At 39.4% G+C, this 144,179-nt stretch overlaps 2 protein-coding genes and 1 pseudogene across 2 annotated transcripts; 2 read left to right on the top strand and 1 right to left on the bottom strand.

Moving 5' to 3' along the window:
* Window positions 1–20,596: 20,596 nt before the first annotated feature.
* Window positions 20,597–65,803, bottom strand: TRHR (thyrotropin releasing hormone receptor). The gene is made up of 3 exons (XM_030304500.1): window positions 65,733–65,803; window positions 64,337–65,210; window positions 20,597–21,577 (listed from the first exon to the last, which is right to left on the bottom strand). The coding sequence occupies exons 2-3, from the start codon at window positions 65,123–65,125 to the stop codon at window positions 21,170–21,172; spliced, it is 1,197 nt and encodes a 398-aa protein (XP_030160360.1). The 5' UTR covers window positions 65,126–65,210; window positions 65,733–65,803; the 3' UTR covers window positions 20,597–21,169.
* Window positions 65,804–77,719: 11,916 nt separating this feature from the next.
* Window positions 77,720–101,046, top strand: LOC115506024 (annotated as a pseudogene).
* A 35,251-nt stretch (window positions 101,047–136,297) lies between these two features.
* LOC115506297 (heterogeneous nuclear ribonucleoprotein C-like) lies at window positions 136,298–137,868 on the top strand. The gene is made up of 2 exons (XM_030304221.2): window positions 136,298–136,407; window positions 136,454–137,868. The coding sequence occupies exon 2, from the start codon at window positions 136,491–136,493 to the stop codon at window positions 137,151–137,153; it is 663 nt and encodes a 220-aa protein (XP_030160081.1). The 5' UTR covers window positions 136,298–136,407; window positions 136,454–136,490; the 3' UTR covers window positions 137,154–137,868.
* Window positions 137,869–144,179: the final 6,311 nt, after the last annotated feature.

Below are 144,179 nucleotides of genomic sequence, written 5' to 3' on the forward strand. Positions count from 1 at the left end.
GGCACTGTAACCCATTAACATAGGCTAGTGTCCAAATCTCCCTCAGAGGAGATGGAGGGAGGCTGGGGCTGGTAGAAACAAGTGGGTCTAGGGCAGGGGCTATATCTGCTACAGTATGGTCAGGGTTCACCTCGTGAAGCATTTAAGGTAGATTAACATCAGTAATCTACAGGTGAAGAAAGAGACCTAGGTTATAACGTGGCAGAATAAAGTCTATAATCTCTTGTTATTTACTGACTCCTTTACAACTTACCTATTCCTTTCCTGGAATAATCTTAACCCATTTTCTGCATAGTAACAGTCTTTGACATTGCCATGCTTATTCATATCTTGTGCTCTTGCCCATAAAATTCCTTTTTTCTCAAAATGCATTTTTTCAGCTCTTTACTTGAAATTTTACCTCTTTTATTAAAAAAAATTTTTTTTAATGTTTATTTATTTTTGAGAGAGACAGAATGTGAGCGGGAGGTGGGGGGGCTGAGCTGTCAGCACAGAGCCCACCTGATGCGGGGCTTGAACCCACCCGCTGTGAGATCATGACCTGAGCTGAAGTCGGGTGCTCAACTGACTGAGCCACCCAGGCACCCCAAGATTTTACCTATTTTAAAGACCTTTCTTAAACATTGCCTTCTTTGTAAGAGCTGTCCTGAGTTTACCACTTAACTTTGTGTGATTCCAAAGCACTTTGAAGATCTGTAGATTAAAAAGCACACTTTGGGATGCCTGATTGGCTCATTTGGTTAAGTGGTTGACTCTGGCTCTTGATTTAGCTCAGGTCTGGATCTCACAGTTCATGAGTTTGTGCCCCACATTGAACCTGCTTCAGATCTTCTGTCTCCTTCTTTCTGGCCCTCTCTGGCTCTCGATCTCTCAAAAATAAATAAACATTAAAAAAAAAAAAAGAAAAAATTGAAAAAAAAAAGCACGTTTCATTGTAGCTATACATAGGTCAATTCACAATTGAGGATAGGGGTGTCTTTGACCTAGCACAGTGCCTGACACAAAGTAGATACTTAATAAATTATTACTTAATATGAACTTTCATAATTCATACATTCACTGCCTCCAATTGGAATGGGTTCATGAACTGGAGAATGTGGATTCTAAGCAAACTCTCAGAAGTTAACACTTTCAGGCAGCTGATATCTGAAGGGTTTATAAACTCAAATCATTGCCTTAGATCACAAAGTCTGATTAAAAAAACAACAACAGCGACAACAAGTAGTTTTCGGAGTCCAGCAGCCTAGGCTTTAATCAGATCACATCAATTCTTCCAAACAGTGAAATGGATTTTAGCCTGAACAATCATTCATTCAATTTCTACAGAGTACAGCTTGGATTTGGATATATGCAGGCTATTTGATCATACCAGTTTAATTCTATTTTTAATTCCGGAGAATGCTAGGGGTCCTGGCAGAAACCCAGGGTGGGTACCCTGAAGGGGTTCAGGTTCAGGCATATCCAGCTGTGTCTGAATGGCTGACAGGGTGGAGTCACCAGCAATCGATTTCCTGGAGGTGATCTAAAAGCCTTATTGTAAGAAGCTCACCGCCAGTGATAGAAGAGTAAAGGAATGAAGTCTTGTATCATGGCATATTTTGAATTTAGCAAGAATATGACTTCTGGCACAACACTACTGGCATCAATTAAGTAAAATGTGAACTCAGACCATAACCATTTTTCTTTTTCATACTACTTGAATACCGATGACAGAAATACTTTTAGACTTTCAGAAAGTTGCTCTCTGAGGTTGCTCAAAATATAGATGTATGCCTGCAATTTTCTGTATAAGCTACTCCCAGGCAATGTTGGTTCATAGCTCCCCTTTTTCCTACACCCATTTCCTCAGAAAAATAATCTTCCCACACAGCTACTAAGCCAAGGACGGCTGGCTAGCTACTTGACATTCATCGCCCTTCCCTCTTTCCTGCCAAAGTCCTCATTTTGCTCAGGTGTCTACTTCTGCCCCTCACAGTCTATATGATTAAGAGGAAACTGACACAATCCCCAGAACAAAAGTGGATAATAATTAATCTTAAAAAACCAGTACATGGCATTCCCTTGACAACCGTTTCTGATGCAGGAGCGGGCTTTTGACTTTTTTGGCTCAGACTAAAGTGAAAGACATATTCCATCATTGGGCACTCATTCTGCTCTCTCGCTCTCTCTTTCTAGATGTGAACAAGAAACCATGTTGCTATAGTTGCTGCTGACAACCATCTTATGACCAAAACAAGAAGGACTCCGAGGACAGAGCAAGCCTTCTAGATGGCAGAGCAGAAAGTTAGAAAAATCTGAGTGCCTGAGGTCACAGCTTGAGCTACTGAACTCACATCACCCTGCAGTTGACTATTGTATTTCTTGCTATTTGAAATAAGAAAGTTCCTTATTGTTTATGCCTGAATGAGTCATGTCTTCTGTTACTGCAGTCGAAACCATACCAACTGATGTATTATAGAAACAGCTAATTATGAAGGCGGAGAACACAAAGTTTTGTGTTACACTCAAAGTTAACCTGACTCATTTAGTGATTGCATAATTGTTATCACACCCCATAATAATTAGATATAGATTATGAACAATGCACACAAAGAACTAATATTCCAAGGAAGGTGACATGGAGCAATAAAAAGCATACCTTGTTCAGAATCGTGGGTAGAAATCCACTCCTATTTCTAAGAAAAGGAGCTACTCATGAGTTTGTGATCAGCTCCCAACTGAATGGTGGGTAGAAATCCACTCCTATTTCTAAGAAAAGGAGCTACTCGTGAATTTGTGATCAGCTCCCAATTGGAAGGGCCTGTTGTTTATTGAGTACTTGCTGGAAGCTGGGTGCTGTCCTGCGTGGTTTTACACAGCCGGATTCCAGCAGTCATTAAGAGCAGGAGATGTGGAGTCACGCAAAACTCGCTCCATTGGTGCAGGTGCTGGGGCTGCTCAGTTTTGAATTGAAAGAGCAGAGGGGCTGCACATCTTCCCTCTGCTTCATCCAAATTCCACACTTGGATTCCCAAGATTACGGACTGTTCTCTTAGCTAAGTCACTGTTTCCCAGTGCACTATGCTCCAAGGCCCGGTTCCAGAGGAATTTCCGATCAGCCAATGCAGTGTCAGAATCAAATCTTCCATACAAAGTGCTAGGCTCCAGTGTTAAGACTCTGTCAAAAGCTTAGAGAGCTACCCTTTTCATCAAAGTAAATTTATCTCAGCTGCCCTCTTGCTAGTCTTTCCCAATGAAACCTGATCAGTGCACTTCCAGAAAGTTCCATCAGGCCTCCCTGAGTTCTTGTCTAAGGGGGCTGTGCTCGGGCTGTGACCTCTGGATTCCTACATAACTCTTCTGAGATCATGACCCAATCCAGCTATGAAAGGTTTTGTTTTACACTAATCTAAGAATGCTCACTTTCCTATGCTGGAAAAAAAACAAGGGGGCTGTTCAAGTAATCCTTCACTGGATAAAAGATTTTAAATATTTACATAAATTTAACATATTCAAATTATAAACATAAATAAGCATGGAAAATCAGATCATTACACAAATGTTGTATCTTTTTATTTCTATTTTTAAAACATATTTATTTATTTATTTAGAGAGGTAGAGAGAGAGCATGCAAGCAGGGGTGGGGCAGAGAGTGAGAGAGAATCCCAAGCAGACTCTCAGCTGTCAGCTCAGAATCCAAGGTGGGGCTCGAACCCATGAACCATGAGAGCTGAAATCGAGTCAAACCCTTAACCTGACTAAGCCACCCAGGAACCCCTACACAAATGCTATATCTTTTTTAATGGTCCTATGAAATTCCATCTATAAGAATACCATAATTTAATCTTCTAATGTTGAAATTTTAGATTGTTTATAATATTTCTGTTATAAATTTCTTTGCAATGAACACCAGCATAAGTTTAAATGCTCCTATAACATTTAAAAATTATTTTATTTGTTTTACTTTACTTTTTTGTTCCTGTAACATTTTAAAAAGGGTTTTCAAACTGAAAGACTGAACTCAGAGAAATCCAGGCTTATTGTAAAATGAGTTTGGGGATTACTTTAGAACATGTCGCTATGTCTACCAGAGAGATTATGAGCTAGAACCACATAGCTGTTCCTTTTCAGTACAAACACTTCTCAAGCAATGGGTCCTAATTCCTCCTCCTTGACTGTTCCTTTGCCTCTGTCATGTTGGACCCCATTAGACCCCCAAATGTACTTCCTCAGTCTTCTGTGTTTCCTCATTGCTTTCCTCAAGGTGACCCTTCTTGATGCAAAATGAACAAATCTCTTAGAATCTCTATAAGAAATAAAGAATTTTCCTTGAGCCCAAGTTAGGACAGCTGCCCAGGAAACACAATCTTCACAAAGAACAGAGTACTCTGGAGAATGAACAGTTTTTACTGTTCTATGCTTTTTACATCTAGTGAAAGCTCAAAAGATTAGGAATCACCAGTGTTTACATCAAAGAATGCAGGGGGTAGGAGCATTGATTGAAGTCCTAAGGACAAATGGTTTTCCTTTAGGCTACTCATTCATACAACAGATGTACAATGCATGCTTGGGGGGCCGCAAGTGAGGCTTTTGGTTTAAACAAAGTTTTTGTATAGTCATGCTGACTTAGAAATCTAAAATGGCTTCCCTCGCATATCAGGTAGAGAGTTTTCTTCCATCACCCTTGATCAAGGCCTTGCTGCATTTTCCCAAGCCAGGCACTGGGATGCTCCCATGAGCCGAGGCCGATGCTTCTCTGCTTTCTTCCTCAGCTCTTTTTAGAACTGACTGCTTGTATCAGTCCTGCTCTCAGCTGAAGCACAAAGAGGTGAACACATCACAGGAGAGTTTAAAAGCATTCAGGGCTGGGGACACCCAGGTGGCTCTGCTGGTTAAGCTTCCGACTCTTGATTTGCCTCAGGTCATGATCTCACGGTTCCTGAGATCGAGCCTCTAATGGGCTTTGCCCTGACAACATGGGGTCTGCTTGGGATTCTCTCTGCCCCTCCCCTGCTTGCTCTCTCTCTTAAAAAAAAAGGCAGGGGGTGGGGAAGTGTTCAGGTAGGGAAGAATGAAGAGCAGTGCTGAGGCCAGGTAGCTGAAAACACGGGAAAACCCATTTTTAGAGCACAGATCTGGCACTTTCCTGGGGGCCTTTCAGCCATGACATTCTGCCATGGTGCTTTCTGTCCTCTTTCTGACCCAGGATAATATATCAGCAAGTGTACCTGAGCTGCAAGTTTTACTCATTTTTATTTGCTATCTGCAAGTGTCTGGGCTCCTACGTTTTACTGAGATGCATTGGCTTCTGACTCTTTCTCCTCATTCTTCTTGGGTCTCCTGGAGCCTAGGTGCCTCTCTGGCATCAGGCTCTCTTCCCAGTGGAGAGGCCGCGTTGCCCAGTCATTTATGCAGTCATACATATTCATAGAAAAACGTAAAGACGGTTTTCTTAATTATACTACTTGATGCTGCTGTGTGTCTCCCAATTTTCTGTGTGTGGTTTCATCTGTGTAACAGGCTCTCTGCATGAATTCAGCACCTCTAATTGCTGAGCAAGTTCTCCAGGAGAGGAGGGAATATGCAAGAAGAAAAATGGACTTCCAGGATTCTGTTTAAAGAATGCTTATTTGACTGGTCTTAATTGGGTTCAGGGGGCCTGGCTGAACTGCTGCTTTGTGATTTGCATGTACGAGCCAAAATTAAGCTTCTAATTTGCATCCTTTGTTTGCTAACGAAAGTTCTATTATGTATTTACCAGCAACCGAAGATTTAGACCTCACTTGCTCCTGAGACCACTGTAAATGGAGGCAATGAATAATTTGATGGTCTCTGACACATGGAGAGAGAAATGCTATGGCCTTTCACCATAAAATTGAATTTTGTGAAGCGATCAGTAAACAGTTACAGATTGTGGAGAAAGTAGAGTGTAGTAGATTCAGTGGCCTCTCTCTAAATGCACTGAGTAAAATCAGTGGATCTAGGTTTGTTGGTTAGAATGCTGTAACTTCAGTCTGGTCAATAGGATTTCAAAAGAACAGCTGGAAATCAGAATAAATACCACTGAATACATTTGCTTTTAGCATCTTAATAGCTAAATTTCTCTGTTTGATTTCAAAATTCCATTTTGATCAGATGTCAGTTGGCTAAACTAAGCAGCTTTTTTTCTTTCTGTTCATTTGTAGACTAATGAGAGCCAAATATATTTCATTTTGGCCCTTCCTCATTCATGCCATCTGAATGCTTGAGGTGACCACTGACTGAGAATCTGAGGCCATGAATGATCATGTCTAAAGTTAGTATCAAAACTTCTTGTTTGGGTCGTGCTGAACTCAGATTTGAAGCAAGCTCAGGCTCCCTTGAACTTTTCTTTCCTTTAATGTTTGCTCTCTCAAGTCCCCAAAAGAATCGACTGGCACATCTACTTAATTTGTTTTCAATACAACTGTAATTTTCACTGTATTTAAACTGGGATTCAGTCTGTCCCTCTGCTGGGCCAGGGACCTTCATCATTTACATTCATGAGTTGATTTATGTTAAAGGAGTAAAAGACCAGAGACAGAAATTTTGTGAAAAGTATCTGAAAGCAAAGATTGGAAAGAGGCAAAGGACCGTATGGTGTTCTTCCTCAGCCTTACGCCTAGGTTGGATTTGATCTTCTAGCAAAAGAATGTTTGCAGGTGGAAACCAGAGCCGATTTTTATAGAACTCATTGTTATACACAGAACATAAGCAGTGGTATACAGAACTGAGTTTATTACAAAAAACGATATAAAGTAGGGGAAAGAAGCATTTTATGTGGAGCAGAAGAAGTCGTGCAGCTCTTTTTGGCAACTCAAGAGCCTTGCATCTTTTGAAGTCAAAAGAGATGGTTCCATGGGTAAAAGTATTTTATCATGGTGAGAACTGGCAGCAGGATAGCTGAGAGATGCTAACTGTTGGTGGTTTGGATTAATGAGGAGGCTGAGGTTGAATAACAAGATAACACAGGATCTGAACAATGTGATACATCCCCAGATCTGAATATAATAACTGAATGGGACGTTGACACTCTCTGGTCAGGCAGCTCCGTTGACCAGCCAGTGAAATTTAGTATCAATGTGGTTTTATTTGTGTCCATGGACTGGTAAAATGCAGGAAAATTCAGAAAAATGCTTCTTATTCTTTTTTTTTGTAAAGTTTATTTATTCTGAGAGAGAGAGGGACAGTGTGAGTGGGAGAGGGGCAGAAAGAGAGGCAGAGAGCAGGCTCCACACTGCCAGCATGGAGTCCCACGCGGGGCTCAAATTCCAGAACTGTGAGATTAAGACCTGAGCTGAAATCAAGAGACAATGCTTGAAGTGCCTGGATGGCTCAGTCAGTTAAGTGTCGGACTTCAACTCAGGCCATGATCTCATGGTTTATAGGTTTGAGCCCCACGTTGGGCTCTATGCTGACAGCTCAGAAACTGGAGCCTGCTTCTGATTCTGTGTGTGTGTGTCTCAAAAATAAATAAGCATTAAAAAAATAAAAAAAAAAGAGTCATATGTTTAATCGACTGACCCACCCAGGTACCCCTGAAAAATGCTTCTATTTCAGACAGCACAAACACCTATTTGGGACCCCAGATTTCAATTCACTTGGAAACAGAGACATTGCACTCTTACATTAGGGGACTTAGAGTTAATGTCAAATTATTGGCAGAGAAGATCACTCTTTTGCTGCATCTCCATCATTTCAATATATTTGCACTTGATATGCTTTTCTAAAATCTGATAGGAAAGACTTTTTTATTTGCTTTGTGTCATTTCAACCTGTCGTTTCAAGACTGAATGCAGTATCCTGCAGTGTCCTCCTAGGACTGATACAAACAAATGCCTTTGGGCAGTCTGGATGGTTTGTGGGATGAGTCGCTACCCTTTGACAGAGAGAGGAGTGAGAAGGGAGGAGGAGGAGGGAATGGGAAGGGGGTTTTGGTGAAACTTCTAGAATGTGTACTTACAATGAGAACAGTAAGAAGAGGTACTAAGAGAAACCCTTCAAACATTTAAAGAATCTGTCACCCTTTATCAACTTAAATATTTGAGTAACTGCCTATCTAGTACATGTAGTGTATTTTGTATGCCACCAGCCATACTGTTGGCGCATTGTAGATGCTTGCTACCCATTTGTTGCCTTCAGTGGAATTATGTGGATGCCATTTTTCCTAATGGACTGAATTCCCTTTCCGATTTTATAGATAGATGGCCCTTACCTCAATTTCTTTCTCAGTGCTTGCTTTGTGGAAGCAGCAGTTTTGATGCTGCATCTCAATCCCTCTAGCTCTTCTAGGTGTTACTCTATTTACTATATAATGCCAGTCACAAGACATAACAATATTCATTTTTATAAAAATCCAAACGTATGTAACTGACATAAGAAATGAAAGGGCAGCAATTCATACTGGTTCAAACTAATAATGTACATCACCCTGTTATCAGCAAGCAGAAGGACAGTATGAAGTAGAGCCTGGATGAACAATGCGTGATGTGGGTCAACTTGGCAAATGTCCAATTTGAAAGAAGCTGTAGTCCACCATTTGGCTACCAAAATCAGTGTTTCCCCACCCTTCATATCTTGGCATTCAAATGAATGTGTTCAATGTTCCATGCAAAGGCACTGATTCTTGCAGCTGTCTCAAGTCCTTCTGGTAACTCATTACATCCTTCCCAGAGAAAATGATCGTGAATGAAATAAGGGCACTTTTATTAAATACTGAATATTAAACACTAGAAGAACTTTTTCCCCAATAGGTCCAACACAGAATATGCTATTTGGAAGAGTTATTGTCATTGACCCTGGGTTTTTTTGTTCCTGTTTTTCTTCCATTCGTCTGGCTGTTATGGCGGTGTCTCAGGATATTTCTCTATATCTCTGTCCAGTCACAGCTGAGAGCATTAAGAAGCTAAACAAACAAAAAATGAATATTCTAATAGTTATTATTGTCACCCATTTTCATTTTTCCCCCAAGTTCAAGAGTTAGTCTTTCTCAGAATTTGGAAGTTGCCACAACCATGTCACCTACCATAATAAGACATGTGATATTCAAGGTTAGTGTGGTATAAAAATTGAAACACCATTCTAATGATCAATGATGGAGTTTCTCTGAGAGTAAGTTGGTGAAGGCAGTCATTAGAAACACCTTGGAGTTAACTAGAGTCCATTTTATTATACCTGAGAATGACCAAAGTTGTATACTAGATACATAATATATTTTAGATGATGAATAAATGTATGGATAAAGTGAAGAAACAAAGATGTCTATGGTTATTCTCAGCTTCCTATTATTTTATACTTATGTAAATTCTGTAATCTGGGAGTGTGTGTGTGTTTGGGATTAGGATGGAGCTTTTCTGGTTTACACTGCTATGTAACAAAATATGAAGCTGACTGACTCAGTGAGAGCATGCAAAAAAATCCCTGTTGCACTTGAATTATAATTTGACAGTTATACACTTTGTTAGTGATTCTGATAAGAGGATTGGCCTAATTTTTCCATTTGATTAATTTCTTAAACAAAACTATAAATGTCAAAATGATTTTGGGACTCATAGGGGAAACATTCTAGATCAAACTGCTTTCCTCTTGGACTTCCATTATCAACATTTAAAATTTTTGTAATAGACAAATTATTTTGGAATAGTTTAGAATTAAAGACAGGTTCAAAGTGAGTACTATCACTCTGCTTACTTTCTATTTATTCTAAACCAGAAACAAGTTAAGCAAAATAGTATTTGTCTTAGCTCATTTGCGCTGCTATGATAGAATACCATAGACTGAATGGCTTATAAACCAGAGACATTTTTCATAGTTCTTGAGTCTGGAAACTCCAAGATCAAGGTACTGATAGATTTGGTGTCTCCTGTATAGATGGTAGCCTTGCTATGCCCTAATCAGGAAGAAGGAGCAAGGAAGCTTCTGGGGTCACTTTATTAGGGCACAAATCTCATTCATGAAGGCTGTGGCCTCATGACCTAATTACCTCCTGAAGTCCCCACCCTCAAATACCATCACTTTGGGGGGTAGAATTTCAACATATGAATTTCAGGCAGATACAAATATTCAATCCATAATGTATTATTATGTTCATGCCTGATAGTTTCAGGATGTGTTTGTTTGAAAGAAAACAGCCCAACAAAATTCCACTTTTGAATGAGCACTACCTGATTTAGACTGTTATTTTTGTTTTTGATGTTTTATTGCAAACAAGTGAATTTTCCATTTTTCTACCACACTCTTCTGTCTCCACACCATCTTATGCCTTCTTCATTTGTTGAGGTGTGTTTTGAACGCCTCCCTTTCTGTCTTTTCCACCTGATACCTTCTCTGCTCTTTCGTATCTTACTACCATTGAATGTTCAGTTCATGTCCCACCACCTCTCCAAGGCCTCCTCTTGCTGGCTTAACCTGGAGTACTTTCTATCTCTTCTTAACTTTTTTTGGCAACTATTGTCTGTTTGTAAATAATTGGGGAATTCCCCATGCATTTCTCTTTTATTTCTCTTGGCATTTTGAACTGCTAGTTAAATCTTGTGCTGTTACCTAAATTTTAAATGTTTGCATTTGGTCTTTTCAGCCAGATCATAAATTATTGAGGACAATTCTTAATTGCCTTTTTTAAAATCCTAGCACGTAGGAAAGCGCTTTGTACACAACATTTCTCAGTGAATATTTGTGACTTGATATGGCTGGAATTCCTTGTTTCGAGTCTGATTAGTAATTATTAGTGTTGAATGTATATCCTTGGTCATGTATCTTATAATTACTTTTATGTATAATTTAATTTAATCCTCACAGTGCATGAATAAATTAGGTGTTTCGATCTCTGTTTTACAGATGCAATGATTTTATGTTGGGTTACATACTTACAAATTACATAAGGGAGAATGAGGGGACAAAAATGAATTGATAGGACCTAATGTGGTTCAATAGTTACAGAGAAACAGCTTTTTTTTTGTGAATCATAAACTGTGCTATATTAGAGGTGTAATAACTGATATACACATGCAATGTTAGCTCTTTGAGATTTTAGAAAGCAATCTCTGATTGGAAATACAATAAGATCTATTCTTGGTGTCATTTTTTGATGATGGCAACTGACCTACTGCTTATTAGACATCCATTTAAAAAATCGTAGCACTGAATGGTACCTAAAGCAAAGCATCAGACAAGGATCTGGGTGGAATCATTTGGAGGTAAATTCAGGAAGCAGAAGTGAGAAAGTTGGGAAATTGGGACAAGGAAGGCAGAGAAGTTAATGAAGGGTATGTTTCTGAGTTGGTTGCTAATAAGGAGAATGGAGGCTCCACCATGCTGAAGACCTAAAGAGCCATTTTGAAGATGTCTCAGAAATATTCCACCAAAAGAGAGAGTGGAGCATGTATCCATCATTTCTTTTCTCTCACTGTTTCCCTCGCTTTTCCCTTATCATTTCTTGTCCCTCACTGAAGAGGCATTAACTCCTTTCTAATCCTTGGCTACTTATGCTCAAGCTGAGTAGTTTCCACAGCTTTGGAGAAGGCTGTGATGAAGAAAAGCAGCCTCTCTGGAAAAAAGTGTGGAGGTTCCTCAAAAAATTAAAAATAGACCTACCCTATGACCCAGCAATAGCACTGCTAGGAATTTACCCAAGGGATACAGGAGTACTGATGCATAGGGGCACTGGTACCCCAATGTTTACAGCAGCACTGTCAACAATAGCCAAATTATGGAAAGAGCCTAAATGTCCATCAACTGATGAATGGATAATGAAATTGTGGTTTATATACATGGCATGGAATGGAATGGAATACTACATGGCAATGAGAAAGAATGAAATATGGCCTTATGTAGCAACATGGATGGAACTGGAGAGTGTTATGCTAAGTGAAATAAGTCAGACAGAGAAGGACAGATTCCATATGTTTTCACTCTTATGTGGATCCTGAGAAACTTAACAGACGACCATGGGGGAGAGGAAGAAAACAAAATGATCAGAGATGGAGGGAGGCAAAACATAAGAGACTCCTAAAAACTGAGAACAAACTGAGGGTTTATGGGGGGTGGGAGGGAGGAGTGGGTGTGTGATGGGTATTGAGGGCACCTGCTGGGATGAGTACTGGTTGTTGTATGGAAACCAATTTGACAATAAATGTCATAATAAAAAAAAAAAAGAAAGAAAAGCAGTCACCTTGGTTTGCTGGATATGGGAGAGTAGCCTTGTGCGAGGAGTTGTTCACCACAGCTGTGCTGAAATAACATGGGCTAAAGAGGAGATGGCACACAAGGCTCCACAAGTGGCTGCTACCCACAAAGCAGATCTATTTGCAGAGATTCATCTACGTTATCTCACCTTGTATAACAAATCTAGAAGCAAATTTGGCAGTTTTGTGGAGTTTATGGGGTAGACACATTGAATACTGAGTAGATTTTCATGTCAGAGGAAACAGTATTGAATCATGAACTTGAATGTTTTAAGATTAACATGAATAAGTGGGTGGTGTTTGAGATTTAAGAGGTCTGGGACTTTTCAGTGTGTATATGCAACCTACAAACTTAATAGGTATTATCTGTGGTATAAAATTCTTTCTTTTCATTAAATTTAGTTCTTTAATAAACACAGTCATATACATCCCTTAATAGATATTGTGGAGCATTCATTTTATGCCAGGCACTGTACTAGTCACTGCACTTTGTTGACCACAGGGAGCAAACACATGTCTTCATTGATTTTTTACAACGTTTTCAGGAGTTCTGAGAAAGAGGAATATGCTACTTGGTATAATTCCACTATACTAATTACCTGGAGAGACCAAGAAAAATTTACATAAGATGCAAGTACTAAGCATCATATATAAGAACAAATACTTTGAAAGGTAGGTAGTGTTAGTGGTAGCAACAGTGTTTTATTATTGAATAAAGAGACTCAAAGAATCCTCTTTTGTTCACTGAGTGCTTACCGGGCTTCAAGTATATTTTTTATTTACTTTTCCCCGTGTTCTCCAAGTGTGGAAGAGTGAGGTCATTCAAGCGAAGCTTGAGATTTACTTCATCAAGCATTTCCTTTTACATGCCCAAATGAACTTTATCAAATGGAGTCTGTTTACGAGAATGATGGCTCCAGGGACTAACTAAACCCACTTTCACACAGAGCTGAACTTTATAGTCTGTGTATTTTTGCCCTATTTCACATATGTTGGAGATTACTTGGAATCAAAAGGTAATGGAGCAATCGGCTTTACAATAACATACAAGTATTTGAGTTTACTTTGCTATTGTTTAAAAAGAGACAGAGACATTTGAAAGAATTACTTCAACAGTGTTGCTCAAACTTCAGCTTATTTAACCCTTATGGTTTTTGTCTTAGAACAACATTAAGTGAGTTCATTAATATCAATGACATCATGAATTTGATGAGGTAGTTATATTTATTCATTCCAATACACATTAAACTTATTATTAAAATTGGAAATGTCTGTGTATTACTTATAATCATCTCAAAACAAACAAACAAACAAACAAACCTTCAGTGCTCATGTTGAGTGCCACTGGATTAAAATGAAGTCTTCTAGGCAAGTGGTTTAGGGTTAAGTTACACCCAAAATTAAATAATTAGGAAAAAAAGAAAGCTAAAGAGCCAGATCTTTCAGTTTGATTCTTTATTGTTCACAGTACACATATTGGAACACACACACAGTTTCTCACAGCAGCACACATAATACTGCACTTTCTTATAGAAGAGTCTTTGTCCCTCATGGACACAGCAGTTAATTCCCACGAAGCGAGTCAGCATATAACTTTCTAAAACTGATAGAAGGAAGCCAGTACATTCAGAAGCACACCATAAGCAACATGCAGGTCTTTGATGTTGTCAGAAGTAATCTGAAGCTAAGCAGTACATGCTTTTTGATTTTATATTTAATCCTGAAGCTTAAGTTCGTGAAGGGCCTAGGTTCCTGAGCTAGCTCTGATCTCTATGTTTATCACAATTTGATAAGTCCAGAGTTGTTACGGACCCTTGAATAATATACATAGGTATAAATACTTTTATATATTGTGACAATATGATATAGAAACAATACATATGTATACACATATATTTTTCACTTGGAATATCAAGACTATAAGAACGCTTTTAGAATTATAACACTTATGAGACAGTGTAGTACATTTTCTATAGATAGTGAAATTCACAAAGTTTAGAAAACAAACAGTGCTGACCTAGAAGCTTTTATTTCCCTTCATATTCATATTCATAGTATATGGGTGAATATTTTCTCACCAAAAATAACTTGACTTCATTCATTTTTTCCCCTTACTTGGGGCTTTATTGGTGGTGGCAAATATAAAGGACTAGCTGTCTTCCTTGATTAACCCCTTAGGAAATGGACTTGCTTCAATTTTTTTTAACGTTTATTTATTTTTGAGACAGAGAGAGACAGAGCATGAACAGGGGAGGGGCAGAGAGAGAGGGAGACACAGAATCTGAAACAGCCTCCAGGCTCTGAGTGGTCAGCACAGAGCCCGACCCGGGGCTCGAACTCACGGACTGTGAGATCATGACCTGAGCCGAAGTCGGGTGCTTAACCGACCAAGCCACCCAGGCGCCCCTGAAAATGGGCTTGCTTCAGATATCTATCCTTAATGTCCAGAGGTCTTCTCTAAGATCTATTGTGTCTCCCTGCCTTCACTCATCTTATTTCTCCCATGTGAACTGTTTTTCCTTTAATGACCTAAATCAAATGTATCCTTAAAAGAAGTCCTATCTTTTTTCCAAAGTCCTGCTTAATTAATCCAAGTCCCACTGAGGCCCCTTTTCCTCTGAGGCACTCAGTTATTTATAGTCTGAAATCATACAACTTGGCTTCCAATTACATATTCAATATTTCTTATGTATTTCTTTGTTCATATGTTGTCACTAAATTATAATCTCCTGGGGACAAAGAAAATGTGTTTGCCTTCTTAATTTTTCATTATTAAATTAGGAGAATTATTAAATTAGGACATGAAAGTGCTACTGAAATTTCAAGCATTATGCATATATAAGGGATTGTTCTGACCACGATCCAGTACACTTAATACACTTAATGCAGTGCCTTTCACTGGAAGGAAAACTGTTTAAAAACAAACAAAAAAACCCAAATAGAACTAGTTATCTTATTGTGAGGATAGGTTTATAGGCAAATTGGGCATCACCAGATTTTAAAATATATTCCTTAGTTTGGGAATCATTGATTTGTTCATCCATTTAACAGACAGAGAAATCATCCAAGCCTAAATAACTTGTGGAATACAAAGATGAAATAGGCTTACTCTCAAGAGATTTTCCATGTAGTTGTTTATTAAGAATTGTGCAATAAGTAAGAGCCTTGAAGGCTCTACCTGAGGGACCAGCACTCAGTGGTTTTCAAGATGTGGTCAGGGACTACAGGCATTGAAATCACCTAATAAGTGAGAATCTATTGGGGCAGGGCCAAATAAAGTACATTTTAAGATAAGTTTCCAGGTAATTCTTAAATGTACCAAAGTGGGAATGGTTTATTATTCCTGGCTATGGAGTGAACGCTTGGCTTCTCACTGGAGCATTTAATGTCATTCCAGAAATATAGAGAATGTTCTTGTTGACTTCTGAATTCAGACCTCTAGTTAGGTGGATTCTTATTCTGTTGCCATGTTGTATCTGTTTTTCTATTTTGTTTTTTAAATTTTTTTTAACGTTTATTTATTTTTGAGACAGAGAGAGACAGAGCATGAACGGGGGAGGGGCAGAGAGAGGGAGACACAGAATCTGAAACAGGCTCCAAGCTCTGAGCCATCAGCCCAGAGCCTGATGCGGGGCTCGAACTCACGGACCGCGAGATGGTGACCTGGCTGAAGTCGGACGCTTAACCGACTGAGCCACCCAGGCACCCCTGTTTTTCTATTTTGGAAAGTCTCCATTTTTATCAGTATCAGTCCATAACATTCTTGAGAAAGTTCATACTCTCTCTTTGTTGCAAGTCAAAGAAAAGTCATATGAACAAAAGTTAGGTCCATTATTCGGAGAGGAACAAAATAATCACTTACGAATGTTGCTTCAGGGATCAAGTAAGTTGCAGCTCTAGCCAGCTCCACTGCTTAGCACATCCTTCTATTATAATTTTCAAAGTACTTTCATTTCCATTATTCTAGTTGAGAGCCTGTGGTATGGACTTGACCCAGATGTTCCTCCATGAGGTCATACAGGCAACCATTATGTGAATTTGCTCTTTATTGGTCACAAAACTGTCTTTTGTTTTCTTGCTGGATCCAGATTTGACAGTTATAACAATGTGTTGTCCCAGCTGTACCATTTCACTGAGCCCCTTTATTTTTCCGGACCTGATTTCTAGAACATAAATCATTCACTCCAGATTGGATTTTCCATGAATGTATTTGGTGTAGAAGAATGTAAATAGGCCTAACAACACTGTAGACAAATATTTACAGCTACTCTTTTCAAAAGAGATTATTTGAATGTTAGAATTAGAACCATCAAGATTTATATTACATCAGATAGCTAACCATCTCTGAAACAAAACTATTCCCCAATGTGCAACTTTGTAAATGAGATCTTCTGCTGAGTGATTTGAGATTATTCTTATAGACCAAACATATAAACAAAAAATTACAGGGCCTTATCTGACCTTTTCCCCCTGGGTAATCAATGAAATTAACATTTAAATTAATTGATACTTCTAAATATAATTCATAAAATAGAATCACAATACATAAACTATTCTAACAACTGCTTCTTAAAAAAACATTTCTGACATCTCCAATTCATATTCTAAATATTGCCAACAGTTATGTCTTGAGATATCACATTGGTTTTGTATTTCCTCATTGGATTGTGAGATCCTTAAGAATAGGAAGAGCTGTTTGTTCACTTAAACGAATTCCTGCAGTAGTTTTCATTTATGAAGCCACTATTGGCTTCTCACTGCAGCTCTGAAATGCCAAACCTCGGCTTGTTTCTGTGAGGAAAAAGCCACATCAAGCAGCTCAACACCACACCTGAGCCCCACTGTGATGCCAGAAGCATCAGTTTTTCCATACTTGAAACATGATCTCAAGAAAGTGTTCAGAAGAACAAGATATTTTCTTACATATAAATATATTTGAAAGAATATTTACACTTTCACTTAATTCATGTCCAGGTTTAGTCTTGGATGATAGTCTGATGAAATAAAGTCCGATGAAATTGCCTGTTCAGAGGAAAGTCATCTTTCAGGAGAAACAAAAACTTGATAGGCAGGAGGGGGGAGGAAGGGAGGAGAGAAAAATGTATTTGTTACTATAGAGCTCTGTAAGACTTTTTCATGAGTATTATTCTAAACACTTACATTCCCTCAGCCAAATCTTGGTTTGGATGGCTATTTACTGTGGACAACGAAAGATAAGAAAAAAATAAATTGCAAGAGATTTTCATCCTCTGCTTCCTCCAAGAGAAATGAGTGATTCCAAACATTTGAAAAAAAATTTTCTTTGAACCTAGGGCTGACTAGTTGTTTCTGGATGCTCTCTCTTTCACATTGAATTTCCTTATTCCATGCATGAAGATTCCAACTCCTCTGTGAGTTGTAGTTGAGAGGCAAAAATAATGTTGACTACAGTATTTATAGAATTCACAGAATCATTGGTAGGCTATTTAAAATCTGCTTTTCTTCCAAAAAGTTAATCCTTTCTCTCTTCTATCAAATTTATAGATTTAACAGTTTATAGTGGTGTAACTCCTTCAATCTTTAAGAGCAGACCAAAAGTGTTTGGATTCAGTTTTACTAAGACGTATTGTCCTTAGTATTCCAACACATTCAGCTGAGAATTATAGAATTCAAGCTTAAGATTCAGTCACACTAAACCTTATGGCCATAGTTTTCCTTTTGCTTTACCAGTTATGTAGCTCAAACCAGCCACTTGTTTTGAAATATTTTCAAGGTGTATTATTCTGTTCACTTAGCCTGTTTAAGGGTGACAATGGTTTGGACTTCTCTCATTTCTCTTCAAAATACCTGTGTTGGAGTTAAGCTCTAGAAATACACTCCCAATACAGATGGAAGAAATCTTAAGAGGTAATTTACGTTTGCTTGTTTTATTTGTATCTGTGACCTTTACCTAATTACCTCAGGTGCAAGATCTAACCAAAGACACTCAACAATTAATGAAATTGGAAGTAATAAAATAACCCAAGGGATTTTATTAAGGGAGGGCTTTAATAATATTGCTCTACTGCATCAGCAATTTTTTTCAAGTCTTTATTTTTCATTTGATGGTGTATTAAGTTTTTATAATTTATGGAAATTCTTTATGATTTAGTACGGTGTGATAAAGAATACTTTAGAAAGTCATATCTTTTCTGTGTAAACCCAGTTATCTATTGGACATTGCATGGGAACATTTAATTTCATAATGACATTTGCTTTAGAGTTGAAACACTATGAACTATGTTCTTTTGAATGTCCCATGTGGTCTAAAACTAACAGGTTATTAAAAGTGGAAATGGAAAGACTGAGCCCTTCAATGAAATTTCCAATGGTGGGCAGAGTATATTGTGTTCTGTGTACAACATGTAAAACTAATTGTAATTTTTTTCAACATCTAATATTACCACTTAGCAAAAAAAATACATATATATATATACATATATATATACATATATATATACACACATATATATATGTGTGTATATATATATATGTGTATATATATATGTATGTATATATATATATATATATATATATATATATATATATATATATATAGTTTAGTTATTTAGGCCACCAGTTCACAAGCTGCTATTAGCATGCTGGATTGAAAAAAGAGAAACAAAAAAGAAACACATTTTTCACTTTCAGTATCTACACAATTTAGAGAAGCTGTATCAATCCCTGATCCTTGGTTTTAGCATCAGAGAAATAAATCACAGCTATAGTGAGACTGTGATGAAGATAATGTGGTTTAAGTACCTACCAGCAAGCCTGAGACATGCTCAGTAGATGCTCAATGATATCAGCTCCTTTCCCTAATGAAAAAAGCTAATATATTCCAATGCCTTCTCTTAAGCAATTTATGCACACGTGAGTATGAATTTGTATGCATCTGCACATGTGCCTGTGTGATTTGGGGTTGGGTCACTCTGGTGCTTCTATTCATATGATTCTAAGCTTAATATTTAGTCCAGGATGAAAAGTCAGTTAAAATAGATTTCTTGGTATCATACAGATAGACTTTTAGTGTATTTCCTATAGATACTTGCTTGCATTTGTTTATTGATACAGGGACAGGATAAGAATGTCTTCCTGGAGGAGATGAGGCCAGTTTTCTCAAAAGCATATTCTGCTCTGATGCTCTAGATAGCAGAGTCTCCATGTAGCAGCATTTTAAAACCAAAGTTTCCAAAAGAGAAATGATGTATTCTTCATAAAGAAGGTGGGGAGGGGTCATTGTCATTAGCAGTTAGGTCTCAAAAAAAATCCATGAAATAGGAATATTGGCTGGAGCGAGGAAGATGCCAGTCTATGGGGCACCCAGGACTTTTTGACTGTGTCATCAAAAATGAAATATTACTGAACCATCACCAAGGAGATACACTTGGAGATGCTGATTGACCAAATACCAGTAGGTGAGTCATCTGGAAGGAATTAAAGTAGGATCTTGACACTATGTCTTGGACAGATTCACATTCACACCTCTCTCATAATCACAGGAATAGAATAGCATGTCTAAGTCATACCTAGAAAAAGATATCAATAATGAGATGAAATCAGTTTTAGCTCTATTGAAAGTAAAGCCGACAGACTTTTGCATTGTTTTGACTTAAAATCTGTAAACAAAATATCACTAGCATAAAAACAACAACAACAACAACAAAAATCTTCCAAATCTACAAATGACAAGCAGGTGGGAAGGAAAGGTGGTTGCAGACAAATTAAAAGTCCGTAGACTACAATGCTCTGTGGGGAGTCTTCATCTGGAAGTGTAATAGTCAGACTCTGGCTGACTTATAACAGCAACAAAGCTCTTGAGCATGCTTCAAACTTTTTAAGCTAGATTGACTAGAAGGATTTGCTTGACATGGCTCAGTAGTTTATACACAAAGAATGCTCAAAAAGGATTTTCTTCCTTAAAAATTTTAGAGAAAGAGTAAAACCTTATTTTAAATACTCACTCTTGTCCTGTCACTGCATTTCAGTATTACTCACACATTAGTTTGTATCTTCATAGTTATTTAATAGATTTCTCCTGTCTCACCCATCATTTAGGAGGTTCAAAGAGTTGGTTCAGAGTCGGATTCATCTAAAAATGAAATCTACATGTCTTCCCAACTTGTAATTCCAGCTATATTGAGGTTTATTTTCCATTAAAGTTGAATGATGACATCTACTTTATAAGACATAAAAATCTTCCAGGGGATGAAAGGTGCAGCATAGGGAAGATAGTCGATCCTATTGTAATAGTGTTGTACGGGGACAGATGGTAGCTACGTTTCTGGTGAGCACAGCATAACATATCCAGCTGTCAAATCACTATGTTTTACACCTGAAACTAATGTAATACTGTGTGCCAGCTGTACTTGAATTAAAAAAAATCATCTCAGAATTTTATAAGCATTATGACATTTGTTTTTGTTTTTCATATAGTGAACATATTTGTCTGAAATCTCATTTTTACTCAATAAACAATTTTTTTCTATTTTCCCCTGTAGTTTCAGAGATGCATGAAATAGCACTGTACTTTGTTAAAATGAAATGTTAAATGCAAACATTTAAACACTTACATGTTGCAAATTACCAAATGGACAAGTAATTTGGGGGAGTTTGAGAAATTACATTTATTATGAATAATGTTAAATCGATGTCTAGATTTTATCTAAACTTCACAGCCCCAGGAAATATAGTGAGTTTCTCAAATTAAATGGAAAGAGCTTCACTTTCAGTTTCTACCATTTGGCTCTTTCACAAATCTGCTTCATTTTTTGTGAAACATTTTTGTGATACTAGAAGGAAAATATGAATCATTCTCATGTGTTAAAGTATCTTGGGCCAGGATTTATTAGAACGTTGGCAAAGACTTTATCTGCTCTGTCTTCACGTACAAGTATTGGCTGTTTCTTCTTGGGCTGATAACGGCACAGATTCTCATTTACTTTGTAGTCCATTTTCTTCTTATTCATGAATCAGCTTTGATTAAAGGTTATTTCAGAAGCCAAGCAGGTATCATCAAAAGACACTTTTGTGGCAGACAAATAAGTGTCAGTGACAGTGATATCATCAAGCTCTGTGCTGAAATGATCTGACTCCTTGATGACACTGTAATTTAGGGCCACACTGTAGTTAGCGGGTTTCTCCACTGGCTTCTGTTTGCAGTTGCAGAGCTTTCTGAAGGCTGCACGGAATTTCTGGGACATGAGATTATAAATCACTGGGTTGATGGCACTGTTGAGATAAATGCAAATTCTGCAAAAGAGCAAGAACCAATTTTCTTGGAAAGGGCTGGAGAGAAACGAGTTGACAACGACAAGAGTCCTGTAGGGCATCCATAAAAGGGCAAACAGAATTACAACCACTGCCAGCATCTTGGTGACCTATGGAGAAATAAAGAGAAATGCACTGCAAACACAAATGAAAACAGAACAAACAAATGAAAATAAAAAAAACTCCCTCCCCCCCACTCCTGCAATTATTTCCCAAGATGTAGTCTGAGACAAGGACTTAAATGCAGGTGGTTTATTTGTGAGATCATCCCAGGAAACAGGATTAAGGGTAAAAAAAGAATGTGATGGAAGAGGAAAGCTAAGATGGGGTGATGGCTCCCACTGTGCATTTCAGGATTATCTGTCCAGGGAAAGAGAGGCCCTGGCATCTGTCCACTGGCTGCCATCTCCCTTTTGTTGAGGAGTGCCCTTAGGGGCTTTAACTGGTCCATACATTCAGAATTCTCCTGCTTGGAAACTCCTGGGGGCTTTAGAAAGAAACTTGAGGCAGAGAAGCTAGACAGGGGACAGTGAACACCAGAAACAGGATGCTCTCTGCAAATCCACTATAACAATGGCTGCAATCAGAGTCCAGCTGAGAGAATGTGACACAGGCCACCATAAATGTCTGTGACAAGTGTTGGGAAACCTAGGGCCTAATCCCATCGTTACTTACCTTATATATGGCCCTGAGAAATGATTTTAACCTTATAGCTTGTCTGCAAAATGGAGCCAGTATTGCTCCCTTAAATCCAAGGAGGAACGTAATAGTTTGAAAAGGAGAAAATGTCTTTTTAGAAAGCCAATGGTTATTGAATGTCTACTATGTGCCAGACACTAGACTAACTGCTTTGCATATGTCACTACATTTAAAAAGCTGAAAACACAGGGTGCCTTGGTGGTGCAGTCAGTTAAGCCTCTGACTCTTGATTGTGGCTCAGGTCATGAACTCACAATCATGGGATTGAGTCCTGTGTTGGGCTCCCCACTGGGTATGAAGTCTGCTTAAGATTCTCTCTCCCATGCTTGCTCACGCACATGCTTTCTCTCTCTCAAAAACAAACAAAAAACCCACATTTAAAAAAAGAGCTGAAAACCTTCCAAAATATGTATGGCATCTTCCATTTTTCAAGTTAGAAAACTAACGTGTAGGTGCTGGTGAGTACTTTGGCAGAAATGGCAGAGTCTTAGAGTTGGGATCAGAATCTAAGTCAGCCCAGATCCAAAGTTTTGCCCTTCTCAATGCACAACTTTCCTTCAGCGTAAAGGGAGATGCAAGATGGAGAAAATAAACTTTGAAATTTTACGTGGAGCTGACCCTACTCCTAAGAACAGCAATGCACAGGAGCTAGGACAATAGGTAGGATGGATTTGATATCCAAGATTGCCCAGGGACAAGATTACCAAAGAGCATCGTTTAGAAGATTCTTCTCTCACCTTCATGCTCGGTGAGCAGCTGGGGCTTGACCTGGACCCAGAGTTAGGTCATTTGGCTTTGTCTATATTAAGTGGTTTTAAGACCTTAATGAAATCATTCATCTGTACTTCCATTTCTCTATCTGAAAATATGCCTGATCATAGTGTTTCACTTACGTCATAGAGATATTGAGAAAATAAAATTTAAAAATAATGAACATGTTAAGGGCTTTGGAACTCTAAACCACTATGAAAATGCTATCCTTTGATTAGTGACAGTATAAAGAGGACACAATATTTCAATTCTGTGAAGGGCATATTAAAATTGTAGCTGTGGTTATCTTTTGGGTGGGGAAGGTAATTGATTGCTCTTCTTCTAAAGCAACACTTTACACATTTAAAAATAAGTTTTCAGGGGTGCCTGGCTGGCTCAGTTGGTGAAGCATGTGACTGATGATTTCGAGGTTGTAGATTTGAGCCCCCTGCTGGGTGTAGAGATTACTGAAAAATAAGAAAAATCTTTAAATAAATAAATAAGTACATACATACATAATTTTCAGTTATTTTTAGTCTCTCACAGAGTTTAAGAATTTTCAGCTTCCTTGGCCCAGACCTTCCAGATGTTCTGAGCTTGAAAACTACCCCAAATGGAAGGAACTGATTCTTCCCTCCTCATCCCTCCAGACTTCCCAGCTGTTTTACTGAGGTTAATACCAGCAGCCTCTATCTTGTTCTAGCATCGAGGGGAATCCTGTTTTCAGAGAGGGCTTTTTAAAGTTCTTTAGTGTAGAAATAAAGATTCTGCATCTAGACATCTACTCTGTCATCAGTATCTACTATAAATTCATCTCCCTACCTTGTAATAGAATCTATACCTGGTAATAGAATCCATCAGGGTGTCCTGAGTTGGAATACCTCCTTTTATCTCTAGCACTTAAAAAAAATTTTTTTTTAACATTTATTCATTTTTGAAAGAGAGAGACAGAGTGTGAATGGGGAAGGGGCAGAGAGGGAGACACAGAATTCAAAGCAGGCTCCAGGCTCCAAGCTGTCAGCACGGAGCCCGATGTGAGGCTAGAACTCACAGACCGTAAGATCATGATCTGAGCCGAAGTCGGCCCCCCAACCGACTGAGCCACCCAGGTGCCCCTATCCCTAGCACTTTTAACCTTCTGACACTGGGGCTCTGTTTCACTCTTAGCCATATCTCTTTTGCCTCAGCTAGGAATTTCCCTTGCATCCTACATTGTGGATGGAAGTAGATACTTTCTTGCTGTTATTCTTTCCAGATCTATAGCAACTGTCTCTTTCCTTGACTCTCCAAATATAATCTATGGCTACAAATAGCCTTTGTCTGTCTGTCTTTCTTTCTTTCTTTCTTTCTTTCTTTCTTTCTTTCTTTCTTTCTTTCTTTCTTAAACCATTACAATCTCTTTTTGAACAACTCCTACTACTTCCTTGCAGTGATACCTATGCTATCCACCTCCTCTCAGGTTCCTGTTTCCTCCCTTCTAGGGCCATCTTATCACTTTCTTGAAGCTCTCCCTGCCCTCCAAGAATGGTCCCATGTCCCCTCTTCTGCTTCACTCATTGTACCCTGAGCTTCTCTTCAGACTCAGTGCACAGAGTTAACACTTCATATTTTGCTCGCTGTGGGTAGAGAAGTTGTTCCATGAGATGGTGTAATTTTCACATTGGTTCATATAATACCAAGTAAAATATTCCAGAGATTCTGACTTCTTTCAGAGATAAGAAGGATTTACTCAGTCAAGAGGTTAACTGAAGCCTAATGTTTTTCTAAGAAGATTTTTAAGATTATAAGTAAATACTTTAATTGGTCCTAGGAAATCACTTAATCCAGTGATTAAGTATTCTGCGCTTCAGAGGGAGCTACAGTAATTATCATCTTTGTCATCACCATCCCTGCCTTTGTCTTCTCTCTAGTACTCCAGGTTCTCTGACATCAGGTCACTGCTTCACACTCATTAACATCTTCCCACTCCTTGCCAAGGACTCAGCATTGGATATTTGAATCTGTGCTTCCTGAACGATGAGATTGGTACCATCACATTTAAGTTCGTTATGATGGCTCATCATAAAGGTACGTAAACATTATCTTATTTAATGCTTATAATAACTCCATGTGTAAGCTAGTGTTAGCTCCATTTTGCATATTGGGAAACTGGGGTTTAAAGAATCTGTGTGATTTGTCTAAGGACACTACATGAGTAGTGAGTGACAAAGTTGTGACTCAACCTAAGTCTACTTAAGCCAAAACCCACGCTCCTTCCTTTATACTTTGCACTCTCTCTCTCTCTCTCTCTCTCTCTGAAAGTCTTTTGCATTTCCAACTATGAGATTTCTACTGGGTTATCCCCATTCTGGTCACTTAAACCTTTAAGTTCTTCTAAGTATAAATCCAACATACTTATTGCTGTTAAATTTCCAACTTAAAGGTTGAATTTCATCTGCCTTTGTGTTTTTCTCTACAATTGTCAGGTGAAACATTGAACCCACATTTAATAACTACCTACCTGTTTTCACTTAATGTCACTGAGGGAGCATTGTTTTTAAGAAAAGCAACATGTTTCAAGGTTAATATTTCTGCCATATGCTTCCACAGTTCCCCAGGAAAACTTTGACATCACTACCAAAACTTTTTATTGCAATGAGCTATATCTGTCCACTTCTCCAATATATGGTAGTCTTCTTCAGGGCATGGGTAAGTTTATTAATTTCTTTGTCCTCAGGGATTTAGTACAGTGTGTGACATAAGATAGCCCCCAGTAAATGCTGAATAAATTCAGGCATGGAAAGAATTATTTCAAAATATAGCCATGATCCTTTTCTGGATTGTAATTCTCTAACATATTGTTAGGGGATTTTTGCAAACATTTGACTTTGTAATATTAAAAAATCTGTTTTAAGTGGAGATTGGTTAATTAATAAAATGAGTTCTAAATACATTTCAGTTTTTGTTGAAATAAATATATTTTTAAAAATGTAAGGAAGTATGGAGTGAAATATGTTTCTAAAATTGATGAAGTGGAAAATACATCTCCAGTGGGATAATAGAGAATACATTTAACTCCACTTGTAATTATTTTTAGTTAATTCCCAGAATTTTTTATTGCATTTAATCACTTTCTAAAATATTCATAAGTTTTTAGTGTAACCATAGCTTGGATTTTAACAGCTCTTATTCAGTATAGAAGCAAACACCTAGGAAAAAATGTCCTGGTGTTTGTCTTTCATACCCAATTATTTCACTGTGGTTGTTGAAGTTTTATTTTTGTTGCTATTCCTTATCTCAAATAAAGTGACAAATATGCAAATTTGAAAATATCTTTGGGCCATTGTTTTTAAGCATTGACATTTTTGCTAGGGCAATGTATGGGATATGTGATAAGGTGAAAGATTGCTTCTTTACAAACCTCTGTACCAGAATGTGAAGGTCCTTGAGAAACAGTAGGACACAATCTTCAGGGAAAAGGATTTCACAACATACTTTTGATTGGGAAGGAATTTATCCATTCATTTAGGAGATTCATTTGCATCCCTACTGGGTGCCAGTCAATGTCCTGGCTCTTGAGGATTTGACGGTGGTCCAGAGAGACCTTGCCAACGGCTTCATGTACCTTATAATCTGATGGGCAGATAAAATACATTGTGATGAATCCTAAGACAGAGAAAAGTTTTGGTTCTATGAGAGTACCTGATCTGGAATTGAGGTTGAGTGGTGGTTTGTGACGGTTTTCTGGTCTCAGTGACATCTAAGCCAAAATCTGGAGGTAAAGAGAGGCAGGAAGAGTGTTCCTGAAGACACTGGATGTGTATGGTAACCTGGAGGCATGAGATAGCGGGGCATATCATGGGGGCCCGAAGTGATTTAGTATGCAAGGCCCAATTGCAGATCGCGTGACTAAATGGAGCTCTCTCTCTCTCTCTTCCTCTAGGAAGATTTACAAAAAGCCATTATTTTTATTACATTACAAAAGCTATCAAGTTTTCTCTGATGAGGTGCTGTCACACTGTGGGGTGCCTGGCCTTCCATGGCTAGGCCAGAAGGAGAGATGGAGCTGCCAAAGGAGACACGGTGGTGAGTTCTGCAAATGTCAGCTCCATGAAGCCCCATTAGTCAATGAGGAGGTAGGCAGCCATTTTTGCACAATATACTGAGGGCAAGAAAAGGAAGCTGGAAAAGTCAATTGATTAAAACATAGTGTTTGGAGAGAGAGGGATTGCATACAGAGATGGTTGAGGGGAAGAGCAGGGTGGGAACAGGAGGAGCTAAGCAAGGGCCTCTGTCTTTGGCCACCATAGTGAAGGGTTATCTTTCTCATGAGGATCAGCTTGAATATTTTAAATCAAGCCCTTCTAGGGGTGCCTGGGTGGCTCAGTCAGTTAAGCATCTGACTTTTGCTCAGGTCATGATCTCACAGCTCTGTGCTGACAGCTCAGAACCTGGAGCCTGCTTCAGATTCTGTGTCTTCCTTTCCCTCTGCTTCTCTCTGGCTCTCTCTCTCCCTCGCTCCCCACCCCCACCTCAAAAATAAATAAACATTAACAAAATTTAAAAAGAAAAATCAAGCCCCACTATTTACACTTTACTTTTCACCGTAATTATGTGGAACAGTGGCATACAGTGTTCATAAAAGAGTTTGGATTCAGTCCTTTTCAACACATCCTTTGTAATCATTATAAAGCCTCTAGATAAAGACCCTAGTAGAGATTTTCTTTCTTTCTTTCTTTCTTTCTTTCTTTCTTTCTTTCTTTCTTTCTTTCTTTCTTTCTTTCTTTTTCTTTCTTTCTTTCTTTCTAATGTGAACTGCACAAATTTCTATCTTCTGACTGTTAAAGTTGAAATTATGGTTCCTTCAGGAAATACTAGTTCAACTCTGCATATATGTGCTGCATGTGAAAAACCAGGCCTTTTGGGTTCTTCATTTCAGCCTGCTAAGGATCCTTGTATTACTAACTACTATCCCATGTACTATGATGTTTACTATAAATTCTAAAACTATTAACTAATGTTTGTATATTGTTTTTTAAAAAAGTGTTAGATTTATGTACGGGAAAGTTGCAAAGATAATGCAGAGTTTCCATATACTTTACACCAAAGTCCCCTGTTATTAATACCTATCATTAACACACCTAAAAGTGTGGTGCATCTGTCACAATTAACAAACCAATATTGATAATTTTTCTATGGAATTAGTTAACTTCATACTTTATTCAAATTTTATTGGTTTTTCCTGGTTCACTTTTTCTGTTCCAGGATCTTGTCCAGGATACCATGTATTTATTAATCATCACATCTCCTTAGGTGCCTTTGAGCAGTGACAGTTTCTCGAACTTTCCTTACTTTTGAGAAGTACCAGTTAGGTATTATATAGACTATCCCTCAATTTGAGTTTGGCTGATATTTTTCTCACACTTAGAATGAAGGTATGGATTTGGGGGAGGAGGGCCATAGAGGTGAACTGTCATTCTCAACACAATACACCAAGGGTGCATGTTATCAGCTTGACTTATGACTAATGTTAACCTCATATTTTGTTTTATTGAGACATAGATTACATATAATTAAATTCACCCACACTTAAAATGTATAGTTCAAGTTTTTAGTATACTCACAGAGTTGTGCAACCATTACCACAACCTAATTTAAAATCTTTTTTTTTAACATTTATTTATTTTTGAGACAGAGAGACAGAGCATGAACAGGGGAGGGGCAGAGAGAGAGGGTGACACAGAATCTGAAACAGGCTCCAGGCTCTGAGCTGTCAGCACAGAGCCCGACGTGGGGCTTGAACTCACGGACCATGAGATCATGACCTGAGCCGAAGTCAGACGCTTAACCGACCAAGCCACCCAGGCGCCCCACCACAACCTAATTTTAGAACATCTTCATCATTCTGAAAAGAAACCTCGCATCCATTACAAGTCATTCCCACCTTCCCCAGGCCTAGGTTGTCCTAGGCAGCCACTAATTTTATGTCCCCATAGATTTGCCTATTCTGAACATCTCATATGAATAGAATTAGTCTTTTGTGGTATGAATGGCTTCTTCCACTTAGCATAATGTTTTAAGGTTCATCCACAGTTGGGGCATGTATTAGTACTTTATTTATTTTTATTGCTGAATAATATTCCACCCTATGTATATGCTACATTTCATTTATCTGGTCATGTGGCTGGTTTGCACTTTTTACCTGTAATGAATAATATTGCTATGAACATTTGTGTACAAGTTCTTAATGTGGATATATGTTTTTATATTTCTTGGGTATATACCTTGGAATGGAGCTGCTGGGTTGTATATTGCATTTTAAGTTATAAAGCATTCAAGAATATTAAACATTTAATCATTAGAACAATTCTGAGAGATAATTATTAATATAATACCTGGTGAAAAATACTAATTGACTTTATAGACATATCAGGACTCAACAAAGATACAGAATAAAGAAAGACAAACCTAAAACAGTTGGGATTAGTCTTAGGCTGCTCTTGAAGATTGGAGAACAACAGCAAGACAGAAAAACATGAGTGAGAGAAAATGGATATTTTTGGAGAAGTTTATTATTTATTTATACTTATAAGATTTTCACTTATCAGGTTAGCCTGTTTGGAGTGGGTTCAAGAGATGGTGGAAGAAGTGGATAGTGACTATAAAAATATCTTTTGAGAGTTTTGCTGGAAAAGGACTGGTAATATAGAAGAGTTGCCAGAGTGGGATGCAGAGTCAATCGATTTTTTTCAAAAATAGAAGATATTATATCTTTGTTTACTGAAGGAGCAATCCCATAGAGGGGAAATTTTGTGATCCAGGAGAGAGAAAAAGAAGACAATTGGAAGAACTGTGTTCATGAATAGGGAATAGTACAGGGTGCACAAGTGGTGAGGTTGGCCTCTTCTCAGACATATACATGAAAACACTTTTTCAATATCTTCCCATTTTCTCCTTAGCCACACTCAATCTAAAAGATCAAGATAATGCAGGAGAAAAATGTCACTTTTAAGTCAATACCCTAAATACTGAATAGGGTTGTAATAGCAGCAAATTATTTACTTCCTTGGAATTAATGAAGTACTTTCATTGTCATCAAGTTATTTTGTATTTTTTCCCTATGAAATCTGTAGGACAGGTGTTACTGTTCCCAGTTCATTGAAGAGGGACAGAAACTGAGCTCAGAAAAGTGCAGAAATAAGGTCATACAACTCGTATATATGTATAAACAGCAAAGCTAGTTATTAGACTACGGTCTTTTGATGCTACAGCTAGTTTTCTTTCTAGATAATTCCAAAAATCAACATGTATAGTGAGTTGAAGACTTCTATTGTTGTAAACAATGTTGATGAAATATTTGGAAAGCATAATATTATTGGCAGGAATCATTGGTAGCCCTAGGATTACGTGTGTTTTTTTGCCCAAAATTGGAGTGCTACATTTAGAAAGTATTGATTAGGGAGAAGACAGTTGTCATAACAAGGCAGATAGGGATCCTTCACACCAATCTACTTCCTAGGGAAAAAAAAAACAAACAATAAAATTTAAAATGAAAAAGTAATTAAATGGAATAAAAAATAAAGTGAACTGAAAACTTCTATTTCAGGGGTCACAGTGCAATTAGCATGTCATTTGTGAAGATCTGGTTACATGGGATTTGGGGACATTTTGATTCATTATCAGAGATTAGCTTATTAGTCTGCCCAGGAAGTCACAGGGAGTTAATTGATACCTCAGTTCTCTGGAAGATTTTGTTGGAATTCTTGTACTGATTCAGAAAAAATTCTGACTTTTGATTTTATGTTTGATTCAGAAAAATTCTGTGCATGGTCATGGGTCTTGCTATTATCTAGACATTCTTCCTTGGGAGAGAATTGTGGTGGCATAGTCCTGTATGTTAGTGAGTGGCAAAGTGGAGTGGGTACAGAGGAAAGAGTTAGGGTTGGGTGCAGCGGCTTGGTTTCACAATCCATCTCTGACTCTGAGGAGATTGGGCACATCGTATGACCTATGTCTGAACCTCATTTTCCAGAGCCGGTAAATATGGAATCTATATTTATCTCAAAAGTCTCTCCAGTTCCAACATTCTAAGAAGATATAACTTATATATTACGGTAACATAATATGCAGACATATTTGTGCTCATTTTCACATAACTGGGGGTTATTTGGGGGCTGTAAGGCCAGGCAAAGGGAAATAGTCCCTGGAGCATATGTATCCATCAAAGTGCTGATAAACTATAGGAATAAATTCAATTCCTAACAACAGTGATTCTCAGTCATCATCTTAATTGCTGCATTCACAGGGAGGATTCTCTGAAGTTTCCTGAAGTGCTGAAGAACTTACTAGAATTCATTTTAACTTTCTATAGCTAATTAAGAACAAGGTGCATCTCTAGACCCAAAACCGTGGTCTCCTAACCTTTTATTATTTTCCCTTAAAAAAAATTTTTTTTAAATATTTATTTATTTTTGAGAGACAGAGTATGAGCAGGGGAGAAGCAGAGAGAGAGGGAGACACAGAATGCAAAGCAGGCCCCAGGCTCCAAGGTGTCAGCACAGAGTTGGATGTGAGGCTTGAACTCACGAACTGTGAGATCATGACCTAAGCCGAAGTCGGACGCTCAACTGACTGAGTCACCCAGGCGCCCCTATTATTTTCCCTTTTTAAGTTTATTATAAGTGGGGCACCTGGGTGGCTCAGTCGGTTGAGCGTTCGACTCTGGCTCAGGTCATGATCTTGTGGTTTGTGAGGTCAGGCCCCACATCAGGCTCACTGCTGTCAGTGCAGAGCCTTCTTTGGATCCTATGTTGCCGTTTCTCTCTGTCCCTCCCCTGCTTGTGCTTTCTCTCTTTCAAAAATCAATAAACATTAAGAAAATTTTTTTTTCCTTAAAGTTTATTATAAGTGAAATACTGTTGAAGAAATTGAGTTATAGAGAAGTATTGGGGCATCACTTTAAGAAGAAAGCCAAATAAGTGAATCCTCTTTAAGGAGTACTGTCAATGTATATATGTATGTATTATTTTTATCATTATTATTATATTTATTTCTAAGGAATACTGTCAATTTAAAGACTGAAGCTTTGAAAGGAATGCTGAGCCAAAAATTACTTAATAACAGGTACCAGGGTCCATTCAAACATTTGGCCGAAATTAAGTGGCAGAATATAAAGATTTCAGGGCAATCTTTTTTTTTTTTTCAATATATGAAATTTATTGTCAAATTGGTTCCCATACAACACCCAGTGCTCATCCCAAAAGGTGTCAGGGCAATCTTAAATACTAGAAAAGCTTTCTTAAAACTAAAACTTTAAACTAGACTTAAACTAAAAGCTTTCATAAAACAAAGCCATGTAAAAAGAGATGACAACCATATCAGTAACTTGTATTTGAAGATATTTACCACTTTTATAATGAATGATCTTCACGAGTGTCATCACAGGTAACTTTAATTTGTGAATCATACGCTCTTTACTTGTTTTGGATCCCACATTCTATAACACCAAAGTTCTGGTTTTGGCTTCATGACCAAAGTAAATCATCAACAAACTTTTATTGGATCTCTAATACATAAAAGGTTGGGAGAAGTCCTTAGTAAATATGCCTGCCACATAATGAGGGCTCAATGTACAGTCGAATCATTACTGAGTAAATACTTATTTTTCTTTAATATTTATTTTTCACATCTGTTAAAATATAATTGAGAAGGCATTTATGGGTTTAGGACTCTTTAAATCAGCAAAGTGCTTTAGTTCCTGTACTTCTGGCTGGAATATTCCCAATTTCAAAAAGCGTACTCCTTCTGGACACATTTTCTTGGTCAATGAATACAAAACCGTTAGCTTTAATATTCTAATGCTATTCTTTGAAGAGTAACAATATGTTCTGTGTTTGGATCCTGTCCATGTTCTCCTGCACTGCTGCATTTTAACAAAGTGTTCTGTTACTGGGAATATTTTGCTCTCAGATGGCCTTCAGCAAAGTGATCAATGACCCCTTGCATTTTGTTACATTAATTGAGCCAGTTGAGGAATATATTCGATGAGACAATTATATAAATCTGAATTTAGGTAAGTGTCTACACTGATTGGGAGCTCTGGGATTTTCCTCGCCGAGAGTGTTCTGTCTGCTTTGTTTTGACTTGGAGCCTGGCAATACAGTTTTTAAAAGACAGTTATAATCAATGTGGGGTGCTTCATACTAAGGAGTGAGATCATTGGTAAGGTTTAAAAATTGAATGATGGGGCCACCAAAGGGCTTGGAATCAACTCAAAGTCAGTTAAAGTACAATAAAAGTGAATGAAGTCTGAGTGGTGATTCATGGTGGAGAGACCATGGAACGTCAAATCCTGCCTTGTGGATTACTAACAGATTTCTTGGCAAGAAGCCACCTAGGCAGGATAACGCATGGGTTCTTTATTCCACCTGTGAAGTACTATATCTAAATATTCCAATAAGAAGAGTCACTCTAGCTAGAGGTACAAAGTATTTTCTGGGCTCTATTCTGATTAAGAATGTCCATGGAAAATATTAGCAGAGATTCACAGTAGAGAAAGCTTGGTTGTATTTAGTGATGCTTGAGGAAGACGTAGTGATTAAGGGAGAAGAAAGGATTAAGGAAACAAATAGTGGCACAAGATTTTTGAGTATAAATTTGCAAGTGTGGTGTATCCAGTGAAATTGAAAGAAAACTTTCCTCCACAACTGTATAGGTGCTGAGAAAATGGACTTGCCAAGCAGAGCTGTTTTCTGAGTAAGACATTTGTGGAGACAGGAAATTGGGCTCTATACCCCGGGTGGGGGGGTTCATGGGCCAGTGTGGTCATGAGCTGACACTGCCCTTGGTAAGATACCTGAGCATGGCTGAGGGGTGGAGTTATAGAAGGACATACTTCCATGTAGAACACCATGCGACCGTTCCTCTGTGACATCCACAGTGCTCCAGAAAATTTACAAAGCATCACCAAATACCAAGTGTGAGGGCACTTCTTATGGGAAACAGAGTTCTGCATCCAAGTCTGATGTGGGATGAACCCTCAAAGCCTGTACTTTCTTTCATGAGCAAAGTTAGAGAGAGGTACAGACATGTGAAGAGTGGAAAAAAACAATGGAGCACTGAGATGTTCTAGTTAGTGGAACTCGAGTTCAGGGCTAAATTATACCAAAACCTCTCAGGGTAAGAGAGACACTGAGTAGCTGTAAGCCTCATTTTTTGAGAAATTCTGAGAGTCTCTGTTAGAGGAGCACTGTGCAGTATTTCTTAACATGTTTCAGTATGGAGATAGGAAAACAGGATGAAAGTGCAAGGCATTCTTTACAAAAAAATTTTTTTAATGTTTATTTTAGAGATAGAGAGAGAGACAGAGCATGAACAGGGGAGGGGCAGAGAGAGGGAGGGAGACAGAGAATCTAAAGCAGGCTCCAGGCTCTGAGCTGTCAGCAGAGTCCAACGTGGTGCTCTAACTCACAAGCTGTGAGATCATGACCTGAGCGGAAGTCAATTAACTGACTGCCACCCAGGCGCCCTGAAAGTGGAGGGTATTCTAATCTAGCAATAGGAATTAGCAGGCGAAAGGGGAGTAAGAGCATCCAAATATATGCAATGCCTACTGTGTGCCAGGCAGTGCGCTTGGCATTTTCTTCCTAAAAGCCCGACTTTGTCTGCACTTTACTGGACAAGACTGATGCTTAGAAAGTCGTATGCTGATGAATGAAAGCCACACTTTAAGGGCATGTGTATTTCACTGCAAGTCTCCCTATTCTCTTTACTATAAGACCTTGAATTTGGGGAAAATTTTTTTAAAGTTTGCAAAACCAAAAAACAAAACTTGGGTTGAAAGTTGGGAAGTGGTGAAGGCTGTAAGAGAGTGGAGCAGGGAGAATGAAAAATGAATTCCTAGTTCCACCCAAGGGTTTATGCCTCAGCCCCTAACAGTGATTCCATTCCTTCTGTGCCACTAAGTTCTGAGGGAGCATGTTTTTTGAATGTTTCCGATTTAGGGGCTCTTCTGCTAACAGTGGAAAACAGCCCAGGGCTAGGTAGCGTTTGTAGCTAGCCTTGAGGATTTGCTATAAAACTTACCACAACACTAGCAACTACTGTGGTGTGGAGATTTCAAGGTTGGTTACAGTCTGATAATTGGGAGTGATGAAAGGCTGGCTCCCCTCCTGTTGCTTGTATGTTTTCTTGTTCATAGGATGCCGATGTTTGGAAACATGCTGGGAAGGGGAAAACTCAGCCAGCAGAATTGGGATTCAAATTATAATAACATCTCAATTTAGAAAATAAAATGTCACTCTAAATTCTTTCAGTATGAGCCATACTGGAACAATGCTACAGTTCATCTGCTGTGGGTTGAGTGTGCTATTTAGCTTCTAAATGTTCTTGAACTTCCAGGTAAATTATTGGCGAATGGCTAAGCATGTGGAAAAGCCTGCCCTACTGCCTCGCTTGGGTTTTCTTACCTTTGCTCTCTAGAATGTGTTTAGTTCTTCTGGTCATTTTTCTCTTTGGAACCAGACCTTGGAGATTCTGAATGAGGCATCTTGGCTGGCTCTGAGCTGAGAGTCCAGCAGCAGGCTCTAACACTTCTATGAAGATATCGGTCCTTTCCAAGGGAGCTATTTCCCAATCTCATCTCTCCCCTGTGCTTCCCTGGCCATGCAGCCTGGTGAGGGTTGGCACCACAGACAGTGACACACACACACACACACACACACACACACACACACACACACAATCCCTCAGCTCACCCAGCAGGGGATGGGAAATCAATGAGAATATTTTAAAATGTAAAATGTGAATGATGGAGGGGGAGAGAGGTAATCTCTAAATAGAAGTAAAGCTCTCAGGGCTGCCAAAGTTTTAGTGCATATTTAGTTGTCTTGCTCCTAAAGATCTTGGACATAGTACCTCATCATAGGGTTGAGAGCACCTGGAAAGCAGCCACCTTCTTCTCTACCTGTGTCTCTCCTGGGGGAGACCGCCTGTAGCATGCTTGGGCCTGTCAGGAGTTATGGAGCTAATGTTCCAGCTGTCCCAAAAGAACTCACAGAAACAGTCAAATGGGAAAAATACATTTCTTTTCTTCAGCAAATCATAAATTTAGCACCTTTCCTTGATTTTTAGCTCTCTGATGGGCTAAACATGGGACTCAGAATCAGATGATGTGGTTTGAAATGTCAGCTTTACCAATCGTTGCCACTCAAAACTTGCTGAGCCTTGATGTCTAGTTAAAAATATATGAGGATTAATTGCAAGGAGGATGTGAAATCACATTGAAACATATACTAGACCTTTCTACTATGAGGTGCTGTTACATCCCTTATCCTGTCTTGAAATGTGCATCCTTGGTAAGGGGTGCTAACTTTATCACTCCTTGTTAGCCTAACAGATTGAATGGAGCTACTTTCCATTTATCTGCTTTTACTGATTTGATTAAAAACCTACATGAGTCTACAAGGCATATGATGCAAACCACAGCATGCTGGGCCTAAGCTATGATGCCCACGCTTTTATCACAGATTATTAAATCATTAGAGTTTGTTTTCAATGGTCTTGTCCAGGTTGTGTTAGTATAGTAGTTGAGGGAACAGGCTGGATTCTAATTCTAGTTCTGCCTCTCTCTAGCTATATTGGGCAACATATCTCATGCCTGTAAGCCTCAGTATACTCACCTGTGAAATAGGATTAAGTGTAAAGAATACATGAAGTAATTTAGGTAAAGCACCTGCAAAGAGTATGGTCTTCAATAAACAACAGATAATTTTAACCATCTGGGAAAAGTGGAGGATTTAACCAAACAGCAGAGAAGACTCTGACAACAACAACAACAACAACAACAACAACAACAACAACAACAACAATTCCTTATTGTATGCAACAGATCTTAAACATAACACCAGGGACTTTATTGAATTATTTAATCTTTGCAGTATTTATCAAGTAGGTATTATTTTCATTTTATAGATGAAGAGAAAGAGATACAGAGAAAAGAATATTAACTTTCTAGAGAGTGGCAGGTACTAACCTTTCCTTGGGTTGCTTTCTCACATATCTCTCTGTTTAGTTCATGTGTACTAACCATCCCATTCTGAGAGGATGCTATAGCTTCATTTGTTTATTTGTTTATTGTCTCTTTTTCATTCTTAGAATGATAGCTCCTTCAGGATCCCTGCCCCACCTATATACATGGAGCAACATGAAGGTCTGGCATTTAGTAGGTACCATGAATAATCAAGAAATGAATGAATGAATGAATAAACAATTAACTAATGCTATTCTAACTTTTGCTTCTTCCATGCAGTTCCATCCACATGGTTGGTACTTCCAGCCCTAATCACAAATGTCATTGTTATTTTAGGTCTGATTGCTTTTCTGACACATAAGATCTTGCTGGCAGGAATCATGTACACTGCATATTTTTATCTCTAGCCTTTGAATCAAGGTTTGGCATAAAAAAAGTGCTTGGAGTTAAAAATGAAAATCAAGAGGAGTAGGGGCCAATATGGTGGAGAAGTAGGGGGATCCAAAGTTCCCTCCTCTCACAAACAAAGCAGTGTTGAAGCTAAAGGATTTTTAACTCCAAGAATCTGGGAGGAAAAGAGACAGTCACTTCCAGGGACCCACGGGGACAACCTGACAGGCCACAGGTGTGTGACTGTGAACTGGGAGAGATAAAATAAATGGATCCCCTTCTGCGGAGAGACAAAGGAAAGAGAAAGAGAGGCTGGGGAAGCATAGAACTGTATCTGGACAAGAGAAAAACCTCCGGCTGGGACTGAGGAAGATCCAATCTCTAACTGAGGGGCTTTCTCAGGACTGAGGCCGGCTGCCCGGATCGTGCCCCTGGCGAGGAAGGGAGCCAGTCCCAGCCTGGGTGGCTATGTCAGGGGTGCAAAGCACAGTAGGAGAAAGTGATCCCCTCCCTGGAATGCTGTGGGACAGAACAAAGCCTGCCTGTGTCTGTCAGCCGGGGACCACACATTGGGCCGTGCAGAGCGGTGCTTCCCCAGTACTGGGGCACGTGGAGCAAGAGTTTGAATCCCAGCTGAACACCAGGGCACAGGAGTCCATGGAGCAGGACAAACTGCCTGGTTTGCACCCACAGCACAGTGAGGATGGCACAAACAGAGTGGTTTGGACACCTGGTCCGTGGAGGAAATACTAGGGGGGTCATCATTTTTCTCCCCACAACAACCAAGGTGGGGCCTCAGAGATCAGACCTTGGGGCCCACAGTGGAGGCAGAACCCACCCATACAAAACCACACCCCTCGGTGCCTGGTAACTGCATATCTACTAGAGCGGGACTGACGCTGAGGATCCCAACGGCCCATCCTCCAGACCAATGCTATTGCATTGCCTGATTTCACTCTTGGACAATTTTTATTATGTAGATATATTCTTCCTTCCTTTTCTCCTTCTTATCTCTTCCCTCCTCTAGTCTGGTTACTCTGGTTGTTGGTTTGTTTAAGCAGACATATCTAATGCATTCCCTTGATACATGTTCCACACCTCCTTCTTTATTCTCTGTTCTCTGTCTCTGGATTAAGCCATATAGTTTCTCTGGTCAACTTTATTCTTTCTTTTTCCCCACCCCTGTCATTTCTCTCTTTGTGTGGGGTAAGGCCTCCTCCATCAGCACCTCTCCACCCTATTGTTTACTTGTAGCTGGTGTTTCTGGGTTTTTGTTTTTGGGGTTTTTTTTTGTTTGTGTATGTGTTTGAGTGTTTTTGTTTTGTTTGTTGTTTGTTTGTTTGTTTTCCTTTACAGGGGTACTTCAATAAACAAATCAAAGCACACTTGGTGGAGGGTTCAAAACATCACTACGAGTAGGGAGATAAAGTAACCAAACTCACAACAACAGACAGCAAATAACACTCTCCAAAAAACACCTCCTGAAGGGCCAGGCCCTTGACAGTGTATGACCTCTCTTTAATATAGCAGTGCTCACAGGTGCAGGATACATAACAAGTTTTAAAACACATAAGGGACAGAAAACTAGCCAAAATGACAAAACAGAAGAATTCTCCTCGAAAGAAATTCCAGGAAGAAATGACAGCTAAAGAATTGCTCAAAACAGATATAAGCAATATAACTGAACAAGGATTTGGAATAATAGTCATGAGATTAATCACTGGACTTGAAAAAAGCATAGAAGACAGCAGAGAATCTATTGCTGTAGAGATCAAGGAACTAAAACATAGTCATGATGAATTAAAAATGCTGTAAATGAGGAACAAAATAAACTAGAGGCGGTGACAGCCAAAATTGAAGAGGCAGAGGGGAGAATAGGTGAAATAGAAGATAGAATTATGGACAAAAATGAAGCTGAGAAAAAGAGAGATAAAAAAATTCTGGATCACAAGGGGATAATTAGAGAACTAAGTGACTCAATGAAATGGAATAATATCCATATCATAGGAGTTCCAGAAGAAGAGAGAAGCAAAGGGGCCGAAGGTGTGCTTGAACAAATCATAGCTGAAAACTTCCCCATTCTGGGGAAGGAAACAGACATTGAAATCCAGGAGGCACATAGAACTCCATTCAGACATAACTTGAATGGATCTTCTGCATGACATATCATAGTGAAACTGGCAAAATACAAAGATAGAGAATTCTGAAAGCAGCCAGGGATAAACAGGCCTTAACCTACAAGGGTATACACATAAGGGTATGGATGGACCCATACTTGAATGGACCCATAACCAGCGAAGAAATTGAATCAGTTACCAAAAATTTCCCAACAAATGAGTCCAGGACCAGATGGCTTTCCTGGGGAATTCTACCAGACATTTAAAGCAGAGTTAATACCTATCCTTCTCAAGCTGGTACAAAAAATAGAAAGGGAAGGAAAACTTCCTGACTCATTTTATGAAGCCTGCATTACCTTGATTCCTAAACCAGGCAGAGACCCCACAAAAAAGGAGAACTACAGGCCAATATCCCTGATGAGCATAAATGCAAAAACTCTAAACAAGATACTAGCAAACCGAATTCAACAGCATATAAAAACAATTATTCACCATGATCAAGTGGGATTCATTTCTCGGCTGTGGGGCTGGTTCAATATTTGCAAAACAACCAATGTGATACATCACATTAATAAAAGAAAGGATAAGAACCATATGATCCTGCCAATCGATGCAGAAAAAGCATTTGACAAAATACAGCATGCTTTCTTAATAAAAACCCTCAAGAAAGTTGGGATAGAAAGAACATACTTAAATGTCAAAGAAGACATTTATGAAAAGCCCACAGCTAATATCATCCTCAATAGGGAAAAACTGATCGCTTTTCCCCTGAGATCAGGAACATGACAGGGATGTCCACTCTCACCACTGTTGTTTAACATAGTGTTGGAAGTACTGGCATCACCAATCAGACAACAAAATGAAATAAAAGGCATCAAAATTGGTAAAGACAAAGTCAAGCTTTCCCTTTTCACAGCTAACATGATACTCTACATGGAAAACCTGAAAGACTCCACCAAGACTCTTAGAATTGTTACATGAATTCAGCACAGTTGCAGGGTACAAAATCAATATACAGAAATCGGTTGCATTTTTACATACCAATAATGAAGCAACAGAAAGAGAAATAAATAAACTGATCCCATTCACAATTGTACCAAGAACCCTAAAATACCTAACCAAAGATGTAAAAGACATATATGTTGTAAACTATAGAAAGCTTATGAAGAAAACTGAAGAAGACACAAAGAAATGGAAAGACATTCCATGCTCATGGATTGGAAAAACAAATATTGTTAAAATTTCAATACTACCCAGAGCAATCTACACATTGAATACAATCTCAATCAAAATTGCACTGGCATTCCTCCCAAAGCTAAAATTTGTATGGAACCAGAAAGACCCCGAATAGCCAAAGTAACATTCAAGAAGAAAACCAAAGCAGGAGACATCACAATCCCAGACTTCAGCCTCTACTACAAAGGTGTAATCATCAAGACAGTGCTACTGGCACAAAAACAGACACAGAAACCAAAGGAATCAAATAGAGAACCCAGAATTGGACCCACAAGTGTATGGCCAACTAATCTTTGACAAAGCAGGAAACAGCATCCAATGGAAAAAAGACAGTCTCTTTAGCAAATGGTGCTGGGAGAACTGGACAGCAACATGCAGAAGAATGGAACTAGACCACTTTCTTACACCATACACAAAAATAAACTGAAAATGGATGAAAGACCTAAATGTGAGGCAGGAAACCATCAAAATCCTAGAGGTGAAAGCAGGCAACAATCTCTTTGACCTCAGCTGCAGCAATTTCTTCCTCAACACATCTCCAAATGCAAGGGAATTAAAAGCAAAAATAAACTATTGGGACCTCATCAATATAAAAATCTTCTGCAATGCAAAGGAAACAATCAAAACTAAAAGGGAACTGACGGAATGGGAAAAGATATTTCCAAATGACATATTGGATAAAGGGCTAGTATCAAAAATCTATAATGAACTTTCCAAATTCAACACCTGAAAAACAAATAATCCAGTGAAGAAATGGGCAGAATACATGAATATACACTTTTCCAAAGAAGACATCCAGATGACTAACACACACATGAAATGATGCTCAATGTCACTCATCATCAGGGAAATACAAATCAAAGCCACACTGAGATACCACCTCACACCAGTCAGAGTGGCTAAAATGAACAAATCGGGAAACTACAGGTGCTGCTGAGGATGTGGAGAAATGGGAACCCTGTTGCACTGTTGGTGGGAATGCAAACTGGTGCAGCTGCTCTAGAAAACAGTATGGAGGTTCCTCAAAAAATTAAAAATAGAGCTACCCTATGACCCAGTGATAGCACTGCTAGGAATTTACCCAAGGGGTACAGGAGTGCTGATGCATAGGGGCACATGTACCCCAATGTTTATAGCAGCGCTTTCAACAATAGCCAAAGTATGGAAAGAGCCTAAATGTCCATCAACTGATGAATGGATAAAGAAGATGTGGTTTATATATTCAATGGAATACTACTTGGCAATGAGAAAGAATGAAATCCTGCCATTTGCAGCAACGTGGATGGAACTGGAAGGCATTATGCTGAATGAAATAAGACAGTCAGAGAAGGACAGATATCATATATTTTTACTCAGATGTGGATCTTGAGGAACTGAACAGAAGACTATGGGGGAAGGGAAGGGGGAAAAATAGATACAAGCAGAGAGGGAGGGAAGCAAACCATAAGAGACTCTTTAATACAGAGAACAAACTAAGGGTGGATGGGGGAGAGGGAAAATGGGTGATAGGCACCGAGGAGGGCACTTGTTGGGATGAGCACTGGGTGGTGTATGTCAGCCAATTTGACAATAAATTATATTCATAAAAAATGAAAATGAATGTGTAAATATTCAGTCTCAAAAAGGGGCACGATAGATCAAACTGGAATTAGGGTGAAGAACATTTTCTGGGGAACAGTCTGCTATTCTGTAAAAATAAACAATTGTTAGAAATAATGTTATGAAGAACTTAGGGGATATGAACAACTGAAGAGATGCTAACTCGATATGATTTATGCTGAGGTCACTGCCCATTACTGATGGTGACTGATACTGCATTAATATACACCAAAGTGGGGTTTTCCTTGAAAAGATACAAATCCACTTTGACAGTCATTCTTGTGCTGTCTTACCTCTCTGCTGTCACATTAAGTCATCTGTGGCTTCTTAGTCACTCATAAAGCTGTAGAAAAGTATTTTTCTGGATGTCACTCTGCATTTTAGATTTGTATTTTTAAATTTTTAAAAATTTTTTAACATTTTTAAATTATTTTTGAGAGACAGAGACAGAGCATGAGTGGGGAGGGGCAGAGAGAGAGGGAAACACAGAATCTGGAGCAGGCTCCAGAATCCGAGCTGTCAGCACAGAGTCCAATGTGGGGCTCAAACCCACGAACTGTGAGATCATGACCTGAGCTGCAGTTGGATGCTTAACCAACTGAGCCACCCAGGCATCCCAAGATTTGTATTTTTAGAGTCCATTGAAATCAAGGATTCTCCCATATAATGGACAAAGAATTTTCTTTAGGGGATATAGAGTCAAGATGATGGCAGGGGATCCACTAGCTGCTAATTTAGGTTGCCTGTGATAAGCTTGAACTTTCTCTTTTGTGGTAATTCTTGTTTTCGTAGTATTTGTTTAATATTTATAATTTATTTCTTGAGCACCTTTCATGTACCTGTACTAAGTATATATTTTCACAAATAAACTTTTATGTATGTATTTATTTATTTATTTTTAAATGTCTATTTATTTTTGAGAGAGACAGCACACATGCAGGGGACGGACAGAGAGAGAGAGGGACAGAGGATCCCAAGCAGGCTCTGTGCTGACAGCAGCGAGCCTGATGGGAGGCTCAAACTCATGAACCATGAGACCATGACATGAGCCAAAGTCAGACACTTCACCGACTAAGCCACCCAGGTGCCCCACAAATAATCTTTTAAATAGGAATAGTTCAAGGCCAGCAAACCTCTACTGTAAGGAGCCAGACAGTAAGTATTTTAGCCTTTACGGAGCCCCCAGTCTCTGTCATAACTATTCAACTCTACTGCTATGATGCAAGAGCAGCCATGAACAACACATGAATGAACAGACACGGGTGAACTTTATTTAGAAAAACAAGCAGTTTTTCTTGGACCTGGATTTGGCCCACGGCTGTAGTTTGCCAACCAATGGAATAGTCAAAAACTTTCAGTCAAACAGATAAATGACATATAACCCATTTCAATCCACTGTTATGATTTATGGCTATTTTTTTCAAATTATTCATCTAATTATCAGTAGCTCCTATGAAAAATATGGACCAATAATGCTGGCTCTCAACTTTGGACCAAGGTTGTTTTAAAATTTGATTTCTCTTATGACAGAGGCATCATGAACATTACCACTCTAAAAACTGTCACCTACAAAATATCATGCCGATACAGTCCTTTTAATAATCCTGGAGCAGCTTTCCCAGAAGACAGAAGACGTGTGCTCTTATGGATGATGAGTTCAGGCACCAGTTGGAGACAGTGCACTTCCAGATTGATGGTGGTGGACCCGGCTGGCCCAGAGCAAGCCTGTCCCTTGGATCTCATATCAGATTCTAATTTCCCTGTGCCAAATACTCCTCTTATAGAGCAGCCACTCTGTGCCGGAATCCTGGCTTCAGCATTTACTGGCTGTTGGACGTTGGGCCCCTTTCTATTTCTGAGTTTTAGTTTTCTCTTCAGTAAAAATGGTGAAGGACATTCTACCTATCTCCAAGGGTGGTTGTGTGGATAAATTAGATCATGTTTATCAAGGGCTTCTGTAGTGTTTGGAACATAGTAAAAGCTGTAAAAGCAAAGCTCATTTTGAAACTAACAACAAAAATCATTCATCACTTACTGTGCATCAGACCCTGTTCTAAGTGTTTCATTTACATATCAGCTCATTTAATCTCGACAATAACATCCTGAAGAAGGTGCTGCCATTAACCTCCATTTTACAAATGAGGGAACTCACATACACTCACAAGAGGCAAAGCTGGGATTTGATCCATACGGTTTGCCCCCCTCTGTGCTTCAACACGCTGGCTGCCATTGAAGAGCTGGAAGTCTCTTGTCCTATACGTCCCTAAAAAGGCAACTGCTTCTTACTCCTTAGGTGGAACTGGGTAGACATTGTCATATTTTCTCTGACAAGAAGGAAGAGAACAAGCACTGTATACAGATAAGGTAACACCGGTCACGAACCTCTCTCAGTGCCTGACCTACCTAGAGGCCCCTAGTCCCACCATTGGAAACAGTTTCTGTTCTGAATTAGAATGAAGAATGGCTTTTCCTCTAGAATAAGTGTTATAAAAGTTCATGAAAGATAATTGAATAGTATCACTGCTATACTTCCTGTGCATAAAAGCTAAATGATGTATGTAGGCCAGCCTGGTGTTGTAACATTTCCTTAATGGGAAAAATCCTGTTGTTTCAGGCATTGATTTATAAAGGACATTAGCTAGTGTCGGCATATAGAATCAAAACAACACTCCATTCTGACGATGGGCTATTTATTTTAAATCACTGACTACCCTATTTAAAATCATCTCCCTCTTATTTCATATCACCCTCATATGCTTAATTTTCTCCAATATCTGATATACTATGTGTATATGTTTATATACTGTGTGTATTTATTCTGTTTCTGTCCTCCTCCTTAGAATGTAAGCTCCACAGGACAAAGATTCTTGTCTTATTTATTCACTCTTTCAATTCTGAAACAGTGCCAGGAACACTCAAGACTGTGTTCAGCACATTTTGTGGAATAAATGAATTGATGTAATTGTCACATATATAAGAAGTTCCCTTTATCTTAAAAATTTTTTTTAATGTTTATTCATTTTTGAAAGACAGAGAGAGACAGAGCACAATCAGGGGTGGGGTGGAGAGAGAGGGGGACACAGAATCCGAAGCAGGGTCCAGGCTCTGAGCTGTCAGCACAGAGCCCGAGGCGTGGCTCAAACTCACAAACCGCGAGATCATGACCTGAGCTGAAGTCAGATGCTCAACTAACTGAGCCACCCAGGTGCCCCAGAAGTTTCCTTTTTCTTAGGCAGGTATGGCCTAAGATATGTACCTCATCTCTGAGATACTAATACGGTGGGTAAGTGGTGGGTAAGGGTGAGGAAGTAGAGTATAATGTTACTGTCAGAGGCTTTAGATTAGATGCTAGGATTAGATCCCTGTTCTTCCATTATTGAAAAATGTTTATTTATTTATTTTGAGAGAGAGAGAGAGAGAGAGAGAGAGAGAGAGAGTGTGTGCACACAGGGGGAAGGGACAGAGAGAGAGGGAGAGAGAGAATCCCAAGCAGGTGCCATGCTGACATCACTAACAGTTCATAAGGCTTGAACTCACAAATCATGAGATCATGACCTGAGCAGAAATCAAGAGTTAGATGGCAAACTGACAGCCATCCGAGGTACCCCTCCGTGTTCTTCCATTTCTTGATTGGATGACCTTAAGGTTAACGTTGCTAAATCTCAGACTCCTCACCTTTAAAATTGAGATGATAAATTATACCTATGCTATAGGTACAAATGTGATGATGTGCAAAAATTCCTGGGCAGCATACCTAGCACATGGGATGAACTCAGGAATACCAGTCACCTGAAGGGTGGATAAGCGACTGCCAACCAGGCATGAGACATGCTATTTTCTAGGTTATATTGGCAGGAAGCAGCCTGGTGCATGATATTAACTGAGGCATCTCAGCTAGAATATTGAAACAGCAACTCAAACTGGGATGGGGAGGTTTTGAGGGTCACTTGAGGGAAATTTTCAAAACCCTCTATGCTCCTGGGGAGTTGGCATCATTGCCTCTCTTTACAGTTTGGGTTGGGATGTGTTTCTGTACTGAAGGGAACATTCCCTGTTCCTCAGGGATTTGGAGTAAAAAAAAATCTGAAAATAAATTTACAATATATTACTAAGGTATAATATGATCAAATCTTTCTGATGACTGTAAACATGCAATATGTATGAAATGTTGGCTAGTTAGTACACATGGGGTGAATCACTGCTCACTCAGAAGCTTTTGTGCACAGCGTTTCCCTAGCATGACTATACAACAGCTTCCTTCTTTTTTTTTTACTTCCTTCTTTTTTTTTTAATTTAAATTTTTTTTTTAATTTACATCCAAATTAGTTAGCATATAGTGCAACAATGATTTCAGGAGTAGATTCTTTAATGCCCCTTACCCATTTAGCCCATCTGCCCTCCCACAACCCCTCCAGTAACCCTCTGTTTGTTCTCCATATTTAACAGTCTCTTCTGTTTTGTCCCCTCCCTGTTTTTATATTAGTTTTGTTTCCCTCTCCCTTATGTTCATCTGTTTTGTCTCTTAAAGTCCTCATATGAGTGAAGTCATATATTTATCTTTCTCTGACTGACTAATTTCACTTAGCCTAATACTGTCCAGTTCTATCCACATAGTTGCAAATGGCAAGATTTCATTCTTTTTGATTGCCAAGTAATACTCCATTGTATATATATACCACATCTTCTTTATCCATTCATCCATCAATGCACATTTGGGCTCTTTCCATGGTTTGGCTAATGTTGATAGTGCTGCTATAAACATTGGGGTGCCTATGTCCCTTCAAAACAGCACACCTGTATCCCATGGATAAATGCCTAGTAGTGCAATTGCTGGGTCATAGGGTAGTTCTATTTTTAATTTTTTGAGGAACCTCCATACTGTTTTACAGAGTGGCTGCACCAGCTTGCATTCCCAGTGTTACTTCCTTTTTTAAAAACAGTTTTTATGTATTTACTTTGAGAAAGAAAGAGAGAGCACATGAGCAGGGTAGGGGTACTGAGAGGGAGAGAGAGAATTCCAAGCAGGTTCCTTGCTGTCAATGTAGAGCCTGCTGTGGGGCTCGATCCCACAAACTGTGAGATCATGACCTGAGCTGCAACCAAGAGTAGGACATTTAACCTACTGAACGACCCAGCCGCCCTAAATGTTTTACTTCTGAGTGAAGACATTTCTATTGCTTTTTAGGAAAAAATGATTTTGTGAATTTTATCATTGCTAATTATCATATTCAAGTCAGCTTTATGATAAATTATTGTTTTTGAAAAAATTATTTATATTCCTCAGTGTTACTAAACAATTTGATTCTATCCTTAATATTGAGATCATATTGGGCCAGTTTAGCTGAGGCAGAAAGGTAATATTCTTGAATAAATGGAATTCTAATTATAATAGCTTTACTCTAACTCTTTATGAAAGACAAGACTGTCTTAAAGTGGGCTTACATTTAGGTATCAGTTTGTCGAAATGAGAGTACCTTCCTTTAATGCTACTAAGAACTTTGTTTTTTAAAATTTTTTTTTAAGTTTATTTCTTTGTGAGAGAGAGAGAGGGAGAGTGCAAGCAGGGGAAGGGGCAGAGAGAGAGGCAGTCTAGAACGTCTTAATGACCGTTAAAAATTATTTGAGAAGATAATTCATACCGTCACAGCCCAGAATTTTCTGTCTTTTGACTAACTGGGCATAATAGGAACATGGGTTTTCTTTTACTATCTCAGTCTTCATGATTAAAGAAATAAATTCAAGACTGCATTTTCTACTTGTGGTATGCACATAGATAATTGTCTACATCAAAGCATGTTTAGGATGGGTACAATAAGCCTGATGTGATTTAATAACCAATCTTAATTAATTATTCTGAGGAAATGAGTACAATTGGGAAGGAGCCAGCAACAGAAACTATTCATTAGCTTAAAAGCCATAGTCCATAACAGAGTTTTCCACATGTCTGAAGTTGGGGTCTGCATTGGATTTTGAGTGGCTGCCACAGACTCCTTGAGTTGGGAGAGCTCCCCCCAGAAGAAGCAAACATCGTGTGGGATCTAGTGCACTGATAAAGAGAAGGTTATATGGAACCTCTGTGCCTTTTGCCTTTCGTAGCTCAAGAGTCTTGGTGAGGCACAAAAACGCAGTATGCTTGCATAAGAATGAGAAGAGCCAAGCACCCTTGATCCTGCCAATCCCTGTTTATTAAGAGTGTTTGCACTTCATAATGACCTCTTTCTATGAGACAAAGTCAGGAGCAAAGTAAAGTCAAGAACTGTCTGCAGAATGGAGTTGCGTTACTTTTGTCAAAAGGCTAATTGCTTTTAAATATGTTCCCAGCATCCTTCAATTATATATTGGAAAGAGCCGGGATGTTTGAGGGGAAGGAAAAAGAATGTGGACACCAGACACATCAGCTGAGGGTGCTGATAAAAGACAGACCTGGCTCAAGATTGTGAGAAAGGAGTTGTTGCCCATGAGCTGGTCCTGGTCACAACATTTTTGAGTAAGGGAATTATTGAGGCACCTGGCTTCTATCGCTTTGGAGCAGGACTTCAGACGGAACTTTTTGGCAAATGTAGACATCCCTGCCCTTGGTAATGCATCAAATCTTATCTGGTCACACCCTTTATCATAAGACCCTTGCCTCAACAAAAGGGAATGAAGTGCTAAATGTAAATTGTACTGGCTGTGGGTGTGCCATTCTTTGTAACAGAAAAGGAAACAACCTTGAAGGCAATGAACTGGATCATCTAAATGGGGCACCACACACGTAAAGACCTTAAGGATTAGTGCTTTTGGTTGCCTAAACAAAGGGATGGACTTTCCTAATTTGCCTGAGATATTTACTGGGAATGAGTCCAAGAACTGGCCCATTGCAAAGTGTTAGATGTCACTAAGAAATTCAGATTGCCTGTAATATACTATCACACCAGCTCCTTGTTTCTAAACATGAACTCTGCCTCTCCCACTCCCCACAGTGGACTGCCATGCCTCCACCACTGCCTCTTCATTCTCAGGGCATGATTTTCCATTTGGTTTCACCAAGAAAAGAGAGACCAGCTTTTGAGAATTAACCACCTCCTGTCCCCTAACCTAAAAATAATCTGCCACTATGATCTTCCTTACCTCTCTTCCTGTATCATTCATTCTTTCTTTAATTGACTCATTTATCCATTCATTTGACATTCATTGAGATTTCTATGTGCCAGACACTGTGCAAGGTGCTGTAAGTGGATGAGTGAATTCGACTCAATCCCTGCTGCCAGGAAAGGAAAGAAGCCCCCTTTCCCTCCCCAAAGTGATTGCTTTGCCTACGCTCTTTCTGGTATTCCTTCGCACTTCCTCGGGGACCATGCCCTCTCAACAGGGAGTCTGGCTTGTGTATCTGCAAATAATTCCTCCCACTCTGCTAGCTCTTTCCTATCAGGATTTAAAGGCTTAAGGTTTCTCCTGTATTGAGCAGTAAACAAAATAAAATAAACAAGAATACCCTGTCTTTTTTTCTCCCTGTCATTACCATGCACCCCCCCCCACCCACCCTTCTCTCTTATAATTGAATTTGTTAAAACAGTTGTCTACTCTTACTCTCTGTATTTCCCCTCATCAATTCATTCACAACTTCATGAAATCTAATTTAATTCCTCTAACACTTTATGGAAATTGCACTCACAAAGGTGACCAATGCCTGTTTGGGGTGCTTTTTCAGTCTTTACCTTTACCTCTTTCTATTGACCTTTATAGAAAGTCTCCTTCAGCTTTTGTGATTCTACTTTCTCCTGGCTTTCTTCCTCCCTCTCTGGCAATTCCTTCTCTTTATTTTATAGGCTCTTTCATCCCATCTCCCCAGACTTCTAGCCTCTCTAGGGTTTCTTTTCTATTCCACAAAGTTTTCCCTAATAATCATGTCTACCCCAGAGTCCCCAACAAACCATCTGGACACTGATTGCCCCAAATCTGTATCTCCAGGCCAGGTGTTTCTTCTAAGCTCAAAATCTATACTTCAAACTGCGCCCTTGTGTTCTCTAGACACTTGAAATGCAACATGGGCAAAGCTAAACTTAATATGCTCACTGCCCTGAAATGTGTTCCTCCACTAATTGTCCTCATTTAGGCAAATTACACTATCCAATTAATAATAACAGTACCTAGCGTTTATCATTTCCATGTTCCAGGCACCATGCATGGTGCTTTATATGGATTTTTTCACTAAATCCTAATAGTTACCTTGAGAGATAAGTCCATTATTAGTGTCCTTTTTACAGGATGTGCAAAGTGAGCCAAATTAACTGGCTCACATCTCGTAGTCAGTGGCCAACCCTGGCTCTGCTGTAGTGCACGGGACTCCAGAATGCAGACTGTCAACTATCACACTACTTTCTCAATGGCTCAAGGGACTTATCTTTGATTCTCTCTGTCCCACTTTCTGCACATCTACTCACACAAACTCTATTGATTAGATTCTAAATGTATCTATTTCTCTCTATTCTTACTGCCATTTACCTTATAATGTGAAGCCTGTGTAGAGTCATTCAGATTATACCATCCATATTGTTGCAGCCCTCTCCTAGCTAATGCCCTTGACTTTGGTCCAATCCTTTGCCTACAAGAAGACAGCAATCTTCCTCAAGCACAAATCTGATGATAATATGCCTCACCTTACAATCTTCTGATGACTTTGCATAGCCCTTAGAATATTGTTTAAATCATTCAATATCTTAGATAAAGATTTTGTTTCCTTGTCCCTGCCTGTCTCATTAGACTCATATTTTGTTGTCCAGTCTTAATGAGCTATGTGCATTTCTCTGGGTTGATGGCATTCTTTCTGGACTCCCAGCCTTCCCCTGTATAGTTCCCACTGCATAAACCATCTTCCTTCCCTTCTTCACCTACAGAACTTCTATTAATTTACAAGGTGAAGCGTAAGAGTCCTCTTTTCCAGAAAGCCTTTCTGATGCCCATCTGCCCCTAAGCCATGTAGGTCAGTAGAACAGAATACCACTCTGCTTTTTCTGATGATAACATTTATTCCTTTGTAGCTTTAATTATTGGTTTACTTTCCTGTTTTTCCTACTAGACTGTGAACTTTTTGTGAGCAGGAACTGTAACTTGTTCATGTTTGTATCCTAGTCCCTAACACAGTGCCTGATATATAGATTTTCAATTAAACCATACATGAGCAGGTGCAAATCTGTCCTTACTTCCACTCTTTTCCTATTCCATATGATAACACACTGAAGGGATTGTAATAATTTAACAAGGACAACATCTCCACTGTGTACTGCAGTTGGTTGATACAAAAGTATTGATTTGATTGCTCTTAATTAATTTAATAGAGAAATAGCTGGAGATCCATCCTAGCACTTTATAGTTTCTGGTTAAATATTTCTCCTGTAAATTCACCCTGAATCTGAGCCCATTCCCATCTTTCCTGGTAGAACAGAAAATATTTCAGTGCCCGTTTTTTTCTCCCGCCCTCCCTCATCCACATTTTCTGTATGCATAATCTTCCACGTTTGCCAGGTTGAATCAGTCACAAAGCCGAACTCCAATCAGAGCAAGATGGCAGGGCATCAGTCCTGCACAGTCCTGGAGGCTCCAGTTACTTGACTTTACAAATGATCCTTAAAAATTCATGGGGTGCTCTGCCTTTACCCTGCTTCTGTTCTCTCTCACTCTCAAGATGGTGCTGCCTTTCTCACTGAGTCACGGCCGCCTTCCCCAAGCTCAGAGCTCCTGCCTGCAGAAAATATGCTGAGTTCTCCCAGAGCCATAAATCCCGATAGAGCTCCAACGCCGAAGTGCAGAATGGAGAGGCACAGGATGCTTCACCTACTTGCAGTCACTACACAATTATGCTCAGGCGAGCTATCCTAGAGGGACAGCCTCAAGTCACCGGTGCTGCTTATGAAAGGTTGCAGGATTTTCTTTCCCAAAATGACTTTTTTTCTATTTTTATTTCACCTAAACAGGGCTGTCAGGGGTTTTGCATTATTCATTCTATTTTGTGTGCGCATTTAGTCTTGTCTAATTTTCAGAGAGAATTTAATTTGTAGTTTAAGTTCTCATGCACCTTGCATGCAGCTATGAAGAGCTGTGTTTGACTCTGGTGGCAAGGCCATGACTTCCCAGATTTAGATAAATCCATTGACTCTTATAATGGAAACTTCCCTCTCTCCTTGGCTCATTCTTCTTTCTTTATTTTCCCTCCTAACTGGAGGCAAAGCATCTATTATAATTCTGCCTTTGGCCCTCTGGCCATGTTCCAAGAGGGGAAAATAGGTCTTTTTATCCAGCAAAGACTCCAGTCCCCTTCCAGCCTCCTAATTATAAAGATTCCTCCAGAACTCTGTTTTTGTTAGTCTGTCCTTCCCTCTCTTTAGATTCAATCCAAATTACACCTTCTTTCCATTATTCTAATGATCTCTGAAGGCACATATTTGATCCTGACCACTCCATTCACAATGTAAAAACTTCCAAATCCTAAACACAATGGAAAAATGATCCTCCTCTGACAGTGAAGATTTCGGACAGTGCTTTTGACATCTCTCCCTCAATGTTTCTCTCAATTTCACCATTTGCAGGCTTCAGAAAAGAACTGCCAGAGTCATATTTGACCCTTCCATCATCCTCATCCTTTACACCCAGTCCTTACCTGTTCAGTCATTTATCAGTATGTCCCGAGGCACCACAACAGGCAGTGTGGACACAAAAACGAACCAGATAATGTTGCCGCCAGTGTGGGACACACGATCTGGTGGCAGAGACATCTGAACAAATTATCACATCAACACAGTGTGCTGCACAGATGTGAGAACAAAATGCTGCTGAGGGGAGGGAGAAACCTCAAACACTTGCTGCCAGTGGGCTCTGGAAAGCCTGCTCTGAGAGGAGATCAGTGAGGGGCGGATTCGAAGTAACAGGTCCAAGAAGGAGCTGCAGAAAGCTTCCAGCTCAGGGTTTGCATGCTGGCTTGGACCCATGACAGAGCGGGTCAGTTTAGGAAACTGCTCCTGGAATGGGGTGCTGGGGATTGAAGGTGGGTTTGGGAGAGTAGACAGCAGATCATAAATGTCCCAGTATACCGTAATAATGATGCTGCAGTTATGCCTGTAAGACACAGGATATTGGTGATTCCAGGCATCATAGGGATGTTATCAAGTGTGCATTTTAGAGGATCTGAGCAGCACTCTGGGGGATGACCCAGAGGAGGGAGATTAAGGGCCAGGAGACTGGTTGAGAAGCCCGGGCAAGAGCCTGGCAAGGCAGGAGCCGGCCTCCCCATCTGCAGCACAGAGGGGCAATGAAACACAGGTGCGGAGGAAGCAGTGATAGAAGACAGATGTCAGACAGGGGAGAACTTTCAGTGGAAAACGTTGCAGGTATAACGGTATGAGGAAATCAGGGAGCTTTGAAATAGGCATTTCAAGCACAAAAAGAAGGAACTGCTTATGGTCCTGTACAGAGACAGAGGTCACCAAGGCTGGAATGGAAACTCCAAGGGCGGCTGAGCAGCTGTGTACAGCGTGCACTCTTCCGTGGCATCGCCCAATGGAGAGACCAGGGAGCCGCCAGCTAGGTTCTAGTGGGGATGCTGTGCTGGGTTCCTGGTCTCATCGATCCATTCCCAGCCTGCGTGTCCTCCACATTTATACCCCATGTCTCACTAACATGGACCTTTGGCTCACATCTAGCTCATCTCATCACTGTTCTTCAGACAGAACACGCATTTTTAAATTCTGGGCTTTTTTCTCCTATGGATAATACTGTCACATCTTTCCCTTCTCCCTCTTTTATCTGGGAGAACCTCTGTTATCTCCCCTCCGTAACCCTCTTAAAACCGCTGGACCCCTTTCATCCTACCAGCTCCAGGAAACTTACTTAAACCTCCACCAATCCTACCTTTATTTTCTTTTTTCTTGCCCTTATGGTTGATATTGCATCAGCTCTGGAGCAGGAGTGTGGGTTCAAATCCTGGCTCGCCACAGCCAGCTGTGTGACCCAGAGCAGGACACTTAGCAGCCCCCGATGACTTCGCATCCTCTTCTATAATTAGTTACTATTTCCCATGATGGTTGTGAGAACTTAATGAGTTAGTTCAAATAAAAGAGTACAGAATACATAGTAAAAAGTCAGTGACACTTAGCTTCTGTTATGTGTGCGAGTTTTATATTGCACTTATATTTCTCTCTGGGCACGTAGTAGGAACTCAGGAAGTATTTACTAATTTGATCTCATTAATATGCTGTTAGATGATCCTGGAAGATCTATTGCTTTTATAACCTCTTAAATTTGTCTTCTTTGGGAAAGAATTACCCGTTTATATTTTTGCTATGTCATGAAAAAGGAGGGAGTAACTGACATTCCAAATATAGCATACAATTTAAATATAGTAAATAAGAATTACTGAATACTTCTTATGGACTAGGCATTGCCTCACAAGAATCTTATGAGTGGGTATCATTAGTATCCTATTTTACATATGAACAAACCGAAATATCAAGAAGTAAAATAACTTATCCAAAGTAAAAGAGCTGGGACTTATGTTGTTCTTTCTTTCTTTTTCTTTTTCCTGTTTTAGAGAGAGAGAATGAGCAGGGGAGAGGGATAGAAGGAGAGAAAGAGAGAGAAAATCCCAAGCAGGTGTGGAGCTGGACGCAGGGCTTGACCATGACCCCGGGATCATGACCTGAGCTGAAATCAAGAGTTGGATGCTCAACTGACTAAGCCACCCAGGTGTCCCTATGTGTTTCTGACTCTAGAGCTCACGCTCACCTACCTTCCAATATATATCCAATATACGGGACCTGTTGATCCAACTACAGCCAGAGGTTGAAACGTGAGATGCATAGATAGGTGTGGTAGCGTAAAGAGTGGGGATGGCTTTGCAGGTGGGAAAAAATTGCATGAGCAAGGTTGCAAAATATAAATGAGACTGGTGTGTGCGGGAGAATCTGGTATGACATGCCTGAATCTATGGGGAAGGAATGAATACAGATAAGTCTGCTCTTTTTTGTTCTGTGCAGGTGACTCTTACTCTGTGGGAGGCTTGCTTTCCAGCCTTAAGCACACTGTTCACCACTCTCTGTTGCCTCTTCTGCACACTGTACAGCCTAACCTTCTATTTTTCCAACTGTCTTTAGTGGCGATCTTTGATATTTCACTAGAAGTTCCTTAAGATAGTGACTACCATTGGTTTTCCAGAGCAATCCCCGGCATGAAATTAGCACTCAATAAATGTTTTTTGAATTGAAGAAATAATGGATAAAACAAAGCCAAAATAATGATGAAAGGGTCAGACTTTAGAGAGTTTTAAGAGCTAGTCAGAGGATATTGGGGATATTCCTTTTGAAAGAAAATGATGTGTGCAAATTGTTTTAGGAAAATTAGTCACGTAGGGACAGTCAGATAGATTTATTCTCATTTTTATACCTCTGCTGACATTATTTTCCTTCCCTGAGGTGCTATCCCCCTGCCTCTCTGCCCATCCTGTCCAGTGCAACTCTTTCATTACAGAGGGTATTTCAAAGGCTCATTGGAAAGCCAACAGGATTTTGTATAAAAGGTAAATTATTACTTGTGTCTTCCATATTTCTAAATTAGCCTATCCTGTCTGGGAGGGGAAATATTCATAAAAAGCCTTGTCTACTCACATAGTCACCATCATACTGGGTAGTTGCTTGTGTGGCTACTTTAGAATAAAAAAGGGATTCAGTAGGGGTGCGGGGCTGGCTCAGTCAGTGGAGCATGCAACTCTTGGTCTTGGGGTTATGGGTTCGAGCCCCATGTTGAGTGTAGAGATTACTTACAGTGAAATAAAATAATTTTTTTTAAAAAAGGGGATTCAATAAAAGGCAAGAAAATTGTAATTAAAAGCAGAGAAGACTGTAGCATAAATCCACAATGATTTTTCATGGAGCAAAATAATATTGGAATTGACCAAGCCCCAAAGTAAATGCGCATGTACTCTTTCACACTTTCATTCATTATATATGTAAAATTACATATGATACACACACACAAGTGTGCTGAAAAATACTTAACAGCTGGCTTGCCACAAAAAAAGGGGAAACACAGAATTGTCATACTTGCTGATTTCTGTAGTTAAAAAAAAAAACAAAACTACACCCATGGCCAATTTTAAGCAATCAGTGTGACCAACACAGAGTTGGGAAGACACGCTAACAACCTAGTCTTCCAAAGCCTGTATTTTTTGGCTGTAACACGCAACTACGTATACAGACTTTTGGAAGTCTGCTCTGTGCCAGACACAGTGCTGAGGTCACTGAGGATACAAGACCCTACTCTTAAGGATGTTTGTGGCAGTAGGAAGCTGGACAGACTAATAATAATGATGCTAAGAATTACTAAACCAGCAGTATATGCAAATCATTATGGAAACATAGCTAGAATACCTAACATACATAGTTACAGCTAGGCATTCAGTTATATAAATTGCCTGAGAAATTCAGGGAAGGCTTGGTGGGGTAGCTGGGGGTACCATTTGATCTGAGACTCAAAAGATCATTGCGAGTTTGCCAGATGAAGGGCATTCTGGCTGAAAGAACAAGTTCAGAGAGCTACAAATAATTCAGTATCACTACAGCATAAAGTATAAGTTAGGAGAGCCACAAGAGTATAAGCTGAAAACATAGGAAGGAGGCAGGATCTTATTCGTTAATGCTAAGATGTTTAAATTGTAGGCCTCAGGGAACCATATAAATCACTTGGATAACATATCTCTGTGTTAGAGCAGTCCCCTAGTGAGCAGTGTACAGAATGATTTGGGAGAGATTGGAACTGGACCCTGAGAGGCTGCTGAGGTGTGTGCTGAATTCGAGCAGGTGGGCAGCGGCGAGGGAGGACAATGGTGGTGTGAACGGGGTATGTACAATATGAGAATTTGGAGCTAGAACCACTCAGACTCGGATATACAGGGCAGAAGGCACCTTAGAAGGACTCCCGGATTTCTGTGTTGGGACTCTCAAATAAGAAAGAAAGAGGAAGGTAGAGGTTATCAAGAAAAATAATGGGTTTAGTCTCAGACATATTGGATCTGATGTACTTACATCATGTCCAGAAAACAATAAAGTGTTTGCTAGAGCTGCGTGCTGCAGACTCGTATCTGAGCACGGATAAAAGCAGGGAGAATTACAAAGGGCAGGGTTGTGGAGGCAAGAAGGGAGTCAGATGCAACAGGGTCAGGCGACCTTCATTGGACAACTGCTTTCTGTTGCCCCACTGCAATGACACCAGCTCTAGACCGTTCTGTCCCTGAACCTGCCCAGCCATCTCCCAGCCTCTGTTCTGTTGGGCTCCGTTCCTTCTTTCTCTCCTGGTCTTCTTGGTGTGGCTTTTAGACCTTCTGTCCATCTTTACAGGCTCAACTCGATGCCACATACTCCAGAAAGCCTGCCTCCTTTCTCCCTCATTTCACCTCTCCCCTCCTGATGCTGTGCCTTCTACCCAGAACACGATGGGCTGCTCAGGATAGTGTGTGCACATCGTCAATAGTGAGCTCCTTGAAGGTGAAGAGTTCGTGTCTCTATGTCCCTGTAGTCTCCACACTTAGGACAGTGTTAGGTGCTTTTTGGATTATGAGTGGATGTTTCATTAAAGTGAGGAAGATATCAAATATAAAATGCCCTACTGCACAACTTTGCTTAGTGTTGACCTTGCTCTAGCTTTATATTTCTCACCCTTCCCCCAACCCATAAAGAAAAGGTAAAGGAGCCTAAAGACATGGTGCCAGCCCAGCCTTCCTGTGTCTGGAGCTTGGGATATCTGCTCGCAGCTTGAAGAATTCACAAAAGGCTACATAAAGAAATAGTTTGTCGGGGCGCCTGGGTGGCGCAGTCGGTTAAGCGTCCGACTTCAGCCAGGTCACGATCTCGCGGTCCGGGAGTTCGAGCCCCGCGTCAGGCTCTGGGCTGATGGCTCAGAGCCTGGAGCCTGTTTCCAATTCTGTGTCTCCCTCTCTCTCTGTCCCTCCCCTGTTCATGCTCTGTCTCTCTCTGTCCCAAAAATAAAAATAAACGTTAAAAAAAAAAAAAAAAAAAAAAAAAAAAAAAAAAAAAAAAAAAAAAAAAAAAAAGAAATAGTTTGTCATGATCAAGGCTAGCTGATTTTAAGGTGTGTGTGTATGTGTGTGTGTGTGTGTGTGTGTGTGTGTGTGTGTATGGCCAAATTAAGAATGCTGTAGGGGTACATAGGAGGCATATAGGAAAATTTATTTTTCTCTACTGATGAAATTATGGCTCGAAGCTGCAAATATAAAACTAGGAATAAACAATGTTCATCTAACCAAGGGACACAAAGCACATAACTGCAGGGATTTTCAATGAGTTGGTTTATGGGGTATGTACAGAGTCTTTCCTTATACAGGATGTGAATGGGAAAATAGAAAGCTATTCTTTGATAATAAAAATAAGATGGCTCACTTAGATACCTGTGTGCCAAGTGACAACAATCGTATTTTCTTCCATCTTCGAGACCTTTGTACTATGAAGGATATAATCGATCCCAGACAAATGAAGCAAATAAAACAAATAGAAATCAAAAAAGGAACTGTGGAAACAGTCACAGTAAAACTTGAGAAACCCCTGATTTAGGCTTAACGCTGAAGAGTTTAGTACCATTAATTTGCCTGATAAGATTAGCCATTGATGAAGCTGCCTAGACAACTTACAGGATTTTATGCTTCCAAATACCAGCACTACTGCCTGATATTATACCATTATGCCTTCTTTCCCTCCCTTAAGACCCTTCCAGTGTCTTAAAGGATTTTCCTTGTTCAAGGTGTTTTCTTTATAAAGTAAGTAGCACATTGGGGGGCCTGACTCTCGGTTTTGGCTCAGGTCATGATTTCATGATTCTGTGAGTTCGAGCTCTGTGCTGATGATGTGGAGCCTGCTTGGGATTCTCTCTCTCCCTTTCTGTCTGCCCCTCCCCTGCTCACACTGTCTCTGTCTCTCTCAAAAGTGAATAAACTTAAACAAAAAACCAAAACACCTTTTAAAAAAAGTAAATAGCACTGGAGCCAGGAATCGGAGGCAGGAATGAGGAGAAGAGAAAAGACACATTTAAGCCCTTTCTTTATCTCAGTTTTCCATTTTCCAGGAGCCCATCTCACTACTGGAGTGTGCCAAGGGGCTGGAGATCAGTGAGAAAGGACAGACAGGAGGGAAGGGTAGTGGAGGGGACAGGTGGAAGGAGCTAAGATGAATTTTGTCACATGCATCTCATTGGATTTGCACAAGGAGTCTGTGAGTAATTGCTATTCCCCTTTTATTGATTAAAAAAAATCAAGACTAGGAGAAACTGACTCAGTCTTGCCCATTTTCTTTTACTCTGCTATTCTCCTTGAGAATATTAATTTCAACATTTTATGTAAAGGCAGAGTATAAAATTTTATGTATATATATGTATTTCTGTATTTATATACAAAAGATCAAGTGAAAACATAAGGAAAAGAATATAAGCATGTGCTAATAAACTGTGGTTTGGGGAGGTGGAGTAAGAGATGCCTTTTTCTTAATCCTAGTTTTCCATGTTTTCCATAATATGCATGATTGCTTTTATATCATCAGCAGCAATAACAGTAGCAACAACAACAAAAGGCATGTATCACTTTAAAAAGGAAAGCTGTGGGGGACCTTGGTGGTTCAATCAGTTAAGCATCCAACTTAGGCTCAGGTCATGATCTCGTGGTTCATGAGTTCGAGCCCCGCGCCGGGCTCTGTGCTGACAGCTCAGAGCCTGGAGCCTGGTTCAGATTCTGTGTCTCCCTCTCTCTCTGCCCCTCCCCTGCTCATGCCCTGTCTCTGTCTCTCAATAAATAAATAAATGTTAAAAATTTTTTTTAAAAAGGACAGCTTTGTTTCTTGGGCTAGCAATGTTCCTCTGGTAAGGTAGAAGGCTGGTAAGAAATGTATGGAAACAGAGACTGGTATTTTAAAGGCTTCTTTAGTCAAATAAAACCCATAATGCAAAATTTGCCATAAACTCAGAGCATTTATCTGGACTCTGTTCCACAGTTTTCCCACCAGAGAAAAGAGAAACTAGCGTCACTGAATGCAAAAGAAAACTGGTAGTCTGATCCACACAATGTTCTGAGCACCCCTGCATTCTATGGAAAGTAAATGCTTGTACTGAATGTGTGTATCCGTAGTACAGTCCATTACCAAGATGTTTCTGTGCCTCCAAAGTACCGAAGGATCCAATCAATTCTTTTGAAATATACAGCCAGTAACAGAGATATTTTATCTACACAATGCTCCACATGGGAATTGGCACTGAGTGAAGAGAGCTGAAATGTGACAAATGGGACCATTTAAACCTTATCTCCTCAATATCAAAACACCCAATTATAAAGCAAAAGATTTAGTCAATCAGAAAAATATTTTTTCTACACAGGCCCAAGCCTTGATTTTGAGTAATTTATTTCATTGAATTTCATTGAAATTCATTGAATTTATTTCATTGAATTTACCAGATATTTAGTCGGTTTCCTAAAATATATTTGAATCTCTAAATAATAGGGGGGGGGGAAGATATGATCTGGATTTTCTGCATGGGGGATAAAAGTTGAAGACAAACAAAAATGCACTTTTGTCCCTTACATATAAATGCTCATTTATTTATTTTTTAAATGGAGATCTCTTAGGCTATGCATATTTGACTTTAATAACTTGGTTTGAAAGACCTGGCCCAGACAGAGTATTTATTAAAATGTAAATTAAACTTGCCAGAAAGAAAAAAAATGCAGAGAAAACATGGAAATAAAAGACCCTGGTCATAGTAGGTGGAGGTTTCAACCTTTCGAAGATTTAAGAAAAGAACAATTTTAGAAGAGAAAAAGGCCAAACGAAAGGTACATTGATTTTGGACAAAACGGGCCCCCCTGCATGGCTCTCACTCCCACCCATCGATCAGGGCAACTTGCGTCTTCTAGGCTCAGAGCCCTGACGCTGTGTTGTCTCCAGCCAGTGTGTCCTCTATGTTCACACTTCACCCTTTCTTTCTTTGAAACATATCTCTGGTTCACACCTTACTTTAAGTTCTCCTGATAGAGAATCTTACTACCTCATGTCTGAATCACCACAACCCATTTCCAAAGTGGTCTTTCTGCCAGTGGTCTCCTGTTTCATCCACACATTGATCACCCCCTTGAATCATGCTGCAGACTGCTGCTTTCTGCTCACCACCCACAACTCCCTTCTCTGCCTGATAGTTGGGATCCTCCACAGCCCCTTCTCTGTCTCTTAACCCCCCCCCCCACACACACATTAATACAATCTTTCTTTTTACTGCTCCCCCAAATACATCACTCATTTTAATCAACCAAATCACTTAATACCATAAAAATCCCACTCCGTGTGCCCTTCCTTGTCTCCTTTCAAAACCCATAGCATTCTCTGGGGCGCCTGGGTGGCGCAGTCGGTTAAGCGTCCGACTTCAGCCAGGTCACGATCTCGCGGTCCGTGAGTTCGAGCCCCGCGTCGGGCTCTGGGCTGATGGCTCAGAGCCTGGAGCCTGTTTCCGATTCTGTGTCTCCCTCTCTCTCTCTACCCCTCCCCCGTTCATGCTCTGTCTCTCTCTGTCCCAAAAATAAATAAACGTTGAAAAACAAAAATTTAAAAAAAAAAAAAAAAAAAAAAAAACCCATAGCATTCTCACCCCAGCCAGGTCCTTTCCTGTGTGGAGTGCTGTCCTCTTAACTTTTACTTTGCAAAGGAGCTCCATTCTTTCAGAGCCTTTTCAAATGCCACCTCTTCCAGGAAGCCTTCTCTGATCCCTTTAGCCCCATAATTTCCTTTCTTTTCTCTGAATTGCTATCGCATCTGTAATCAAGACTGAATTTCATGACATATTACTTAAATTCACTTCTATTGATTTATATGCCATCCTGTGTTTCTCAATGAGGGCGTTATTGGCATTTGTGACAGGGCACTTCTTCAACGCGCAGGCCTGTCTTGACCATGTCAGGACATTTGGTACCTGTCACTCTTGAATGCTATCAGAGAGTGATGTTATTGTGACAAACCCAAATGCTCCGAATACATTCCCAAATGCCTTCATTATTCAAAAGTTCCTTAGAGAGGGTACTATATCATATACACATCTGTTCAACAACTAAGCTGTTTAAATGGTGACTGTATATAGTATTTTAAAGAACAAATCTTTATTTCTCTTACAGTTGCCCACAGATTACAAAACTAGGAAGGAGGCTAATTGACAGTCAGGTGTTAATCACTGTTCCATTTCATACGATGTTTCGTTGAACCCTCATACCAAGCCTGGATGCTATTTATCTTTATTTTAAAAATGAGGAGACTGAGGCTCACAGTGTTCTGCTTATTCAATGTCATCCTGTTTGATTAGGGCCCTGGCATTTAAGCCCAGGATTGTTTGGGACCAAATCTTCAACTTTGTCTCCTACCCCCAGCCTGTATAAAGAGACTATCTGTAACAGCTTTGAAATAAGAGTGTGAACATGTAACATAATTAACAATTTAAAATAGGTACTAGTGACTATAATTGAAAAGAAGGACATTAGTGCAAACATTTTTTTTAGAATTTATAACAAGAATATAAATTGGAGTCTAATGAACTTAGGCCCCCTTTGCTGCAGACATTAAACCACGTTTGATCTCTAATTGAGATGTACATATTCTTTACTTTCTTAATGTATTTGTTAATGTTTGTCTTGGCAGATGGACAACAGATCTCTCTAAATTTTCCTTAATCAAGTTTTGGGTAATGGATGGCCAAACATGCCCTGTATTAGCTAGCATTGCTGGACCCAAAGCAATAGGGATCTAAGAGCTGGCACTTCCCACATCTTCTCTGTCTAGTATCAAGGTATCTTCAATAATAAATGTTCTATAAATCAAATCTCACAGTATCATTTAAAATGATACTCCTTTTAAATTACAGTTTCTTATGTATGCCATGCATATCTACAACACCTGTAATTATTAGTAGCTCACTTCAGTGTGTGCCCATATGTCCAATTAAAATTCTTCATATCTCAACTAACCTAGAGTTTAGGAAGTAATAGCATGTATAATCTATATGCATACTTTTTAAAGCATGCTTCCTCAGTTTCTATCTATGCACACAGGAAGAACTGCATTTCATACAGGGAAAGAGAGAGAGAGAGCCAGTACTGTTGATGTCAAGTTTTCTTTTTCAGCCATGAGAATAAATGTTTACCATGTGTTTATTGTGTTTAGCAGAGAAGGGAAAGGAACTGAAGGCTAAGTTCATATGTAAATAGAGCTGAACGTGTATGTGGTATAAAAGTATTTCATTCCTATATTGTCTTATAAGCCTTTTCTACTGTAACAAAGTTGCACTCCATTCACTAGTAAAACCACTATTCAACCATAACCACATCCACATTTGGTGATCTGAAAGCATGAAGGGATTTTTAGTTATGCTTACCAGGAAAAACAGACATTTAAGAAAATAAATCATTCTTTGTGACAAACAAATTGAGCTTGGTGTTAGCCTTTTTATCAGAACATTTCCTGAGCAAAGTGCTTTTTCAGCTTCTGCATGCTGGGATACTTTGCAGGGAGCTGGGGGAGAGGGTGATAGAAACTTTCCCCACTAAAACTAGGAAGTCCAGGAACGGAACCCCTCTCATTTATATATCTCAGTGAACAACTGTAGAATTATTGCTTTGACTCATCTTTTCTCAAACTACCTTATCAAATCTTTGTCACGTAATAGAACTTTTAAAGATATCCAGAAGCCACAAATGGTGTAGTTTGATAACATTTCCCAGAGAGTCACAAACATTTTAAAGGTGGATTTCTAGAGTTTCTGTTTATATTTCCCTCTATCTTAACAGCACCTAAACTGATACATGCTGATATGCTATCACATTTCCCCACCTATTTTTAGGTCTTTACTTGCCTTAGAGATGGATTTAATATGTAAAGCAGAAGCTTAAACTGTGAAACATTTGCAGGACTGTATTTTCATTTTGCCATCAGCTAAGTAAGGCAAAGTGGACCCCATCCTGCAAGGGACTCTATCCCACATTTCTTCTGTGGACTTGGAGGCTTTGGTTTGCTTACCTGCTTCCTTGAAGACACTGTGCTGTTGAAACATCTATTAGAGGTCTTTGAATTCATATTCTTGTTCTGGTGGGTTGAGTCATTTTTCCATGTCTTAGAGTTGTCTTTAGGATCTGAAGGAATGGGATTTAAGAAGAGGATCCTAGCTATGAATCCATACAGGACGGTGGCCAGTATCATCGGCACAACATAAAAGACACCAAAGTCCATTAGGTAAATAGGTGAGTAGTAATTCCTGGAGATCTTGTAGCCACAGGACACCACAATAGCATCTTTGTAGGTGCTAATATTGAGATCCAGCAAGAAGAACCAGAGCATACAGTAAATCGATGTGAAAGCCCAGACAAAGATGATGATCTTTTTGGCTCTGGAAAATGTGCAGAGAAACTGGGCTTTGATGGGGTGACAGATTGCTATGTACCTCTCAATGGTAAAGGCTGTGATGGAACAAGAGGAGGCATTAATGCCCAAGTACTGGAGGTAAGTGATGCAGAGGCATCCCACATAGCCGTAGACCCAGGACCCATAGATACTGTCTGTTATGTTGGGGAGGCCAGCAGCCACCAGGACCATGAGATCAGCTACTGCCAGACTCACCAGGTAGCAGTTTGTGGGGGTCCTCATGTGCTTGGTTCTCATGACCACCAGGACCACCATGATGTTGCCCACGATGCCCAAACCACAAATAACGAGCACAAGGAAGATGGTGACCACTTGGTATTCTAGGGCCACCACTGCTCTGGGTTGAAGCTGTGTTTGGTTCAGTTCACTTACTGTCTCGTTTTCCATCTTTAGTGACTTGAAGTTTCTCTGAAACACTTCTCAAAACATCCTCTTCCTGGTGTTCTGCCTTTATCTCAGTGGTTCTCTCCCCCTGTGAAGAGTTATAGTCCAAATTCATCACCGTTTCAAATGGGGCCAGTCACTGACAGTAGCTCTCTCTTCCGCTACTTTCACCTCTCGTGTTTCTACAATAACAGGGCTCACATGTACTTCTGAAAACTCCCTTTAAGGCAACCCTCGTGTAGGAAGGAGCAACTGTTTTTGACCAGCTTAATAAGAGGCACCTGTTTCCTCTTAATGGCGAAAAAGCTCGTAAGAGAAACAGAGAAAGCTCCCTATTTTGAAAGACTGCCCAGAAGGAAAAACTGAATGATACCTGCTCTCGCTGAAAAAGAAATACAAAGAGACCTCTTAGATGCTTGGGAAAAGTGTAAAGAAGAAAAATGTACCAGGGGGAAAAGGCTCAATGATGAAGCTTGGTAGGATTTTAGCGTTTGCCTCCTTTGCTCTCTGAGGGTGGGATGGCTTGGCTACAAAATAGCAAGTCTTTGAGCCTCCATTTCCCCATGCCCCCTGCCCTGCCTTCCCAGTAGAGGCCAATTTCTTCTCTTACCTTTTCCTCTGTGGCGCTGCCTGCTTTCTCCAGGTGGATGAAGCAGTAATAAGTCCAAGTTTCCAATCCTGCAGGAGGTCTCGTCTACTTTGTTGACGGGGATACCATTTAGCAGCGCTCAGTCTTCAGACCTGCAGTTCCTCTAAACCCTTGCAGTTCTTTCCAACTGCTGACAGACCACACAGCCGCAGCAGGAGCAGCGGCAGCAACAATGAGGCTGTCGAATCATAGAGCGTCCCCTAATGAGCACACATGCTCTCTCTCTCCCTCCCTCCCCCCGCCTCCCTCTCTGACACACACACACACACACACACACACACACCAGCCAGTCCTCACTGATTCAGTCTTATCTCCTTGAAGGATTTCCTTTTAAACATGCTGATGACAGGGTCCTCGGTCGGTCTGGAAGGCTGAAATCACAAGCAAGGGTTCCAGAGGCAGCTGGGACTGTAGTCTCTTCTAGTCTAAGTGCCACAGGAATTCCAGTACCTGAGAAGCCCTGAAATATGTTCACACTCCCTGTGTGTGATGGGACTTCCGGGAGAGCAAATCCTTCTCCGTCCAGACACAGCCCTTGAAGCTTGAAATATCTGTCTGAACTGAAACCAACTTCTTTCTCCACTATGGAAACCCTTAAACTATTTCTCAAGTGAACCAGTGAAATTGGCTCCCTCCTCTCATATTACATGAATGGAAAATGAGTTAAAATTGATTTTAAGCCATGGCAGCTGTGATCTTCTGAGGCTTATAAAAATCAGTTTTTAAAAAATTCTTTGAGCTAAAAATATTGATTTAAACCTACATATGATCTGTTAAGTTTGTTTTTCAACTCTGGCTCTGCATAACTTCTTAGAATCTCTCTAACTGCTCTGGGTGCCTTTTCCCTATTCATCCACTTCTGGTATGCCAACCACACATACTACCCAGCAACGTTTTGTGTTCATTTATTTCCAGGTGGAAAACGCATCCTGTGGAAATCTAGGCCAGGGCAACTCTGGTACCACACCTCTGAAACGAAACTTCATGGTTCCATCTCTTTCTTTCTTTTTCTCTTTCTTTCTTTTTTTTTTTTTTTTTCTTTTTTTTTTTTTTTTTTTTTTTTTAGAAAACTGTACTTCCACTTGATTTTTATTTCTATAAAATCCTTATGTTTTTTTTTTTTTATAGAGGCTCAGAAAACATGTCTCCCTTCCACAGGCACCAACCTAATACACCAAACATTAATGTTGGTCCACTCTTATTTATTAACTGACAATGAAAAACAGCCCTTAACCAAATTCCCTGTATGGTAAATGGTTTGATTCTCTGTTTTAAGATGTTTAGATGTTCTTCTTTCTAGATATCAATGGAAGTGTAGATTTTGAGTATACAGAACCATGGGGTGATCAAAGCCATGTTCAATGCTAGGTACCAATAAGATGCAGGGGAACTTCTGGGTCATATTGAGTAATTTCACTCTCTGAACCACCGAGTGCTCCTTGACTATCTCCTTCTCTTTTCAAATCATCATATTACAAATTAATAACCCATGACCCAGATTCAGCTTTGAGGCATTTATTGTTTGGCTCATACAATGTAGGCTCAAGTGTGATTTAAAATAATTAAGTTATTGTCTACTTTTCAAAATTGGGAGATTGTGTACTAAATCTGAATTTCCGCCTCTCATAAAAATTACAAAGATCTGGCAAATGTGAGGCCACATTCCTGAATAGAAATAACCACCTGGAGTTGAGTAGTGGTTGTGGGTGGTAATTTGTGGGGGTCCTTGATACAGGATGTGCCCTCTTCTATTATCCTTACTCCATACTTGCTCCCTATTGTCTGTCACACATTCCAGCTTCACTTAGTAATCACACATACCTGGCCTCTGTAACCATCTGCGTCTTGGTTCCTTATCATAAGCAAGTTCCTTAGACTATGAGCCAAATACACGTTCCTTCACCATGAGTAGGATTTCTGCTAGCATTATAGTTTCTTCCTCCAACTTGTTTAGCAGACTGGACAGGAGATGCCCTCCATGCCTCTCTTTCTGGACTAGAGGACAGAGATTACTCTGAGCACCCCTTTTCTTGCTTAGCCATTTACATTCTGGAATAAAAAATGCTTTCTAAGGAGAAGGCATTGCCTCCCTACTCTGCCCCAATGCCACCATCTCCAACCCAAAATACCTTTTGAAAAGTCATAGTTCACATGGCACATCTTCCCCTCATTCCCCACCTCCCCCCGCCCCGGATTTAGTTGGCTTTCAGGGCTCCTGAGAAGACCTTACTGCAAGTCTTACTTTTGGGTCATAAAATGAGGGCAGAGCCCATCGATAATGCTATCTGCTCTGGCAAATCCACCTTGACTCCAAATCTTAGCACATTCTTCAGCGTTTCTGCAGGATGTTGTCAATCTGAGTCTCTATTCATTTTTTTAGCTCATAATTGTCATGCTCCTACTATGTACCAGGCACCCAGTATGTAAAATTTTGTTTTTATCTTCAAATAGGTCATGGTCTGGTGGGAGAGAAGCAGACTTATAAACAGTTACAGGGATCTAGGCACTAAAAGCTTATGTTGAGAAGGTTCAGAAGTGCAGGGGAAGGCATCCATGGTGGGGGGGGGGCGGTGCAATGAGCCAAGGGACCCAGGAGGGCTTCAGAGGCAAGGTAACATTGGAAAACATTCCTGAAGAGAAGTACAGGTGCTTTTTGACAGGTGAAAGGAGGCAATAGGATAGATAAGGTCCAGCTGTGTAAAGTGGCAAGGATGGGGGGGTGCAATTTTATGATCTTGCTCTGGCCATGAGGAGGTGGCACTGGTGATGAGACAGCCAGTGATGGTAGTAACCAGGCAGGTTTTCTCGTGAGGAGCCCTCCCTTCTGCTCTGACTCAGACCATCTTCCCCCTGCCCTGCCCTGTACCTTGCTGTTCTTTCAACTCTGGAGGGTCCAAACTCTGACCTCACCGTCCTGTGAAATTGTGGTTCTGTCTGTTTTTAATCAACTTCATGCTCTGTACAAAATTATATTTTCAAAGTAACTGAGATTCCATAAGCTAGGCTTTTCATTTGCAAAGCTCAATCAGATGATATCAAATAAATGTTCCCTATGCGTAAAGAACTGCACAAAATCGGGTTCAGTTAAAATAAATCTTAGGGGCCCCTGGGTGGCTCAGTCGGTTAAGCGTCTGACTTTGGCTCAGGTCATGATCTCACAGCTCGTGAGTTCAAGCCCCGTATCGTGCTCTGTGCTGACAGCTCAGAGCCTGGAGCCTGCTTCGGATTCGGTGTCTCCCTCTCTCTCTGCCCCTCCCCTGCTGATGATCTGTCTTTCTGTCTCTCTCAAAAATAAATAAAAACATTAAAAAATAAAATAAAATAAACCTTACATTTGAGTTGATTTTTTTTCTCACACTAGTATCTTAAATTGTAAACCAACTGCAGATTTTATATCTTGTAAATACTTCAGACTAGAGAGAAGTTTGAAAACAGTCCAGTGGCATCTGTTTTGAAAAAAAGGCTGATAAGTCCCAGCTAAGCCATGTAGATGGCAAACCCACACACTGCATGCATTTCTCATGCCCATTTCAGTCCCAGACTATTTTCTCTGACCTTATGCCCATAGTTAATGCCTTCTCGCCCACATGCCAGCCAGCCAGCAACAATAAAAACAAGCATCAGACTTCACAGGTTCCTTTGTAAGAATGTCCTTGGACTCCTAGTCAGGGCTTTCTTTTTGGTCTGGACTCAGACTTGCCCCTTGAGCTTCAGGAAAGATTTAGCACTTCTGCTTCCCACTCCTGGCACTTCTAATCACACGTCTTGCTCTCAGAATCTGGCTTTCCTTTTCGTGGGTACCCCAGGAAACCATCTGCTTGGTGAGTGTCTGTTCCTGAGACACATTGGCTAACATGATATCACATTTGCTGGGCCTGCCTACCTCTGCACAGGAAGAATTAGGGCAAGCCCCACCCTCATCTCTGGAGGTGATCTTAGCCATCTTGGGAGTAGGTGGCTGTCTACTGGTTGTCATGAATACAATTAATAGATAGATGACTATTTATGCATTTAGCAGTTCTCTAACTTTAGCATGCATCTGAGTCTCCTGGAGAGCTTATTAAATCTAGATTCCTGGTTCCATCCCCAAATTACTGTTTAAGTAGCTCAAGGATGGGACCTGAGCATTCCTTATAAACTTCCAGGCAATGCTGACACTGCTGCTCTGTGGACCACATTCTGAACAACACTGCACTATATGACTTAGCTCAATGGTTCTGATGTGAGAGGTGGGGAGCGATGATGAATCAGAGTCACCTAGAAAGAGTTTTAAAAATGTGCATATTGGGGTGCCTCAGTGGCTCAGTCGGTTAAGCATTCAACTCTTTTTAAAAATATTTTTTTAGCATTTTATTTATTTTTGAGAGACAGAGAGAGAGAGACAGAGACAGAGACAGAGCATGAGTGAGGGAGGGGCAGAGCGAGAGGGAGATAGAGAATCAGAAGTAAGCTCCAGGCTCTGAGCTGTCAACACAGAGCCCGATGCAGGGCTCGAACCCATGAACCATGAGATCATGACCTGAGCCGAAGTGAGATGCTTAACTGACTGAGCCACTCAGGTGCCCTGAAGTGTCCAACACTTGATTTCAGCAGAGGTCATGATATCATGGTTTGTGAGGTCAGGTTCTGCACTGTCAGCTGCTTGGATTCTCTCTCTCTCTTCCTCTCTCTCTCCCTCCCTCTCTCCTTGCCCCTCTGCCACTCGTGCTCTCTCTCTCTCTCTTAAAACAAATAAGTACACATTTAAAAAATCTAACTGAAATATTAATAAAAATAAAAAGGAGGACTAGCTTAGTCCTCCTACATATTTTGGATGCAGGTGTATTTCCTAGAATCAGACTAAGACTTAAGAAAGAGATTGGGACCCTGGACAAAAGCAGTTGACTTGTTCTTCATATATATACCATTGACCTAGTGGAAAGCACTACATCATCTCTGACCCAGGGGCCAGTTGTCTGTAGAGAGCACAATTTCCCACCTGCTCACTACGGTCAACTGGCACTAGGGTCAGAGACGATGTAGAGCATCCGACTAGGTCAGTGGTTTGTACGGCCCAGACCAGGATAAAGAGACAGCAAAATTTCAGGGGACACCCTAAACCTCAGCACATAATGTAATCAATATTTCCATGGACTGTTTTCTAAATTAGTATAAATGCAAATAAGCCTATGATGAATAAAATACCAAAATTTTAAATAAAGACATGATCAATATTATGAAAATTTCCCTTTCAACTCAGGCTCCAAGCCTTTACTTAAAATTTTACTTTTTTGCTTATTATGGTTTAAAAAAATAGTACACTAAAGTTACATCCTGATTACTGTTTTCATGGACCCCCCCCCTTAAATTTAGCACCCTCCCTTGCCTCGCCCTATTCTCAGCCTGAGTTTGAGAATCATCTGGAGGGTTTTTAAAAAATGAACATACTTAGGTCTCACTCCCAGATATTCTTTAATTAGCCAGCAAGTGAAGCCTACGCATGGTTAGGGCAACAGTGGTCTAGAATCACTGAGCTGTACCACCACATGTTGGTCTCTGGGAATGAAGGATTGGTGGTTCTTGGTGGTCCAGGCTGTGGGAGGATGAAATAAACTGCATGCAAAGCATGTGCAGTGATTCAGAAAGGTGACAGCATCAGAACAATTTGGCAACAGAACAGTAGCACAGGACTCAGGTTCCTGAGAGAAACTGTAGAGCTATGCAGACTTCTAGGTTTAGACGTGCTGAACATGGTATACAGTCTATCACCTTAAGGTTCAGACACAACACCAAGGTAAAGACTTGGTCATTGGAACTGAGATAGAAGGTCTGGGTTCTGGAAGTAGAAAGCAAAGTCAAAACAGAATTCGATGCTGAATCACCTAAATGCTGATCTAAGGATCCTCCAGTTTCCTCTGTGCAGGTATAGGCTTCAGCCTAGAGTCTGGAGTAGGAGAAGGCATTTGGCAAACCACAGACAAATGTCAGAATCCATTTTTGCTGAAATGCAAATATTAGCTGGGGAAAATTGTTGGCTGTTGATCAACAAAAGAAAATACTTTATGTAATGGGGTTATGAAGTTGTGTTTGTGCTATTGGAAAAGACATGGTATCTTTTTACCCTAAATTGTAAAGTAAGATGTACAGTGAATGTGTCTTTTGGGCACAAGCTGCCCTTCCTTTCTGTTTCTCTATAACATATACTTTTATATTACCTAATGTCTCAGTTTGTGGAAAAACGTGGATCTTAGATTTAAAAACAAAACACGGTGGGGGCACCTGGGTAGTTCTGTTCGTTAAGCGTTCGACTTCGGCTCAGGTCGTGATCTCGTGGTTCGTGGGTTCAAGTCCTGCATTGAGCTCTCTGCTGTCAGCATGGAGTCAGCTTTGGATCCTCTGTCCTCCTCTCTCTCTGTCCCTACCCCACTTGTGCTCTCTCTCAAAAATAAATAAACATTAAAAAAAAAGCACAGTAGAACTCAACTGAAAAAAACCTAAAAGTGAAAAGTATAAACACAAACACACAGCTCCTGCTTCTTTGCAGTCTGTAGCATTTGTAATCTGGTCAGGTGAAGCATGTTTAGGAAGAGTTAACACCATTTAGAAGTTTCCCTGAAGTGTTACTTGGAAGCATGACCCAAGTGGGAGATTTAAGAGTAAGAATTTTAATCACAACATCCTACTTCTGAGCTTGTGTTTAATCTTGATTCAATGCATGCTTTATGGTACACTAAATCTATTTTTAAATATTTATATAATTCAAAAATGTACTGAAATTAAGTTATTATAAAATTCCATCTTGTAGCTGATTATATTTCATTCTGTATTCTGGCTGCTAGGGATCTCAAGTGCAAACGTATGTCCTTACATGAATAGTTGTATAAGGCCTTCCCAATAAAATTTGTTTTTGCCTACTAAATCTATCGATTTAGTACTCGACCTTTGGTTCCTCCTCTGTTCTGATTTCTTTATTACGTCATACCCACAAACGCAGACACAAAACACTGCTTCCCAGATGTGTATATGTAATTTTTAAAAATCAATTTTATTGAGATAGTATACATAAAATAAAAATAATTCACTTTAAGTGTAGAGTTTTATGAATTTTGACAAATACCACCACAATTAAGATATAGAAAACTTCCATCATTCTAAAATGTTCCCTATGTTTCTTCCCAGTCAATTCTATATCCCTTGAACAATTCTGTGTTCAGGTAAATGCTTTTAAGCTTTCTGTGTCAAGATTATATTTATCTTTTGAAGAGTTTCGTGTAAGTGAAATTATACGATGCACACCCTTTGGTGTCTGGCTTCTTTAAATCAGCATAATGTTTTTCATAAATATCCATTTGTTGCATAAGTCAGTAGTTTTTCCTCTTTTTTTAAAGTTTATTTATTCTGAAATATATAGAAAGAGAGCATGGGAAGGGCAGAGAGAGAGGGCAAGAGAGAATCCCAAGCAGGCTCTGCACTGTCAGCACAGAGTCTGATGCAGGGCTTGAGCTCACAAACCATGAGATCGTGACCTGAGCTGAAATCAAGAATCAGACGCTTAACTAACTGAGCCACCGAGGTGCCCCGTTTTCCTTTATTGATGCATAAATTTCATTGTATGGATATATGGAGATATCATATTTTGTTTATACATTCACCTTTTGGTGGACATTTTGATTACTTTTAGGTTTTGGTCATTATGAATAAAACTTTTATTAATATCTATGCAAATACAATGTTTGTGGAAATATTTTGTCATTTTCCTTGGATAAGAATTACTAAATTCCCAAAGAGTGAAATTATTGGGACATAAATTTGGCATATATTTATATTTTTTAAGAAACTGCCAAAATGTTTTCCAAAACGATTGTACCATTTTCATACAAATCTACATATTTTGTTTTCATAAAAATATTCATAATGGCTAGAGGTAAAAACTTCAAAGCAGAAAGTAAGTTAAGGGTGAACGCTGTTTTGTGCATTTGTGTGCCTGCCAGCACGCAGCAGAATGTACAAAGTACACAGAAAAGGGAGTTTGTGCACAACACAAATTGGTGTATAAATGAGTAAATTAATTTTCTCAAATTATTGACTTAAAATATAATTCTTAGAATAGATGTAATGAGTAAATGATGTAATACATATCGAACACTCAGTCCAGCACTTGGCACATAATAGAAGTATAGTGTATTTACTCCTCTGTAAATACAATGTGTTTGTCGAATATAAAACTGATATTATTAAACTTGATAAAACACCATCTAGAAATTTTCAAATATCTAAGTCATAAAGTGTGTCTTGCTGTATCCAATGAAGTTTTTAGCGGTTTGGGTAGGTTATATCTCTATGGAGATCCTAGTGGTATATAATTTTTATTCTTTAAAACTGAGTTAATGTAAAATATAACATTGCATGTTTTTATGCCTCAGTAATTTTATTAACTAATTAACAAAAATGCAAGCATTTGTTCATTCATCATAATTATGTTCATAGCAAGTTAGGGAATTTGTGGAATTGAAATTCTTACTGATGCCTTTGAAATTAGGATTGTGATATAGAAAACTCTGAAAAATTATGGCCAACTAATCTTTGACAAAGCAGGAAAGAATATCCAATGGAGAAAAGACAGTCTCTTTAGCAAATGGTGCTGGGATATCTGGATAGCAACAAGCAGAAGAATGAAACTAGACCACTTTCTTACGCCATTCGCAAAAATAAACTCAAAATGGATAAAGGACCTGAATGTGAGACAGGAAACCATCAAAACCCTAGAGGAGAAAGCAGGAAAAAACCTCTCTGACCTCAGCCGCAGCAATTTCTTACTTGACACATTTCCAAAGACAAGGGAATTAAAAGCAAAAATGAACTATTGAGACCGCATGAAGATAAAAAGCTTCTGCACTGCAAAGGAAACAATCAACAAAACTAAATGACAACCAACAAAATGGGAAAAGATATTTGCTAATGACATATCAGACAAAGCGCTAGTATCCAAATCTATAAAGAACTCACCAAAGTCCGCACCCGAGAAACAAATAAACTAGTGAAGAAATGGGCAGAAAACATGAATAGACACTTCTCTAAAGAAGACATCCGGATGGCCAACAGGCACATGAAAAGATGCTCAATGTCACTCCTCGTCAGGGAAATACAAATCAAAACCACACTCATATACCACCTCTGGCCAGTCAGAGTGGCTAAAATGAACAAATCAGGAGACTATAGATGCTGGAGAGGATGTGGAGAAACGGGAACCCTCTTGCACTGTTGGTGGGAATGCAAACTGGTGCAGCCACTCTGGAAAACAGTGTGGAGGTTCCTCAAAAAATTAAAAATAGATCTACCTTATGACCTAGCAATAGCACTGCTAGGAATTTACCCAAGGGATACATGAGTGCTGATGCATAAGGGCACTTGTACCCCAATGTTTATAGCAGCACTTTCAACAATAGCCAAATTATGGAAAGAGCCTACATGTCCATCACTGATGAATGGATAAAGAAATTGTGGTTTATATACACAATGGAATACTACTTGGCAATGAGAAAGAGGAAATATGGCCTTTTGTAGCAACGTGGATGGAACTGTACAGTGTTATGCTAAGTGAAATAAGCCATACAGAGAAAGACAGATACCCTATGTTTTCACTCTTATGTGGATCCTGAGACACTTAACAGAAGACCATGGGGGAGGGGAAGTGGGAAAAAAAGTTATAGAGAGGGAGGAGACAAACCGTAAGAGACTCTTAAATACTGAGAACAAACTGAGAGTTGACGGCGGGTGGGGAGAGGGGAAAGTGGATGATGGGCATTGAGGAGGGCATCTGTTGGATGAGCACTGGGTGTTGTATGGAAACCAATTTGACAATAAAAAAAAAGAAAGAAATCTCTGAAAAAGTGATTTGTTTAGTTGTTAGAATTGTTGGCTAAAGAGTATCCTAAGACAGAAAGAAGAGTACAGATTATTGAAGTTATATATAATAATTATCTAATGATCAGGTCACTTAATTATCAGGTTGTTAGTTGCAGCAGGGTATTTGGTGTCACTGATGAGATCATCCTAACACTGATGTGCAGAAGGGACCAGGTCTCCACAAGGAAATGATTTCTAACAGCCTCACAAGTGGTTCAAAGTCACAGGAAAGTGGGTGGGGTGGAAACTTGGGGGTGAAAGTGATAGGAATGGAGGTTTATTTGAAGGAGTTAAGTAAGATCTGCCCAAAATCAGAAGAATAGCATCTTTGAGAATCAAAGGCCACCCTAATATTGGAAATGATTAAAAACAAAAACACAAAAGAGGCATTAATGTGGGACGAGTTTTTAGTTTGTGAAATCATCATAGTAATTTCTCCTAAGACAAGATGTTTCTGAGGTATTTTATTATATTTTTTTTCTTAAACTTCCCAGTCTGGGGGGAAATCCTTTGCCAAGAAGGACAGCAGGGAAGCAGTGTAGTGGATGGATCAGGAGATGACATTAAAGAACAATTTCTCGCCGTCGGGGGAGAGGTTCATTGGTCTGTCCACCTGTTTTTCCATTCACACTTGTTAAATGCTTACTTAGTGCATGCCAACTATTTGATGGGCTCTGTGCCAGACACTATAGATAGAAATGTAAATACGAAAAGCACAGAGCTGCTCCCAGCCTGGCAGGAGTGACTTACATAAACCACCAATTATATTCCAGTGTGTTAGCTGCTATAATTGAGGTGTGTACACTTTTTTAAAGATGTACAGTGTTAGGAGAGGCTAATTGCATGTAAAAAGGTTTAGAGTAATTTCAAAGACCAGGGAGAAGGTCAACAGGATGCAGGGCCAGGAGAAAAAAGAAACAAAAAACAAAAAACAAGCAATAAAAGAGTTGGACAAAAGCCCCTGGCCAACAAACTGGGGAATAGAGAAGTTAGGAGGCATAGAAAATTCTCAAAAAGAGAGCAGCAGGTTCCTGGTCTCTCTCTGAGGATTTTCCGCAGTGAATGCTAATCTGTAACACACAGTACCTGACTCCCCCACCCTTGAATGTAGAACCCTACTGTTAGGGCTAAGGCATATGCTAAGTCCAGGGTTCTTGACTCAGACTCACTGGTTTTCAGTCCCAGTTCACTTACTGTCTGTGTGCCTTTGGCAAATACTTTAGCTTTTCTGTGTCTCAATACCTTCCATTTTAAAGTAGGGATAACAGTAGTAGCTCTCTCACAGGGTCGTGTGTTCTTTTTAAGGATTACATGAAATAACATGAGTTAAAATTATTAGAACTCTGCCCACACACAGAGTGTACTGAGTAAATTTTAACAGTCAGTATACTTAAAGTAGAAGAAAAAGACTGCTGATTTTTGAGATGTGGGTTTCTGAACTTGTACCCGCTAACTGGTTATTGGTTTCAAGAAGCGGCAGGGCCAGCTACAGAAGCTAAATGCTATCTATACTGCAGAGAAATGATAGAAAAAAGAGAGGATATGAGTCTATTTAACGATGAAAAGCATGGATAGCATAGGTCCTTTAGTGTTGAACAATTTTTTTGAAATAAGTCAGGGAGGCTAGAGTGTCTAGCTAAGCATTATTATTTTCAAATTGCGGTTGAAACCCAGTATTTGTGAAATCAATTTAAAGTTTCATGAAAAAAATTTTAGGATGCAGATAATATAGTATTATTTCATAAATTTCTCATTCAAATAAGTAATAATATAATGGTTGACACTGACAAAATAACACTATATATGATAGTAAGAACTTGATGTATACTCAGTTAATTCTCATAACAATCCTAGCAGATAGATCTTATTATCAAATTCATTTTGCAGATGAAGAAACCAAGGGGTTAAACAACTTTACAAGGACAGAGATGATATATTCCAGAACCAGGGTTTAGACCTGGAAGTCTGGCTCTAGAAGCTATGAGGTGTATGATTATAATATAAAATGTACATCTTACTGTGGGTCTGGGTCAAAAGAATTTCAAAGCTACTATGATGAAGAAATGCGCAACTCCCATCACGCAGCAGCTCTAGGTAAGTGCACTGTCTTTGCAGAATTTTCACTGGCTTGAAAATCATGTTAATGTTCACGTTACTTCTGAGTTTTAGCCATGTGATTTAATCTACTTAAGAATGAAAGAGGAACATAAGAGCATGCAAAAAAGTAAGACATCAAAGTATTCAAGGACATGCTTTCAGAGAGAGAGAAAATGATGAACTACTAGAATGTGCAGGCCATAAAAAATTCCATTGGTATCACTCATGAAATGTTATTTCAGAAAATAAACATGTATTGTGCATCTCCTATTCCAAGTGTTGTGGGGAGCAAAGATAAATAAAACAGGGTCCCTGGTTCTCAAGAAGTTTACAGTCCAATGTGAGAGACAAACAAACACAAAATCTGAGTTACAATATTACCTGGTAAGTTTGATGATAGAATGTGAAGAAATGCAGTGACGCTCTTAAGTTGTACATAAGAGTGGCCACCAACTTGGCCTAGAGGATGATTATTTTTTTTTTAATTTTTTTTTTACCCTTTATTTTGAGACAGAGAGAGACAGAGCATGAACGGGGGAGGGTCAGAGAGAGGGGAGACACAGAATCTGAAACAGGCTCCAGGCTCTGAGCTGTCAGCACAGAGCCCAACGCGGGGCTCGAACTCACGGACCGTGAGATCATGACCTGAGCTGAAGTCGGTCGCCCAACCGACTGAGCCACCCAGGCGCCCCGAGGATGATTATTTTTTTATATTAAATATAATTTATTGTCAAATTGGTTTCCATATAACACCCAGTGCTCATCCCAACAGGTGCCCTCCTCAATGCCCATCACCCACTTTCCCCTCTCCCCCTGACCCCCCATCAACCCTCAGTTTGTCTCGTATTTCAGAGTCTCTTATGGTTTGCTTCCCTCCCTCTCTATACCATTTTTTTCCCCTTCCCCTCCCCTCTGGTCTTCTGTTAAGTTTCTCAGGATCCACATATGAGTGAAAACATATGGTATCTGTCTGTCTCTGTCTGACTGATTAAGCCTTTCTATGATTCTTGAGAGTGGGAAAGAGAAAGGGGTATTTCAGGCTGAGAGAAGAACATGTGTAATAAAGGAGTGAGAAGGTGGAGCATGTCTATGGAACCAGGAATTATTTCACCTTACTATTGTGAGAAGGTCTTTTGAGATAAACATTTTCTATGTTCTACAACATCCTAATAACTGAAGAAGTGCCAAACCTTGCCAAGGTGGTGGCATTCTGCTGGCCTATTGAGTATGTATATTGAATAGTAGTGCAGCTGGAAAAAAGGGAAAATTTCTACAATATTATGCCTGTCCTTAATAAATTCTGGTTGAAATGGCTTACCTAAGGGGTTAGAGTATTTCAAAGATCAAACACTCTCTGTTGATTGATTGACTTTCAAGGGAGATGCTGCAGGCAGCAACTTTAAAACTCTTCTTGTTGTGTCAATTAGATGGTGTTGTGTTCACCGCCTCTCCAGGGCACAAAAGCCACGAGAATATTTTCTCCTCATTCTAGACACAATGCTTGTAACAACATGTTTCAACAAGCAACATGAGCTTTTAGCAACCCAGAATTCAGTATAATGGGGTAGTGATCCAGTGTCATTTTTTAAATTATTTTTCATGTTTATTTATCTGGAAAGAGAGAAAGTGCATGAGCAGGGAGGGGCAGAGAAAGAGGAAGAGGAGCACAGAATCCTAAGCAGGTTCCCGGCTCTGATTGTCAGCACAGGGCCTGCATGGGGCTTGACCCATGAACCATGTGATCAGGACCTGAGGTGTAATTGAATGCTTAACCGACTGAAGCCACCCAGGCGCCCTCCAGTGTCATTTTTTAACTTTGTTTATTTTTTTGAGAGAGAGAGAGAGAGGGAATGATGGTGGGGAGGGGCAGACAGAGAGAGAGAGAGAGAGAGAGAAGAGAGTGGGAGAGAGAACTCCCAAGCAGGCTCCATACTGTCAGTGGCAGATCCTGATGTAGGGCTCAAACTCAGGAACCAGGAATCATGACTTACGCTGAAGTCAGCGCTTAACTGGCTGAGCCACCCAGGTGCTCTGATCCAGTGTCATTTTTAAAAAGAATCAGCCCATGCTTGGAAGAATAAGGAGACAAGGTGGTATGTGTCATAGAAATAAAAGCCTGAGTGTCCATAAAAGATGTGAGGATCCTATAAATCAGCTGATGACCTTCAGCAATTTGCTTCAGTTCTCCGAGCCTCAGTTTCTTGGTCTATAAATAAAGGTGTTGGAATAATTGATGTGTCCTGGTTTTAAACCGTCTGATTTTGAGAGTACTTTAGGCCTATTCTTGGAGAGCCAAGAGAAGAGATGCTTACAATTCCAGGCAGCTAAGAGTCCTACTATAGCATCTCTCTTACCCCCATCATCTCAAAGGAACCAAAATGGAAAGAAGTCAGTTTCCCCTCTGAAGTTGGACAAAGCTGTCTTCTGAACCGAGCCCAGGAAGTTGAACCCTCTGGTTGTGCCTCTGGAATTTCATCACGTCTGTAAACTGCTGGGCTTCCTACTAACGGCAGACAGGGGTGCTCTATTTGGCTCTCCTGTGTTGGTTTACCTCCACTGTGGAAAAGGCCCAAAGCTCTTCTGCATCATAGACTTAATGCCATTGGCTTACAGAGTCTGTGGAGACAAATTGCTGCAGAAGAGAACCGAGCAGAAAAACCCACATGATGCCCAAGAATCAAGCTCATGGGGGACCTTTCAACCCACTGTACGTATGCAGATAGGTCCCCTGGAGAATACAGGGTAAGATCTCCTCTGTGGAGATAATAATTTTATTTACCCCCTTGCTTTTGTTCTTACAGATGCATATTACTGCAAGCAGAACAAACCGAGCTCTTACTGCGTATACTGCATGCTATATTTTATGCGTGTTTATGTTGTAAGTCTTAATCTCTTTTATTGGTTACTCCCTCACTGCCTGGCCTAAGGAAATGCCAATATCCTACTCCTGTGACTGTGCTTATAGTGATTCCTTCTGAGCGATAAAAGCCAGGCATGAAGTATTCAGGTGAAATTTTTATCCAACTAATGTTTAATTAAACCGTGGATTTTATTTTTAAAATATTTGAAATCCCTGTGAATCAGGGAAGCTGAAGCCACTACTTTCCCAACTACCTTTGCCCACTTCCTCTTTGATTGTTGTTTTTAGGCATGTAGTTGTCTTCAGCTAAAGCCACGTACTTGAATTTTCTTATTCTCAGGTGAGAATCGTGCAGCCACAGGGGAAGGCCGTTGGGTGACTGGCTCAGCAACAGTTTAGCCTATTCTTCAATGGAGCAATCTAATTAAAAAGAGGTTTCGTTGTTATTATTTTATTATTTTATTTGGGTATAGTCGGCACACAGTGTTACATTAGTTTCAGGTGTATAGCACAGTGATTCAACACCTCTATACCTTATGCTGTGAGCACCACAAGCGGTAGTTAGCCATCTGCCTATCATACAATGCTGTTACAATACACAGACCATATTCCCTGTGCCTTACTTTTACCCCTGTGCCTTATTCATTCCCTAACTGGAAGCCTGTATCTTCCACTCCCTTTCACCCATTTGCCCCATCTCCCCACAGCCCTGTTCTCTGGCAACTACCAGTTTGTTCTTTCTATTTCTAGCCTGATTCTGCTTAAAAGAGATTTTAAATGCTTCTTTCCCCCACCACTTGAACACTGGCCCCGGTAGTCTTATAGTCACAATAACTATCCTTTGGAAACTTGTTTTTATGTCTGGTTCCATTTTGTAGAATGCCCCTTATTCTAGTTTTTGCTGGGATACTATGCTTATATTTCTATCCACACATTTCAAGACACAGTAAGCTAACCATAGGTGGTAGGTCAGAACTTTGACACTGTGTCACATTCACACACGGAAGCAAAGATACGAGAATTGAAATGGATAGGAATAGATGGAATGGAGGTTTTGCCAAGACAGCAGTAGAAGGACAGATCATCACTTGGGTACAGCAAATCTGGAGAATTCTCCTCAGCCCTTGCTCAGCATTGCATGGACAGGCACTGGGAATTTTTTTTTTTTTTTTTTTTTGAGTGGGAAACTTTCTCAGTACTAGGCCAGAGAATAAATAATTTTGGCTTTGCAGGCCATACCACCTCTATTGTAACTGCTTACGTCTGTCATTGTAGCGCAAAAGCAGTCATGGGCAATAATATATAAATGAATACATGTGGCTGTGTTCTTATCAAACTTTGTTTATGAACAATGAAATTTGAATCTCTTGTGATTTTCATCTGTCACAAAATACTCTTTTTTGGTTTTTGTAACCCAACATTTTAAAAATGTAAAAACTATTCTTTGCTCATGGGCCACTAAAATAACAGGCAGCGGGTCTATTTGGCCAGCAGGCTGATGTTTGCTGAACTCTGGCATTGTATGTTACGTGAGATGGAATCTTGGGTGAGATTGTCTCTGAATTCTGGGCTCTTCCTATTTATCTGTTTTACCTTAGATAATTAATTTCTCCATGATTTGGTTTGCTCATGTGTAGAGCAACATTGGTAATGGTACCTACTCACAGAGTTTTTAAGTTTAAAAAAAGGGACAGATAAAGAGTGTTTTTCACTAAGAAGAATGCTCACTAATAGAAGTTATTATCATTTCACAGAGGGCCGCAGGGCACTATGGGAAATGCTCTGTCATCCTGGGACTGGACTGAAGTAGCCAGATTTGATATCATCAAGATCCAGGTGACCTAGAAAGAGAATATGACTGTCCTGCCTTTCTTTAGCAGTCACTAAAGTATTAGAGGCCTCCTTCCTTCTACCTGCCCTGGCCGCCTGCCCCTGGCCACTGCCTACTGGCCACCTACAGCCCACTTCTGATGAGTGCTTTCCCTATAGAAATGGCTGCTTGTGTTCTGCCTGCCAACACCTTCTGCCACCCATAATTTAATCATCTTCATTTCCCTTCCACTGCAGTTTCTAAATGTTGACATGGTGATTTCAGGACTGGTATCATCATTTCAGATCTGATGATGGCTGTGTTTTATACCTCATAAATCCAGAGAGGCAAGTTTTTGCTGAACATTATGCAGCTGTTGGGCACAGCAGAGAACTGCCTTCCCAGAGTTGTATATGAAAATACAAAGATATTTTTTTAATGATGCTTGTTGTTTTCTCTCCTCATTAACTGTTCCCATTTATTTCTGGTTCCTGGTCCTTTAGGGCAGCTTAGAGCTGAGGAATATTTGCTTTGAGGAGGAGTGTAAAGGATCTAGACTAAGCATGTTATTTGGAGGAATTTTGAAAATATCTAGAGGCTATTCTTTTGATGATTTGCTTTCTTTTTGATAATTGGTTTCAAATCTTTCAAATCTCTTTCTCTCAAGAGAGGCCAAATCAAAATCTTAATTAATTTTGTTTTAAATATACAAGCCACAAGAAGGAATGCTGTACCAAAATATTCACTCTCATTTAGGGAGAGCCAGAATTTTGAAGAATTTCATAATGGAGGCCTGTGACAAACACTTTTTGTTGCTTCTTAGGAATGAAAAAGAATTTAGGTCTGTTGATTCTCTACTGAGTTGTGTTGTAATTAGTTCAGTTTCTAAAAACTTAATTATTCATTGATAAAACTTTGGTTCTGGAGTCAGTTCTAATCGTGGGTCCCGTCACTTACTAGGCTTTGTGGCTTTGAATATGTTATTAAAGGTCTCTGCTCAATTTCCCTCTCTAAAAAACAGGTGGTTAATAATCACCCACCCTGTAAAAAATTGTAGAATTGTAAAGAATAAAAGTCCAATTCATATACAGTTAGAAAGATGCCTAGCACAGAAGAATTCAGGGCACCTGGGTGGCTCAGTCTCTTAGGCATCGACTCTTGATTTCAGCTCAGTCATGATCTCAAGTTCTTGGGACTAGCCCTGCATAGGAGGGATCCCCACAATGCAGTGTGGAGCCTACTTAGGATTCTCTACTCTCTCTCTCTTTGCCCTTCCCCTGCTTGTGCTCTCTCTCTCTCTCTGTCTCAAAATAAATAAATAAACTTAAAAAAAAAGAACTCAATATGTTGCAGCTCTTTTTACTCATTTATAATTCAGCAGGGAGTTCACTTGTCTGTACTATGCTAGATCTTGCTCCTTTCATTTACTGGGTGTGTTTTCTTGGCAGGTTGCTTAACTCTCTGAGCCTGAGGTTTCTCATCTGTAACATGAAGATGATAATAGTGCTTAGGAGAAATTGAGTTAATACATTTAAAGCATCTAAATCAAGTCCTGACACAAAGTAACTGCCTAATCGGTGCTAGCTGTTATTATATTTGCAATTTGCCAAGGCCCTATGGTACATCTGGATATTTGAGACAAAAGACATTGTCACTCAGGGACAGTGTGGCAGACTCCACAAATGGTATAGAAGAGCACGAGTAAGTCATCAATTGTAACACAGGGTGATGATGGTGATGACAGAGGTGTGCGTGGCGGTGATTAGTTTAAGGTAACTGCCCTTAGGAAGGCAGGTAAACTCACGGTGGAGGGAGGTTGTGTATCCAGAGGACAGCTGGTGGAGTCAAACAGACCTGGGTTTGGTTCTTCTCCTTGCTCCTTACTAGTGAAGTTTCCTTAGCACATGAGAAAGCTCCGTTTTGTTCTAATAAAATGGCGGGTGATCTTACCCGTCTGCTTCTCGGGAAATACTATTCACTCCACAATGGGCAAATGGGAGATATGTGTAAACTATTGTAATTTTTACCTGGGAGTGGAAGAAGAAAAGACCATTGCCAAACTAGTACTAGGGTTAGAAAAGTAATTATCTCTTGATTTAAATAAGGCTTCATCTCCTGGCTTCTACAGACAAAACTTTAACATTCCAGTGTTAGCCTCTGAACTTATAGAGGTTCAAACAGCACAAATGACTACTGTACAGACAAAATAATTTAGCTCACAGGAAAAATATGATTAAAGTTTCCAGGAGAGTTATTTAAAAATTAATGCATTGGCTAGTCCTTGGTACAGACATTACCTGGTGATTACTGTTTTACTGAGAACTCAAAGTGTTTTACTGAAAACTCAAGTCCAGCTAATCCCAAATAATAAGGATTCTGTGGTTCAAACACGTGGAGAAATTGTCGGTTAAACAGATTTCTTCATTACAGAGTGTTTCATATTGGGGCGCCTGGGTGGCTCAGTTCGGTTGAAGCGTTCCGACTTCAGCCAGGTCACGATCTTCGCGGTCCGGAGTTCGAGCCCCCGAGTCAGGCTCTGGGCTGATGGCTCGGAGCCTGGAGCCTGCTTCCGATTCTGTGTCTCCTCTCTCTCTGCCCCTCCCCCGTTCATGCTCTGCTCTCTCTGTCTCAAAAATAAATAAATGTTAAAAAAATTTTTTTTAAAAATAAAAAAAATAAAAAAAAAAAGAAAATGTATTGGATATCTCTATGAAGGGATAGAGTATATAACATTTCCCCAATGTATTTGAACCATGGAATTCTGTCTTCCTCTTCCTTTCCTCCCCACCTGCCCACTGTGTGTGTGTGTGTGTGTGTGTGTGTGTGTTCATGTCCTAGTCCAGTAGAAACTCTTTTGGAAAACGATGCTTTATCTTTTTATACACCCATATAATGCTCATATATGTCTGCTGCCTCCTACTGACATCCTGCTAGTGTTCTGAAGGTCAAAATATAATATCATACCAGACACAAAAGTGTTCTTCACATCTCCTGAAACTTACAGGAGTCCTAGAGCTTTTCCTTTGAACTGCTTATAGTGAGTTCACAATGAGCATCTTAAATTTTTTTTTTAAAGAAAACTTTCTCAAAGCATCAGATTAACACTTTGAAACAGGGGGAAAAAACAAATAATAGGAAAAAAAGGAAAAATGATAGTTGAAATCCATTGCAAATGTGTACTCTGAAAACAGTCTTTCATCTTGATTGAAAGAATTCTGCTTTGTGCATTAATAAAGGTTTTCTCCTCCATCTGATTCAACTCATCGTAGAAATTACTTTCAGGTACTGTTTGTACAATGCTCACAACCAGAAAGAAAGCCCTATACATGTTGCATAAATAAGGATATGCTGCCTGAAAACAAATGTATCCTTTCAAAGATGAATGAAGAAAACAGCCATGGCCAAGAACTAGAACGTTCTAACCATGGCCAATGAGTTGCGAGTAGTACCTAAACACACAATCAAGGACCCATGTGAATTCTTCAAATCTGGGTCTATCTGGGAAAAAAGAACACACTTTTGGTCAAAACTGTCGTTTCCATACATTTCCACACATATGAATTTACATACTCATGCAAAACCCCAAATGCACATAAATATTTCTGGAGCGTGTGAGCAGTTTGACGGCAAGACCCACTTGATGCTGGCAGGCACACTTGGTTGGTCTGCTGTCCTGAGCTCTGAGAAAGTCATGGAGCCTGATGGATCCATCCTCCACTGGGCCCTTGTAACTACACAGATGGCAGTCCTGTTTTTACATGTGGCTTGGTGATAACCACTCAGTTCTTAATGAGGAATAAAAATAGATTGATAAATTCAGTAAGACTGTAATTAATCTGTAAAGACTATAAAAAAAATCTCCAATTTGAAGATCTTTAAAACTACCCAATAACTCATTCTACTTTTTCCAATTTGTTCCCTCAAATTAATTTGACCTGTCAGGCTGACATAATTCCATGTACATAGGATTACTGAGGGGTCGCAGTAAGATCGTTCCAGAGCATACAGCTTAGACTCCACACGCTTGAAGGCAAGCTAAATGAGGAACGTGAGCCTCCCCCTTCATTTCTCAGTAACTTTTAATTGTCCTCAAAACAGGAATGCTAATTTAGAAACACCTTGTTCTGCTCTTTCTTTACATATTGAGAATCTGTTATTTTTTAAAGATTTAAGACATGATTATAAAAAATTCTCCATTTTTATTTTTTTTTTTAAATAGCAGGTACTTGGTGTTCAGATTATCTTAATGCTTAAGAATATTTTGTGATGGGGCGCCTGGGTGGCGCAGTCGGTTAAGCGTCCGACTTCAGCCAGGTCACGATCTCGCGGTCCGTGAGTTCGAAGCCCCGCGTCGGGCTCTGGGCTGATTGCTCAGAGCCTGGAGCCTGTTTCCGATTCTGGTCTCCCTCTCTCTCTGCCCCTCCCCCGTTCATTGCTCTATCTCTCTCTGTCCCCAAAATAAATAACGTTCAAAAAAAAAAAAAAGAAAATTAAGAATATTTTGTGAGGAAAAAATAGAAGTTTAATATTCTTACTTATCAGCAATTCCATATTCCTCTTTTTGTTGTTCCCAGGGATCTTCTCCTCACAGCTAAAATAACTTAAACCTGACCCGGAGCCTCAGACCTACCCAAGACCCTTTGATGTAGAACTGTTTTTCACATCCCCACTTTGCTAGTAAGAAACAGACAAAAAAGGTGGTAAGAAACTCACCCCAGCTTCTGTGGAGCAGAGCTGGATTTGAACTTGGGTGCCCTGTCCTTGGAGCCTGTGCCCTTAACCACATGCTCTGGGCCTCTGCAGTGCCTACCATTTGAACAGACTCATTCTTTGGGACCTCCTTTACTTAAGCGGGATGGAAAACAAGAAGCATATGTGAGAGTGCTCCCCGCCGCCCCCCCCCCCCCAGCCACTGTTGAATGCTAGAACATGAGCTCCCAAAACAGCCACTGTGTGCTTTTCTCCCCATGACACTGTGTTTTTAAAAATGTTTGTTTATATATTTTTGAGAGAGGGAGAGACAGGCAGAGCATGAGTGGGGGAGGAGCAGAAAGAGAGGGAGACACAGAATGTGAAGCAGTCTCCAGGTTCTGAGCTGTCAGCACAGAACCATACTTGGGGCTCAAACTCATGAACAGCAAGATCGTGACCTGAGCCAAAGTTGGACATTTAACCAACTGAGCCACTCAGGCGCCTCAGCCCCCACAACACTTTGAAGGAAATGGTATTCACTAGGATGCATAAATGCCACTGCATCTGTGAGATACTAGTCTCTTTAGAGTGTCATCATATTTCATATATAAAATCAACATGGCTAAGTGACAAATACTTTTTTTGAGAAACCAACTTCTTTTTTTTTTTTTTTTTAATGCTAAGGGGAAGGTAGTACAAAGAACACTGAATTGGTTTCATCACGGTTATGTTTTGCCTGGCATAACACTCTTAATGATGAAGACAGGAAAGTGTTTCGATGCTGGTATGATCAGGTGGATGAATCACTACCTTTAAAGCAATACTTGTGAGGAATTGTGGGTAATTCAGGCTCACATGCTGTAATATTCAACAGACACTGATCTGTGTCCAAAGTAAATTCCTCATAGCTTCCTCCACTTCTGCAGGTCTCTGTATCCTTATCAAATTTTTCTTCTTAGGGCCCCTTCCTTCTCTTGACTGGAAAAGGCCCTCTGAGACACTAATAAACCCCTGTGTGTTTGACCCCCTGCACTCTCCACAAGCTCGTTGAAATCGTGATGGCTTCACGTAGATCTCAATGTGCAGTCTCAGTCCTGTTTTCATCAGTGTCCAGTTCCTGCTGATGGGCACCTAGCGCCCCACTGAGCTCTCATAACTCTCTGCACAACTTTTGCAGTAATTCACATTTCTGCAAAGACTGCAAAACTTCTGTATCATCTCCACTGCTTCAGCTTCAGCGTTTGAAGACTTTCTTTGTGATCTCCATACTGTAAGTGCACAGCTTCAAAAGTATTTGTTGGCAATGTGAATGAAGTCACCTGACACAAAATTAACTGTTTATTAAAGCCCACCCTCATATTGGATAATATTCTCATTCCTAAGGAAGTAGTATGTCATCTGGGAAGTATGATTGTATAGGGAGTATTTCTTCTTAGAAATTGCAGCAGACGTTGCTATTTCCTTCTTAATATTCATTTCCCGCTGAGCAATGTACTTTGCTCTGGCTTTAATTCTCAGCTCCTCTTGAAGCTCTGAAATGCAAGTGGAAGTTGCTCTCAGGATTTGCAGGAAATCTTCAAGAAATCTGTAAGGGAGCTGGGAGGTAAGTTCTTTGAATTTTGTCTCTTCCTGGAAACTAGGTGCAATGGTTTGGAGATCTAGCAGCCTTCATGGACCGTGAAGTAACTTTACAGGTGCTAGGACTTATCTTATTGATAGAAGAAGCCTGAGTTTCTTATGTTCATGGACAAACCAGCTCAAGACTCCTACTTCTTTTACGTGAAAAAGAAATACTTTTTAACTTTGTTTAAGGTATAATTTTTGTTTGTTTCTTTAACTTTAATGTTATTTGCAGACAAATGCCATTCTAACCAATAGAGAAGTTAATTAGGCTAACTTAAGTGAGTATCCAATTAAATTTTAAGTGGCAGAGTACAGGCAAAACATAGGAATTCAGTAATACCTTAAGACCTTCATAAGAGAATAAAGCAAGTTTCTAGTCCTAATTAGGGTGGGTTGCGAATCACTGGCAAATTAGGAAATGCAACTCAAAACTGTCATGAGCAATTAATTGGAAAATATGAGGAGCAGCTTTGTAATGCATCAACTTCGCTAGGCTGAACTACTTTTCTCAGAATTCCTTTTTCTGTATGTTTCCAGATAGGGTGAGCCACAAGGGAGCTCCTTGCAAGCTACGTGGGGGGCAGAAGGGAAGCTACACACACTTTGTAACTCACACAACATGTCCAACCCATTCAGTCGAGGGCAGCAGTCAGGCCTGCAAGCATCCCCACCTTCCTCGGGATCCTTCTTCAGCATCTCTGATCCTGGGCCAGTTGTGTGTGTTTAACTCCGTGATGAAAGGCCCTGATTTCCGTAGATACTTACATCATCAAGGTCAGACAGAGGCAATAGGCAACCTGTGTCAGAGGAAACCTGTGTCATCACAGGGATTTCAGTCTTTCCTTGTGGATTCCAGATCATGTTCATGGATTCCAACTTTTCCTTGATCTCCCCTCCTTTATCTCCATCTTCCCTTCCTGGGAATGACTGTCTAACGAGTAGATTTTAAGCTCTAACGAGATGCAAAGACATTAATCTTGAAAAGACCACTTAACCAGCTGCCACAGTTGCAGAAGTTCCAATCTCTGTGACAAATCCCTTCAGTAAACTGTAGTGGTTGCTGTTTTATTAGGATTGTGTCATAGGGATTAAAAAAGAGAGAGAGAAGATGTGATAAAAATCCATGGAAGAGGAATCATTAGAACTCAATAACTGATTACTCTTGATACTTAAGGGGAGATCGAGTAATGGGATGTGAATTCCAGCCTCCAGAATACAAGGGACTTAAAAAAAAATAAAGAAATGACTCTCCATATTGGTAAGATAGTAAAAGAAAAGCCTCATTAATTAGGAGAATCAAACAAGCAAGTGTGGAATATGGCAGCGATAAAAGTAAAAGATAGGGATATCTGGATAGCAGATAGCAGTCTGGAATGTGGCAGAGAAATGTGTAAATGAACATAAGGAAGAACATTAGCCATCCATAAGACAAACCCCTGGGTACATTGCTGAACTTGAATCTCTGAAGAGCCTTAACGGGAAATTTAAACAGGTGAAAATTGACTGATTGAGTCACTTTTGTTTGGAGGAACCCAACTCCAAGCTTGTGTAACCCCATGATCTTCTACTTTGGGGACGATACTGCTGCAGGTACCTGAACGGGACCATGAAGGAAATCAGGAAGGTAGCCAGGGTTGTAGTGTGGCTGAGCTGAATCAAGGGCCACTGTGGCTAATGGTACGTTAGCTCTGTGTAGCTCTGGAGATGGGTTCCAAGCTTGGAAAATGTCATGCAAGCTTCCCTACAGTCCCTGCACACTCCTTAGATGCCATTCCCATTGGCCCGTAATGATTAAATACACAAGGTAGAAAAAAGTGAAAAGATCTCATTACCTTCTTTAAGACACTTTTGTTTCTCCGATGAAGAAGACTGAATAGTAGGTACCATGCTGTTGAAAGAGTTAAAGGAAAAGTTTGGTAATTAATAAAACCAAATGAGATATGATGAGCTGCATTTCAGCAGGAGTAGTGCAAGGAATAATTGCACTTTCAATAGTTGTTCCCAGCAGTACATCACTGATCATCTCCCCTGTGTAGTGAAAGAATTAGGAAGGGACTAAGGAGAGGGTGGGGAAGCAGGGACAGCAAGACAGGACTGCGGAGGGGCTGTGCCAAATAGTCACCATGACCTCGCCTGATGACAGCTCAGCTGTCTGAGTGAGACATCCCCAATTATACCCACATTTTTACTGAATTAAGTGGGAAACAATTCTTAAGCTTTCTAATGGAGAAAATATTGATGTTCTGGCAACGTTTCTTTGAAGGCAACCTCTGAAAGGGTTAGGATGAAAATAATCTTTTGGCTTAGAGCACCGAGGAAGCACATTATTAACACAAATATTCAGAATAGAAGGCACTGAGATAGAGACAGAAACTATTTTTGTTGACCCTGGTATGTGCCTGAAATGTTCAAAGTTCTCATGTCCTATTTGGGAAGAGAAGTTATTGAAGACTAAACATATCTGAAACCTGGAAATGATTTGGGATTAAGGTTTTCAACAGTTGATTCTATAAAGCATATAAGGAAATGAATGCAGAGAAAGGTTAGGCCCCTTTTCTAAGTTAAAGGAAGAGAATAAACACGGTGTTCTTTGCGGTCACCTTGCTTGACCCATGACCCAGGATCACTTCCCCCAAAGTGTATATAATGCTCCTTGAGTGCCATAGTCAAATTTAGTCAATATCTTGTCCTCTCCTTGAGGGCAGTGAGTGCCTCAAAGTAATAAGCATGATAAAACACTTTTTAGAATAGTTGGACTGGTCCAGGTATTGTTCAAGGCTTTTCTCCTGTATCCATCCATGTAGTCCTCATAACAATCCTATGTGGTAGGCACTATTATTATTTCCATTCTACAAATGCAAATGCACAGATATAGGCACAGCAAGGCTATACAACTGGCTCAAGGTCACAGAGCTTGTAAAGGGCTAACTGGAAGTCTATTTTCAGAATCTGGTTGTACACAAGCACATTGTGTAGTTACAAAGAAATGGGTTACCCTAGAAAAATAGCATCTGTATAATTATATGTGAAAATGCTCACTGGTGGAAGCAGTACTTAACATGATCTTTTCTTACTGATTCTTTTTGGACTAAGAAGCCATTTGCACTACAAAAGTTAAAGGGAGAGTTGGGCAACTCTCTTATGACAGAATAAATTGGAATGCCAGAAGAGATGTGAATTTTTATTATTGATTAAACATAAAGCTGTTTGTGTATATGTTTGGACATGAAATATCTGCAAAATGAACTTTAACTTCATGTGTAATACTTCATTTTAACTTCTAAATTTTAGTTACCACCATGAATAGGTAGGAATACCACTTAGCAACTTCTGTGCCAAATTTTAAGATCAGATGAGAAAACATATGTGAAACTTTTTCTTCATCAAGATTCTGTATGCATGACCATTATTACAATGGCCTTGACTATAGCCCTAGTGTAGCAAAGACCAGTATTCCAGTTTCATTGTGTAAATGAGAACCTTGAATGTTTGACTTGTTGAAGTCACAGCAAAAGTTGAATGCAAAGCCAGGACTTACTTGAAACCAGCAATTCTGAGTCCCAAGTCCAATGCTATTTTCATTATGCTTCATTATGTAATGATTTGGGATATGTTAAAGACAATTGCTATGCATTTGTCCAATATGGATAATGTAGAAAGACCAAGTGTCTCAATTGGTCCAGGATCAAAAAAGTTCTCTGGACATGGGACTTTTCAGTGCTTAAATCTAGAAAGTCCTCAGAAAACTGGGACTAGTGGGTCACTTTCTGTAACTCTAATTATTTATGTGATTTAAAAGAAATACAACAGTTGTTGGTTTTAATGGCCATATGTTTTTATAGGGGGAAAAACATGAAAAGATTAACATGCCATTAGGTGGGTTGTCATTGATAGTGAATTAAAAAATAAATGGAAATATTTATTACTCACATTAAAAACTGAAAGAAATAAACATGGTGGAGTGTGACTGCTCCTCTTTCAACTCATTAAAAACATGTCACCATAAAGCATAGGAGTATGGAAAAGCTTTGAGTGGAGGGAAGTTAGTGACCAGTGAGGTTTGAAATATTGTTCATAGACAGATGGGATATTTTTCCCTGAGTACTTTATGAGAATCTAATGAAGGTTGGAACAAAAACCCTGTTTTTCACAATTAAATTGAAAGTGTCAATGGAATTTTTATAATTATAGTTGACTCCTGAACAACATGGGAGTTTGGGGAGTCAACACCTGTGCACTCGAAAATCCAGGTATAACTTTTGACTTCCCTCAAACTTAACTACCAGTAGCCTCCTGTTGACTAGAAGCCTTGCTAATAACATAAACAGGCCGTTAATGCATATTTTGTACATGATATGTGTTGTCTACTGTATTCTTACAATAAAATAAACTAGAGAAAAGAAAATGTTAATAAGAAAACCGTAAGGAAAATCCATTTACAGAACTATACTGTAAAAAATCTGCATATAGGTGGATCCACGCATTTCAAATCCATGTTGTTTAAGGATAAACTGTACATGGGTATGGAAATGGAGAATTTAGATACTACTTCTTGATCGCTAACATTTACTGAAAACCTACTCTGTTCCAGACACTGTTGTTCTACATTTAATCCTCACAACTCTGTGAAGGAGACATTATCATCCCCATTACATATATGGAGAACTGAAGCATATTCAACATGCCCGAGTCTATGGCAAAGCTATGATACAAATCCAAGCCAAACAGCTCCAGAGTCCATGTTCTTCTTTTTTTAATTTAATTTAATTTAATTTAATTTAATTTTATTTTATTTATTTATATTTATTTATTTATTTTATTTTTTTAAATATGTGAAATTTATTGTCAAATTGGTTTCCATACAACACCCAGTGCTCATCCCAACAGGTGCCCTCCTCGATACCCATCACCCCCCCCCCCCCCCCCCCCCCCCCCCATCAGCCCTCAGTTTGTTCTCATGTTCTAATCTCTATGCTGCATCTAGTTAAGAGCATGACAGGAACTGGGGGAAATGTTTACTTATATAGCTCTCACTTTGAAATCATTTCCAAATGTATAAGAAGTGAAGTATGCGGGAAGGGCCATGAGGAGGAACAGCTACTGGCGGATCAGGGATGTAGTGGGGAAGGTTACCGACAGATGCATTATTAACGGGCGTCTTAGAGGCACCATTTTCCCTTCCTCTTCGTCTTCTTATTAAGCAGTCTCCCCTTCAGTGGTATACTCTGAGAGTCCATAGCTCTTGCGTTGTTTGAATACCTAAACAAGACGAAAAGAAAAAGAAATCCATGAAGCAGTTTCATCCTTGGCCCTGCCCCTGCCCCAGTTTCCTTGAGGAAATCTGGGTTCATTCTGTACCTTATTTCTTTTTAAATGGAATTTTGTTAAGGAGGATTTTCCACAATTGGAATATGGGAGGGGATTATGGTTAATTTGTTATAGCAATAGCAATACTCTTGTAGAAAGTGTCCCGTAGAAATGACTCACATTCAAGATGGGGGTGAGAGAATGTTCTCTGCCTCTGTGATTATATTAACAACCACAGATATTAATTTTTTGTCTATAGAATAATATTTAAATGTGAGACATAGTAAAGAGAGTATATTCATTCTGGTCTCTTCTATTCAGAGTACTTTACACAGACTTTTCTACAGGGGTAGATTATTTCAGACTTGTCCTCATAATGATGAAGTATCTACCTCCTTTGTTCTGAAGGAAAGACAAATACTGATAGATGAGCACCAGGAGTAAAGTTCCTACACATCCCAAGCCACTAATTGCATGTTTTAAAAGGCTTATGTAAGATTGGTGCTTTGTGGGGAGAGAAGAAAAAGCAGAGGCTTTGGGGTTAGACTTCAATTCAAATTCTAGTGGCTTCTCTTCTTAGCTGTGTCATCGTTCAAGTTTGTCATCCTCATTTTCCCTATCAGGAAAAAGAGATGATAAAACCAACCTATCTAACTCACAGAAATGTGAAAATTAAATTAAGTCATGGAATTAAAACTTTAATAGATAGTAGACAAACAGTAGGCATATATTTATTATATAGACTTCCTGTGGAGTTTCCTACAAGCCTTAGACTTCCTTATGGGCAAAAATAGAGCAGAAATGGATTATCAGTAGTAGTCAAGGTTGTCAAAGTTTCCCTGCCTGTGGACCTAAATCTATCTGCTTACACAGGCATCAATTTGAGTGTGCTGTTCCATCCTTAGACAGATGCCAATTTGCAGAGGGAAAATGTCATGCTTACAGATTTCATTCAAATAGGCTTCGCTTCTAATGCTACTTGTGTGATTGCAAATCTAGCCAGAACCGTTGAATTTTTGCTTCTTGAGAGCTGGTCAGGAAACTTTCCCACATGCGTGCCACATGAACCCGAGATGACAGAATTAATGTTCTAGTCATTAAGAATTAAGAGAAATCTAAATTTTTTTTACAGTTAAAATATAAGCCCATAGGTTAAAATGAGTAGAGGTTGGCACTTGGCAATTTATTTTCTTCCAACTTTTTCGCAAGTATATCTGAACAAGACAATAGAGAGTTAAGAGCAAGGTAAGGATTAACCTTTTATTGTCTAGTATACTTTTAAAATTAACATTGTTTATCCTTAACTACTCACATTGATACACATGCCCTCATATGCACTTGTTTACCTGTTTATGTGAACCACCTGGAAAAACTCCCAAAGTATAATTGTTACTAATACCTTATATATAATTCAGATTTTCTTCTTTTAAGGGAGATGGTGAATTCTGAAGGCAATTACAAGAAACTGAATAATGGTTGCCCTTTAGAACCTATCTCTTCAGTGTTCTCATTTCTTTGCTTTCATTCCTGTCTTTTTACATCTTCATTAGAGGCATTCATTATAATTGGGCATTTCTAATTGAAATAAAGTTCTCAGAAGTTATTGCTGCAAGCACAAGGAAGAAAATGTTAATTTTCAGATTGATTAACAGTATTTTTAAATTACAGAATGATTGTCCAAACTTCCCAACCATGACAACTCAGATAAAGTAACTAGGATTGGGGAAAATTATGAATACATTATGTGTTTTAAATCTGTGTGCTTCTACTCACAATGGTAGATTTGTTTATCGATACCCCATAAATGCAGCTTGACACACAGGAGGTGGTGTAATGTTTTATTAACTAGATATTATGACATGCTAGTGAATGCTTACCCAATCCATGGAAAGGGAAACAGTTTATTCAACAAGTCATGGTGCTAAATGATTGAGTAGACCAGTGATTTGACTCAGAATTACACTTTTAGCTTTCACATCTTTTTAACCTTTCATACTCAACTCTTACTAGTCTCATGTAAAATTTTCAGGTCCCGGAACTTCTGATACTCTCTCTTGCTTTTTTTTCTTCATATGCTTTTGCATATGCCGTTCAGTCTTCTTGGAACATACTTTCCTGTCTACTGAAACATCCGCATTCCCTGGCTAATATTTTCATGCATCTATCATTCAGTCATCCATTTATACATTTGAGAGTCAAGCACAGTCCAGCTCTAGCACATGCGCAGCATGTGGGTGGGAGGGGGATATAGTCATGAACAAGACGCTCATGGCTTTTCCACTCAAGGGATTTGCAGCTCTGGCAGAGGGTTTCTCCATCCAATCCCTTTCCCGTGTTTCTTCTCAGCTTTGTCACTGATGGGGAGAGTCTGTTACTCTAATAACTTTGACATTAAAGAGAAAGACAGTCCATAGTCACAGACACAGGTTTGCTTGCCATATAGATTAACTTACCTAAGAGATCTATAATGAACCAACATCTCTAAGAATCCACCATAATCTTCCCATAAAGGAGCCAGGAACAAGGCCATTCCTGCCTTGACCTTCAGTGCAGCACTATTTCTGGGGAGCAGGAACCTTAATTCAGTAGCAAAGAGAATTAGAATAATTCTAATAGAATTCTATAAGAGAATAGAAGCAAATCCTGACATTCATTTCTTTCTCTGAGTTAGAAGTCTCTTGTTAGAGTTACTGTGTCATTCTGCTCTCACTATATTATAATTATCTGTCCCTTTGCTCATTTTTCCCACTAAACTCTAAGATTCCTCCTAATCTTTGTGTCCTCAGAGTCTATCCCAGAGCTTAGCACATAGCAGATGCTCAGTAAATATTTAATGAATGAACCAGAGCAGCCACCAGGTATGGTAGCGAAGGTAACCTGATGTATATCCACAGGGAAGCCACTCACATAGACCACAGTGTGTGTATTATTGACTAGAATTTCTCTGTTGTACAGCCACATGCTGTGACTCTGGAAATAAGCTAACAGTGTTACTGTCTGATGAGTGGTAATATGGTAGTGTGTCTAATTTCAGGTGCTAAACGTATTGTACTTCCATTGTTAGTGCTTGATCATACATTTAAGGGTGAGGGAAAATAGATTAGAAAACTCGTCTGTTCAAAACACCCCACAGTACACAATGTATTCTATTTACTGCTGATGAATATAAAATGGAATTTAGACTCAATACACTTGGGTTTGAGTTAAGATGCTGTCTTAATGGGTAGATAACCACAAGAACATTTATTCTCTACTCAGTCTCAGTTTCTTCATTTGTGATACCAAGGTAAAAATATCTAGCTCTCCTATCTGAGGTCTACAGGTCTATCCACTTTATTGTTCTCTACAACCATATTTTGGTTTACTGATATTCTGCATTGATCTTTCTGTTTTCAATTTCTTTGATTTCTACTCTTCATAGTTTCCTTCCTTATGTGTGATTTCAGTTTAATTTGTTCTTCTTTTTCTATTTTTTTAAATGTAGAAATTGATCATTGACTTCAGAACATTCTTATTTTCAATAATAAAGAAAAGAGGGTAACTCTGAGGGGTGCCTGGGTAGCTTAGTTGGTTAAGCATCCGACTTTGTCTCAGATCATGATCCCACAGTTCGTGAGTTCGAGTCCCGTGTCCCGTGTTGGGCTCTGTGCCGGCAGCGCGAGCCTGGAACCTGCCTCAGACTCTGTCTCCCTCTCTCTCTCTGCCCCTCCCCTGCTTACTCTCTCTCCTCTTTCTCAAAAGTAAATAAACATTAACATTTTTAAAAAAGAGGACAACTTTGAATTAAACAAAAACATTTTTGAAGTGTATTTGTCAACATGTACATAAAGCTATTAGTAGATAATTGAATGAATATTTAAAAACATTTTTCTAACAAGTTTGCTGGGATATTGTTTTGGCCAGATTAAAAACAACTAATCAAAAGTTGTCCACAAATAACTAGTTATTTAAAAATGGGTGTCTAGGGGCGCCTGGGTGGCGCAGTCGGTTAAGCGTCCGACTTCAGCCAGGTCACGATCTCGCGGTCCGTGAGTTCGAGCCCCGCGTCGGGCTCTGGGCTGATGGCTCAGAGCCTGGAGCCTGTTTCCGATTCTGTGTCTCCCTCTCTCTCTGCCCCTCCCCCGTTCATGCTCTGTCTCTCTCTGTCCCAAAAATAAATAAACGTTGAAAAAAAAAAATTTTAAAAATGGGTGTCTAGGTACTAAAGAAACTATGGGTGAGTGGAGAAAACATTAAGCTTCAAAGCAGAACATCTGATATTTTTTAATTTAAATTTTAGTTAGTTAATATATAGTGCAATATTGGTGTCAGATGTAGAGTTCAGAGTTTCATCACCCACATACAACACCCAGCAGAAAAATCTCAATTCCAGTCGAAATTTCCTGAGCAATCTTGAGCAGGTCATGTCACCTCCTTTCAGAGGTGTGCAAATTATGACCCAAAGACCTGTTTTGTGGATCTGCCATCTCTTCTGTGGAAACACTTCCACTGGAACACCACCACATTCATTTGTTCAAGTATGGTCTGTGCCTTTCACATTGCAGTAACAGAGCTGTGTAGTTGTGACAACGACTTAGTGATCCACAGTGTCTAAAATAATTACTCTCTGTCCCTTCATAGAAAAAGTTTACTGACCTTAGCATTACTGCCCCTGCTCCTTTATCTGTAAAATAGGAACGATAGCCCCTATTCTTCACAGGGCTTTTGCCAGGATGCTCACTTTGGTAAATTTGTGTGGAAACCTTTAGTGCAGTGCTTAGCATATAGCCATTGCACAACTAACGCCCTTCTAAAATTTCCACCCACCACCCAATGGCTGATTTAAGACTAAGCTATTCTCTTTTTAACCTTATGTTTATAAGGCGAAACAGGTGCCAGAAAGCAAAATTCCACATTTTCCTTTTTAAAAACTTTTTAAAGGTGCCAGAAAGCAAAATTCCACATTTTCCTTTTTAAAAACTGTTATTTGATTGTCATCATGACTTTGTCAAATGGTGTACTCTTTATCCATCTTTGTCATAAATAATCAAAATAACCAGAGGAGATTTTAAATGCTGTAGCTGATGCAGTGCCGAACTCCAGAGACTTCATGCAAATGGAAATGAGATAGAATATTTCTGAGTCTTTAAGTGGTAAAGATCATAATTTTCCTTATACAGCAGCAAAAAAGAAAAAGCCTATAATAGTAGTCAAGATTCTTGGTGGTTCTTTCCTAAATGACATTGTTAAAGATACAGGATTTTTTTGCTTTTGTGCTTGATGTTTAGAAATACATTGCATGCACAATGAAATGATAATTTGGAAAAAAATAAGGGGCTGCTGCATGCTGTGTATACTGTAATTCTTAGCTAGTCATGCTGATTACAGCGAGTAGGTAAATAAGGAGAGGAAGTCACAGGGGGTATTTCCTCTTTGCAGAATTGCCTTTATTAAATTGTTCTCTACTGTGATCGTCAGCCTATATTGAGGTAAAATAAAAGAACATTAGTAAGCACATCCTGTCTGATCTTAGGACAATAATCATGTATCCATCCTGATAAATTGCTGTTTCTATATTATAAACCCTGTGCATTGAGGAACTGATCAGATTTCCATTTGCCAGTAAACTTGGTAGAATGCTCTGAGCCAAATTTGTGATTTAGTTGTAGCAATCATATGGGTCTTTACGATGTACATTTTACAATCATCTCTAGTCGTGTTTTATGTCCGTTGTTTCTTCCTTTTGATCTGTTTTTATTTGCGCTATCTAAGTAGTAATTTTGGAAGTCACATTCTATCGTTTCTGGAACAAGATTGGGTATAAATAGGTAATAGGGTAGTGGATAATTTCCAGTGAAGTGCTAATATGTCTTTTGGTTCTCTCCTCAAGATACCTTATAAATAACACAACAAAATAACTCCCAGCTTAACACTTGATAAGCCTTATAATTTATTAAAAATTTTTTTTAAATGTTTATTCATTTTTTGAAAGAGAGAGACAGAGTGTGAGTGGTGGAGGAGCAAACAGAGAGGGAGACACAGACTCTGAAGCAGGCTCCAGGCTCTGCCCCGATGTGGGGCTCGAACTCACAAAATGTGATATGACCTGAGGCTGAAGTCAGAAGCTAAACAGCTGAGCCACTCAGGCACCGCAATAAGTCTTACAATTTAAAGAGAACAATTTAGACGATGAGGGAGCCACCTGCTCTCTGGACTAGATCGCAGCACAGAGGGGATGTCCTGGGTTACCTTTCCAGAGTCGTTTCTCGGGCAACTCTGGCCCCAGGGCAGCGGAGGCAGGAGAGATTAACAAGATTGTGGCTGTTGTCTTCTTTCTCACAAGGCTAGTTCGAAAACATGGTAAATTGAAAAAAGGGGCCGTTGAGAGGTTTGAAATTGACCCTTAAACTTCAAGAAAAATACAACATCACTGGTACCCAGAAAAACCATCAAAAGAACAGGTCTATGGAGACATCTGTGTCAGTACAGTTCAGAGAGTTGATCCTGATGTCCTGAGACATCTGCATGAGAACAGCTGCATCTCTTACACCCATCTAGGTTTGCCAAAGGAACTCACTCTGGGTGGGTCTACGTGAGGTGTGCTGTGGGTACAGAGAGAAAAACAATGTTGCCAGCTTTGAAAATGAGGATGAGAACAAGATGAAATCTCCAAGAAAGTTACCAGGCCCCTTGATAACGTTATCTCTGAGTTCAGGATCCTGACCTAACAATGAGGAAACAAGCAAGAAGAAGTGAAACCCAATTCCATGACTGCAACCCCAAGCCCCTTGTATCACATTTCACAGTGGATATTCCTGCATCTTCCACTGTGGCATCCTTTGCTCAGAAAAAAAGCCAGGAATGTGCTGAGGGAATGGCCATCAGAATCAGTACCCTTCTCCTATTCCATTTGTTATCCAAATCACGAAAGGAAGAATGAACCATTTATCACCCAAATCCCTCCTGGAATGTGTTGTGACCAGAATCACTGGATTAATCCTCAGGTATTAGCACCTCACTAGCTGCTTTTGATTCTGTTGGTGTCAATGATGAGAGAAGGTAGAATAAGTCTGACCACATATTAAAAATAAACGTTCAGGGGCGCTTGGGTGGCTCAGTCAGTTAAGCATTGGACTCTTGCTTTCGGCTCAGGTTGTGATCTCAACTGTTTCGTTTAGTGGATTCAGCACCCCCGTCAGATTCTGTGCTGGCAACTCGGAGCCTGCTTGGGATTCTCTCTCAACCTTGTACTTATTTGCACTCCGTCTACTGTTTCCTGCCTTCTTCCCTTTATGTAACCTACTCACCTGTAAGGAATTCTTTTGTCACTTATCCTACACTCAGTCAGGCTTCATATTCTCTAGAACCTTCCCTGTTAACCCAGGTTGAATGAAATGATCTTTGTTGGTTTTCATACTGCCCTGTACCTACCTCCATTATTTCTCTCAGCATATTACATATGAAATTCTCCTTTGAAGGGTCTGCCGCAATTAGACTAAGAGGCTCTTTGATGGTGTGGACCATACCTTATTTCATTCTCCTCAGTGCCAACTACTTTAGGTGTTGAGAAAAGATTTATTGAGTCAAACTGAACTGAATCAGGCAAGCAGTAAAGAACCAGGGAGCACGTAGGCACTATATGCACCATAGATCACATACTCAAACACAGAGCATGACAGATAATATAAATAAATAAGTGCATGTTCTGTCAAAGGGGGGCAGCTCCTCTAATCCAGATGATCAGTTGTTACCAAGTGGGATTGCAGTCCCATCTTGCCAGATCTGTGGTTTTGGAGAAGTCAGAAGGGTCAATTTTTTAAGTAAATATTTCGATCTTAGATCTTAGTGGCAATAAATTCAGTTTTAAAGACTCTGTGGGCCAAAAAAACATGGCTGTTTCCAGCATGAGGCTGCCAGTTGTGTCTCTGCTGTGATATTTCAACTACGAATTTTGTTGTTGTTACAAATGACAAAAAAACAACTATAGATATCTGACACAAAACAACAAACAAAAGAAAAAAAACCCAAAGAAATATAGTGGAAGGATCTAGGAGAAGGGGTAGTTAAAGAATTGGAGGAACAGCTAAATAACTACATTTGAAGCAGGACAGAGCCTGGATGGTGATAGCAAATCTTGGAGACAAAAAGTAATCAACAGAGGAGTGACCAGACTCAGACAGGCTTCTGTCTGTGTCAAGAAGTTACGACTTCAATTACTGAGAGGGTTGCCAGATGTAGCAAGTAGAATATTGGACACACAGTTAAATGTGAACTTCCAATAAACAACCAATTTTTAGTGTAAGCGTATCCCATGCAAAATCTCATTTTAGCAATTCTAATTAGTAGAAGTCAGAGTCTGAGTTGCTTAATTTGGGTCACATGTCTATCCTTAGTCCCCTAAATGAACCATCTAGGAGCACTTAAAGTAATGGATGATAGGCTTTTAAAAGAAAATTGGGTTTTTCAACCACAGGAAGAGGCAAAGAATGTTAGGATGTCAAAATGGACCATTCTATCTATCTATCGATCTATCTATCATCTATCATCAATATATATGTTTATCATTGTCTTTTTACATAAACATATAGTAGGGTGATATTAAAAATATTTTTTATTTAAAAAAATTTTTTTGTATAGGGGCACCTGGGTGGCTCAGAAGGTTAAGCATTCGACTTTGGCTCAGGTCATGATCTTGTGGGTCATGGGTTTGAGCCCTGCATCAGGTTCTGTGCTGACAGCTTGGAGCCTGGAGCCCATTTCAGACTCTGTGTCTCCCTCTCTCTCTGCCCCTCCCTGTTCACACTCTGTCTCCCTCTCTCTCTCAAAAATAAATAAACATTAAAAAAAATAAAAAAAATTTTGTTGAATATTTATTTATTTTTATTTATATTCAAGTTAGTTAACATATAGTGTAGTCTTGGCTTCAGGAGTAGAATCCAGTGATTCATCTCTTACATATGACATCCAGTGCTCATCCCGAGACATGCCCTCCCTAATGCCTATCACCCATTTAACGCCCCCCTAGACCCCACCCTAATATTTTTTTAGATGTTGATAAGTCTGGATCAAGGTTCTCTGCTGTGCTGCATGTTATCTGTGCTGGATTGTGGGCAGGAGGTCTGGGGAGGATCTGAGGATCCAAGGAAGCCATAGAGAGGCACCAGGAGCTCTTGTTAACATCTGTTTACTGCTCAATATACAATTATTATACAGGGGCGCCTGGGTGGCTCAGTCAGTTGAGTGTCAGACTTCGGCTCGGGTCATGATCTCACAGTTCATGAGTTCGAGCCCCACATCAGGCTCTGTGCTGACCGCTCAGAGCCTGGAGCCTGCTTCGGATTCTGTGTCTCCCTCTCTCTCTGCTCCTCCCCTGCTCACATGCTGTCTCTCTCTCTCAAAAATAAAGATTAAAAAATTAAAAAAAAAAAAAACATGGTACAAAGGTAAACCTTAAGAAAGGGATTGTCCTTGTTTAGAAAAATACCTTGATGTAATGTTTTGACAGAGTTTGGGTGTCGCCTTTAAAAACAGAGGAGGAGAAAGCTAAGATACTCTGTGAAGGGTTAACATGAAGCTGAATCTGTGCCAAGGAAGAAATTAGAGAGTAGTAGAAGAAGACAAGAATGTGAGGATGCACACAGTCACTGGCCAGACTCTGGAAGGATGGTCATTGAGGAACGCCTGGTGGCATGACAGTACAGGACTTTTAAATGAGAATGGTTAATATTAAAATTTAAATTGGTTGTTGTGCTAAAGTATGCCTTATGAGAGCAGTTTTGGAAGAAATAATATAAAAGGAGGTATGCTCTGCATGTGGGTTAGCAGAGACAGGAGAGAAGGGAGCAGTCATGGGAAGTGGGATGTGGGTGAGTCTGAGAGCTCAAGGGCTCAGAAATACAGAATGTGGGCATCGGAGGAAATGGGAGCTGTCAAGAACCCCTTTGAATTTTGTGTGTGTGGTGAGAGGAAGAATCTAGCATTTTATAACAATTTAATTAAATATCGGAGTAAGGGTGACTCCAGCTGACATTTGAGTCATAGATATGACCTAGATGGATAATTTACATTATGCAGTTGTAGCTTTCATTTGTTTATTTTTGAGAGACAGAGAGAGAGAGCACGAGCAGAGGAGGAGCAGAGAGAGAGATGGAGACACAGAATCTGATGCAGGTTCCAGACTCTGAGCTGTCAGCACAGAGCCTGACGCGGGGCTCAAACTCACAAACTGCAAGATTATGACCTGAGCTGAAGTCAGACGCTTAACCGACTGAGCCACCCAAGCGCTCCAGTTGCAGCTTTTATATTAACCACCAATTGTTTCATTCTAGGGATTGTTAACATGTTGGTTGTCAGGAGTGGCTGGCTGACAGTCCTATTCCTGGTTCCCAGAGTCTTCTATGTCATTCTTTTTGTCCCAAACCTTGTGATGCTCAGATCTTAAGTCTCCCTCTTTCTTGTGAGGTACCTAGGTTCTTTGTTGCCCTCTGTGTTTACTTGGAGTCTAGTAGTTATGATACAGGGCTTTCTCACTGCATGTCTAATATATGTGCCTATGTACAATATATGCTGCTCTTGCTGCTACTATTCATACTGTCTATTATATTTCTTTACTTTTCTCTTTCATACATGCATATTCCACTTGGTGCTGATACTACTGTGAATAGGAAACAATTCCACCCTTTTTGGAGCATATGCCTGAGATCATGGGCTCTGGGGTCAGACCACCTGGAGTAAAAATCTTGCCTCCACCACTTGTTATCAAGCTCCGAGACCTCTCTCTGCCTCAGTGGCTCCCTCCTGTAACAAATCAAATGGGGTTATTTTAATTGGGTCTCAGAATCATAGAATTGGATGAATATGATTGTTGATTTAGGACCAGCTCTCATTATTGCTCATTCAAGGTGACTTTTTAAGCCTCTCTCTAGGGTGACCCTTAGGAAACCGCCCCCAGAAATCCGAAACTAGAACACTGATAATAGCGGATTCTGATACATCTTTCTTTCTCTTGTTTATGGCAACTCCTCTCCCAGGTGTGCTGATCATTCTCCCTCTTTCCTTAGAGCACATTTCCATTATATCTGTTCACCAAACGTTTTTAGTCATTTTTAAGTTTATGAAATGAAAATATCAGACTGCATATAAATTCTGCAGCTTATCTTTTCACTTAAAATTGTATTGTTGAGATTCATCCATACCTTTCCTTAAAATTCGTTTTCAATGTTTATTTATTTTTGAGAGACAGAGCACAAGCAGGGGAGGGGCAGAGAGAGAGGGAGACACAGAATCTGAAGCAGGCTCCAGGCTCTGAGCTGTCAGAACAGAGTCTGATGCAGGGCTCCAACCCAGAACCGTGAGATCGTTACCTGATCGAAGTCGGACGCTTAACCGACTGAGCCACCCAGGCGCCCTGAGATTCACCCACATCTTTGTGTCTAGATGTTGTTCATTTGTTTTGACTGGTGTAGAGTACTTTATTACATGAGCATACCAAAATAACATTATTTATTATTCATTTCTTCTTTCAGTTTTCTTATTTCAGTTTTGTTTGTTATTTCTTTACTACTAGGCAACAGGGTTACCATACACATCTGTGTATAGGTTTCCTGGTGTAGGTATACAGGGGTTTCTCTTAGGAAGAGAATTGTTGGATCATAGTCTATGCATATTTTCCACTTTACAAGACAAAACCAACTAATTTCCAAAGTATGGAGGCATTTGCAATTGATTTTTGGTATGGTATAAGCCTTATGTATAGCCTTCTTCCAACTCCATTTGTTTAAAAGACTTGCCCCCAAATGATTTGGTATGCTAACCTTTTTTATATATCAAAGTTCCACATACATACATGTGTATGTATCTTGCCATCTATATTTCATTGATTAATTTTTCTGTCCCTCTACCATGACAGAATGGCTATAGCTTCAAAACAAGTTTGGATATTTGGTGGTGGCTGAGATCGCTCTCTTTTTTCTTGTTAGAGAGAAAGGGAGAGAGAGAGAGAGAGGGAGTGTGAGAGTGTGTGCTCGAGGGGGAGGGGTAAAGGGAGAAGGAGGGAGAGAGAATCTCAAGCAGGCTCCGTGCCCAGCACAGAGCCCAAAGTAGGGCTCAATCCCACGACCCTGGGATCATGACCTGAACTGAAACAAGAGTCAGCTGCTTAACCCACCCAGGTGCCCTAGTGTGATCTTTACTGTAAGGTGTGTTGCTGTTCTTTAGATACCCTTTATGTTGTAATTTACTGAGGTTTTATTTTATTTTTTTAAAGTTTTTGTTTATTTATTTTGAGAAAGAGAGAGGGAGAGACAGAATCTCAAGCAGGCTCCATGCTGTCTTGAACCCACGAACCACGAGATCATGACCTGAGCCGAGATCAAGAGTCGGACACTTAAGCAACTGAGCCACCCAGGTGCCCCTACTGAGGGTTTTATTAACCTTTTTCTCAGTATATGAAAAAGGTCTTATGGCTTTTCTCCTTTAATCTGTTAATGTGGTAAATTACATTTCCAGATTTTATAACACTAAACCAAGCTGCGCATTCCTGAGATGTACCCAAGTTATTCATTGAGTATTGTCACTTTTTATGTATTATTGAATTAAAATTATTAATATTTAGTTTGGGATATTTTGCAGAGAAATGAGAGAAATGGGTTTCCTTTCCCTACTCTGTCTGGCTTTGCTGTCTTGGTCACTGTCTTCACAGAATGATTTTGGGAATCTTTCATCTTTCTATTCTCTAACATGTTTGAAGACTGGGTTGATCAGTACCTTAGCAAAATGTAACTGTACTGTCTGTGAAACGATATGCACCTAGTGGTACAGGGAGAATGCTGCTAAATGTTTAATATCTAGCTTTTGGTTGGGGAGAGAGGCAGAGTTGCTAATCTGTAGTGTCTGGCAGTTTCCATGGTATAAACTCTCCCACCAAGACTGATCTCAAGCTACTGATGTCAGTGTGACAGCACTGAATAAGGATGGTGATGACATCACTGAACAAGGATGGAAGCTCCAGCCTGCCACCATCATGATCCATAATTTCTGCTTCTGCCCTGCTGTCACACTAAATGCAAAGGCAATTTCAGTGCAGAAATTGGAGTCAGAGGCTCTAAAGGGAATCAAACCCTGGACGATGATGTGATATTAAACCTCTCCTCCCGCTCCTCTCCCAGCCTGCCATGGGCACTGGGGAAAACGACCAGCACATCTCTGCCTCCTTCTTCAGGTCTCTTACCCGCAAGGGAGACGGTGGGAGTGGAATGACGATAAAACTGTACAGGCAGTGGAATTAGTGGAAAAGAACACATGATGCCCACAGTTGTCTTCATGTACAAGGAACCTTCAAGGTAAACTCTATTATAGAGTGCTGGGTTTTTTTCTGCATAAGAAATTGAGTGGGTATTTTGGAAGGGTCTTGCTGGATCGTTAGCTGGGTCTCCTATGATGTAGCAGTGGCTCTCCTTTGGCTGACCACTCCTTCCTCAGTGTTTTCTCATTGGTTAGTTAGTTAACATTTATTAATAAGTAATAAATGTTTATTTATTAATATTAAATAAATATCACATTTAACATATTTATGTTAAATATTAATAACAATTTATACAAGAAATTTTCTAATGACTATTTTACAATGACATAAAATAATAATTTACAAAATATAGATAAATATTCATTGAACATCTGTTCTAGTCACCAGAAGAAGCACTGCTCTAGGTACTAGGAAAACAGCATGAATAAAAGAGACACAAATATCTGTATTTTCCAGATCAGTTCTCTTTCCATCCCGTTTCACAGAAAAATAATCACACATTCTTTGATTCACCCTAAGAATATAGTCACTTTAGGCAAGCTGTGGAAACTTGCCATAGCCCCCACTCCAAAGCAGCCCTTGAGCTCTCTGCTGACTTCCAGATTTCCAGAGACAAAAGCCTGCTCAGTCTGCTGTGTCCCTAATAATGAAGATCTTCTGAGTGGTCTTGTTGAAACACCTTCTCCAATCCTTTCTCAATCATTAGACTTGTTTTGAGGGGACTGGAGCCACCTGCCATTCTTTCTTAAAGGAAGAGGGCTTGGGGCTCAAAGGGTTGACTTTGCCAAAGAAACTTCCTCACAAAATCCTCTTTCTCACCTGTGCTCTGTTGGTGATGCAGGGTCATTGAGTGCAATGGTCAAAAATGCACTCTTGAGATGTTTCGAGTGTTATTTTTAAGTTGGTGAGGGGTGGTAAGGGTAGAGACAACAGGAAGTCTCTAAGGGGATTTCTGTGTGTTAAAGATGACTAACAGGATCCTGGATGTCTGGCTATTGTCATGCTAAGGTTGTTTTTAGTCTACAGCAAGGCATTAACATTAAGGCAGCAGTGGGTTCCTTGAGGAATGTCCCATTCTGCATGTCTTAAGTATTTATCAATGGGCTGCAAGTTGTAAGGAAATTTAATTTTATCTCTATTTCTCTTGGCTTTGTTCTCCTCATCCCTGGTATTCTCTTCAATCACCTTTTGTGGATAAGATCTTGTCCCTAGTGTTGTAAAACCACCTTTCAGCTACAATTTTTCAATTTTGGACTTCGTCAGTCCTTTGAGCGACCTCAGTCTTCAATGTAACATTTTTGGCCTGCACTCTAAATCAGAATGTCTGGGTTTAAATTGTAATCTGAGACCGATGACAGTAGCTGTGAGACATTGGGCAAGTTACTTAACCCGTCTGTGCCTCAGTTTCCTCATCTATAGAATAGGGTTTACGGAAGTTCCTGCCTCAGGTCTTTACCGTGAGAGTTAAAGTATGACAAGTTCTTACAATAGGGCTTGGACCACTGTCAGCCATTGTTATTTTATAGCCTTTCTCTGCGCATCAGTTGAAACTTCTAAATTAACATCCTGTTGCTTCATTATGTTTCCTCTTAACCTTTTTTATTTTCCTGTCTTTAGATAGGACAGGATTCAAGTCCATCCAAGGCACTCATTCATACCTAGGCCTCTGCTGGTGATGCCATTCTCCCACGTAAGAGTTTTTCCCTCTTTCTTGTTCACTATGTACAGTCGACATAATTATGAAAAATGAGCCTCTTCATCAAATTTTCCTAAGCTTGTCTTTGAAATAGCAACTTCTAAGCTATTACCAAGCAAGGAAGAGAGTACAGTAATCATTTTTCTTTTTTAGTGGCAGCTAGAAATTAAAGCTTTCTGTGGGAGGAATTTAGTAGTAACTTTCAATACTGGTTTCTTTATTTTGTCTTTCAAGAAGGTAATTCTTCAGTAAGAGTGAGTGACTCTTTTAAAGAAGTTAAGGCAATAACTTTTTATGATGTTAATGATGGTTGGAAATAATATTGCATTATCAATTTGTGACATATTCAAGGAAACACATCTCTATTTAATTGCTTTTCTCTGTTTTTTCAAGGGTTATAATAGTTGAACTCTAAGTTCACAATAAGGTCATTAGAATCATAATTCAAAAAATGTGAAACTGGACCACATGATGCAAGGTTTCTTGATTTCTTGATGCAAGACCTCTGGAATTGCAAAGTAACCAAATTCAATATTTTACCTACTTAGTAGAATTCAGGTGCCAGAAAAGTACTTTGCATTTTTTCTCACTGAAGGTCATGGAATCTTTGAATATTCTCCAGTGGAGATCAAGCCAGGTTATAATTCATACAACTTTAGGTTAGTTTTGTGAGCAGAAAAATTCCCATCTATAAAAGAAGTAGGAAAACAACTCCTCTGAGGAATTAGAACCTCATATATTTCAGCAAATAGAGATTAAAGCTATTTTTGTGGAATGATTCTGGTTTTACTTCATATAGTAAAAAAATTTAGTTCAAACATTTTTTTTCTGGATTGGTTTTATCAACCAAATCACTGGATTTATGTTTTTCCTTTCCTGCTTCTTTGAATTTAGTTGATTGTTTGAATTAATCAAATCTACCTGTTGTTTTGGCATTATAATTCCTGATTGTTTTTCATGGGATGATGCTGGTCCTGCGAGATATTCATTCATTCATTCATTCATTCAGTGTTTATTTATTAAGTACCCGCTATATGTCAGGGATAGTTATTGGGGATAAAGAGGCAAACAAAACAGAAAAGATCTCCGCTCACACAGTTTACACTCTAGTAAAGGTGATGAGAAATAAGCTAATAAAGTGGTATTTCTATAAGATCATGTAGTAAATAGTACTCTGAAGAAAAATAAGGTAAGGAGCTAACGAATAGAGAAGCAGCTTGTTATTTTAGAAATGATGCTTTTTGTAAATGGTAAAAACTTTCTGATAAAGTGATACCTGAATGCATATCAGAATAGGATAGAGATATCTGGAGGAAGAATGGTCTAGGCAAAAGAATAGCAGTGGGAAGAGTTCTAAGGAAAAAGAGTGCTTGATGTATTCCAGACATGGCAAGGCAATCAGTGTGGCTCGGGGAGGCATATGTGAGACAGATATTGATAGAAATGAGGGATCAGATCACGTAGGACTTTCTGGAGCTTGGTCAGAGCTGTGATTTCCATGCTGAGTTGATGTGAAGCTATTGGAGACTTTTGAGCTAAGAGAGGGTGACATAAAAGATGACATAACACATATTTGATTTATACTTTAAAAAAGAGAATTTTAATTGCTAAGTGGAAAATGTATGATAAGTTGGGAGTGCAGGTAGGATATTCTAGTATTTTTTTCTCATGATTCTATGGTCAAACAAGATTTAGAAACATTATATTAAAGATGAGTATTAAGGGACTTTTTTTGTAGAGCTTTGATATGTTGATGTATATTGTATATCTCAAACAGTGTGATGGAATATGCAATTCCCAACATTAACCATGAAAATATCTTTAAGGATCCCCTTTGGAGATTAGTGTTCACAGACCTCAGGAGAGTGATGCTGATGCAGACACCACATAAATAAATCATCTGTCTTTTGAGACACATAAACACTTTCAAACAAAGCTGAGAGGGAAGTTTTCAATCAGAGTTCCTCATAATTTCTTCTGCAACCTTAATTCCTGACCCTGGTGAGATTGTTTCCTGTTTTTTAGCAAGAAATTGTTAGGATAGATTTTTTCAGAATTCTGTGTTGAGAATCAGCGCACTGAGTATAATTCTAAATCCTTATGGAGTCTTGGTCTGTGCCTTTTGGAACTAGCTTTTGATTAAATATCCACATTCCATTTACCAAAGGAAATAGTGCATAGAAGATACGTGTACATCAGTGGAAAGACAAGTCTGCCTTCTTGTGGAATGGCTAGTTTTTAATGGGCAGGAGAACCCTGGATTTGTCAGGAGAAATATTATGCCCTTTTGGGCAGGATGTTAACCTGGAGACAAAGTTATTCACACTAGGAAGTATGCTCATTATTTTAAAAGTAGTTCTTTAGCTAATGGAAAAAGCAAGTCATGGAAACCTTAGATTTTTCTTATCTCTTTGACATGATACGTGTGTCTCTTAATTATCTATGGAAACCAATTCAACACATCACTGTGTCATCACATTTTATTATCTCTGAAAAGATACTGGAAAAATTTCTACCCTATAACATTGCTAAATTAAAATGTTTTAAAGGTTAATTGTCAAATCACTGCAGGGGGAGGGAGGACATTTCAAAAGGTTGAGTTTCCAGACTAAATAATGGGTCTTTATCCTATCTAAAACCATTTGCTTAAGGTGGTTTTGGGTTTGCTTTATAGAAGGTTTGGTTACATGGGGGGGGGGGAGGGGGAGGGGGAGAATAGATGTACAAAGTGGTAGTTTGAAATAACCCACATACTTGGGCCCAATGAGGCTCCTTTCCTTAGGACAGGAGGTAGAATACACAGAGCATGAACTGGGCACCAGGCTATAGAGCAAGGGCTTTGGAATCAGGCACTCTTTGGCTGGAATCCCAACGTTTTCACTTCCTAGGTGTGTGGCTACTGGTTGTTGTTTACATTTTGAGCCTCCATTTCCTCTTTTAATAAGAAGATGGTTATGGGTCCTTAATAGGGCTTGTTGTGAAGATGTAACAGGATAATACATTTGCAACTCACTTGTTGCTATCCCTGGGTGGAGCTGTTGTTTTCCCCCCAGCGTGCCAACTTTGAAGCAGAACTTGGCTGCTTACATTAACTAGAAAGGAACCACTCCAAAACACTAGTGAACAATGTGTATTTTACTAAATACGTTGAGGGAAAGTTAGAGGTGGGCGTTCACACAGCACAGGATATATACCATTTCAAGCTGAAACTTGGAATTAGCTATCTCTTGCCAAGTGGGCAGGACTGCTAATTGTAGCACTATATCAATATATCCCTTCTTCCTTTTAGCGACAGAAGCTTCCAGGTTTTAGCTGAGAACATGGAAACCCAGCTAGAGACGACATATTTTAGTTTCTCTTCATTCAGGTGTTACCAAGTAACCAAGTCAGGCCCATGGGGTATGAACAATGATGCTTCCAATTGTCCTGTCATCTTCTCAGAGTTAAAGCTGCTTGTCTTGCACTCTTTTCCATTTCCTGTGGTTTAAAGAATACTGACAAACATCTTTAGAAGTTTAGAAGTTCCCAACTATTTATCTTTGAACTATTAAATGCTAGCAAAATATGCCATCTCATTTAAGCCACTACATCTTGAGTTCTATTTGTTAGAGCAGCCCTCTGATCATACACAGACCAGTTCTCACTTTCAAATCTCTTCTCTCCTTGTCCTCCAGGGCCTGGTTTTCCAGGTTTGTCTCTCCCTTCCTGCACCTAATGCTCCCATCTCACCCCCTTTTACTCCCTTTATCATGCAGCTCAGTTTAACTCTTATCCATTTCCTCCAAACATCACTCCTCAGGAATCATTCTTTTCAGTCCACAAGGAAGCCTCCAGTCACTGGGGTGTATCTTCTTTAGAAGGTAGAAGAGAATTATAAATTACAAATAGCTTTTTCCCATGTTACACATGGAAACACTTCACAGACTATGTAACTACCATGAAACAATTGCTCAATGATGGGTTCCTCCATTTTCCATTTAGCCCTGTGCCTTCTCCAGGAGTTGACATTAGTTCTGGAACAAACTGGAAAGATCTAATGATCTACTTCTACTGTGGTACTGTAGAAGTACTGTGTACTTCTACTTCTACTGTAGATCAAAATCGAGCCATGTGAAAGATTCCGATTAGCGATAACCTGAGCCAGGTTTACACACTTTAAGAATGCTTTGGATGAAAGAGAATCTTCTTGGTGAATCCCAAACATGATTGTTAATCCAAAGGTTAAAAATATGTAGATTCTGGGGTCCCGATACTGGAAAGTCTGACTTTATGAGTTTGCTGTAGGGTCAAGAAGTCAGCATGTTAGCATATATCTCAGGTAATTTTGATGCAGTTATTTAGCTGGTGCATGAACTGACTAAAATCTTGGATATTATGCGTCTAAGATTTGGCAAAAAGCAAGTTAAGGGGAGACAAATGTCAGGTAATGCTCATTTCCACTACTTTCCCCCCTAACTCTCACCTCCCCTGGTAACACCAGAAAGATTAAACTAATAATTCAGCCATGGGATAAGGAGCCTTAAAGGTTTCCAACTACATCAAACCATGGGTCAGATTGCACTCTCAAGTTCAGCCATGTATGGCCAAGGACGATAATGGGCTTTGATGCTTACACATCCAAGTAAGCATCACAATTTGGCTTGGTATACACATAGAAATTGCCAATGAGAGACAAAGGGAGAATAACAGGAAATGGGAACACATCTGTTTGGAAGCCCAGCTACCTGATATGTTAGCTTTGGCAACCCTTGTACACTTTGTCCTGCCAGTGAAGCTACTGTCAGGGAAATTGAAACACTGACCTCATATGGCTGGGATCGGCACCAGTAATGCCTCTATACATATTAGGCCTTCAAAACAGTTCCGGAGGTTGATCTGGGGCTCAACTTGGCAGCCCTAAACCACACAGATCATTACCTATAATGGGAATTATGTATGTTTATTATTGAGCTGATTTCTTTTGAAAATGTTCATGGCTTAGAGCTGTAAAACTCACATACAGAAAATAAATTCAGCATTTCAATTAAAAGCAGCAACTTCCAAACAGAAAAATATGTGATAGAGTTTCAGAGTCCTAACATGCTGCTGCAAACGCTGAAGGTCAGAAGAATATATTAGGAGGGAAAGTGCGGGGGCATCAGAGGCAACGAAACAGCATTTGGAAGCTTTCTCTTCCATTCTCTGAAAAGAGTTGGGTATCCAACAAGTCATGTCCCATTGCTGACCATCCCCCATCCTGCCCCAAGGGATCATAGGAGGCGGAGCTGTAAACTGCAGAGCCCATGTTTAGAGGACCTTCACTACAGGACCAGAGCCATGGGATTTTTATCCTCTTTGTGTATTTTAGTTTTAAGGAACATCAAGAGGCACCATTTATAATGTAAAAAGTCTGGGGTTTCATTACATTTAACTTCATGAAAGAGTTTGTACAACCTTCTGGTGCTACTTTTGGGCATAGCTGTGAGTATTGAGCTGGCAGGTGAACAAGAGCTATTAATAAAAAGGCTCATCCTCTAGATTAGCACATTGGATTATGTGATTTGTCAAGTTGTCAGACATGAAGAAGAAATTATTTGGTCTTGTTTTGACAGAAATATGCTCAAGCATTTTGGATTACCTTCCAGGCCCTAAGTGTTCAGAGAATCTCAACACCTCTTGATTCAGTGGATCAAGAGACCTGTGTCATTTCAAATTACGCTGTCATCTCTTTTTGTGAAAATTTGTTTATGTTCTACATGTCTGGTGACCATTTCTCTGGACGACTGTCTAATAAAGACCTTCTCATCTTTATCTTGTTGCTCTTCTCTCCCTGCACTCTCTCACCAAGAATCACGTACCTCATCCCCTAGCAAGTTTCTAACAATAATGTTTATTGAACCCCTACTTTGTATCAGGTTTTGTACTTGGTGAGGCACACACATATGTTTATTTCATACTTTAAACACGTCTAAGTAAGTGATATTCCCATTTTACAGATGAAGAAATTGTTACTCCGAAAAGATATATATATATATTTATATATACATAAAAAGCTTGGTCAAAATAATGAAACTAGGCAATGTCCAAGCTACGATTTGAATCAATGTCTTCTAACTCCAAACCAGTGATGTTTCCATTATGTCATTCTGCTCCGCCACCATTGTAAGTACTTGGAATTTAAGCATATACACTTATGCACTTATGCACATATGCATTTATGAATTGCAGTGCATATATTATGCAGTCTAAATTCAACTTGGTAGAATGTTGTTTGATTCAAAGATTAGAATACACAGACCATAGACTATGGTACTAAAATCAAGTCTTTTTGTTTTATATCAACTAAGGAGTTTCAGGGATAAGAACCCCAGGTGGTCTGAAACTGATAGAGCATGCTCAGTTGCTCAGGGGACAATGATGCAAAATAAAGGACATTTTCTTACCTTTGTAAACAGGCACCTATGCTGACGTGGTCTTGGAAATCCATGTTATGATGGAGCCTGTCAGGTAAAATAGTATTAGTTCCTGTTATAAATATATTTTGATAGAAAAAGAAATAAATTTAGCTATAAACCTACTATTGAGCTCTTGGTCTGACTCCTAAAAGTTATGTGAATTTGGCAAATCTCAATCTCCCTATACTACTGTCTAGTTACCTATAAAATGGGCATTATAACACTAGGCAGGGCAACACTCCCATCCATGTAATGCTAGATTATACACTCTGGATTAGGGGCCGCTTCTGTGCGCCTTAAAGAGTACTTGGCACAATAGGAAGGTCCATTCTTTATTGAACTGATGAAGCTAAAATATGCTAATGGGTACGAAAGTAACTTGGAAACTATAAAAGGAATTGAACTAATTATTTTTCTTAAAAAATAAACATTTTATTTTAGAACAGTTTTAGATTTTAAAAATTTGAAGGCTATATATAGGTTTCCCAGTTTCTCCTATTGTTAGCATTTTACATCAGTGTGGTGCATTTGTCACAATTAATTAACCAATATCAATACATGGTTATTAACTAAAGGCCATACTTGATTCATATTTTCTTAGTTTTTATGTAATATCCTTTTTCTTGTTCCTTGCTCTAGGATCTCATCGTAGTACCACATGATATGTAGCCATCTTTAGGTTCCTTTTGACAGTGAAAATTTCTCAGACTTTGCTTGTTTTTGATAACCAGGAAGTACTGGTTGAGTAATTTGTAGACTGTTTCTCCACTGGAATTTTTTTTTTCAACGTTTATTTATTTTTGGGACAGAGAGAGACAGAGCATGAACGGGGGAGGGGCAGAGAGAGAGGGAGACACAGAATCGGAAACAGGCTCCAGGCTTCGAGCCATCAGCCCAGAGCCTGACGCGGGGCTCGAACTCACGGACCGCGATATTGTGACCTGGCTGAAGTCGGATGCTTAACCGACTGCGCCACCCAGGTGCCCCTCCACTGGAATTTTTTATGACTAGATTGGGGTTATGTGTTTGAGGGAGGAAGACCACAGAGTTAAAATTCCATGTTCACCACATCATATCAAAGGTACACCCTATCAGTATGCCTTATCCTTGTTGGTGTTAACTTTGATCACCTGGCTGATGTAGTCTTCACAAGGTTTCACCACTGTAAAGTTACTTTTTTTTTTAATCCCCTTTCCATACTATATTCTTTATGCTTGTAGCGATGTCTCTGGTACTTTGTCTCACAGGATCCCCCTTAGGATCTCTTGTAGGGCTGGTTTAGTGGAGACAAATTCCTTCAGTTTTTGTTTGTTTGGGAAGACCTTTATCTCTCCTTCTATTCTAAATGACAGACTTGCTGGATAAAGGATTCTCGGCTGCATATTTTTGCTGTCTAGCACCCTGAAAATCTCGTGCCAATTCTTTCTGGCCTGCCAAGTTTCAAAAGAGAGATCAGTCATGAGTCTTATAGGTCTCCCTTTATATGTGAGGGCACGTTTACCCCTTGCTGCTTTCAGAATTTTCTCTTTATCCTTGTATTTTGCCAGTTTCACTATGATATGTCGTGCAGAAGATCGATTCAAGTTACGTCTGAAGGGAGTTCTCTGTGCCTTTTGGATTTCAATGCCTTTTTCCTTCCCCAGTTCAGGGAAGTTCTCAGCTATTATTTCTTCAAGTACCCCTTCAGCACCTTTCCCTCTCTCTTCCTCCTCTGGGATACCAATTATGCGTATATTATTTCTTTTTAGTGTATCACTTAGTTCTGTAATTTTCCCCTCATACTCCTGGATTTTTTTCTCTCTCTTTTTCTCAGCTTCCTCTTTTTCCATAACTTTATCTTCTAGTTCACCTATTCTCTCCTCTGCCTCTTCCATCCGAGCCGTGGTGGTTTGCATTTTGTTTTGCATTTCATTTAAAGCGTTTTTCAGCTCCTCGTGACTGTTCCTTAGTCCCTTGATCTCTGTAGCAAGAGATTCTCTGCTGTCCTGTATGCTGTTTTCCACCCCAGCGATTAATTTTATGACTATTATTCTAAATTCACTTTCTGTTATATTGTTTAAATCGTTTTTGATCAGTTCGTTAGCTGTTGTTATTTCCTGGAGGTTTTTTTGAGGGGAATTCTTCCGTTTCATCATTATGGATAGTCCCTGGAGTGGTGCGGAACTGCAGGGCACTTCCCCTGTGCTGTCTTGAATAACTCGCGTTGATGCGCGGGGCCGCAGTCAGACCTGATGTCTGCCCCCAGCCCACCGCTGGGGCCACAGTCAGACTGGTTCGTGCCTTCTCTTTCCCTCTCCTAGGGGCAGGATTCACTGTGGGGTGGCGTGGCCCATTTGGGCTACTTGCACACTGCCAGGCTTGTGGTGCTGGGGATCTGGGTATTAGCTGGGGTGGATCGGCAAGGTGCACAGGGGCGGGAGGGGCAGGCTCAGCTCGCTTTTCCTTCGGAGATCCGCTTAGGGAGGGGCCCTGCAGCACCAGGAGGGACTCAGACCCACCAGAGGGATGGATCTGCAGAAGCACAGCTTTAGGTGTTTGCGTGGTGCAAGCAAGTTCCCTGGCAGGAACCGGTTCCCTTTGGGATTTTGGCTGGAGAATGGGCAAGGGAGATGGCGCTGGTGAGTGCCTTTGTTCCCCACGAAGCTGAGCTCTGTCCTCTGGGGCTCAACAACTCTCCCTTCCGTTGTCCTCCAGCCCTCCTGTTCTCCGAGCAGAGCTGTTAGCTTATAACCTTCCAGATGTTAAGTCCCGCTTGCTGTCAGAACACACCCCGTCAGGCCCCTCCGCTTTTGCAAGCCAGACTTGGGGGCTCTGCTTGGCCTGCAGGCTGCCCCTCTACCCCGGCTCCCTCCCGCCAGTCCGTGGAGCGCACACCGCCTCTCCGCCCTTCCTACCCTCTTCCGTGGGCCTCTCGTCTGTGCTTGGGTCTGGTGACTCCGTTCTGCTAATCCTCTGGCGGTTTTCTGGGTTATTTAGGCAGGTGTAGGAGGAATCTAAGTGATCAGCAGGATGCGCGGTGAGCCCAGCGTCCTCCTACGCCGCCATCTTCCCAGGATCCCCTCCATACTATATTCTTTAAAAGGAAGTCACCCATACTTAAGCCACCTATACTTAGGTAGTGGGGTATTATGTTCCATCTCCTTGAGGGTGGAGATGGAACATAATTTATTTGGAATTCTTTTTCATGGGAGATTTGCCAATTCTCCCCACTTGTTTAATTATTCAATCATTTATTTATATTCATATGGATCATGGATATTTCTTTTATACTTCGGGCTATGATTCAGTATTACTTTATTTTGTTGCTCAAATGTAATTATTAATTTTACTATTAATAGTAACCAAGGAGAATCCATAGTGGACTAGTATTCTGCTGAATTCTATTCTGTAGTTGGAAAGGTGATTGTGAGGTTCAGGACTTATGTCTATTTTGCTCACCTCCGTACTCTCAGAGACTGACTTTTGGCTCATGTTATGTGCCTTATAAATACTTTCTGAATTAATATCTGAAATACAGTATTGAGTTATAAATGCCATTGATTATAGAGATCATGGGTAAACAGATTTGTTGTTGCAGGACTTCTATCCAGGATCACAAATGTTTGATAGCCATGGAAACAACTTGCAAATTTATCACTAGACTCTGGAATGTCCTTTTCCACCCACACCACACTATACCATAATCACAGCTGGAACACAAATTGCCACTCTTCAAAGAGCTCCCTCCGTGGGTATCATAGAGAAACATCACATGTACTATTGAGAAGGCACATGTATCCCATGAAATTCTCTGTCAACATAAAATGGCCATGATGGTTTTCCCCCACCAGGCTCTGAAATACAGTACAATCACAAGGCTGAAATAGCAAGCACTTTGTGACAAGAAAGAAAAACCCTGCTTCTTATCTGACTTCAAATCTCCCTTCATTTATCAACTGCAAGCACTCAGTTTGAGTTTGGAGTGGGAGCCTTTGACTACGTACCCTGTCATGTTCAGTTAGAGAATGAATCTTGAAATTCCAATGGGTGCCAGCCATAGTGGCACAGGCATTAAGTTGATTCCATCCCTCTGGTGGTACTACACAGTGGATATTTGTCCAAAACTAGGGGCAAGTCCAAGCACTGGCTTTGATTTATAGTGTCTGGCAGTTTCTACTGCTGGGATCTTGGCCAAAGCCAAGTTCTCTCCCTCTGTCTGTCTTTATCCAACTCATTTCTCACTTAATATTTTGAAGTATTCTTCATGAATCCCAAAACATGCCTTTTGGGATTTCACCATGATCCTCCCAACATCTGTTATGCATTTACTTCTAAATCAATATTTTGCCAAATTCTAGCTCCTTCTGGATCAGTAAAATATGGAATTGAATTCTAGTTCTGTTATGAACTAGGCCAGTCATGAAAGCTCTCTGAGTCAATTTCCTTATCAGTATGACAAGTAAAATAATGCCTACTTGAATAAGATGGTATTGTGAAGGTTAGAAATTAGTTAATAAAAGTACTAGCTCATTACAGAAGCTAATTAAACAGTAAACATTTGTTTATTTGAAGGTGCAGAGGGAACTCTTTTCATAATATAAATTCAATAACACACTAATAAAAAAAAGTGGGAAATGTATTAGGAAATGATTCTTCAGGCGTTATTCGTATCCCTCATTGATGGGAGTTTGAACAGGTCATTGTGCTGATGTGGCCAGTTTATATTTTCTTGCTTGAACATTATTTTATTATCATGTCTGAGAATAGTCCAATTAATGAATTCTTTGGGATAGAAGAAAGTTGAAGGAGTTAAGACCAGGAACTAGACTCATCCCCAAGTATAGGTCAACAATGAGAACAATAGATTTGGTTTTGGATTCTACCTTAATCCTGAGTTAAGTAGAATCAGGTAGTGGAAGCAGCAGGGACAGAGAAGGAGCCAGAAAACCAAATCTGAAAATCAAGAAAATGTAAGAGAATATAAAATATAAGGGAAGGAGTGAGGCAGACTCAAAAACCAAATCTAGTGGATATGGGAACTGATCAGGTAACTATGAGCAGATCTGGGATCTTGAATAAGAAGAATTGATCAAGGATTTGTGTCAATTCTCGTCAGTTTCTTAAAGAAGTTATAATTTTTTAAAATTTCTTTTTACATTTATTTATTTTTGAGAAACAGAGTGAGACAAAGTGTGAGTGGGGGAGGGGCAGAGAGAGAAGGAGACACAGAATCTGAAGCAGGCTCCAGGCTCTGAGCTGTCAGCACAGAGCCTGATGCAGGGCTTGAACCACGAACTGTGAGATCATGACCTGAGCCGAAGTTGGACACTCAACTGACTAAGCCACCCAGGCGCCCCAAAGAAGTTATAATTTTTAAGGGTGCATGTTATCATAATTTCCTTTTTCCACACCATTGCATCTGCAAACCCATTCTGTTGGCTTGTTTTTTCCTTCGTACTGAATGAGGTTTTAGATACATTTCATAGCTTCTGCACACATTCTAAACAGTGACACGAAAAGCCTTAATTTTTAAGACCATAAACTATCCAATTTAACCTAATGTTATCACTACAGACCCTCCTTCAATTTAACACTTCTAGACTCCATCCCAACCCACATGCTGGACTTGACCCAAGCTAGTGGAGGAGAGAGCATGGCTAGCCACTTCTCCACCTTTCCCCAAAACTGCCTGGCTGCTTTTTCTCCCCATTTATAATTCTGCATCCAAGGTTAGAGAGGAAGGGCAAGGGCTGTAGTATGGAGGGAGGGAGTATGTGATGGGTACAGTTTTGCCCATCACAGTTGCATCTCTGGGACATTAGACACCTAAACATTCTTTATTGATTGGTGTTTTATGGGTATTTAGATTGGTTTTCCTTCCCCTATAGAAGTCCACCCAGGAGGTCCCTTGACATAGGCAATTGCTCTGCTGGTTGACTGCTCTGCACCTTAGCTGGGATGAGCACAACTCCTCAAGGAGTTTGCAGGAGTTAAGTCCATAGAAGCTTCATTGTTGGAGTGCAGACAGCTCCAGAAAGCCCATTTTAGTGAAGACTGGGTATCCCTGATCAGCCTTCTACCTTTAGGCTTTGACTTTTCTAAGAACTGTGACTAAATTTTAAATGGGCTCCTTCGCAGGGCTTTTCAAGGGCAGCGGTAAGTCTGTCAACAATCTTGCGGCTCTCCTCTAAAGAAATAATCCCTGCAGAGCTTCAAACCAACTTCACCACACCCATCTTCTTTATATAACCTGGAGATAAGCAATGGACCGAGCATCACAAAATTGGAGTCAGAGTTTCTTGGCAGATTATACATAGATGATATGGTGCCTATTGCTTATGGCCTTTGGAACTTGACCAACATTCCAAGACCACAAAAAGTCATATCTAACTGGTGATTACACAATAAGAAGCCTCTCTAAAACATTTTCCTGTGGTGCTGCTGTCTTAGCTTCTATCCTTGCATTTTCTTAGGAGAATATTCAAGGTGCCTGACAGTTTCTCATGCACAGGCTAATTTCTTCTTCTCAGAAGTCATTGCATAAAAGTCTTCTGTGTTTATCATTCATCTAATAAACTCTACCCCTTATTTCCTGAGTTATCTAGTATAACAATTTAAATCTCTCTGTGTCAAGTGTTTTCAAACTTTTTGAAGTATAATACCTAATCCTTTGGATTGTTATGAAGATTTGAATGAAACCCTGTTAGTTCAGTACTGATCACAGCGCCTTGTCTATAGAAAGCACTCGGTAAAAGATGGTTGAAAAAAGTTGTCTTTGGGGCACCTGACTGACTCAGTCAAAAGAGCATATGACTCTTGATCTCAGGGTGATGAGTTCAAGTCTCATGTTGGGTATAGAGTTTAATTAAAAACAAACAAAAAAAAGATCAAAAAAGTCTTTGTGTGATGGATCAGCCTGTTTGATGGAAGGCTCTTCTTGTGAAGTTCTGGGAAGTAAAGCAGGGTTGATTCTGTATACTGGAGGTTTTGGTTCAAGAGTACCCTTCTGTAGCAGGGCAGAAGCAAGGTCACATTGATATATGCATGGCCCAGACAGAATGTTTTGGTGAAAAAGGAAAATAAACCAGAGATATTTTGACAGAACAGTCTGTTTTACGTGTATACAGTTTTTGAAGGACCAAATCTTGTCTCTTTATTTATGATGAAGTGAAACCGTGATAATAAGTGCTGTAAATCTGCCTGTTGGGATATAGTAGGAAACTATCCTGGTCAAACATTGCCTGTGTGAAATGCATCTGAGTTGAGAGACAGAAAAAAGCTCCAGTGTTCATACCTTGAAAACAGTTGTACTACCAACTATAAATTTTTTCAGTCTCTATCTCATCTTTAAGAATATTCTATGAGGGGGGTGAGGGAAGATGGCGGCGTAGGAGGACGCTGGGCTCACCGCGCGTCCTGCTGATCACTTAGATTCCACCTACACCTGCCTAAATAACCCAGAAAACCGCCAGAGGATTAGCAGAACGGAGTCACCAGACCCAAGTGCAGACGAGAGGCCCACGGAAGAGGCCAAACCTCCGGCAGCGGATCTGACTCCCTCCGGCTGCCACAGGGCCCCTCCTGAAGTGGATCACCTAAGGAGAAGCGAGCTAAGCCTGCCCACCCCCCCCCGCCGCCGTGCACCTTGCCTTCCCACCCCAGCTAATACGTCAGATCCCCAGCATCACAAGCCTGGCAGTGTGCAAGTAGCCCAGACGGGCCACGCCACCCCACAGTGAATCCCGCCCCTAGGAGAGGGGAAGAGAAGGCACACACCAGTCTGACTGTGACCCCCAGCGGTGGGCTGGGGGCAGACATCAGGTCGGACTGCGGCCCCGCCCACCAACTCCAGTTATACACCACAGCACAGGGGAAGTGCCCTGCAGGCCCTCACCACACCAGGGACTATCCAAAATGACCAAGCGGAAGAATTCCCCTCAGAAGAATCTCCAGGAAATAACAACAGCTAATGAGCTGATCAAAAAGGATTTAAATAATATAACAGAAAGTGAATTTAGAATAATAGTCATAAAATTAATCGCTGGGGTGGAAAACAGCATACAGGACAGCAGAGAATCTCTTGCTACAGAGATCAAGGGACTAAGGAACAGTCACGAGGAGCTGAAAAACGCTTTAAATGAAATGCAAAACAAAATGCAAACCACCACGGCTCGGATGGAAGAGGCAGAGGAGAGAATAGGTGAACTAGAAGATAAAGTTATGGAAAAAGAGGAAGCTGAGAAAAAGAGAGAGAAAAAAATCCAGGAGTATGAGGGGAAAATTACAGAACTAAGTGATACACTAAAAAGAAATAATATACGCATAATTGGTATCCCAGAGGAGGAAGAGAGAGGGAAAGGTGCTGAAGGGGTACTTGAAGAAATAATAGCTGAGAACTTCCCTGAACTGGGGAAGGAAAAAGGCATTGAAATCCAAAAGGCACAGAGAACTCCCTTCAGACGTAACTTGAATCGATCTTCTGCACGACATATCATAGTGAAACTGGCAAAATACAAGGATAAAGAGAAAATTCTGAAAGCAGCAAGGGGTAAACGTGCCCTCACATATAAAGGGAGACCTATAAGACTCATGACTGATCTCTCTTTTGAAACTTGGCAGGCCAGAAAGAATTGGCACGAGATTTTCAGTGTGCTAGACAGAAAAAATATGCAGCCGAGAATCCTTTATCCAGCAAGTCTGTCATTTAGAATAGAAGGAGAGATAAAGGTCTTCCCAAACAAACAAAAACTGAAGGAATTTGTCTCCACTAAACCAGCCCTACAAGAGATCCTAAGGGGGACCCTGTGAGACAAAGTACCAGAGACATCACTACAAGCATAAAACATACAGACATCACAATGACTCTAAACCCGTATCTTTCTATAATAACACTGAATGTAAATGGATTAAATGCGCCAACCAAAAGACATAGGGTATCAGAATGGATAAAAAAACAAGACCCATCTATTTGCTGTCTACAAGAGACTCATTTTAGACCTGAGGACACCTTTAGATTCAGAGTGAGGGGATGGAGAACTATTTATCATGCTACTGGAAGCCAAAAGAAAGCTGGAGTAGCCATACTTATATCAGACAAACTAGACTTTCAATTAAAGGCTGTAACAAGAGATGAAGAAGGACATTATATAATAGTTACAGGGTCTATCCATCAGGAAGAGCTAACAATTATAAATGTCTATGCGCCGAATACCGGAGCCCCCAAATATATAAAACAATTACTCATAAACAGAAGCAACCTTATTGATAAGAATGTGGAAATTTCTGGGGACTTTAACACCCCACTTACAGAAATGGATACATCATCTAGACACACGGTCAATAAAGAAACAAGGGCCCTGAATGAGACACTGGATCAGATGGACTTGACAGATATATTTAGAACTCTGCATCCCAAAGCAACAGAATATACTTTCTTCTCGAGTGCACATGGAACATTCTCCAAGATAGATCATATACTGGGTCACAAAACAGCCCTTCATAAGTTTACAAGAATTGAAATTATACCATGCATACTTTCAGACCACAATGCTATGAAGCTTGAAATCAACCACAGGAAAAAGTCTGGAAAACCTCCAAAAGCATGGAGGTTAAAGAACACCCTACTAACGAATGAGTGGGTCAACCAGGCAATTAGAGAAGAAATCAAAAAATATATGGAAACAAACGAAAATGAAAATACAACAATCCAAACGCTTTGGGACGCAGCGAAGGCAGTCCTGAGAGGAAAATACATTGCAATCCAGGCCTATCTCAAGAAACAAGAAAAATCCCAAATACAAAATCTAACAGCACACCTAAAGGAAATAGAAGCAGAACAGCAAAGGCAGCCTAAACCCAGCAGAAGAAGAGAAATAATAAAGATCAGAGCAGAAATAAACAATATGGAATCTAAAAAAACTGTAGAGCAGATCAACGAAACCAAGAGTTGGTTTTTTGAAAAAATAAACAAAATTGACAAACCTCTAGCCAGGCTTCTCCAAAAGAAAAGGGAGATGACCCAAATAGATAAAATCATGAATGAAATGGAATTATTACAACCAATCCCTCAGAGATACAAACAATTATCAGGGAATACTATGAAAAATTATATGCCAACAAATTGGACAACCTGGAAGAAATGGACAAATTCCTGAACACCCACACTCTTCCAAAACTCAATCAGGAGGAAATAGAAAGCTTGAACAGACCCATAACCAGCGAAGAAATTGAATCGGTTATCAAAAATCTCCCAACAAATAAGAGTCCAGGACCAGATGGCTTCCCAGGGGAGTTCTACCAGACGTTTAAAGCAGAGATAATACCTATCCTTCTCAAGCTATTCCAAGAAATAGAAAGGGAAGGAAAACTTCCAGACTCATTCTATGAAGCCAGTATTACTTTGATTCCTAAACCAGACAGAGACCCAGTAAAAAAAGAGAACTACAGGCCAATATCCCTGATGAATATAGATGCAAAAATTCTCAATAAGATACTAGCAAATCGAATTCAACAGCATATAAAAAGAATTATTCACCATGATCAAGTGGGATTCATTCCTGGGATGCAGGGCTGGTTCAACATTCGCAAATCAATCAACGTGATACATCACATTAACAAAAAAAAAGAGAAGAACCATATGATCCTGTCAATCGATGCAGAAAAGGCCTTTGACAAAATCCAGCACCCTTTCTTAATAAAAACCCTGGAGAAAGTCGGGATAGAAGGAACATACTTAAACATCATAAAAGCCTTTATGAAGAGCCCACAGCTAACATCATCCTCAACGGGGAAAAACTGAGAGCTTTTTCCCTGAGATCAGGAACACGACAGGGATGCCCACTCTCACCGTTGTTGTTTAACATAGTGCTGGAAGTTCTAGCATCAGCAATCAGACAACAAAAGGAAATCAAAGGCATCAAAATTGGCAAAGATGAAGTCAAGCTTTAGCTTTTTGCAGATGACATGATATTATACGTGGAAAATCCGATAGACTCCACCAAAAGTCTGCTAGAACTGATACATGAATTCAGCAAAGTTGCAGGATACAAAATCAATGTACAGAAATCAGTTGCATTCTTATACACTAATAATGAAGCAACAGAAAGACAAATGAAGAAACTGATCCCATTCACAATTGCACCAAGAAGCATCAAATATCTAGGAATAAATCTAACCAAAGATGTAAAAGATCTGTATGCTGAAAACTATAGAAAGCTTATGAAGGTAATTGAAGAAGATTTAAAGAAATGGAAAGACATTCCCTGCTCATGGATTGGAAAAATAAATATTGTCAAAATGTCAATACTACCCAAAGCTATCTACACATTCAATGCAATCCCAATCAAAATTGCACCAGCATTCTTCTCGAAACTAGAACAAGCAATCCTAAAATTCATATGGAACCACAAAAGGCCCCGAATAGCCAAAGGAATTTTGAAGAAGAAGACCAAAGCAGGAGGCATCACAATCCCAGACTTTAGCCTCTACTACAAAGCTGTCATCATCAAGACAGCATGGTATTGGCACAAAAACAGACACACAGACCAATGGAATAGAATAGAAACCCCAGAACTAGACCCACAAACGTATGGCCAACTCATCTTTGACAAAGCAGGAAAGAACATCCAATGGAAAAAAGACAGCCTCTTTAACAAATGGTGCTGGGAGATCTGGACAGCAACATGCAGAAGGTTGAAACTAGACCACTTTCTCACACCATTTACAAAAATAAACTCAAAATGGATAAAGGACCTAAATGTGAGACAGGAAACCATCAAAACCTTAGAGGAGAAAGCAGGAAAAGACCTCTCTGACCTCAGCCGTAGCAATCTCTTACTCGACACATCCCCAAAGGCAAGGGAATTAAAAGCAAAAGTGAATTACTGGGACCTTATGAAGATAAAAAGCTTCTGCACAGCAAAGGAAACAACCAACAAAACGAAAAGGCAACCAACGGAATGGGAAAAGATATTTGCAAATGACATATCGGACAAAGGGCTAGTATCTAAAATCTATAAAGAGCTCACCAAACTCCACACCCGAAAAACAAATAACCCAGTGAAGAAATGGGCAGAAAACATGAATAGACACTTCTCTAAAGAAGACATCCAGATGGCCAACAGGCACATGAAAAGATGTTCAGCGTCGCTCCTTATCAGGGAAATACAAATCAAAACCACACTCAGGTATCACCTCACGCCAGTCAGAATGGCCAAAATGAACAAATCAGGAGACTATAGATGCTGGAGAGGATGTGGAGAAACGGGAACCCTCTTGCACTGTTGGTGGGAATGCAAATTGGTGCAGCCGCTCTGGAAAGCAGTGTGGAGGTTCCTCAGAAAATTAAAAATAGACCTACCCTATGACCCAGCAATAGCACTGCTAGGAATTTACCCAAGGGATACAGGAGTACTGATGCATAGGGGCACTTGTACCCCAATGTTCATAGCAGCACTCTCAACAATAGCCAAATTATGGAAAGAGCCTAAATGTCCATCAACTGATGAATGGATAAAGAAATTGTGGTTTATATACACAATGGAATACTACATGGCAATGAGAAAAAATGAAATATGGCCTTTTGTAGCAATGTGGATGGAACTGGAGAGTGTGATGCTAAGTGAAATAAGCCATACAGAGAAAGACAGATACCATATGGTTTCACTCTTATGTGGATCCTGAGAAACTTAACAGGAACCCATGGGGGAGGGGAAGGAAAAAAAAAAAAAAAAAGGACGTTAGAGTGGGAGAGAGCCAAAGCATAAGAGACTGTTAAAAACTGAGAACAAACTGAGGGTTGATGGGGGGTGGGAGGGAGGGGAGGGTGGGTGATGGGTATTGAGGAGGGCACCTTTTGGGATGAGCACTGGGTGTTGAATGGAAACCAATTTGTCAATAAATTTCATATATATAAAAAAAAAAAGATGCTCACCAATTGATTTGGAAAATAAAAGAGGGATAGTCACAGCTTTAAAAAAAAAAAAAGAATATTCTATGAGATTTTTCTAAATATCCTGCCAAGTTTCACAGATATTTCTGAAAAGGTGCCACCTATAAACTCTATCATCCTAATTAATAGTCATGAATGTGGTTTATTTAACAAGCTCCATTTTAGGAAAGACACCTGCCCAATAGTTCTCTGTATCTTCTTATCTATTACCAATAGGTATATTTAAAGTAACCTAGCATGGACTTCCAATTTTTTTTTAAGAATCCAATTCCTAGCACTTAATGTTTTTACTATTTTTTGAGATAGTAGTCTAAATATATGGAAACCACTTGCATATAAGAATGGTCTAAAAGAACATTTATTAGCCCTGAAGAAGTGTTTAGGCACCCACCTGTGACCCAGTTTAGGAGAAATTATGTGGCTAAAAGATTCAAACAGGGCTGATGAATTCAACTCAATTCTTTGAGAGCAGAAACGCTGACTTGGTTCGGTTTAACGTATATTATTGTAATCAAGACAAAAGCATTACCAGAGTAAAACTGGTCCCAAATATTTTTTAATGGACATATTTTGAGTTCCTGCTTTCCTGTTGATGAAAGGGAATTTCTTAATGGGCAACACAGTGTTCTAAAAAGGAAACCCTAATGACAGGGACAATTGTGGGACTGAATTCACATCTAAATGTGTATGTGGTTCAGGCTTTCAAGTAACTATTGCAACACTAGCTTATTCTATAATATGGTTAAATTATTCAAAACCAAGTTATTCAAAACTTGCAAGTTATTCAAAACCAAATAGTTAAGACATTTCTATGTTTTTTCAGTATTTTCTTTTTACATTATCTCTCTTCTATGAGAGGCTCAGAGACCTAGAAGATACAGAGTCTGGAAGAAAGTAACTCTGTGCTCCCTCTCTCAAGCCTCCCCATAATATTTAGTATATAAACATATCTAGTATAGGGACAAGTGCTTAAAAATATCTTTGGAATCTTAAAATAGGAAATAAGTAAAAAAAACATAAAGGCTAAGAGAAGTAGAAGTTGAGAGAGGGATTCTCATCTACCTTGTCTGTGTGATGGACACATAGAAGGGTGAGTTGCAGGGTGGATGGCTGGATAGATCTGCTTTTCCACATATGCTCAAGTTTATTTCAACAGGTCAGGTAACACTTAGGATGCACCCTCTTCCAAAGAGCCTGGACATATCTGCCCTACTTTATCAGAAGACAAGAGGAGCAAAACTGTCCTTGGGAAAAAAAAAAAACAAAGACCTTTTTGTGTTTGAAGTCCAATTTGGCTGCTTAGTGATTATGTGAGCTGAGAAAAATCCCTCAGTATCTTCAAACTTCAATTTATCCAATATAAAATGGGTGCTTTAATACATACTAAACAGAGGTTTTGCTAAAATTCAGTAAGATAATGTATAATCCAACTTTTCAGACAAAGAACATTTGGACACATTACTTGTTATTTTCCTCACTTCATGGCAGGTTTCTTTAATAAAAAAGATACAGTGTAAGTTTCAAAGATGGGGATGTCTAGATTCAATATCCATCAAATATATTAGAAGCATCTTAACCATCAGCAGGCCAGGCTCTGATATCTCCTATGCAAATCTGGCTGCCTCAAAAGAAGTTCATCCAGACCCAAAGGCTATTCAATAGTCAAATAAATCCATTCAGTCAAGAACTATGTGTTGGATGACTGCTCTGTGCTAGATACTACGCTGAGTTCTGTGCATACAATTTTTGCCTGAGCAAAGGTAAACTGACATACAGGATGACTTTAATTAAGACAAGTAGCTCCAGAATTAGAGCTATAGTTGCAGTTCCAAATTAAATATGTGATACGGCCATGTATATAAACATAGGAATGGTGGGGACTAAGCCACACCAGAGAGCTCAAATCTATCCTAAAGACAGTCACATTCAAATTAATTAGAAAGAAACTGTACTTCCCAAAGAAAATATGGCAGGCTGAATTTGTCCTGGTAGTTCTGAGTTTATGGTTCTGTTACATGGCCAGTTATAGAGATTAGATTTATAGCAAAAACCAGGAATGGGCTAAGCTTTATATTCTCCTTAGAACTTTTTTTAATGTTTATTTATTTTTGGAGAAAAAGAGACAGAGCGTGAGCGGGGGTGGGGGAGGTGGGCAGAGAGAGAGAGAGGGAGACACAGAATCTGAGGCAGGCTCCAGGCTCTGAGTTGTCAGCACAGAGCTCAGTGAGGGACTTGAACCCACGGACTGTGAGATCATGACCTGTGTTGAAGTCAGATGCTTAACTGACTGAACCACCCAGGCACCCCATATGTCCTGCTTTATGTGATATGGAAACAAAGAAATCCTAAGCAATTGAGAAATAGCTGTCTTCCAGATAACACATAGTGAACTAATTGATTTATTCATTTCAGAATAATGTTCTTATTCTGCCACGTGATACTCTACAAATCTGGTCCAAAAATCTTTTGATTTTCTTCTCTAACATTTTCTCATCTATGCTATTCTGGCCAAATAACTCTACTCATTATCCCTGTATGTGTTTTGCACTTTCCCACTTATGTGTCCTTGCTTCACCTGGACCGATTTTCCCACATTTTATCAAACCCAAATACTTTCCCCCTTTTAGGACTAAATCAAGTGTACTCTTTGCTTCAACTAAACTGACATTTTGTACATAATAGTTCTTCTTCGTGATATATATTCTTTCCTTGTTGCAGACAACAGAATCCACTCCAACTGGCTTAAAGAGAAAGAGATTTATTAAGTGGTACAGAACATCTCAGTTGCTGGAACAGTAGGAGGAGCAGCCTATAGGCTGGTGGTCAGTTCCCAGAAGACCACAGTACTCACTTGGTACAGGAACTATTGCTACAACCCATCCCACACCCTTACTACTTCTCCTGCCACTTCAGCCATTAGAATGAATGGTTAGAACCTCACTTATTTTTTCCATAGCTTACTTTTGAGCCAAAGTTTTATACCGGCATATCTGATTGGCTGAGCACATATCACACATTTGCACCTTAGAGACCAGTAGGTGTGGGAAATTAGGTGTTCATTATATTGAGATTCACAGTGTGGGGGAACTTTGAAAATGTGGGGCAGGTAATCAAAAGATTTGGGTAAGCCCAGAGTGACACATGTCCATTGAATTTGGACTCTCTTTTACTCTGGATTTTGGCTCTGCTTGTATTCATTCATTCATTCATTCATTCATTCAGTAAGGAAGTAAGTATTTTTATGAACTATGATATACCTTGTATTATGTTGTCTCTAGAAATCATTATCCTTAAGAAGCATACAGTTAGGAAACCCATAGAACTGTACAACACAAAGAATGAATCCTAATGTAAACTATGGACTTTAGTTAAAAAATAATGTATCAATATTGATTCATCAATTATAATAAATGTACCACATGAATGCAATATGTTTATTATAGGGGAAACTGAGGGTAAGAAAGGGGTGAGGGAATACAAGGAAATATCTATACTTTCTGCTCAAGTTTTCTTTAAATCTAAAATTTCTCTAAAAATAAAGTCAGGGTGCCTGGGTTGCTCAGTTCGTTGAGCATGTGACTTTGGCTCAGGTCATGATCTCATGGTTTGTGACTTCGAGCCCCACACTGGGTTCACTGCTATAAGTGGAGAGCCTGCTTTGGATCCTCTATCCCCCTCTCTGTGCCCCTCCCCTGCTTTCACTCTCTCCCTCTCTCTCAAAAATAAACAAAACATTTAAAAATAAATCAATTAATAAAAAAGAAGCTTACAATCTAGAAGTTTGGAAAAACAATAAAGCAACAATTAAAATATAGGGAAAATAGTGTTATAGGACAGAGAAGAGAGTTTAAGTCATATTTTAAGGAGATTTGTTGTAGGAGTAATGGAAAAGTGAGGAAAGGTTTCTGAAAGAAGTAACACTTGGTTGTAAACTGCAAATGGGAGGGAGCACAGAGAAGGAAATTAAAGAGACTGGTGTGTGCAAATGGAGGATGTCTGAAAGTGCAGGACAAGAGAGAAACTGAAATTAGCTGAGCATGGCTGTAGTAAAGAGAGTGATGAGAGGGTCATATAAGATCAGACTGGAGACACCAAATGGGGTCCGGGCCATAAGGGCCTTAGATAAAAAGCCTCAGAGGTTTGGACATTGTCTTATCTACACAACAGTGTCTGCTTTTGGAAAATGTTTATCCTCAGAATCCAGCATAGCACCAAGCATATAGTGCTCTATTCATTGATGATTTGCAAATGCCATTACTTCTTCCATATCTATTGACATTCTACTTAGGGAAGGGCTTTCTCTTTTCCTCCATTTATTTATTTATTGGTTTATTTCCTTTTATCAGTATGGGCTCATGGATTCTTATTTTATTCAATGGGTTATAATCTGTTATTATAATGAATTATTTTGATGCTCTAATTGTCCCAGATTTGACAAATAGTAGCCTCTTCAAACTGGCATCTGCATCCTTCAACATGTCTCCATCATTCTTTGAGGACTTCCTTATTTTTTGGCAAGACAAAGTGTTCTGGATTAAAGAATATAAAGAAACATGACAATTGAATGCAAAATGAATCCTGGCTTAGTTCCTGGACCAGAAAAGAAAGGTTTTCTATAAAAGTTATTACCAGAACAAATGGCCAAATTTGATTAGGGCTGTAAATTAAATTATAGTTTTGTATCACAGTTAATTTCTTCATTGTTAACTGAGAGCATATTCTTATTTAAGGAAAATACACACTGCTGTGTTTAGGGGTAAATGGGGATCAGATCTGTGACCTACTCTCAAATGTTATTTAGGAAAAAATATCAATAGAAGTTGTATATATATGCATATTTATGTACATATGTAACATATTAAATATTATATATACATGAGAGAGATTGATAAAACAAATGTGGTAAAATTTTATCATTTGGGAAATCTTGGATATGGATATATGGAATTTTTTACACTGCTTTTGCTATTTTTCTGTAATTCTAAATTGTGTTAAAATGCAAAATTTAAGAAAATTAAGCAAACAAAAATATGTTGCTTTTCTAGGGAGCATAAATTGTCTGGAAAGAAAAGGGGAGAAAAGAATCCAAGAAGGGAAGCTATTATAGGCATCTGAGAAGTGGCCATGACATGGACCAGACAATGGAAGCAGTGGATATATCGGGTTGTAAACAGACTCCAGATACAAGTTAGAGGTAGAATTGTCAGGACTTGACTATGAGCTGTAGGGAGGATGAGAAAAGGGACACTTATAGGAGGGTGCCTGGGTTTGGGGCTTTAGTAATTTGATGAACAGTAGTGTCATTTACAGGTATAAGAACATAAAGAGGGAAATTTTGCAGCAAAGGTGAAATCAAGAACTTTTATTTGGACATAAAAATTTGAGATGGGTATTAGTCATCGAAGTGCAGATATATGACATATGTGAGCAACTCAGTGGAGAATTTTGTGCTGGAATAAAACTTACGGGAGTAGCCGGAATAAAGGTGGTATTTAAGGGGCGCCTGGGTGGCTCAGTCAGTTTAGCATCCGACTTTGGCTCAGGTCATGATGTCACGGTTCCTGAGTTCAAGCCCCGCATCAGGCTCTGTGCTGACAGCTCAGAGCCTGGAGCCTGTCTCAGATTTCTGTGTCTCCCTCTCTCTGCCCCTCCCCCACCCACGCTCTGTCTCTCTCTTCCTCTCAAAAATAAAGAAACGTATTAATTTAAAAAAAGATGTTATTTAAAACCATAGAACTAGATGAAATTACCTACAAAGTGCGTGTTAAGGGAGAAGACAGTTTTGAGGAACTACTATATTTCAGAGTGGAAACATAGGACCTGCCATGTCATTTATGGGGCTCAGTGCAAAATAGAATTGCAGAGTCCTTTGTTCAAAAATTATTGAAAATTTCAAGATGGTGACAACAGAGCATTAAACCGAGTTGGAGGCCCATCTAAGGGGGGGGGGGCAGACAGGCAGCCTGGTATGACTGCCCAGGTTGCACATTTATGAAACCAGTCCTGTACACAAAGAAGGAAGTTCCAGTAAAGGATATATAAAAAGGAGCATTCAGAAAGGTGAATCTCTGAACTCATAGAAGCCAGGTTAAGAGAATTTTCAAGAAGAAAGGATGTTGGCTATTTTGAAAATGTTTAAGTAGTTTCAACAGAAGTAAGAGAAATCTCTGAACGTGGCCACATGTTTTACTGGACAAAAGTCACTTATGAATATTGGACAGAAAGACCAATAGAATAAAGCAAAGGTAAAGAAGCAGATAGAGTGAGTGTAATTTATCTGTTTGAGGAAGTTTTGCTCTGAATAAAAGCAGAGAGGTTAAGTGATAGATGGAGGGGAACTTGAGTTTTTAAAGTGAGAAATGGAAGAATTTGTAGGCGGATGAATATAATCCAGTAAAAAAAAAAAAAGACAGAGTGGTAAGAGAAAGAAACATCTGTTTAATTGGATGACATCTTTAGCAGTTTCTCTGACTGCTTGGATACAGGCACAGATGAGGTTTTTGGGAAATTCTCCATGGCACTATTGTGTCTTTGCACAGATTGTGAGCAGAAGCACTGACTATCTTTTCAGGGACATTTGTGTAGTGAAAGGGCTTGGAAAATAGAAATAATAGACTCTCTCCCTCCAGAATAAAAGGCTGGCATGCTTACTCTCCAGCATAATAAAGATAATGTCTTTAATATATTGGGCATGTTTCCTGCCAATTACACCTGATTCCGGTTCTGTATGATTAGGGCTCCTCTTCTGTAATGCAGCCCACTGAATGTACAGGTGTCACCCAAACCTCGCTGTGTCACCCTGTGGGAACTGGGGCTCAGGGAACCAGAGGAAAAATGCCGATGCTCTGGCTACCACTACTGCGGAGTAATAAAACTTTTGTCTCTGATTCAGGAGGCTGTGTCTTCTGCCAGCATCCATGAAATAGTGGCAGGTTGGCTTGCTAACTTGCAAGTAGTAAAAATAATTAGACACTTTACAGTTCTTGACAATGAGCTCCAAAGGAAGCAAGAGGCCACATAGTTGAATAGTTTAATACCTGAAGAGAGGGATCAAAATCCTGGGATTATAGACTCTAACCTGGAAAAAACAGGCAAGTGATGGGGCACCTGGGTGGTTTAGTTGGTTGAGCATCTGACTCTCGATTTTGGTTCAGGTCATGATCCCCGGGTTGTGGGATCAGGTTCCACGTCAGGCTCCACACTAAGCACGGGGCCTGCTTAAGACTCTCTCTCTCTCCCTCTGCCCCTCTCCCACATGCACTCTTCCTCTCTCCTTCTATAAACAAACAAACAAGCAAATAAATAAGCAAACAGGCCAGTGAGGTGAAATATGGTGATGAATAGCAAATCTGTGTGCGAGGGAGTGTGTGTGTCTGTGTGTGTTGGGGGCAGGTAGATGTTGCAGAACTTCGTTAGTTGGAAGAATTATTTGGCTGTATCATCTTAGGTAGGGATAATACATCATAAGTTCAATTCAGAGTGTGGAATACTTGAAATCAGTATTTCAGAGGTGGCGTAGTTGCTGGAGGCAAGAAGGTCTGGATAAGTGGCTCAGGTTGAGTGAATAAAAGTTTGGGGAATGTTTCTGAGAATGTCTCAGAGCAAGGAAGGTATTCAGGCTTTGATACTAAATACTTACCATGCTAAGTCCCTAGACAATTTCTCTTCGCCACAGCTTTTTAAAAAAATATAATTTATTGTCATGTTAGCTAACATACAGTGTATACAGTGTGCTCTTGGCTTTGAGAGTAGATTCCTGTGATTCATCACTTACATACAACACCCAGCGCTCATCCCAGCAAGGGTCCTCCCCAATGCCCATCATCACCCATTTCCCCTTCCTCCTGCCCCCTGCTCCACATCAACCCATAGCACTTAAAGAAGTTTGGTGGGCATTTTGTGAAGAGACGAAGACTGAGCGGTTGCGGCCGCGTTGTCGACCTCGAGCAGCAGTTGGCTTCTCCATGTAGAACTCAGGAGTAGGAGATTCAGAATCGAATCCCTTCTCCCTCCCCGCTCCTGGTTACAAATCACTTGAAATATATAAGTTAGTGGAACTTTGCTTGAGCTTTTCGGCTTTGTGAACAACCGTATCATCAAAGACCATGGCAAGCAGTGTTACCAACAAGACAGATCCTCGCTCCATGAACTCCCGTGTATTCATCGGGAATCTCAACACTCTTGTGGTCAAGAAATCTGATGTGGAGGCAATCTTCTCAAAATATGGCAAAATTGTGGGTTGCTCTGTTCATAAGGGCTTTGCCTTCGTTCAGTATGTTAATGAGAGAAATGCCCGGGCTGCTGTGGCAGGAGAGGATGGAAGAATGATTGCTGGCCAGGTTTTAGATATTAATCTGGCTGCAGAGCCAAAAGTGAACCGAGGAAAAGCAGGTGTGAAACGATCTGCAGCGGAGATGTACGGCTCCTCTTTTGACTTGGACTATGACTTTCAACGAGATTACTATGACAGGATGTATAGTTACCCGGCACGCGTTCCTCCTCCTCCTCCTCCTATTGCTCGGGCTGTAGTTCCCTCAAAACGCCAGCGCGTATCAGGAAACACCTCACGAAGAGGCAAAAGTGGCTTTAATTCTAAGAGTGCACAGCGAGGATATTCGTCCAAGTCTGGAAAGTTGAAAGGCGATGACCTTCAGACCATTAAGAAGGAGTTGACCCAGATAAAGCAAAAAGTGGATTCTCTACTGGAAAGCCTGGAAAAAATTGAGAAAGAACAGAGCAAACAAGGAGCTGGAGTTGATCAAGGATGATGAAAAAGAGGCTGAGGAAGGAGAGGATGACAGAGACAGCGCCAATGGCGAGGATGACTCTTAAGCACATAGTGGGGTTTAGAAATCTTGACCCATTATTTCTTTACCTAGGTGCTTGTCTAAGATCAAAATTTTCACCAGATCCTCTCCCCTAGTATCTTCAGCACATGCTCACTGTTCTCCCCATCCTTGTCCTTCCCATGTTCATTAATTCATATTGCCCTGCGCCTAGTCCCATTTTCACTTCCTTTGACGCTCCTAGTAGTTAAGTCTTACCCTGTAATTTTTGCTTTTAATTTTGATACCTCTTTATGACTTAACAATAAAAAGGATGTGTGGTTTTTATCAACTGTCTCCAAAATAATCTCTTGTTATGCAGGGAGTGCAGTTATTTCCATTCATACATGAGCTCAGTAGTTGCTTCCCTAACTGCAAAGGCAATCGCTTTAGTTGAGTAGCACCTGAGAGCAGCTTTGAGTTAGAGGTATGTGTGTTATACCCCACATAAGAGTGCTTATGTGGGGATGTTCAACACAAATGTAACAATGTATTTTTGTGAATGAGAGTTGGCATGTCAAATGCATCCTCTAGAAAAATTAGTGTAATAGTCTTAAGATTTGTTTTCTAAAGTTGATACTGTGGGTTATTTTTGTGAACAGCCTGATGTTTGGGACCCTTTTTTCTCAAAATAAACAAGTCCTTATTAAACCAGGAAAAAAAAAAAAGAAAAAAAAAAGAAGTTTGGTGGAAGTGGTCATGGTGAATGTCTAGTTGTTCTCTTTGACCGCACCCCCCTGTGATTCTTAGTCCTCATCTGTGCCCAACACTATCAGTTGGGCTCCTTTGCCTTCAGCCTTCTTTTGGAGACAATGAAAAGCACTCACTAAAGTTTGGAAGACAGGAGAAGGGAAAGGATTTGGTTGTTTCCCTCCTCCATTTCCTCCTTGGTTTTGCTGTGGTTCTGCTTGTGACTACATCTCTCCCAAATTACAGTTTCTGTCAATCAGACCCGCTTCCATGACCTCTGCTCTAGCACCTTTTCCTCATTTGTCCCTTCAGGCTTGTGAGCCATAAATGCTTCCAAAAATTGCTAGTTACTATGCACCTCAAAATCACAGGTTGGTTCCCTTAATCCTGCCACACCTCAATAAACAGCTTCTCCATTAGAAAGCCTCTTCCAAGTTCCGAGTTCCCAGCTGTGCCATCTGTTACATGCTGGGACCCCAAGTGATGCAATGTTATTGGGCAGGGAGTTAGTGTCACAAGGTGGGGTACACAGAGAACATTCTTACTGAAAATAGAAGAGACAGCTTTTTTCTCACCCAGCTGTGATAGGGTGTTTTATCTGCCAGGTTTTGGTGTCAAGGTTATGGCTAATTTAATACAAATGCATTAGAAAGTCTTCATGTTTTCCTAGGAACTTGAGTATCATATGAATTTTATCATGAAAAGTATTTATTCTTTGGAAATTTGAAAGAAGTAATTGATTCAAATATCTGGACTGAGTATTTTTTGGAAGTAATTTTAGAAATGTTTTAAAATTTATGTTATTGTTATTGTCTTCTGTTTTTCAATTTCATTGTGAGAATTTGACATTTATATTTTTCTTTCAAAAATGTCCATTTAAATAGAGATGGTCAAGTATGTAAGCATGTGCTGTATATAGCTCTCATTCAACACACTCATCAGACATTTATTGATTGGATTTTATGTTCCAGGTACTTCTCTAATTTAAGATATCCATATCTAGATTTTTCCTCTTCTCATTGGATTTCTTTCAGTTATATTTGATTATATATACCTATTTTGTTCAATGTTTCTAGAAATTAATTCTTGAATTTATTAATCTATTTGAGGAAATTTTGCTTCATCTGCTTTTATATTAATGTATTCATATACTATCCTTATGATTTCCATATTCTTACTTTTTAAATTTTTATTCTATTTCTTAATTTTCAAATGAGCACAATTTTCACTTACTGTTGTAAAATTTTTAACTTTTTTCTGTTTCCAAAATTAAAAATAGCTGTCATATAAAATTAAAAACAAGGTTAACATTAAGTACTTCCAATGAAATGAAAGTTAATATTTTAGTATATACCCTTCAATATTTTTTTCTGTCTGTATGTGTCAATATTTTGGGGTTTTTTTTTGTTTTAATTTTTTGCAAAATTCAGAGAAGGCTATATACATGCAAAGATTTATAATTTGTGTTTTTTCACTCATAGTAGAATGAAAACAGGTCTTTATACTGTTGAATATTATTCCAAAATTTATTTTTAATGAATGCATGCTTACTCAAACACTTCATATGTCAATTCTTATCCTTTATTGTTAAAAAGTTATAGTAATTCCCAAACTCAGGTATTATAAATACAATTTCCATAAAGATCACTGTCATTTTCATAGTTGGCATGTATATACTTGATACTTATTAACAAATTACACTCTCACAGAAAGTACATAAAAGTGCCCATTCTACCCACCCTCAAGAAGATCTTTTTTTTTTTAAGATTGTTATTTTTTAAGTAATCTCTATGCCCAACATGGGGCTCAAACTCACAACCCTTAGATCAAGAGTCACATGCTTTACTGCCTGAACCAGGCAGGTGTCCCTATTTTTTAAAACTATTTAGTTATTTTTTTTTGTTTGAGTATCGCTGATACACAATGTTACATTAGTTTCATGTGTACAACTGCATGATTTGAAAAGTTTATACCTTATACTATGCTTACCACAAGTGTAGCTACAATTTGTCCCATTACATCACCATTATAATATTGACTGTATTCCTTATGCTGTGATTTTTATTCCTAAGATTTATTCATTCCTTAACTGGAGGCCTATGTCACCCTCTCCCCTTCACCCATTTGGCCCAATTCTCCACCCTCCTCTGCCTCTGGCAACCATAAGTTTGTTCTCTGTATTTATAGGTCTCATTCTTCTTTTTGTTTGTTTATCCATTTGTTTTGTTTTGTTTTCCTTTTCTTAGATTCCATTTATGAGTGGACTCATATGGTACATGTCTTTCTCAGCATGAATTATTTCACTTAGCATAATACTCTCCAGGTCTGCCCATGTTGCCTCAAATGGCAAGACCTCATCCTTTTTTTTTTTTTTTTTTGGCTGCATAATATTTCCTTATATGTATATACTACATCTTCCTTATCTATTCATCTATCAATGGACAGTTGGGTTGCTTCCATTATCTCAGCTATTTTAAATAATGCTGTAATAAACATAGGGGGCATATATCTTTTCAAATCAATGTTTTAATTTTCTTTGGGTAAATACCCAGCAGTGGAATTATTGGATCTATTTTAAATTTTTTGAGGAAACGCTGTACCTGTTTTCTATAGTGGCCGCACCAGTTTACAGTCCCACCAACAGTGCATAAATGTTCCTTTCTCTTCACATCCTCACCAACACTTGTTATTTCTTGTCATTTTGATTTTAGCCATTCTACCTGGTGTAAGATGATATCTCATTGTGGTTTTGACTTAACGTTTCCCAGATGATTAGTGATGTTCAGCATCTTTTCATGTGTCTGTATGTCTTTTTTGGAAAAATATCTATTCAGGTCCTCTGTGCATTGTTTAATTGAGCTGTTAATTCTTTTTTTTTTTTTTTAATTTTTTTTTCAACGTTTTTATTTATTTTTGGGACAGAGAGAGACAGAGCATGAACGGGGAGGGGCAGAGAGAGAGGGAGACACAGAATCGGAAACAGGCTCCAGGCTCTGAGCCATCAGCCCAGAGCCTGACGCGGGGCTCGAACTCACGGACCGTGAGATGGTGACCTGGCTGAAGTCGGACGCTTAACCCACTGCACCACCCAGGCGCCTCAAGCTGTTAATTCTTTTGATGTTGAGTTGTATAAGTTCTTTATTTTTTTTGGATGTTAACCCCTTAATGGATATATCATTTGCAAATGTCTTCTCCCATTAAGTAGGTTGTCTTTTTGTTTTGTTAATGATTTCCTTCATTGTGCAAAAGATTTTTATTTTGATGCAGTCCCAATAGTTTGATTTTGATTTTGTTTTCCTTGCCTGAAAAGACATATCTAGAAAAATGCCAATAGCATTTTTTTAACAGGACTAAAACAAATAATTCTAAAATTTTTATGGAACCACAGAAGACCTCAAAGCCATCTTAAGAACAACAAAGCCAGATTTCAATATATACTACAAAGCTGTAGTAATCAAAATAGTATGGTACTGCCCTAAAAGTAGACACATATATCAATGAAACAGAATAGAGACTCCAGAAATAAATCTATGATTACCTAGTCAATTACTCTATGACAAAAGAGGCAAGAATATACAATGGGGAAAAGACAGTCTCTTCAATAACTGGCACTGGAAAAATTTGACAGCTGCATGTAAAAGAATGAAATTGGACCACTTTCTAATACCACACACAAAAATAAACTAAAAATGGATTAAAGACCTAAATGTGAAACCTGAAACCATAAAAATTCTGAAAGAGAGCACAGGTAATTAATTTCTCTGACATTGGCCTTAGCAACATTTTTGTAGATAGAGTTTAGCACTTTTTGGTTATTAGTAAAGCTGAACGTGGCTTCAAGTTTAGTATCTCCTCATATTTCTTCTTCTTTGAATTATGTTCATATGTTGTGCCCATTTTCTCTCTTAATGTTAGTGTAGAAGATTAACTATTTGTCCCCTATATATTGGAAATATTTTTTTTCTCAAGTTATGATTTTGCTGTTTTATGTTGCTTTTAATATTGAAGTTTTATGGAATTTTTACAAAACACTTTTTTTGTGTAGACATATCAAAGTTTTATTAAAACTTATTTATTTATTTATTTATTCTTATGCTTAACAAAATTTTTTCTCCACAGAGATCAAACATATAATTTCCTTTTGTTTTTCTCATTCATCATGATTTTTTACATGTATGTGTATATCTATAAACATATACATAATTATCTCTCTCTCTCTCTCTCTCTCTATATATATATCCTCTTGGTTCTGTTGCTTTGGAGAACACTAATACATGTGGTAAAAGTCATGAGGAGGGACGCCTGGGTGGCTCAGTCTGTTGAGCGTCCAGCTTCGGCTCAGGTCATGATCTTACTGTTTGTGAGTTCGAGCCCTGTGTTGGGCTCTGTGGTGACAGCTGAGAGCCTGGAGCCTGTTTCAGATTCTGTGTCTCCCTCTCTCTCTGCGCCTCCCCTGCTCGTGCTTTGTCTTTGTCTCTGTCTCTCTCTCTCAAAAATAAATAAACATTAAAAAAAAAAGTCATGAGGATGTTCTCTTCTGCTTTTTTTAAAAAAAAATCTATTGCATAATCTTAAACACTAAGATCTACAATCTATCTTGAATTAATATAACATTTTGTCTTTTTAAAGTACATATAAAATTTGTAAATATTCAAAAGATATAACTGAGAGCATCTTTGTATGATTTGTAATCTTAGTAAGTATCTAAAATGCTTCACCATTAAAACCTGGTTTTGTCTATCTTCTTGAAAGAATATTTTTATAAATTCTATTATTACTGAAATTATATAATTGGTCTCATGATTCTCACTTGCCTATTTCTATAATAAATTATGCTAATAAATTTCTCCAATTTAAATTAGCATTAATTTCTTGATGTATAATTTTCATTATATTGTTCTGCTAAATCTAATTTTAAGATTCTGATTTAACCTTTATTCATATGTAAGATTGCCTAGTGAAAATTTTTAAATTAAGGATATATCCTATTATTCACAAAAAGAGGAAAAGAAAGCCTAAATTCACATAATTCGTTTTTTCTTCTTTAAAAATCTATTAATTTAAAGCCATAGATTCTATCCTGAACATTGCTTTGGCCAGAGTCCATACTATTTCTTTTTTATGAAATTTCCATTAGTGACATCTAAATGATCTATAATAGATTGATCCAAGAATAATTTGGAATAGTGTTTTAGATTTTTTTATGCAACCATTTATAATACATTTAAACTTTATTGTTTTGTGATTATAGGACGTGCTTTGTACATATTTTACTTTTGAAATTAAGGTTACCTGGGGCGCCTGGGTGGCGCAGTCGGTTAAGCGTCCGACTTCAGCCAGGTCACGGTCTCGCGGTCCGTGAGTTCGAGCTCCGCTTCAGGCTCTGGGCTGATGGCTCAGAGCCTGGAGCCTGTTTCCGATTCTGTGTCTCCCTCTCTCTCTGCCCCTCCCCCGTTCATGCTCTGTCTCTCTCTGTCCCAAAAATAAATAAACGTTGAAAAAAAAAAAATTTTAAAAAGAAAAAAAAAAAAGAAATTAAGGTTACCTTTATGACCTATTGTATGGTTAATTATTGTAACTACCATGGTTTTGTTAGGAAAGAATATACAGTTTTTGTGCGGCAATGTTAGCTATTAGGTCAATATCATTATTCATAGTATTCATAATTATATTACTAGTCTATCAATAGTTACTTGTCTACTTAATCAGTTAAAACCTAAGAAAATATATGAAGTTTAATGTGTTTGTATCATAAAAATTTCTCCTTATATTTCATCTAGTATTGATATGAATCTGTATACATATACATTCACACATGTATTCATGCAGTTTTAATGCTTAGTATGGAAATTTATGAATGTATAGAAAAGTATAGAGATAGATATGACAAATTTGAATTACCTTCCGCTGAGCTTCGACAATTATCAATACATGAATAATCTTATTTTATTTATCCACTCCTATACCTGATTATCATCCCATATCATCCACTCACATACCTGATTATTTTGAAGCAAATCCAATCAAATCATCTGTAAATAATTTAATGTCTATTTCTAAAAGATAACTCTTTATTAAATGTAATATGATATCATTATTATGTCAAAGATAAATAATTGTTCAATATCATTAAATAATCACATGCACTTGTTTCATAGTTTTTTTTTAAAGTGTATTAGCATCTAAGTAGGAGCATATATGGACTTAATATGTCTACTAAGTCTCTTTTGAGCTATTAATTTCTAACTTTTTTCTTACAAATGTTTATTAGGTAAAATA

This window comes from Lynx canadensis, chromosome F2 (genome assembly GCF_007474595.2).
Source record: "Lynx canadensis isolate LIC74 chromosome F2, mLynCan4.pri.v2, whole genome shotgun sequence".
In the NCBI taxonomy this organism is placed as follows: domain Eukaryota; kingdom Metazoa; phylum Chordata; class Mammalia; order Carnivora; family Felidae; genus Lynx; species Lynx canadensis.

Coding starts and splice junctions, on each gene's coding strand:
- TRHR (XM_030304500.1), bottom strand. CDS start 65,125: ATGGAAAACGAGACAGTAAGTGAACTGAACCAAACACAGCTTCAACCC. Junction 21,578..64,336: donor CAGTGTCTTCAAGGAAGCAG/GTAAGCAAACCA, acceptor ATTTCTCCATAG/GTCACCAAGATGCTGGCAGT.
- LOC115506297 (XM_030304221.2), top strand. CDS start 136,491: ATGGCAAGCAGTGTTACCAACAAGACAGATCCTCGCTCCATGAACTCC.